This window comes from Haliotis cracherodii, unplaced genomic scaffold (genome assembly GCF_022045235.1).
Source record: "Haliotis cracherodii isolate W230 unplaced genomic scaffold, xgHalCrac1.p SCAF_18, whole genome shotgun sequence".
NCBI classification, from domain to species: Eukaryota; Metazoa; Mollusca; class Gastropoda; order Lepetellida; family Haliotidae; genus Haliotis; species Haliotis cracherodii.
In genome coordinates, this window is record NW_027266273.1 from 3440741 (window position 1) to 3563314 (window position 122574).

A 122574-nucleotide genomic window follows, 5' to 3' on the forward strand; every position below is an offset into this window, starting at 1 on the left:
TGCGTACTAAGACGATGGAGGAAAGTCATTATATGCTACAAGACGTTTCGGTTGTATTGGCGAAAGCAAAGGTTGAGTTGAGACTGGTGATATGGTTGCTTGTTTAATGACTGAGCAGTCTAATTTGATTGAACGTCTAATTTTAGCGTTGTGTCATTCAAACCGGCCTCACAAGGAAGCATGAATTTCTGACTTTTATTTGTATCTAATAACATAATAATTCAAAGTGATAATTCTGGCATGCATATAAATACTTCGAATGATGTGGGACTTACATACCCTCCTAGGGGGACAATAATTTTACGCTACTTCAACCCCCCTTGAAAGTACAGCCACTAACAATCTAAGTTATGAATTAGCACTACCAATTTTTTAAAACAATACAGTAAATACACATAAACATTAAAAGACTTTAAACCAAACAATAAAAGCCTGATGCTTTGTTTAAAGCATACCAAGATCTTATGGCTAGTGACAAAGAACGCTTTAACCTACAAATTGCACATCCTAAGAAGCGTTCTGTACTAAAATAGGATGTATTGTTTGTTGTATGAGGTCGGCTTGTAAATAATCTGGACGAGACAAACCAGTGATTGATATTGTGAGCAATGATCCACGCTGTCGGGGTACGATGGCATTTTTTTTGTTTTTCATCAACAGTTTTTCGTGTTTGTTTTCACCATTATTTCAGTCACTACAAAATAGAAAATCTCACCCGAGTGTCTTTTGATATCAAATATATCAACACGAGTTGATAACATCATCCAACATGAGTACTGCTTACCGCTTCAGTAGCAGAGCCATAAGTGATGTCATTTGATTGTGACGTCATGGTAACCAATGACGTCACAATGGTCTGCAAAGCATTGTGATGCAATTTCATGGCAGCGATATCTACAGTGTAGATATCGCTTGATCTCACCCAAGCGATATCCCCTGGGTGAGCCAGGTTTGGACGATAAAGTACAATAAACATGTTCTTTATTGTTTTGCGCTCATTTATGGTTTGGGGTGAGTGCATGAATTTAGTTTCGTTTATCGCCACCTGTCGGCTTGATATCGGACACATTTTTAAACCAACGAGCACGTGGTGCTGACAAACCTAGAAACATTAGTAGCGCGAATTGAGATACGATAGAACAATAATAAGCTTCTGGCTTGCGGAAGAGAACTCTGAGAGACAGCCATGCACGACTAGGTTTCTGCATTTTCATTCCAACAAACGGTTTCTGGCACACCTAAGGGACGCAACTCTGCACAGCGGATTAGGATCCTTTGACGACTGGGTCACCCATGCGGTTCGTCATAGCGAAGGCCCGTGTTTGATTCTCCACATGGGTAAACTTTGTGATGCTTGTTCTTGGTTTGAACGTTGTGATTTGGTTGTGATAATGTAAACTATATACAATACGGCGTGCAGCAATACACACTTCCTCATACAAATGACACCTGCTACTTAGCTTCTTAAACGGGTGTGGCTGCATGTGCCAGCTGGATGTTTTTGACTGATTAATCATCATCTGTGTATATTCCATATATACATGTAGGTCGTGTACATGTTCTCCTCTTCTTGAGTTACAGTTCACGTGACAGAGTTTCAACCTACAATACCAAGTACAATTCAGGCAATGTTTCTGACCTTTTGGGGGTCGGTCGGGTAGCCTGGTGGTTAAAGCGTTCGCTCGTCACGCCAAACACCCGGGTTCCATTCCCGACATGGGTGTCCCATTTATGGTGTCCCTCGCCACGATATTGCTGGAATGTTGCTAAAAGCGGCGTAAAACCAAACTCACTCACTCACTCTGACCTTTGGAGACGTAGACTTTTACATTATAATGAACTTATAATACATACGCCGTTTTCAATTTAGTTCGTACTTGTCTCCATAACGTACATTTATCACACAAGCAGTGAAGTGATTTCTTGTTTTTTCTTTTATTAAAATGGTTAGGGCAATTCATGAAAGAAATTGAATTTGCCACGAGTGACATATCAAATAATACAACATGCAAGGCTAGTATGTTAACTGATGAAGAAATCTGCCCTAGCCATGCATCAGTACCAGAAACCATTGTCTTCAGTCTAAAGACATTCCTCTTTTGTACTGGATTCCAAAGCTCCACAAAAATCAATACAAAGAGAGATATTGTGGGTCCAGCAAATGTACCATCAAATCCAAGTCTCAAGGTTAATCACAATCATTAATACAATCAAAGAAGAACCTTCTTTATATTCACAGAAGTATTTCAGACAAGCAGAGTAAATGTTGTGTGGATTCTCAAAACCACAAAGGATTTGCTTGACCTTTTTCAATCTCAGAAAAGATTCAAATTCAAACATTTAATGTTTCAACTTTGTAAATTACTCTCCCGCATCACAAACTAAAGGATAAACTTCAATCCTTGATCCACGGACGTTTGTTTTAAAACGTGGTGACCATAGATACAGTTACATACATGTATCTATCTTCAGATTGACAAAACACTCCCAACAGGACTTATGACAAGAGTGAGTGAGTGAGTTTGGTTTTAGCAATATTCCAGCAATATCACAGCGGGGGCACCAGAAATTGGCTTCACACATTGTACCCATGTCGGGAATCGAACCCGGGTCTTCGGCGTGACGAGCGAATGCTCAAACCACAAGGCTACCAGACCGCCCCTTATGACAAGAGGGATGACATCAACTTTCCAATGGTCAACTTTTCCTAGATGACAAGCAAAATTCAAGCAGCTCCTGCTGCGTCTCACAACGTTCCAGGCACCATCGGGCATGCTGTTTCGAAGACGATTTCAAAGTGAGTGACTGAATTAGTTAAAATTTAACATAGCATCGGCATTATTTCAGCCATATAGCGACGAGACCAAGTTAAAATGTTTACAGTTTAGTCTTTTATGCAAAGTTTTATTTAAAAACAAGTTGTGAAACATATTTGTGCACAACAATATTATGTTCAAATTTGATGCATCAGTAACAAAATGATGTCCAATGCAATTACCTATTTTGACAATAATTATGTTCCCGTGTTTCTTCAGGTGAACAATTGATTTGCCTTTGCATGTGTTTGTGACGAGTGCCACCGTTTGGGCAGAAGACGCTAACCGTTTCGCGAACACATGGTATCATCACCATTTGATAGTGATTTATAACCACATGCTCATTATACAGTTTGAATCGTACAATCGGCTCTGCTCTTAGCAGAGATTTCTTGTGGCTTTGGAAAGTTTTTTGCCGTTATCATTGTAAAAGTTTTCTACTTAAATTTACGAAATCGATGAGGAAATATTGTTTATCTCTATGGACATTATTATAATAAAAGCACTCTTCTTAAACGGACACTTTGCGCAGTCGGCAGAAGTAGGCGACAGTAAATGATAAGTCTCAATGTCCTGAAACGACGTCATTCGATTGTTAAGCATTATCATTAACGTCGTAGTTTGATCAATTAGAACCGACATCATAAACCATCAAAACGCCATGTGTTCATATGCAAAAGACGTTTTTTAATAAAATCTGAAAAAAAACCTTTCCATATTCATAAAGCGAATTTAAAATCCTTGAGTGATATATTTCAAATCGATGATTTTACAAAGTTATAGGAGGAATAATACATATTTTCTTTCACTTTGACAAATACACTTACATATATGGTGGTTTGATTTGTACAATCTGTATGGTCGGGGACATCAGTGGCCCAGCCGTCTGGGGCTGGGGACACTGCTGTGGAGAGTTACGTCCCTTTATCATGCCAGAATCCTCTGATTTCGATGTTCGAATAAATATATTCCAACTTACAACGTTTGCTTAATCAGCACCATATCCGTGCTCGTGTGTTTCATCTATGTGGTAAACGTCTATGATCTGCGTCACTTCGCGCTTTTCTCCACCATAAGCTTACTCGCCGTCATACAACGGACGTACTGTTAAAAATGGAGTTTAACTCACTCACAGTGAATATTACGCAAACATATGTTATATGACAATGAGTGTAATATGGTTGGTACTGAACATTTGGCACAGTCACTGACCATCACCGGTTTTCGTTAATGTTTAGTATTTTATTGACAACAGGACAGAACGGCATGTAAGTAAAATACTGCATTATTTTTTATCCATTTTATAGAAAAGCTGAAGAACTCGGAATGTTCTTTCGCTGTGATCCGTTGTGTAATCTGGTCTGATTATGTCGATGTGTGATCATACTCTAGTAAGACGACCTTGATTGATTGTATATTATAATTATTAACATATCGCTTCAACACTAAACTGCCTGGCAAACGAAAGTATACGCTTAAAAACTGCATTTGACCAAAACAATTACAAACGTCATACAAAGGTTACAAGGACGACACACTGCTACATCACAGAATCATAGCTTGAATGCAACATCCTCAAAAGATTTCAGGCCGTTTAATCTCATTCAATTCCATATCATTACATGAATCCTTCCCGAAGCAACCCAAAGTTGAACAAATATACGACAAAACATAGCTGGAGTTAATATACATACCAATAACAAAACGAGAAACTAATTTTCCGCATTGTATTTGTTTCCCATACAGCTGAGAAACATGACTAGCACAACACACATACCACCTGTCTTGGCCGGAGTGTTACACGCTACATGCGCTACCCACAACCAGCCGTGCAGGTCACAGTGATTCATAAACGAAAGGTCTTCAGATACACATGCAGAGATCCAAGGATAGCATGGAGCATAATTTGCAATGCTAATCTAATCATAAACGCTTCAATTATTCCCAAACAGATGAACATGATACTTGGCCAAGGCCCAAACGAGTTCTTTGACAGGTTCATATAACATCAATCAAGTTGCTGAGTGTGCGATTTGAAAGGTAGCACACAGCAGAGTGATGTCTCTCTTCATCTCAGCTATGATCTGAATCGGTTAACGGATGTCTACGTATATATCCACGACCCACCATATATATGTTCATATACTTCATGGTGCAATCTAATAGGTCAATATTAGTTTAACTAATGTGACAAATTGATTTATATCACAAATATAATTATTTGAATAATCATGAATATTTCAAAGGGAAGGTTAATGGTGTTTCATTGCCGAAGATACAATAAGTGTATGCTTGTTCCAATGAAGGTTTCAATCCAATCAATTTGAAATCATTCGTTATATTGGGTCAGGTTCATTATCAAGAACATTTTATAAACACAAACTCTCATACTAATGTATATTTACAGTTAGACAAATTGGTTCAAATACCCTTAAACTAACTATCGCAGGTACCAATTGGGGCGATGACTACAAAATATTAGCAATAAGATTCTTTTCATAATCATAATCTCTGCTCCCAGTCTATTGTAGTATTACTACGATTACGACAATATCATAAGTATGTGTTTAGGAATCACTACCGAAAAATGATGACACCAGGTGTTCGCGAAACGATATCCTGCGCCATAGGTGCACATGAAAAGGCAAATCAATTGTTCACCTGAAAAAAAATCGGAAACATATTGTACATAAAACATTAACTATCTTGTGAACGAATACTGTTTAGTGTGATGTTACCTATCCTGCATTTCATTGACACTATTACATTCCGGATAAATATAAAGAAAAACATTTGCAACGCAGAGAATGAAATAGTAGATTTTTGTATAATATAGTTCTTAGACCTTAAAATCGTTTTCTTTAGTTATAACCACTTCAAAAGTAACAAAGTTTTAACCATACTACCATTACTGGAAAATATACATAAGTTATACCCTGAAAGCTGTCATTCAAAGTATACAAAGTATTAGCCACTCTACATTTATTACTGCTATGCTTCATGTACTAATCTAATTAAAGCTATTTCCTTCATATTAAAACAATCTTATCTAACACATCGTAAATGAAGAAATTTTAAATCGGCATGAAAAATATACTTCTACATTATTTATAAATTATACATATCCATAAATATAATTTTCACAGCTATTTAGCCTTTTATGCCCATAGGAATCTGTTCCGGTCAAGAAATGTCAAGAAAAATATGCTTGTTTTCAGTGCTCCATTAGTATGATTTTCACAGCTATTTGGCCTGTTATGCCCAATGGAATCAGTGATCCATTAACATGATTTTCACCGCTATTTGGCCTGTTATGCCTATTGGAATCTGTGATCCATTCATTTAATTTTCACCGCTATTTGGCCTGTTATACCCAATGAAATCAGTGATCCATTAATATGATTTTCACCGCTATTTGGCCTGTTATGCCCAATGGAATCAGTGATCCATTCATTTAATTTTCACCGCTATTTGGCCTGTTATACCCAATGAAATCAGACTGATTATTCCCTGGCGTTGACGTGTTATATATATTTGATGATGTATGTGCTCTTTGTTTAATATAGTCTACCATACATGACAATGTTGATATGATACTATGTACATATTGATGATTAATTGATACTTTGCACATGGATGACGCACTATGTTGTGCAACGAAGGGAGTGGTACTTGATTCAGAATAAATAATGCATCAGAGTACAAATCGACCACCTCACGCAAGTCGCTCCTTATAATGAGTTCATCCAGGAATATTTTCCTAACAACTGTGTGTATTGCCCCTGACATGTGTAAACAGCCACCCTTCTCGGGACTCATTTGTTTAGCTAGTCAAGCAGTCTGAGCTTGAAATATCATACACATCAGCTAGACATTGTTCTTAGTCTAGTGTTATCTTAGCAGCACTGACACGAGTCTGCAATTACTTTGACATGCAAGAAGGTCTTATGTTCAGATTTCCTTCCACACAACTCTTGCCAGCCGATGATTGCTTTACAGGAGAATAAAGATATCATCTGTTGTTAGGAAAACTGTATGCATGCATGGATACTGATCCTTATTGGTACAGTTGTTACATTTGGTAGCGTGCGTCAGGAAAATAGCTTACAGTCTGTATGCATATGGTTGCACGGAAATAGTTTCCATAGAGTATGCATGTGGTGTGAGCAATTGTTTTGATGCGTTTGTGTAACCTCTGAACTTCCAGTTGTAAGGGATGTGTAAAAAGGGAAGGTTAAAAGGAAAGGGAATCAAATCCCACATATCTCGGTTGGTGTATGTATTTTGAGGCAGCATAACACACCTGAAGTAAACTGTTTCAGTCACAGATTCAGGATTGATTTCTGATACACATTACCTGAGGTTTAAATGTAGATTAAATGTACAAATCGAAATATAGCCATCCAATACCCACATCAAAGAACTACGAACTCTTGATGACTGAAAAACAGCTTTGAAACTGATCGTGCTTCAATCGACACATCCACTTGGTATATGAGTTATAAAAGGTGTACAAAAAGTAGAATTAACAAAGTAGCCTCTATATTTACATTACAAGGTTCCTCGTTTATCCAGACACCCGCGAATCTTCTGACATGAAAGCAGGAGCCATTAGTACCATTCATCAATAAAACTAGTGACAGTGGCTTCAAAAACATCAAGATATTACAAAATAAAATTCACATTATGACGCAATATAACCTAAGAAATTCCACTTTATTTTTTTACAAAAGACATAATCTATTATAAACTTCAAACTGTTAACACATACCTTTCAAAGAAAAGAAGCATTTGGTAACCATGGCATCGAACCATGAAATTTAAGGCAAAGATTTGCGGACAGAAAAAGTCTCCGAAACGAACTATCTTGCAAGGAGATGGGTAAACCGTGCAGGAAGTCAAGAGGGCAGATAGCATTTTGACTGAAGATTGATTTAGCAGGTTCGAAGCTTCAACCGGCGCCTCTCGCAAGTCAAAGATGTCGGATGGTTCTTATGTACTTGAGTTACAGAGTTACTTTACGGTCTCGGCAGACGATCGCTCCTCAGATACAAGAAAATGGTAGAAGGTATGGCGGTTACTTCGCTACAGGAAGACAACCTTTATCAATTTTCTATCTCTGATAGAGGTACAAATAGGTATTTCGAATGTTACCCACATACCGGTGGAACAGCCTTCTGTTGCATGTGGTACTTGGGTGACATTTTTATTGCTGCTGTAGTATTGAAGACGCACGTTTCACCTACGCTAACCATGGTGGATGTGATGTACCAGATTGATATGGAAAGTCTGCAGAACGACTCAACGCATATCAGCTTTCTCAGTTTCTCACTTTTCATGTGTGTGAGTAAGTTTGGTTTAACGCCGCTTTGAACAGTATTTCAGTTATATCACGTGTCAATTTCATGCGTGAGAACAGCCCAAAATAATGCAGGTCTTAGACGTTTACCTCTTTGATGAAACCCACAAGCACGGGTCTGCACTGACAAACCTTGAAAAAAATCAGAGCTAATCTAGCAATAGCACCCACGGTCCAAGGTTTCTGGCACGCCCAAGGGACTCAACTATGTACAGGGAATTGCGGCGGCTTAGAAGATTCGGCCACTCGTGCCCAACATGAATCTGAAATGAGATGGACGAAGTCTGTCTTTTCGAAAAGAGAAGATTCAATAAGTAAGTGGGTGACTATCATTTAGCGCTGCTGTATCCAGCAAACACATGACTGGAGGCGCGAACAACGGTCCCCAGTGTCGGGTACGAGGACAACCAATCTCCCAAGAAACAGTCCCTGTCCACCCAATAACCATGTTATTCGGATCTATCCGCGATCCGAAATCCCCACGCAGTATGTTAAAACATATATTCAATCATTCTGTCATACCTGTTCATAATGTCTAAGCGTCAAGCTACCGGGTTCTATTCCCAACATGTGTACCTTGTGTTAGACTCCTTATTGATGGTCCTCCGTTGTCATGTGGCTGGAATGATGTTCTAAGCGGATCCTTGACGTGGTAAATATTGTATACACTAAAGGTATGCTCCCCACACGTGCAGAAAGAATAGGTGTTCAGCAACCCATGCTTAAGAGGCGACTATCGGGATCGGTTGGTGAGGCTCTCCTACTTGGCTGATGCATGTCATCATATCCTAATTGCGTGGATCGATGCTCATGATGTCAATGTCTGATCTGGACTCGTATTTACAGTTCGCCGTCATATAGCTGGAATATTGCTGAATGCGACGTTAAACAACAAACAAACAACGATTTGATACACAACGATACAAAAACAAAATACCTTTCAATAATCATTAGAAATCTCCATTCCGACTGTTCCGACAGCTCCAGCTTTTGGCGTTGACCTTTCACAGCTTTTGAAGTGCAATCGAACATGCTCTTTCTACAAAGATTTCAAAGAGTTGTTTGATCAAGGTTACAACATTCGAGGCCCCAGTTAAGCTTTCAAAACGTTTTATGATAGACATGTGGAGGATATTTCCAAATGTGACTCATTAGGGACAAAAAATATGTCCGATGCAATTCCCCACTTTGACTTGTACCCGTGTATTTTTTAGGTGAAGAGTTGACTTGCCTTGGGATGTATTTGTGGCGACTTTTTGCTGACATCATCACAGTTGGATGGTGATTAATTGACGCATGCTTGTTGTATAGTCGGAGTCGTAAATCTACTCTGCCTTTAGCAGCGTCTTCTTGTGAATATGGTTGTTTGATTGGTTGGTTTGTTGTTTTACTGCGCACTCAGCAATATTCCAGCTACATGATGGCAGTCTGTAAATAATCGAGACTGGACCAGACAAACAAGTGACTGACATCATGAACATCGATCCACGCAATTAGGATCGATGACATGCATCAACCAAGTCAGCGAGCCGGACCACCCGATACCGTTGGTCGCCTTGTACGACCAGCATGGGTTGCTGAAGACCTATTCTACCTCGGATCTTCACAGGCCTGTGAATATGGAAAATTGTTAGAATTTATCTTCAGCAACCTATGCTTATCGTAAGAGGCGACTAACGGGATCGGGTGATCAGGTTTGCTGTCTTGATTGATGCATATTCCAATTGCATAGATCGGTGCTCATGACATCGATCACTGGTCCATTTCAGTCCGCCGTCAAAGAGCTGGCGAGCAGCTTTAAGCAACAATCCCCAAAAAAACAAATACCAATCGCTGGCGACAAAAGTGAAACTCGACATGACATCTTTTTCAACATTCATCATTCTGGCAGTAGCAAATAACACAGTTTCCACGTCAAGTTGGAATACGTAACAGTTTAACATATGGTTCTCTCATCAGAGGGTGCATTACATGCATTTCTGAAGGTTACACTGTACATGTCCATGATCCTGGTTTCGGGAACTTATGAGCTTTCTTGTAAACCGCACTTGTGCTATAAAACATCAACAAAGGGAATGAGGTTAACATGACACCTTCAAGTAAAATATGTTTTGTCATGTTCTTACGTAGTCTATAATAGATTTACCGTACATCAATGACGTCATTCTGTAAAACAGTGACTATCTTTGTAATCAGTAACTAAATAATTAATCTTTTGCCTACGACTCGGTTTGCAGCATGTCCTGAACATGCATTCTCACTTTTTTTTATTTCAACTCAATAGCTACAAATATAGGATATGGTAGATATGAAGATATCATGTCAGTAAAAGACGCTGAATGAAGGCCATGAATTATAGGAAATAAATTACCCAAATGACAAATCAGTGCAGGATCTGGCGAACCCTCAGATGTACCTTGAATATTGTCTTCATGTTGCAGTGAAGCACTGTGTAAATTAATATGTCAAAGTTTACTGGTAAATCATAAAATACACATTCAGAATTGAAGCCATGCATTAATCAGAGCGTTCGCTTATTGTATGATGCTGGGTGTCCGCGAAACGTTTGTTGCTCCAAAGGTAGCACTCGTTGAGAATGACGGTCGACAGCAATATTGTCCCACGAAACATTCATTGAGTCCAGGGAAATATTTTCTGGTTTTGCTTTTCGTTTAAATTGAGCATTGGTGTATCAATGGTCAGTCGGTGATGAAAAAGCATTTTCTAAGAACTGAAGCAGTCCAGAGTATTTCGCCTTGCTACACCATTGGCTTTTCCTTGATGAGTCACTCTGGTTATACACAGAGGGTTGCAATTACCTTTGGTGACTCGTGAAATGAGGGATAACTTCGCATTCAAGATTATGACACTCATATAGCGACGTGTATGCAATGTGTGTGTTTGGCTGCTTACACTTGTCTGGACGTATGCCTGTTTTATCGTGTGTGTCCACTGAGATACTATGCAGTTTAGCATGGATACCCCCGTCAGACACATTATACTGACTTCAAGCCGATGGTCCGTGTTATATCCACTCAATGCCGAGCACCAAACAGGGTAACAGCAAGTACCATATTTTAACGCCTATTCGTACGACGCCATTGGACCGAACCACACATTTACCACTTTCCGAGCTGACGCCCTATCCACTTACTCGATTGTGAATAAATTAACTTGGTCTCGTCGCTATATGGCTGAAATAATGCCGATGCGACGTTAAATTGTAACTCACTCACTCACTATCCACTAGACCACGGAGACCGTGATGGCTATAACGACATAGTAAAACGCAATGCATAAATCGCTTTGTAAGCAATGTTCTTATCTACACCATCTTAACGACATAGCATGTAGTGTACACCCAACGAAATATTTAAAATATCCTGAGATAGAGTAAAAATATATGACACCCTGCCAAAGGCTCAATTTAAAACACTTAGCAGGGTATGCAAATAAATACGCAAACAAATGTTTCCATCACACGTAACGAACCAAGCACGATAATAATGCGTCAGTTCAGAATATATTTCTAATCACTGTGACAATCCAGACGTTCGGAAATGCAGGCAGTAAAGACAAAATCTAGTTTTTGAATTACATTTTCACTTTCCATTAGCTAACTCGCATACCGTCTCAAACGAAACCAAAACGGATGCCCTAGCTTGTATAAAGAGAAAACACGAAAGAATGTTTTGATTTTTTTTACCAAACACCGAGCGCATATTTTCCAAACGAATAGAAACGATGCACAACAAACATTCCATTAATGCAAAAAGACTCGTTTGGGAAAGACATGTTTCAGAAAAACATATCGAAACTGAATTTGGCTCAATGGCATGCGGCTAATAATGGCGATACTGCACCATGCCATGTTGGCTCACCTGACAACATTCATTACAAACTTGTCACTGCCTATACATCTACAAATCAGGTTTTAGAAACCATTTCCCTCCGACCCTGTCAGCTCTTAGTATCATTCAATTGGCAACCACTAAACCTGTTTTTCCCTCAGTGCAATGACATGATTAGACGCAGGATGCCAAGTTGACATCCAACCTAGTGCGTTGTTTAAGTAATTAGGCATATATTGGTTTTGGCACCAGTCGCAGAAGGAATAGTAAGTATGTATTCCAGGAAGGCTGTAAAATATAGGCACAGGTGTAAACAAAACATACAGAAATGTTATGAAGGGATACACAGAAGCACGTCTTAACCGTAGGTGATGGAGAGAAGAGTGCTGTTGGCTGACCTGATGTTTGTTTATCTTTGTATTAATGCTTCTTTGATCCCATGAATGTTATTCCTATGTCAAACTTAATGTGGGTGTCTAACATTGTATGGTATGACTGTGTTGTACAAGTATATCGCTGGAATATACCGCCAGTTTATACCACTAGGTGTTTTAACGTAAGACATTGATATGCATATGTCGTATACATATGTGTTATTATCGTATTATCCTTTTTTAATTACATAAAATACATCATCCTCGATTATCCAGGGATTCTTCTCTACATCTTGTTATGAACAATACCCAGGACCCATTCTTCACCATAGCTTCATTTTGGAAGTGACGTCACGAGCTCCATCTCTCATAACAACTTAGTTAAGATTTAACGTCACATCGGCAATATTTACATGAATAATAAAAGCTGTCAACGATGGACAGTACAATAACTAGCATATCACAGAGTCTATTTAAAACCAGTTGAGAATATATAAAAGTCATAAGTATAAGTGAACAACACAATATAAAAATGGGCTAGAGATCGTCAGTAACTAAAGGGAGATCACCATACTAGGGACCATGGGGACTTACAGTGCCTTTGCTTCCTGCATGGACCCCGGCAGGATTTATATCACCCCTTCAGTCACTGGCGACAGTGTACCAATTAAGCCAAAGATTAGAATGACGAAAATTCTACGCTTAAAAGCCTGGCATGCAGAAAAATACGGCGAATGATATGGGACTTACATATCTTGAGCTTGAAATCAACAACCAATCAAAATGCTTCTTCTGAACGCTAGTTCGACATAGATCTGCCTTTAAAGTCGTGGCCCCATCCAATCGTGCCTTCGATGTAATCAAACGAATAACAAGACTCTTCAAGGTGGAAATGATGCTTTCCTGCGTACTAAGACGATGGAGGAAAGCCATTATGCTACAAGACGTTTCGGTTGTATTGGCGAAAGCAAAGGTTGAGTTGAGACTGGTGATATGGTTGCTTGTTTAATGACTGAGCAGTCTAATTTGATTGAACGTCTAATTTTAGCGTTGTGTCATTCAAACCTGCCTCACAAGGAAGCATGAATTTCTGACTTTTATTTGTATCTAATAACATAATAATTCAAAGTGATGCGTGAAAAAAGATTATTCTTTTGACAGTGCATATAACGCAACAACTCTATAGAATAACCAGTCTCGATAATCCGCCGAGACATATTTCATAGGGCATAAAAGGCAAAATAGCAGTGAACATTATATGGTGACACCAGGTGTTAACGAACCATGCAGCGACTGGACGTCTTCACATGCAAAATATCGTCAAATGATATTAGAAGTATTATAAACGACGGCAGTCAAACACTGTATGGGTATCCAACGATAATTGTGTATTTTGCATTTGACAACTTCAGAGGAACATGTGTTTGTGACGGGTGCCACCGGTATGGTCACTATTTGCTAGTGATCCATAAACACATGCTCATCATATGGTCGGAATCGTACAAGGGACTTTGCTTTCAGAAGAGATTTCTTATGCCAATGGACATGTTTATGTTGATGAATTCATTGAATCACTTGGCGTATATAATAGATGAAAGCTTGGTGTATGTTATACAATATTGATACCTAAAGCATGACTGTGTGTCATGAATTAGCACATTTACTGCACAATATGATCTTATAATTCATACTAAAGCAATGCATGTACATGTGTGAGATGCACATTTACAATAACACTGGGCTGAAGTATATTTTTACCCTCACGCATCTGTACACATGGGCATTTTTGTATTTTTCTCTTAAAGCTTTCAGAACACAATTGAGAACGCAAAACATTTTAATGAGATTAACGAGTGATTATGGTGTGTGTTTTTTCTTATCAACAGTTCCAGGGAACACACAAGCTAACCAGAACAGAAGCTCCACAGTAAAGAGTAGGTAATTACCGGGTACATGTTTGATTGCAACCAAATGTAACAGGATGAAGTGGTTGCCGCGATGCCTCAATGAATGACCTGCTGGGTCTCCCAATGCTGTAAATAATTACTTAACGAGGACTGAAGAAAGGCGAAACATTACAAATTGGAACCTCAGGGAGGTGCTTAATCCCGCCTGGCTAATGTATCGCTGTGTACATGTTCAGTTTGGCGGTGTCTAGTAAATATACTTCACAAAAACCTCTATTGCGTGTGTTTTTGAATAATTGCAACTGAAGTGTCATGGTATGAAGAGAAACATGGCAAGGCTCGTGGTTCTGAACAGTCTGCCTGGGCAGACGGAGTCGATGGTGCAATATAGAGAACAGATGTTAAAGTACAATACACACTGAGTGGGTGTGGGCGGTGGTGGTGGACGCTTGTGTTAGTAATGAACTAAATTCAAAACGTCAACACCAGAGAATAGAAAAGACTATGTGCCGAAATAGATTGCATTGGGCGTAAAACGCAAAATAGTTGTGATTGTTTGTTTGTTCTTTAACGCCGCACTCAGCAATATGTCTAGCTATATGACGGCGGTCTGTAAATAATCGAGTCTGGACCAGACAATCCAGTGATTGATATCATGAGCATCGATCCACGCAATTGGGATCGATGACATGTATCAACCAATTCAGCGAGCCTGACCAATCGATCCCGTTAGTCGCCTTTTACGACAAGCATAGTCGCCTTTTACGGCGAAATTATGTGTATGGATCACTGAAAACAGTGATGACACCAAGTTTTTGCGAAAAGGGTGTCCAGCTCACTCACACATTTTGCATAAAAAAGTAAGTGTTTGGTGCCTCATGCCAAACCCATCAATAGTCCTTCCATACGAGGGTGGTGTGTAAACAATCGAGTCTGGACAAGACAATATAGCGTTGAGTAATTTTGTTCGTTTTTCAACACAGCTGGGGCAGTTGTTTATGTCTCGACCCATTCGCTGTGCTTGTTGCGTCCCTTGGGCGCGCAAGAAACCTATGATTGTGGGTTCGAATCCCGGTTCGCCCCGATTATGTTTCTAGGTTTGTCAGCACCCTACCCGTGCTCGAGGGTTTCACCGAAGTGGTAAACGTCTGAGACCTGCATCACTTCGGGCTTTCCTCCCACATAAAGCTGACACACCACGATATAACTGGAATACTGTTAAAAGCGGCGTTAAACGTAACTCACTCACTCATTATGTCTCGAGTGAGTGAGTGAGTTTGGTTTTACGCCGCTTTTAGCAATATTCCAGAAATATCACTGCGGGGGACACCAGAAATGGGCTTCACACATTGTACCCATGTCGGGAATCGAACCCGGGTCTTCGGCGTGACGAGCGAACGCTTTAACCACTAGGCTATCCGACCGCCCCCATTATGTCTCGACCCAAACAAGTGTATATATTTTATGTAATAGTGGTAATAGTGGATTAGATTCGCCGTCACAAAACTGGAATATTGCTGTGCGGTGTTAAACAACATACAAACAATACCACGTTATACGCTTCGTACAGCTAGTGACGTCTCGTGTCCATGACCTTCACTTGTGTAACCACCCGATTAACGTCGGATTAAAATTATTTGTCCCTGAATCCCAAAGTGGCACAGGGGCGGTCGACTAGCCTAGTGGTTAAAGCGTTCGCTCGTCACACCGAACACCCGTGTTCGATTCCCGACATGGGTCCCATGTGTGAACCGTGTTCGATTCCCGACATGGGTCCCATGTGTGAAGCCCATTGCTGGTGTCCCCCGCCGTGATATTGCTGGAATATTGCTAAAAGTGGCATAAAACCATACTCACTGTGGCACAGCATCAGTGGAAATAGTGTTAACGACTCAGGACACGACAAGTATCGTCAATCTTTTGCTTTGGACGTTATATATTTTTTTGGAAATATGCAACATATTCAATAGATGCAGAAAAACAGAATTCGATCGGACAAAAAGTGACAAAATATATGTGGATAAAATATATTAAAATACAAGATGAATTTATTATGCATTAGAAAAAACAGATGCAGTCACTGCTGGTCGAATATAAACCATCAAATGATTGACCCAAACAGTGAGCATGAGTATTCATATATACACAGAAATTACGTATTCTCCATTGACATGATGGCAACGCAAGCGTACATTAGGTTCGACGTGAAAGGCCAAGCCCGCCAAGGCTGTGATCACGGGTCCTCGTCTTTTTCAAATTACCCATTACCGAACCGATGTATGGATCAATCTGAAACGACACCAGAGATAGGTCGTATGAAATCGTCAGTTTTCAAAAGCTTCGGAAAATCCGTCAAGCCAAACATGCATATTCGAAGGACAATTTTAGAACTTAACTGCTTCGCTCAGTCAATATATTCACTCATTTCCGGAGAACGCCATCTGGCGAGCATGTAATATAAAATTCAAATTCCACGTTAGAGTTAATAAAGAAGTCATCTGACATTCCACGAGCGACTTCTCGTTGAAATGAAGCACGGCAAAAGCAGACTTCGATCGTGATAACTGTAACGGTCTTATCTCGTCTGCTCGCTGCACGAGCTGCACGAGAAAATCCCGCTCCACGTGGTCTCACTCAGGACAGATAAAGTCTCGACCAACAACCTCAAATCGATTTTACTTCTGTCAGCTCAGAAAATTGGGAACGATTACGAGGAAACACCTGAAGAATGCTCTGTAGTAATACGGTAAAGGGGAAATGTAATTTGTAAGGGCAACACCGGGTTTCAGGATTTGACATCTCGTAAGATAACGAAAGCCACGAGCGGGCTCGAATTTTCAATTGCTGTCTCCGATTTAGCTAATTAGGTATCTGCTCAGATTAAAACTTAACACATGTTCCAAAAATTTCATTCAACTTCGGAAATAATCTATTTAATCTAGAAACTGGCATATTTTTAACAAACGCATAATCCAAAATAACAAATATTCATTTACTGGTTCGATTTTTCATATGGGTACAAAGTGTTACGCCTATTTCTGGTGTTGTTTGTCGTGATCCATTCATCCATTCACTCGCTCATTCACACTGACTTACACATACAGAAGTATATCTTATCTATCTTAGGAACTATGGACTATATTGAGAATGAATGAAGACATATATTGGATAATAAACAGAATATTTTATTCTCTCAAGTACGTGTAATGACAGTAAAATACCTTTAATAACTCATGCCATTTACAGGTTACCAGTATGGTGTGTCATGGAATGAAATAACGTTCCCTTTAAAGGTTTAATGGTATGTCATCATCTATCATCAAAGCTTTTTAAAGGGGCACGGGTGGCCCAGTCGTCTAAAGGCGCTGCAATTCACTGTGCAGAGATGCGTCCCTTGGGCACGCCAGAAACCTATGATTGTGGGTTCGAATCCCGGTTCGCCCCGATTATGTTTCTAGGTTTGTCAGCACCATACCGTGGGTTTCACCGAAGTGGTAAACGTCTGAGACCTGCATCACTTCGGGGCTTTCCTCCCACATTAAGCTGACACGGCATGATATAACTGGAATACTGTTAAAAGCGGCGTTAAACCCAACTCACTCACTCACTGAAAGCCGTTTTAACCTTTCCTGAAAATGTAGAATATCATGCATGTGGTCAGGTTCGTTGACGTGGGGGACGGTCGGGTAGCCTAGGGGTTAAAGCGTTCGCTCGTCACGCCGAAGACCCGGGTTCGATTCCCGACATTGGCACAAAGTGTGAAGCCCATTTCTGGTGTCCCCCGCCGTGATATTGCTGGAGTATTGCTAAAAGCGGCGAAGAACCATACTCATTCATTCACTCGTTGACTTGGTCGTTGTTAATAATGATATTAATAATGGTTGTTAATAACCACTGGATTGTTAGGTGCAGGCACGATTATTTACAGACCGCCATGGATATTTTATACAAGTTTCCATCAGGACTCTTCGTCTAAAGGTTTATATGGAGGAGGTTATTTTCTCTGCAAATATTTCCATAAACGGAACATTTGACGGTTGTAACGGGCTATACCTACAGCGTGTGAAGACGCCTATTGTTGATACTCCTAAATCAGATATTGTTGTATCCGGACTCATAATATTATATCCCTGTTCACTAGATTGCTGTGATCGAAATGTGACTTAAAGGAAATTCTGTCTTATGAATCGTGCAACCATATTCATTGATACTGTCGTGGTATGCATCAATTTCCTGCGTCGGTTACTTATTTTTGTTTCCTGATCATGTCACAAGAAATTGTTTAAGTCAACGTTTTGCACACTCTTGGACTAAGCTGTCAAGAGGTTCCTTTTAACCCTTTTTATTGAACAAATTATTTAGTCAAGGCTGATGAGCGATTTCAATTAAACAAACATGTATTTCTCTGCAGTGCTCACAAACCGTTAAGACATCCGCATAAAAAATTACTCACATCAACAAATTGATCTTGTCTTTTGAAAATATTTTACATTATGGACTTCTTTAAAAACCCAGCTTCCACCCTTGCCGAACTGGGCTTCAATTTCGCGGCTCGATCGTAGCGCCTCCCAGTAGCTCTTTTGGATTTATGTCCCTTCTATGTCCCTCCTACTGACCAATCAGATTCCACCTATCATATTACTTGCAATTGCTTCAAACAATATGGCGGCGCCCAGTAGCTCGAGCTCTTTTCGAGTTATGTCCCTTCTATGCCCCCCCCCCCCCCCCCCCCCCCCATTTGTTTTGCTTCTAAAAAGTCCAAACTTGTGCTCATGCCATTTGTGTCGTGCAGGAAAATGGACTTACACTGTGACGTATTTAGGTCACATGTTCCAGCCTCTCCTGGAGATACGGGTGGCCCAGTCGTCTTAGGCGCCGCGATTCGCCGTGCAAAGCTGCGTCCCTTGGGCACGCTAGAAGCCTATGATTGTGGGTTCGAATCCTGGTTCGCCCCGATTATATTTCTAGGTTTGTCAGCACCATACCCGTGCTCGTGGGTTTCACCGGAACGAGCACGTCTGAGACCTGCATCACTCCGGGCTTTCCTCCCATATTAAACTGACACGCCGTGATATAACTGGAATACTGTTAAAAGCGGAGTTAAACCCAACTCACTCACTCACTCACTCACTCCAGCATCTGGTGTCACTCGATGACTATCTCTAAGTATTCTGCAGAAACAAACGGATAATTAACATACATACCCATTTCTGCACGTCTCGTTCCCTTGACGTTCAGTTCCTGCTTGTGTAAGTGTATTACTACGTATCCCAAGAGAAATCATTTGTAACGCGCAAACATGGCATCTTTCACCAACTTATAATTCATCCGAGTTTCTCAGTACCTCGTTACGCTAGGGGCGGAACCCAAGGCCGATTGTTAATGTCTATTTTTACTGAACTTCTTACGTTTTTTTCACCACACTAAGTAGAGGGCCTGATACACGCCGGCGTAAAGATCGCGCACGAAAAAGAGTTAAGCTTTTTGAAACACAGAATCTATTACGCTTAAGTGCGTTTTTTCGTATGCCTTTCGCTTGTATAATTGAAATATGTATAATAAGATGGGAGACTGTAATATATGTCTGGTACATGAAACACGTTCATCTTTTAATTTTGAATATTCTGGTCTTGTTTCTGTAGCATACATGCAATCAATTATTTAAGGAATGTGGGATATATATTTCGTATTGACGATTTCTAAATCAGTTTCTAAGGCGTATCACGTGGCTGCATTTGGGTGAGTGAGTGAGTAAATATGGGTTTATTTGTTTGTTTGTTTGTTTGTTGTTTAACGCCGCACTCAGCAATATTCCAGCTGTATGACGGCGGTCTGTAAATAATCGAGCCTGGACCAGAAAATCCAGTGATTGATCATGAGCATCGATCCGCGCAATTGCGAACGATGACATGTATCAACCAAGTCAGCGAGCCTGGCCACCCGATCCTGTTAGTCGCCTCTTACGACAAGCACAGTCGCCTTTTACGGCAAGCATGGGTTGCTGATGACCTATTCTACCCCGGTTCTTCGCTGGTCAAGTATGGGTTTAAGTCCCTTTAGCAATAACACATAAGTGTTGGGGGCTTCAAAAATGGGCCTCACACATTGTACTCATGTGGGGTCTTCACCGGGTCGAGCGAACGCTTTAACGTTTAGCTACAGGCTACAGAACCCGATCAGAACCCCAATATTCCATGCCTGTGTTATGATGGACTAAGTGGCACAGGTGACCAAGTCGTCTTATGCGCGGTAATTCGTTATGGATAGATGCGCCCCTTAGTCATGCATTGTGGGTTCGAATCCCGGTTCGCCCTGATTATGTTTCTATGTATATCTGCCATACCCATGCCGGCTGATTTGTCCAAAGTAGTAACAGATCTTAGTCCCTTCGGACTTTCCTTCTACAAGCCGACACGCCGTGATATGACTGAAATACTGTTCAAAGCGGTGTTAAACCTAACTCACTCATTCGCTTACTCACTCATGCCCTCGCTCACTCGTAAGATGTGAATAAAATGGTCATCATGTGACCAGGCCACATGACTTGGCTGAAAGCCGTCGTGCCCTGATCTCGATGATCGTGCTCAATCGGTCACTTGATCCAGACCAGGTTTCATCAGATAACCACGATATAGGGGGAATAATGTAATTGCTGAATGTGGCGTTACACAACATCCATACTCATTCACATCAATAAAGATAACAGTATATCATCATATATTAGACCACCTCCGTGGTCTCGCAGAGCGTCCGCCCGGAGAGCGGAAGGTCCGGGGTTCGATCCCAGGCCGCATCATACCAAAAGACGTTCTGGTATCTCAGTTGGCTAGCACTATTAATCGGCATCAGTCCGGACTAGTACAAGCAGCCACACACACACACACACACACACACACACACGGACACACGTGCATGCATGTCGCTATGTAAGTGCAATAATCTTGGACGCGACGTTAAACCCCATTTCACCACACCTCACCTCATGACATTAAGTAAAACGCAAAAGGCAAAACATCGTATTGTCCACCATTATATATATGATTTAAATAACCAAACCTTAGGATTGTATGAACCAAAAAAGACCACTGAAAATGTACGATTCATTCCTGTGTTTACGTTTGTTTGTTTGTTGGTTTGTTTGTTGCTAAACGCAATATTCCAGCTATCCACGCGATAGATATTCGTTCCACGCAATTGGAATGACGTGCATCAACCAAGTCAGCGAACATTACCAGCTGATCCTGTTAGTCGCCTCTTACGACAAGGATAGGTTTCTGATGACCAAGGTAAACCCGAATCTTCACGAGTACTTTTGTTTAAGAACTGAACTGAAATTTTATCAGCATTTGTAAAGTAACAACATACAACTATCTGAAGCAAGCCTCTTTCATTTGAAAGAAATCTCTCCGAGAGTCTCGTGATCGTGTTTTATTATCTCGTTGTCTGAATGGAAGCTAAACTGGAAGATAACAGGAGTATTGAATTTCCTATCTTGCTGTTCGGAGCTTGTGTGTATAATGCCGTCTTGTACATCAAATACTGATTTGGGATATTGTGCATTGCAAAGCAGTCGCTTTCGTTTATCTGTTTATTGCTCTGACTGTAATTCTGTGTATATATTTACCCCCAAGGAGTCTCCAAGGATGTGCTGAACTATTCAGCATATAGATATATACGTATCTGTCGTATCGTTAAGTTTGTTCCATTTATTATTATCATACATGTATATTGGTGAGGACTTTAAACATAATCACACTGAACATCAGTATATGAAAAAAGATATATGTAGCATTTAAAAAGGCATTTGAGAACAAACTATCTGAATAGAGATTCATAAATAGAGATAATGGGGACCGCCGAGTGGGTGTTCTTCATACCGTTTTTAACCAAATGGCCGACATTTCTGCGGCGGAGGATACAAAAGGTCTTCCCACGTTGTACTCCTTTGGGAATGAAACCGATGTCTTCGGCCTTATGCCTTAACCATTGCCACCACCCTGATAACTTGTTTCGAAAGTTGTTTCCTTTTACGAGAAGAGGACAAATGGCGGTTAATCATGTCCGAAAACAATTTAATATGAAAGAGATATTATTTGTTACAAATGAATCATTATGATGATATAATCATTGATTGTAAGGGTTAATCCGGTTCGTGCCCGGACATTATCAGAACCACAGACAAGAGTGAGTGAGTGAATGCATGTTGTTTTAGGGCACAGTCAGCAATATTCCGGCTTATCACGTTAAATAATCGTCTCTGGTGCAGTCAAACAAATGACTAAACGCAAGAGCAACAACCCAAACAGTCGAGTGACTGCCTATAAATATTGCAATGCACAATCTTGCAGTATACATTGTAGAAGATACCTGTCAATGAAAAGCACCTGTCAAACTAGCAAACTTATAAAACAAATTTCAATTAAAAGAATGTTTATATATAAAGACCACACATGGACATCTTAAATTAAAATTACTTCCGGATTTTAAACAAAAGGAATTCTTTCCCTGAAGCCAACCAACATGTGTGACAAAAATCATGAAGACGTTATTGATCCATGAAGCTGTACGTAGAGTTGGCTTTTCTACCGTAGCAAAGATAATCAGTGCACTGAAAATGATCTCCCATTTAACAACGGTGAGGCATTGTGTCAATTAGTAGTCTGATTAACCTTAAGTTGAAACCAACGACCCCAAATCAAGCTGGCTGAACTTTTTTTCCTTCAGGCACCAGCCACACATCCCTATTAAAACACCTCTCTCTTAAAACTGTTCCTTCACCAAATAACTGTCATTAATCGGGAAACTGTGCTAAGTGAATGCACACACACGATACCAATTTACGTAATAGCTCCAGCAACTGCTAAGTGAAACACGATTAAAATATCATCAATCTTGATATTAAAGGGATGGCATAATGAAATTTAGTTGGAATCCGTTCTTGGCACTCACAGATCCGGCAAAGTTGATAATGAAACCTGATCTAGAATAAATTGGCCTGCGTGGAACAGATGGCTATCACACCGAGTTTCTACACACTAGACAACCCGCACTTCACTTATCAATCTTGTGTAACTGTATCAAAGTATAGGAAGATGAATTGCATTTAAAAAGTCACCTGAAGCACCACACATCAAACACATCTTATTGCTATCTATCCAGCATTGCTGACTTCGACATGCGTTAAGTTGGGGGGTGAGAATCAGCTGTTGTCAGCTGTCCCGAGTCCGCCATATACCTCTTCAAGGACACCGTTCTGGTGTTATTTCAATATGCTGATATTTCCGGTCGATACCTGCTGATTTCTCCATGAGCTGATTCCAAGAAAAACAAACTTTACTGCTATCTCAGCCTGCTGTGATATCTTATTATAGACATTTTCCAAATATTCAAATAGTGTAAATAACCTTTATGGCCTACTCACGCGGGATAAACGTTTATGTCGATTTAAACAACTACCGGTGTATCTTGTTCGTTTTATGTCATGTGTACATCTATATATCATGCGTTCAGTGTAATCTGTCCAAATCGGACTCCGGATAATCCGGATCCCTGTTAATACAGGACACAATTTCGGTCACACATGTCCGGTTTATGCATATTGTATTGTACACAATAGTATTGTTTTATTTTTACAGTTGGTCCTTAACGTGGACATGTTAACGTTGGTGTTATTTGGTATAGAAGTTAATTTATCTATATATCTAAACTGCCGATATCAAATGATCATACAGCAATTTTGATTTACATTGACTAGGACTGTCTATACAATCTATAAATATAATAACAAAGCATTTTGGACTTTGTTTAAGTTTGTCAAACAGTTATGCCAGTTTATTGCCATTATTGACACGTTATATAGATTGTCATATACGGATGTCATTATAATTATTTTTTGCTAATGTGTAATTTTGAAAATGCGATGTTTCCACACACACACACACCCACACACCCCATATATATATATATACACACACACATATACACATATACAAAACCTCTCTGTTAAATGTTGAGCTTCGAGTACGTCAAGCAATTGATCACTAGGCTAAACGTGTAAAGTCAGTCTGAGACACAAAAAATTACGCACAACGCGGTTTTAAAAACTCTCGAGGTCAGTGATGTCGGTTTCAAATAGACCAGATACAACGCCTCATACATAGTATCAGTGTCTGAAAAGGACATTGGTGCATTTCAAATGAAGCCACTCTAATGCAAGGTGTCGGAAGGGTTAGCTTTAGTATGATTCGCCTTGTCTTATCTTCGACACATGACTATAGAACTCACTAATTAACGGCTCTACCACCTTGACCTTGCCAATACATGATAAGGACCCACTCTTTTTAGTACCTTACCGTAATTAACTCCAGGGATATCCCGACGGGGCGTGCATGCGACGCATAAGGAATTGGTTAAGAAGAACCTGGCGGGCAAGACCAGTGTCTCATAAACTGGGTTTGATTGCTGTATGTTTATGATTGATGATCAATTCATTTCATTGGATGACGTCTATGCATTAACGCTATCTTGTAACGGCGGACCACGTTATCTTGTTGACGTTGGAAGTAACTTACTTAAAGTGTACACCGTTTGTTTGTGTGTTTATTTCTTGATTGTTTTACGCCTCCTTCAGCAATATTCCTACTATATCACGTCAGTCGAACATTGTACGTCGATCGTTGTTTTTTGGTTTGGTTTGTTGTTTCACGCCGCACTCAGCAATATTCCAGCTATATGATGGCGGTCTGTAAATAATCGGGTCTGGACCTGTTAATCCCGTGATTGACATCATGAGAACTGATTTATGACATTTGTATACGGTGACATGCATCAGCCAAGACACCCGATCCCGTTAGTCGCCTCTTAAGCATGGGTTGCTGAAGACCCATTCTTATCCGGATCTTGACGGGTAAGGTGTACATCGATTCATCGTAGTATTGACGAATTACGATATTTGCGCCAATGATACGATTCACAAATAAATATATGTCTCTTTCCGATACAAGAAATGTTTAAATTCAGTATGTATCAATTTTAATGTCACCATCACCAGATTTTGCATCTGTGACGAGGTTTATCCTGCTACTTTTCAAGCAAATTAACTTTACCATTGAGTCCGTGTGTTATCTTAGTTTTCACTTCAATGAATCTATAAAATCAGTTATAAGTCAGAGGTAAGTGAGGTTTGATATATCGGGGATATGAACGTGTATCATAATATGGAAACAGTAGTACTAGCATAGTATTGTATAGTATCGCATCGTGTCAAGAATTTTGTTTTTGTTTTGTTTGTTGTTTAACGCAGCAATCAGCAATATTCCAGCTATATGACGTCGGTCTGTAAATAATCGAGTCTGGACCAGACAATCCAGTGATTGACACGATGTGCATCGATCCACGCAATTGCGATCGATGACATGCATCAATCAAGTCAGCGAGCCTGACCACCCGATCCCGTTAGTCGCCTTTTCCGACAAGCATAGTCGTCTCTTACGGCAAGCATGGGTTGCTGAAGACCCACTCTGAGAGGATCAGAGAGTGTAAGTGTTGAAGTAATGCTCATTTATATACACGCACGCCGTCTTCTGAAGTTTTTATCAGTAGCGTTGTTTGATTATGAATTCGGGAGGTGTGTGTGTGTGTTGGGGGGGGGGGGGGGGGGGGGGGGTGGGGGGGGGGTGGGGGGGGGTGGGGGGGGGGGGGAAGCTGAATATATTTCATACTTATCAAAAACAACATGTTCCAGGACAAATCGGGGGCGCCGGTGGCCACGTCGCCAAACGCGCCGACATAGTGCGTAACGGTAAATATATCGTATAAGTTTAAAATAACCCAGTTATGTAATGAAAAGTACATGAGAGGTAATGAAGTTGAATATTTATTTCATGCGCAAATTGTGAAATTGTCAGCTTAACCCCATGGTGCTGTACAGTGAGTATTAACCACACAAGCACCTGCGGCTGCGTATGTGCTTAAATATTGATGCTATCGGTCAATACGATATCAATTAAACCTCTCCGACTATGATGAACGGGCGTAGCATCTTATCTATGCTTTATGACTTGGTGGGCGGTGCCGTCATGAAAACAGATCGGGCGCCATGTAACCATCATCCGGTGCTAGTCACACCCCACCCGAGGGCCATCAAGCCAACCAAGTCTCGCAAGGTTCCCGCGGTAGTGAACGAGAACACATGGTGAATGTCAGAAGGCTCGCCTGGCTACTCCAGACTTTATTATGTCCACCACGATAACCTGCCCTCCATTAGTGTTGACCCGCGTGCCATGGGAATGTCAAGAGTGCCATGTGCATAGGTGTGCAGGATCTGATATAGTGTATCTTTAGTTCTGTTTGAATTTGTCCTTGTTCTTCTCTCTCTCCCTCTCCCTCTCTCTCTCCCTCCCTCTGATTCTGTATATATATATATATATATATATATATATATATATATATATATTAATTTTATATAACTCGTCTTTTGTATGCTAGATATCACACTCGATCTAATCTTCATCTCTTTCTCTCTCTCTCGTTCTCTCTCTCTCTCTCTCTCTCTCCCTGTCTCTCCCCATTCCCTTTCTCTTCCTGTCTCTCTCGCTCTCTCTCTCCCCTTTCTCTCTCTCTCTCGCTCCTTTCTTTCCCCCCCCCCCCCCCCCCCCCCTCTCTCTCTCCTATGTTTCTAGATTTGTGAGCACCATACCCGGGGTCGTGGTTTTCACCAATGTTCTAAACGTTTAATACTTGCATCACTTCGGACATTCCTCCAACATGTTGTGAAATAACTGAAATACTGTTCAAAGCGGCGTTAAACACAACCCACTCAATCACTAAACATGACAACCGGTCACAATTAACGGAACTATCACAAGATGTAGGTCGTACCTGTTTTAATGCGACTGGATGTCGTTCTAGCAATATTCAAAGTGTTATTGGGTTAAACAAGTAAGGAGCTTATTTGAGTACCTAGCTAGTGAGAACATTTCTCACACACCTATGGTGAGAAACCCATTGGGATAAATAGTATCAAACATGTGTGAGATCGAATTCTAGGTCCGTGATTGTCTACTTCATGGTGATGACCTGAGTTCAGATCCGTCGAACTACTTTCATGATTGTATTTAGTCGAACATTTCACAAGCGAGAAACTGTGTCAAAATTGTATTGTTTTAGAGTGTTAATATTTGGACTAAATAATGCTCTTTAGTCTTATCTAGTTTGCATCATAGGAGCGGTCGGGTAGCCTAGTGGTTAAAGCGTTCGCTCGCCACGCCGAAGATCCGGGTTCGATTCCCGACATGGGTACAAAGTGTGAAGCCGTGATATTGCTGGAATATTGCTTAAAGTGGCGTAAAAGCATACTCACTCACTCACTAGTTTGCATTATGATAATCGTCTGGATATTCCGCAGATATTGCTGAAACTGTTATGCGGATGGTCACAAAAGTTACGAGGAGTAAACAGGAAGCCGGATGACGTCTTTTATGGCCGTCATGATATGTATTAATGCGCCGCTGCGATCACGAGAACAGACAAAATATGCATCGATTTGATATTAAAATGGTGAGAGTTTAGGCTTTCTAAGAAACAGATATTCCATTTATCTTACAACACTATTCAAAGCAGATATCTTTCAAAATATGACACTCGTGTTGTTATGTATCCCCAAATACTGAATCTGTACTTCGGCAATAAAATGGAATGATATGTTATTATAATAGTAATCAAACCATCTTTGCTTGCCATGGAAGGTTACAAAAAGGAAATGAGTTGGATAGAAATATGGTACTTCTGCCCCTGGAACCTTATCTCCCATCATAAAATTGTTGAAAAGAAACAAAATATATTTAAAATAATCAAGACAGCTTTCGATTCGAAATATTGGAAGCTTATAAATCAATTTCCTTGTTGAAAATGAAAAAATCAATTTTTGCTTGTTCTCAATGACTTCCTTCAATTGCTCCAATTTCGTTACATAAGTGAGTTCGGTTTTGCGCCTCTTTAGCAATATTCCAGCCATATTACGGCGAATCTATCCCGGCACTTTGGCGGAATGGGTAAATGCTTTAACCACAAGGCAAACCCCACTGTCCTATTTTCATTAAAGGGGACTTAATGTCATCCATATGTACGATATTATTATCCAAAACACTAGACATTGAATATGAATGTTGTACTGAAACTGTTTCAATCACCGTTCAGGGCTCCCGACAGCGCCGTCACCCTGATTATGCGGACTACGTCTATAATCTCGCGCCTGGAGCGTCTTCACGCGAGATGAAGAGACTGATCCGAGGAAAAAGCGTCTGGGGTATTCCAGGAATACCTGATAACATATCAACCGTTCCGATAATCCCGGCGGGGTCCCGAAATAAGCCTTGGAGAATACAATAACACCAAGGTTTCATATTTACCTACACTATACATTGTTTGTTCTTACGTGGGGTTCTAAGACGGCGTGCCAAGGGACATAACTCTTGTCTGCCCGGTGGCTAGTTGGATAGCACTTGACGCGAGTTGGATATAGGTAAACAAAGAGCGGATGAGATTTTCATATGAAAGGACAAATGAATATAGGTATAATGTCTTTGTAATGGCACATGTTAAATGGACGATACCATTTCCTTCACAGAAAACGATCGAAAGGCGACGTTCATCAACATGTGGCTTCCTCGTAGTCCCTGAAGTCTTTATTATGAAAATAAGGAATCACTAATATGCCATCCAGATTGCATATGGCGATTATGGTAATTCCAAATATGTGATCATTGAACTTAACTGCCTTATACGTTAACAGACACTGGCAATGGTGGTAATATGAATGTGAATTGTTGATGCGGTGCTGTGTGTGAAATGATGACATCGCTTAAGTTTTTCTCGGTGTTTATGCTGCAGTGTATAGATCGAACGAATCACAGCGGGAATGTTGGTGAATTAGGAATGAGCGATGGGGTTAAACGCCGCATTGAGCAGCATCTTCAGTTAAAGCGCTGGGTGTCAGTGTAGTGTTGGATTCACCCCGTGGGGATTCCACGTTACAGGGAGTGAGTGAGTTGACAGTATTCTAGTTATGTCCAGCGTGTCAGCTTAATGTGGGAGGAAAGCCCGAAGTGATGCAGGTCTCAGACATTTACCACTTCGGTGAAACCCACGAGCGCGGGTATGGTGCTGAGAATCCTTGTAACATAATCGGGGCGAATTGGGATTCGACCCCACAATCGTAAGTTTCTGGCTTGCCCAAGAGACGCAACTCTGCATGACTCGTGCCCCATCCATGCAACAAACATATGCTTGTCGTAAGAGGCGACTTAATGGATCGGGTGTCAGGGTCGGTGACTTGGTTGATTGCGTGTCATCGGATTACTCGATTATTTACAGACCATCGTCATATTGATGGAGTATTGGTGGGTGCGACGTTAGACAACAAGCAAATATATCTTCAACATGACACAGGAAAGGGGTTGATCAATCAGCTGTTTGAAGCAGAGGTATGTAATTGTGATTTGATACCCTGTGATTGGGTCATAAGAATCGAGTCTTTTTAAAGTCAAACAAGGGATGTTTCAGTATAGACGTCGATTTTGATGAGGAAAGTATAGTTAGGTGTCAGTTACATGAGGGTTTTATTTAATGGCCATCCGCCAATGTATCGTAGTCTATGCTTGGAAAGCCTGTCACTCTTACAACAAGCAACTATAACTTTTACCCCCGAATCCCCACTGAGGTTTGAGTAAAGACATCAGTGGCAAAGCATGAACATCCACTCATGTATCCCCTGCAACATCTCCAACATTCCCATGTCAAACATATGGAGAAGCCCACCCAAGTGTCTATTGTATGGAATCCTAGAAGGGGCATTGTCGCGTTGTCGCATTGTCGCGCTTTGGTTGATTTTGACACTGTTGCTTGTTTTTTTTGTAAGGGCGACAATGCGACAACGCGACAATGTCCCTTCTAGGATTCCATACTATTGATATCAAATAGTAGTCTGCTGATAGATTGGATATCAAAAGACACGGTGACATTCTTTTTACCATCTAAAATCATTCTTCAAACGAATTAAATTTGTAATCAGTAATAAGCAGTGTCTGGAGTGCAAAAAGTACAGCTCCCCAGCTTCTGTGGCCGAGAGAATGGGGATGTCATTTGATCGTGATGCCATGGTAGTTTTGTCATGCAATCAATCTAGTGGGTGATAAAAGTTAAAATGTTTACTTCATCAATACCTTACAGGCCATATAGTGGACATCTCCGCGAACAATTACAACACAAAGCCAATCAAACATACATGTAGCTATTAGTCCATATTCTAACTGAGACACACAGTGAGTGAGTAACAAGCGGCTCGTCTCAGTCCACTAGTAGTGCGCCGAGCATCAGCAGGAATCCATGTTGGAACTGATTTCGTTCACGTGACTATCACGCGGCATAACACAAACTTGCGACAGTCGTTAACCGTTAATGTTCAAATTGTTTCCATTTGCAGTTGTCTTCAAACCAAACGCGTACACCTAATTTGTGCTACGCAGGGAACAGCCATGTTATAGCAACTACATGCGGACAGACCTGGCGATTACTGTCATATCATCATCTCCATCACTGACCGAGGTATATCAATGTATGTAGATAGTGGAATAAAGAAGGCCTGAGTGATCAAAGTGAGTATTTCCCCGACATCCAGGGCCGTATGGTTAATATTACAGTCTTCTCGCTTTGAATTTACCATTTTGTCTGGTATTGGCGGAGTCGCTTTCAATGTAATCTGACGAGTAAAACTGGTGGATTTATTGATTGGTTTCAATGGTGGATTGGCATTGAAATCACATTAATTTCACTAAAGAAACAATTCTCATCAATTTTGATATCCCGGCAAAGCCATGAACAACTGCTACATTATTCATAAATACGCGACCTCCCCTGTGGTCTAGTGGTAGAGCGTCCGCCCGGAGAGTGAAAGGTCCGGGGTTCAATCCCCAGCCGCGTCATACCAAAAAACGGTAAAAGATGATACCTGTTGTTACCCTGCCTGGCGCTCGACATTAAGGGGCTGAAAACATGGAGTCAGTATACTGTGTCTGAGTGGGGTATTAATGTTAAGCTGCGGCATGGTATCTCAATGGGCTAGCACTATAAAATCGGCATTAGTTCGGACTAGGACACACACACACACACACACAGACGTGCATGAAGGTCGCTATATAAGTGCAATAATCTTGAACGCCATTTCACCCCACCTCACCTCATAACTACGCAATATTCAAAATAGATTATTGAGTGGATCAAATGCTTCTTTTGACGAAACCAACAGCTGCTTTTAACACACACACACACACACACACACACACGCACACACACACACACACGTGAACGTGTAATTAATGAGTGGGCGTGAAATGTTTCTAGTATGGCCCTGCAAGGATAACATGTATATGCATTGAATCACAGGAAATACCATTCGGCGTCATTTATTTTTCATAAATTTCTACTGTCCTAATACAGAGGCCAGCATGCTAATAATCCACATCTTGGCAAATGCCACTCGATCTGACATGGAACCGTATACATCACATTATTGCATCATTACAAACATGCCGGCAACGTGTTCTAAACTTGTTCCATCATAATCCCTGCTTTTCAAAATAAACAAAAATCCAAACAAAACATTCAAAAGTAGGCGTATTCATGACGGATATCATGCCTGAAGTTAATTAACACTGAATGCCAGTACATCTTGTCTTTATGAAGTTAATCACTATTTCTATAATTTCTCCCCCGAGCCTTCAATTAGTCGATGATTCATACATAACATGACATATACACCTGTCTTATTAATTTTTGGCAGGATTTGCTCCTTTACGAGATCCAAATGTTACCCAACAATCAGCACACATCCGCAACAATATTTATTAATCGAACACCTGAAGCAAGGTTCCTCGATGCAAAATTTTTAAGAGTTGATGAAACAGAACCTTCTGTTCTCACGCCCGGGGGTCGGGACTGAAGGATCTTTTTGGCAGGTGCGCGAACAAGGTCACCGTGACATAGGGCATGGTTACCTAGGTGTCAGAAGGATCATCGTTTCACAAAGAATTGCATGCAAGTAGTACACGTCATCTGGCATTTCTTGATGTGCATCGTCGAGTGCAGAGTCTTTAATAAGAACATAGTTACCATGCTCGTCTCTGCTTTATGGCGATTGGTTCAAGAGACATGTATCTTCCCTTTGCTCGTGCAATGGGTGCTTTGGTGGGGTATAATCTGTGCTATGTGGGCAGTGGTTCAAAACGGGAAAGATAAAAGATAAAATAGTTTTACCCTCGAGACACAAGTACCTAGGGGAAGATGTCCCGCCCTAACAAAACGTTTCCATACCGAAAGTTCAAACGGAGCACGTTCTTACCACGGCGGATGGCATTTATCCGATGAATGATTACCAAAAAAGTGTTAGTCCATTTTGAAGTGTATTATTCCAGACTTTAATCAATGTGACAATATGTAACCAGCAAACCTCACCCGTGATGGCATTATCTATGTATGCAATCCATCTGGCACCATTATATTCTTTGAAATGTAAACTCCTTGAAGAACATACATAAAATCAAGACACTTGTAGCAGGTAGACAGCTTTGTAGCTCCTAGGTACATGTAGCGTACTATGCTGATACAGCTTTTCTAAATATATTTTGGGGGCACGGGGGCCCCAGTCGTCTAAGGCGCCGCGATTCGCTGTGCAGGGTTGCGTCCCTTGGGCACGCTAGAAACCTATGATTGTGGGTTCGAATCCCGGTTCGCCCCGATTATATTTCTAGGTTTGTCAGCACCATACCCATGCTCGTGGGTTTCACCGAAGTGGTAAACATCTTAGACCTGCATCACCTCGGGCTTTCCTCCCACATTAAGCTGACACGCCGCGATATAACTGGAATAATGTTAAAAGCGGCGTTAAACCCAACTCACTCACTCTAAATATATTTTACTTTCTAATGCAGTTAGCTTCACTGAAGCTGCCTAGAGTTAATGATGATGTTTGTATGTTTTAAGAACACACAAAACATCAGAATCTATTTGCACTTTAACGAGAAATTGTGTAGATGCGAGTACATCATCATGTGAAATCAAAAACCACGAACGTTACCAACGATGGAATTGCAGCTTAGACAGTATCCGTCGTTGTCTGCATGGACATAAAGTGAGCTGCTCTTTGCCTATGCTTGTATCAAATGTAGAATTACGCATGCAGTAATCAAAGGGAATACTTCTGTAACTTAAATATGTTGCTCAATGTCGATACTTAGATGTATATAAAGTGTAAAGCGAAACCTCGTTGTGAGAGCCCGGATTAAAGAAATCATCGAAACAAAACATTGTGTTTTGTGCTCAATAAGACTGTATGACAAGACGGATGACATCGAATAGTCAAATTTCTTTTAATGTCTACCCGTGAAGATTCCGGGGTAGAATAGGTCTTCAGCAACCCATGCTTACCGTAAATGGCGACTATGCTTGTCGTAAATTTAAAAGGTGACTAAAGGGATCGGGTGGTCAGGCTCGCTGACTTGGTTGATGCATGTCATCGATCCCAACTGAGTAAGAACGTCATACAACTCTTGCTCAAAAGTTGTTCGATCAAGGTAACACACCTCAGTGAAGCTTTCAGAACGTTTTATGGTAGATATGTTGAGGACATTTCGAAATTTGATGCAGCAGTGACAAAATTGATGTCAGATGCAATTCCCTATTTTGCCTTTCAGAACAAAATTGCCTTGCCTCTGCATGAGTTTGGGATGGGTGCCACTGGTTGGACAGGGTACGCTCACCCTTTTGCGAATACCTTGTATCATCATTTTTTAACAGCCTTATATTTCCCTATCACTTGCAACTGTGGACTCCCAGCATGATAAACCGCAGACGTATGTCATGACTATATGTTATTTCCACATTACTATGTATATTTCAGACTATAAGAAACAAACAAATAAGGGTGCTTTGTGAACTTTATGAGAACGCTGCTGGGTAACTTAGAAAAGGCCAAAGTAACACAGGTAGGTGTTTACATCTTTGGTGAAACAGAAAAGGTGTCGACAGACCAAGAATTATAAAATTGAACTGAATATGGGAGCCGTCATCACTCGATTGTGACACACAAGTTGACTCAACTCTGAACAGCCCTTTGACCACTGAACCCCTGACACTGTGGTTATATTTTATGACTGTAACTGTTGGCTCCAATCGGCCATAATCCTCAACCAAATAAGAAAAGTATCGCCTTAACCCGAATGTTTAGCCAATACCACAACAGTGCCTTGACCATATCATCCCTGCAATGTGGAGGCTCCGACAGTCAAAGAGATTCTTCATTGGTGAACATTCACAAATTCTTTCACCACCACCAACCCCACCCCCGACCCCTGACCCCCAACCCTCTCTACGCCCACCCAGTACGACAATACACTGCCCATGTTAGGAGAGACAGTTGTTATCAGGGTTATAATGACTGTATGTGTTCCACGCAATTAGTGGCAAGCCGTCTTAGACTGTTTGCATGTTTCCTGACAAGTAAATATTTGTTTTGTCTACAATACTGTTCGCCAATTATTCTCCCGAAAATACCTTCCCCCGGAACCAAAAGAGCACCATGCGGAATCAATCACCTGCTCATCTACACATATGTATATCTTACCTCTCCGATGGTAATCATCCTCACGTGCTGCAGATCTATCTGACGTCATCACGATGCCAATCTGACGTCATTTAAATATAAAAATGTAATTGTCCGTTCCTACACCAAGCCTAAACCGTTACGACCAACGGGGCGATATATCCCCGGCAAGACGGGGAAGGTTGTGCTTAATAATCCTGATTTCTCTTCCACAATATTTGTAACCGCTGCACTTTGCAGTACATACCATTGGAGTCAGAGGATCAGCACCACACGACTCTTTATTGCGAATTGCATAATGCTTAGAGCCGGGACCACACACTCGCCTTCTATTGTCTGCGCTGATGTTGTCTGTGATGGGTGGGGATGCTGTCTGAATGGAATTAGGGCAGGGGAGAAGGTATGGTGAGGTATATATGCAGGTGACCCCCTCCACCTGTTGGTGTTTCTCACAGGGAACACAGTAATGTGCTGACATGGGCTGATTGAGGAGCGCCGGTTCGTTATTTCAAGGTAGACAAGACCCCTGATATTTAATGCACTGTTTGCCGGCAAGAGTGAACGTATGTTGTTGGGGTTTTCTTGTAATCATTAAGGATGTCCGCACCTTTGTGTAGCTTTTTTACCTCAGTGAGTGAGTGAGGGGTTTAACGCCGCTTTTAACAGTATTACAGTTACATCGCGGCGTGTCAGCTTAAAGTGGGAGCAAAGCCCGAAGTGATGCAGGCCTCAGACGTTTACCACTTCGGTAAAACACACGAGACAAAACTGGAAACATATTCGGGGCGAACCGGATTCGAACCCACAATCACAGCGAATAGCGGCTCCTCAGACGACTGGGCCACCCCCTGCTCCTTTTTTACTTCAGGTGTTAGTAAAGTACTAATATGTTAATTTTAGAATAAAAAGGGTGGTATTGCATTCTTTTGCGCCTGGCAAATACAAACTCACCAAGCTAAATACACAGTACACTATAATAATAATAATAATAATAATAATAATAATAATAATAATAATAAAAAAATAATAATAATATAACTCCCCACACTGTGTCAAAATTGTGGTCATAAAGTATTTCAAACATTTATCCAAATTTTACCACAATTGGCTAAAACCTGTTTTGCGTGCTAATTTTTCAACGAATTAATTATAACTCGTGCATCTAATTATTACCCCAGTTCTAATATACGTAACTGAATTCCATTGATAACGTCATAATAACGTCATGCAGCGACGTAACAATGTGAGGGATATCATAATGAAAAATTATATAAGTTTGCCGAAAACAAGAAGACTGAACGACCTGCCTGGAAAAGCAAACGGAACAAATAGTCGTCAGTTTTGATGATCGGACATTGCGTCAAAGATTCGTAACTACTAAAGGGTTAATATAGGATAGACCAATCTACAATTAGTCATTAGAACAGCCTGATACATGGTGTTTCAAGTTGCGCACTGAACCTAGAACAACAAACAGTAGAACCCTTTAATTTGATGTCATTTGCACCAGATCGAGTAATCCATAGTTCGAGACAAATACGGTGCCAATATTTGACCACAAAATTCCATGGTATTGAGCAATGTGCCGAGTGACGCAAGTTCGAGATAAGAGAGATTTCTGCCAATAAGGATTCTCATAGTACGATAAAGCTTTCTCCTATGGAGCGATATACTGAGTGACTGAGGATGGTTTTACGCTGACTTTAGAAATAGTCGGCGGAGGACACCAGAAATGTTGAGCGAGATATCGAGTTACGAAAGTTGAGTTAAAGAGATTTCACTGTATTATACAACGCAAGAGGTAGCCATGTCTTAGTATTGGTAGTCACGATCATAGCCTTAATAAGAGCGACAAAACCCTTACCATATTCATAAGAAACCTCTGCCAAAATCAGAGTCGATTGTATGATTCCGACAATATCATGATTGGTTGGTTGGTTTTTTTAATTGTTGTTTAACGCCACACTCAGCAATATTCCAGCTATATGACGGCGGTCTGTAAATAATCGAGTCTGGACCAGACAATCCAGTGATTAATATCATGAGCATCGATCCACACAATTGGGATCAATGACATGCATCAACAAAGTGGGGGGGGGATCTTCCCCGGAATCTTCACGATAATAAGCATGCGCTTATGAATCGCTATCGAATAGTTATGAGAAGACTCTCACAAGCCTTCGTTGCCTGTTTGTTACCAATATCAAGACTCATATATTTCTGTACTCTCTTTAATAAAAATTCAAAACTGTCAGCCATATTTAACCAAGAAAATTGCTTCTCATTATCTTCTTACATCAAAAGAATAATTCACGTTCCATCAGGCAAAAACGGTTATCTCTTTTAATCTTTATTTCCTCCTCGTAATCACTGGTCAATAAAACTGAACATTAAATTATACGATATTCAAACAGTTATTACAAGCATTGAACTTGGATTGGCCTCCTTCATACAAAACACATCCCACATTCAAGAAAACCGCTTCAAATTAAGTGTTAAGTGGGAGTAAATCGAGGAAGGATATGTTTCTCTTCTTTTCAAACAGAATTGGTCGATCTTGACAAAATAGCTTGAGCACTTTTCTTGCGGCTGTTGCTCTGTCGATTCTTCATCTTTTGATCAGTTTTCAGGGACATGTCATGCTTTGTAAACGTTATTCATGCTTGACTGAACAATGTCGCATCCTCATGATCCCCCTGACAGATGCTCTCTCAAGATTACAACTCTCTTTACCTAATAATTAACAACTGATTTCTGTGAGGTGACTTTTGAGTTATTGTTTGTTTTGTTTATTTGTTGTTTAACGCCACACTCAGCAATATTCCAGCTTTATGAAGGCGGTCTGTAAAATAATAGAGTCTGGACCAGACAATCCAGTGATTAACATCATGAGCATCGATCCACGCAACTGGGATCGATGACATGTATCAGCGAGCCTGACCACCCGATCCCGTCTGTCGCCTTTTCCGACAAGCATAGTCGCCTTTTACGGCAAGTATGTGTTGCTGATGACCTAATCTACCCTGGAATCTTCACGGGTCCTTTTGAGTTATCGTTGGCAATGAACGTACAAAGGCAAATCAAGGAATCTAAGCTTGGGCAACGGTTGGGAGTCCTACTTTTATATTCCCAAAACTTGAACGAAACAGTTCGAGGGTTTGTTCTGACACCAATTTGAACAGTATGCCAGTAACATAACCGTTTGACAGCTTGGTGTAAGAGAAAATACCAAAGTGGTACATTTCGTAAATGTTTTACCACCAGCGTTGTTTGGTGCTTACAAACCAAGTGTGTGAACTTTGGATCGAAACCAGTGACTTGCCTATACTGCATAATGCTAAATAATATAAATGACACTTTAATTCACATATACTATAATGTAAAAGCTCAGCTTCAACCTGATTGAGTACGTGTTTCCAAGGCTTAAAAAATATCGCACTTTCATGTAAAATATCTGTGTTCACAACAGATTTTGATAGTGAAATTTAGACGACAGGTCGAAAAAATAAAAGAAATCAGTTAAAATGCATGTGATTTTTATCGGTAAAGTGATTTTAAAAAGAACGATATATCGCTGGAATAATTTCTGTTTTAGTGATATAAAAATCCCATGGATTATTTTTATTGACAAAAGCGATCTTTACCGTTTTCTGAATTTTTCTATTTGTAAGGTTGGCGGACACGTAAACCAAGGAACGAAAAATGCAAGGCCTTCTTAAAATATTTAATACATCTGATAGCTTGGTTAGTTTTAGTTTCCCTTTGATCTAACCTTTTGCTGTCCATGTTTTATAGAGCAAAACATAAAACACTGTGCTGCGGTGAAGATCGGGTTACAATTCACCTTCCGCAGCCAATGCTTGTTGTAAAGGGCGACTTACTAGATTCATTATTTTATATCATAATGTGACCGCCTCCGTGGTCTAGCGGTAGAGCGTCCACCCGGAGTGCTAAATGACGTTAAAAGGTGGTACTTGTTGTTACCATGTCTGGCGCTCGGCATTAAGGATCCTAACAAAGACGGGTCGGTATACTGAGTCTGTGTGGGGTATTCATGATAAACTGCGGCATGGTATCTCGGCATCAGTCCGGACTAGTACAAGCAGCCACACAAACACACACACGTACATGCACGTCGCTATATAAGTGCAATAATCTTAGACGCGACGGTAAACCCCATTTCGACTCACCTTTATTATAATATATATGTACACAACGTATCAGAGCAGCTTCTCATTACTTTACATTGATATGAATCCGTGAAATGAACAGGTCAGCAACTCGTGCTAACCGTAAAAAGCGATTCTGCTTGTCGTAAGAGGCGACTAACGGGGTCGGGTGGTCAGACTCGCTGACTTGGTTGATGCATGTCATCGTATCCCAATTGCGTAGCTCATGATGACAATCACTGAAATGTCTGGTCCACACTTGATTAGCGTCATATAGCTTGACTACTGCTAAGTGTGGCGCTAAACAATAAACAAACACGTACACGTGTCATGCCTGCATCACGTTGGATTTTCTTCGCTGACTTGGTTGATGCATCACATCGTATCCCAATTGCGTGAATCGATCAGTCACTGGATTGTCTGGTTCAGACTCGATTATTTACAGTCCACCGTCATTAAGCTGGAATATTGCTGAGTGCGGCGTAAAACAACCAACCAACCAACCAACTTCAAACATGCGGTGATAAAAACCACAGTACTGCCCCAAACCACGTTAATTATAAACTACACTAACTCGTTCATAAGACAAAGCCAACAGGCTCGAGTTATTTTACACAACGTTGCACAGTCTGAGGTGCGTCAGCTTTCCAAGGGATCCATATACCGTGTAGAGTTGTCTCCCTTGCAACAGCTGCTTCCCATGTTTGTTGCTGACGTCTCAGTTTCAAGGGAAAGTCTTCCATATAAAGTTAAACCAAATACAAATATCTTTACCATCTTTAAAGGTACCATGATATATACAATGAAACGTTTACTCAACTAGATTTTCTTTTAATTACGTTCGTGGGATTCCAGGTTATAATTACGTCCCCAGCAACCAATGATTTTCGTATGAGGACATTAAATTGATCAGCCGCGGTGATTTCGTTGATTGTGTGTTATCGTACACCGACAGCGTGAATCATTGTTCATGATATCAATCACTGGATTGTCCGGTCCAGGCTCGATTATTTACAGAACGTCGTCATATTGCTGAGTGCAACTTTAATCAAACAAACAATCAAGCATTTTTCAAATATTATGAAAACGAAATGATGGGCACATACGACATGAGTGAGTGAATGATTTACAGATGGTGCTTATTACATGTGCAAGTTAATTTTGATGAATTCAGTAAACTGGTGAATGGCATCCATGCACAGGTGGCAAGGTTTGGTTTGGATTGCTGTTTTACATTGCATTTAGCAATAATTCAGCTTCATATATATGACAGCGATCTTTAAATAATCGAGTCTGGACCAGACAATCCAGTGATTGATATCATGAGCATCGACCAACGCAATTGGGATCGATGACATGTTTCAACCAAGTTAGCGAGCCTGACCACCCGATCCCGTTAGTCGCCTCTTACAACAAGCAAAGTCGCCTTGTGCGGCAAGCAGGGTTGCTGAAGACCCATGCTTGCCGGATCTTCACGGGTGTCAAGGTAGTCTAAGGCGTTGTAAGTCGGCATTGAAAGTTTATAAGTAATGTGAGGATTGGCAGATCGCGGTCAGAATCCTAGGCCTAGACACTGCCTTATTGTGATTCTGGTGCTTTTGTTAGCACCATACCCTCTCATGGGTTTCATAAAAGTGGTAAATGTCTTGGATTTGAGTCACTTTGGACTTTCCTGCTATATTTAACGGACAACTCATAATTGATAATTGAGTTAAATTTCAAAGCGGAGAGGCGAGGAGTCCAAGTGGTTAAAGTATAACGGAATCACCGACAACAGCAACACCAACAAAATATGACGCTCCATATGCTCTAGACCCGTAAATATCCGGGATAGAATAGGTCTTCAGCAACCCATGCTTGCCGTAAAAGGCAACTAACCGGATCGGTTGGTCTGACTCGCTGACCTGGTTGATACATGTCATCGATCCCAATTGCGTAGATCGATGCTCATGGTGTCATTCACTGGATTGTCTGGTCCAGACTCGATTATTTGAAGACCGCCGTCATATAGCTGGAATATTGCTGAGAGCAGCGTTAAACAACAAACAAACAAAGAAACAAAACTTCGTAACCTACATGAGGTGGGCATCCTTGAAGAAAACTAAGCAAGCCTTGCAAAGTTTCGTTCTACTACACTTCACCATTATGGCGTCATATCGCTCATTGTGACGGAAGATTTTTTCAACCAAGTCAGTGACCACCCGATCCCGTTCGTCGCCATTTACGACAAGCATAGTCGCCTTTTAATGTGACTGAAGAGATGACATCACAGTCGAATATAGAATAGCGCCAAATTCCCAGTTCTCTGCTGTCCCCAAAACCTAAAATACATTCTTTTTATAGATTTCTATCGTGTTTTCTGCACGAAATGTATTGCCACACATTCTTTGAATAGTGTAGTAAACGGAACTTTTCATTTTGTAACTTTTAATTGTTGACATATTATTTAAATATTCCTACCGACAATGACTTATAAAATGTGAATATTAGCTTCCGCGATGATAAGGCCGTCAAATTACCTGTTTCAATCAGAGGTGATTTATTGTGATTTGACAACCTCTGATTGACCAATCAGAATGGAGTAATTTCCGATTCATGGTTGAATCATATAAACCCTTTGTAATAGATAAATGAGTTTCTGATTTTCAGTAATCCATTCATATAATTATCACTGTGTTGCCTTTTACGATCAATGGAATCTGTTTCAGCAGATAATCGAGACTGGTTATTCTCTGGCGTAGATGTTATATAATTGTTAGTACAAACGGTATAATAAAATCTATTCTTGCTGATAACACAAACAATTACCATATGACACATGTAGAAGAAACAAACAACCCTAGCGTTTGAATACATACTTTTCCCGGAAGACCATTGCCATTACACGATGTAACAAGTTATTGACAATGCAAATGTAAGCATTTATTTCATTATTCAAAGAACATTGATCAGCATTCATCAATACATACATTGAATCTTTATACCCGTGAAGATTCCGGGGTAGAATAGGCCTTCAGCAACCCATGTTTGTCGTAAAAGGCGACTATGCTTGTGGTACGAAGCAATTAACGGGATCGGGTGGTCAGGCTCGCTGACTTGGTTGATGCGTGTCATCGATCCCAATTGCGTGAATCGATGCGCGTGATATCAATCACTGGATAGACGATTATTTACAGACCGCCGTCATATATACCTTGATTGCTGAGTGCGGCGTTAAACAACAAACTAACTAACCAACCATTATGGCGTCATATCGGTCATTGTGAGGAAAGATCCAGCGACAAATCACCAAACAAACACCATTGCCATTACATGATGTAACAAGTTATTGACAATGCAAATGTAGGCATTTATTTTATCATTCAAAGAACATTGATCAGCATGCATCAGTGCATACGTTGAATCTTTATGCATCAGTCCAATGATTTCCTGTGTAGTGTATGATTTTCTGTGTAACTCGGTGAAACACAATGGATTAAACTGTACACATCTTTCAACTTCCTTGTTAACACAGGATGTATAAATGTAACTAAACAAGTAACCTACCAGTGGCTCCTCTCTCCGGGTCGGTTAGGCAAGGGACGCATGGTATCTATCGAGTGATTTACAAGACTACGTCTACAAACAGTCTTATGTGACACCAATGTTATCTTCAACACACATGATGTAAACGTGAGTATGCATCTTTTCTAACAGAGGAAAGAATATTACTCTAAAATAGCACAGAAATTCATTGTTGTGTCCGACGGATGCTCAAATCGACACATTCTGTCCACATTACTCATGTTACACTTGGCCGTGAACATCCGGGGTAAAATAGGTCTTTAGCAACCCATGCTTCCCGTAAAAGGCGACTATGCTTGTCATAAGAGGCGACTAACGGGATCGGGTGTTCAGGCTGACAAGGTTGATGCATGTCATCGATCCCAATTGCGTCGATCGATATTAATGTTGTCAATCACTGGATTGTCTGGTCCAGGCTCGATTATTTACAGACCGCCGTCATATAGCTGGAATATTGCTGAGTGCGGCGTTAAACAACAAACAAACAAAACATGTTATACTTAAATCGGTCTTATACAGATATCTATAACTTATAAGGAGATAATTCGTTATCACCTCCATCCACAGTCCTGTAGGTTGGATCCTTTAAATTGAAAATCGTAAATTTGCATGCAGATGTAATTTTAACATTGGAGGGAACAGTCGTATCCAGTTAATGACATAATGTTTCGTATGCCCCAAGTAGCTTGTGATTCGCATATGTAACAAACCGTAAGTTTGTATACACGGAACTATTTCACTTTCCGCGAAAATTACGTCACATCTCATCAGCAACTATACATGTATGCTTCCCTGTCACAACAAAACGGTGACCCAGATAAGTCAATGTACTGTGGCCCTAGTAGCAATGATTGTTTGTTATATAACTCCGCACTCATCAGTATTCCAATATTCAAGTCTGGACAGGCAAGACAGTGACTGACATCATGAGCAGCTATCTATGCTGGGATATGATGACATGCATCAACCAAGTCAGCGAGCCTGACCACTCGACCCTATTTCCCGCCTGGAATATTGCTGAGTGCGGCGTTAAACAACAAACACACTGTGTATCAAATGACATCAGTTCGAAGAGACAAACATATTTTAAAAAGAATTTACCTTCAGAACAGCTATATTCACAATTTGAACAATTACACATTTTTCTTTCAGAAAACTATGCCATGCAAGTGTAGTACCTGCAAGAAGGTTGTTGACCTGTACAAAAAATCACAGAAGAAGGTGCCAAATCTGTTCTGTGATCATATTGACATTTGCGATTTAAAAGGTAAAAGGAAATATAAAGAGCAAAAGAAAACAAAATTGAGACAAATCGAGATCAAGTTGTCTGCATCATTATTCTTCATGTCAGCGGGACGGCATGTGGTGACCGTTTCTTGGGATGTGTGGATGAGTTTCTGGAAGAAAGTTTGAACAATTTCATATGTGATGGAACCTTGTTTGTAGATACATACAAACGGAAATGGCTGTGTGAAATAAATACGTTTGAGAAATTCACAGACTGCATCCTAATATCGGTTGAGAAAACCAAAGGTGTTGCTACTGTAGATTTCAAAACTAAAGTTTGCTCGGATTTAAAGGTCGAAAGACCATCAACGCTTAACATCGTGTCTCTCTTGTCTCACGGGAAAAGGTCCTCCAAAAAGGCTGCGGAATTAAGAGGCTTGCAATCAACTCCACACGAAAGTCGAAACATCCAACTCAAAGCATATAGACCCAAAGAACAAGACAAAAGCGCCATTGAGAGTAATCCAGATACATTTGCCAAATATATTTGGGAAAAACTTCGATTCCGAGAATATCTCAGTTGTATGACAAAAAATGAAGAAGGGGGATCCTTTTATCTAGGAATTACCGAAAAAGAAACAAAATATACAAACACATCACCGGACAGCTCATTCACTTACAGTAGTTGTGTTCCAGATATCGAAGGATTTGTGTTGAACTTTAGTGAAGATGCTTTGAAGAAAAGTCTTATGTGTTTGATTCAATCTCATGTCACGATACTATATGTTGACACATCTATTGAAGACATTTCACCAGATCTTGTAAAATTTCAGTTCTATAGTTTGGGAAATAGCACTCCTGAAGGCAACAGGTTTGTCCTTGAGATTGCAGTTGGTTACACGGGCGGGATAGTGTTCTATGACAAAGAAGGTCCCCTGGCGTATCACGTTAATGGAGGGGATGTTGAAAGAATCACCCCATATGATTGGTTGTGCAGAGTAACAAAAACATTTGATGATCTGAAATGCGATTCCTCTCCATAGTAAGCAAGAACCTTTTGAACACATGTCAGTGCCCTTTTTTGACGGTATCATAATTTCTTTGGACACCGGCTCATTACCGCACACATTCTTCATACATTTATATTTTGATCAGAAATAATATGAAAATGACATCCAGTTCCGATGCCAATCGTTCGAGTGTTTCAGATGGCACTTTAGACAACCTTCATAAAGGAATGTCTTGTGCCTATCATAAACAAAGTGACGCTAGCAGTGACAGCCATGCTGAAACATCTGTGTCCGGTGATTATAGTGATGAATCGTCCACTTTACGGAGATGCAGACGCAGAACAGATCAAATCCCAGGTGAGATGTCTCCTTCCTTTTCTTGTTATATGTGGTGGAATGGGGTTTAACGTCGCGTCCAAGATTATTGCACTTATATAGCGACATGCATGTACGTATGTGTGTTTGTGTGGCTGCTTGTACTAGTCCGGAATGATGCCGATTGATAGTGCTAGCCCACTGAGATACCATGCCGCAGTTTAACATAAATACCCCACTCAGACACAGTATACTGACTCCTAGCCGACCAGTCCTTGTTTTAGCCCCTTAATGCAGAGCGCCAGACAGGGCAACAACAAGTACCATCTTTTAACGTCTTTTAGTATGACGCGGCCGGGGATCGAACCCCGGACCTTCCGCTCTCCGGGCGGACGCTCTACCATTAGACCACGGAGGCGGTCTTTTTCTTGTTATAAGAAATAGACTACATAGTATATAGTAAATAGTGCCTGAAATAGCTTTCATTATCTTTTCAACACTGATTACATGCATGTCACATTCACGAGCATTTCACCTGTATTTAACCTATATTGGTTTGTTAAATCTCCACTGTTAACTTCTAATGTTGACGTTTAAAAAAAAGTTTATTTTCCCAACATCAAGATTCAGGGATACGAAATGTGGGGGTAAATGGGGTGGATTCTGTGTAGGTGTGTCATTTATAAGTGTGCCCTGGTCACTGTAGACTATGTGCACGTGTTTATCGCCCAACGAAGGTGGCGGGGGATATAGAAACGGGCTCCGTCCGTCCGTCCGGCCGTCCGTCACGTTTCGTTTCCGGAGCATAACTCATAAACCGATTAATATTTTTTCATGAAACTCTGCAGGTCTGTCAGGTACATGCTGAACTGGTGCATTTTGTTATTTAGAAATTTTAGACATTTTTATTTTTTACGTTTCCATGGCAACAAAATGGACTTAGGTTCTGTGAGGGTAGGGTTTGTTTCCGGAGCATAACTCATAAACCGTTCAATATTTTTTCATCAAGCTTTGCAGGTCTATCAGGGATATGCTGACCTGGTGCCTTTTGCTATTGAGACATTTAAGAAATATTTATTTTTTACGTTTCCATGGCCACAAGATGGACTGAGGTTCCAAACTCATCTTTTTTTTACACTTTCCATGACAAGTTCCACCTCGGTTAGAAAAGGTTAGGGTTTGTTTAGAGTAATTATGTCATAAATTCTGAAACAGGGGCGGGGTATATAGCCACGTTAGTGGCAAACTCTTGTTTTCATTTACAAAAAATACTTCATCGCTAATCTCTGTTACCCAGATGAAGTAACTGTTGATGAGCATCAGCCGCTACCTTCCAGTAATTATCAGAAGGATTTGCCAATAGACATTATGATGAACATTCAAAAACAACAAGGTGAGACTAAATGAAAATGAGAAGGGAAGATGCTTGATAATGAAGTAAAACGAGAGGGTGATTGAAAGAGTATCCTTTGCTTGGTGTAAAGAGTGAGCGAGTATGGTTTTACGCCGCTTTTAGCAAGATCACGGCGGAGTAAATTTTGGCATGTCTTTGATTTAGTAATAATATTATGTTGCATGTCGAAGACATATTGCATATTTCTATTCAGTTGGTAGAGTGGGCACGTCTAAGCTTAAGACGCCGGGATTTGCTGTGCAGATTTGCGTCCCTTGGGCACGCCAGAAACCTATGATTGTGGGTTCGAATCCCGCTTCGCCAGGATTATGTTTCTAGGTTTGTGAGCACCATACCCGTGTTCGTGGGTTTCACCGAAGTGGTAAACGTCTGAGACCTGCATCACTTCGGGATATCTTCCCACATTAAGCTGACACGTCGTGATATAACTGGAATGCTGTTAAAAGCGGCGTTAAACCCAACTCACTCACTCAGTTGGCAGAAAGTATTAAATGTGTGTTGGTAATGCCAGGTAACATTCTATTCAACATGTTTGACCATACGCTCGTACATTGCGCATGATGAATGAATAAGATCATTGTACACTCATACACCTGTACATATACAGATCCCAAGTTTATGTGTTAATGTAGGACGTGGTTCTGTCCATGTCATCATTTTCATTTAATTTCTTCGACATTCTTTCTACGGACATTTAACGAGACGAAGGAAAGCATAGAGAAAGCATGAAATGTTTATTAAATAATACACATTCATTTCTATGTACGTTGAGACCGCCTCCGTGGTCTAGTGGTAGCGTTCGGCATTTAGGGGCTAAAACAAGGACAGGTCAGCTCGGAGTCAGTACACACACACACACACACACACACACACACACACACGTACATGCACGTCGCTATATTAGTGCAATAATCCTAGACGCGATGTTAAACCCAATTTCACCCACCTATGTACGTTAACATGTGGTAATAAAAATGTCATGTAGTTTATTCTGGAAAAAAGTATTGTTGGCATGGTGTCATTTTTCTGTTCGACAGACACACTACTGAAGGAGATGAGGGAGATAAAAGACACGCAGAAGGAGATTCAACGAGATTTAGCGAGATTGAAAGGTAAATGTTGTCTTATTAAAATCTTATCATCTAATGTCCATGCTAATGCCCATGCTACTTCCCAATTCACAAACCCGTGAGGATTCCGGGGTAGAATAGGTCTTCAGCAACCTATGCTTGCCGTAAAAGGTGACTATGCTTGTCGTAAAAGGCGACTAACGGGATCGGGTGGTCAGGCTCGCTGACTTGGTCGATGCATGTCATCCATCCCAATTGCGTGGATCGATGCTCATGATATCAATCACTGGATTGTCTGGTCCAGACTCGATTATTTACAGACCGCCGTCATATAGCTGGAATATTCCGGAGAGCGGCGTTAAACAACCAACCAACCAAACCAATCCTAATTCACATCACAGTCATCACTCGTTATACCAAGGCTTGTATTTTGTGCAAATAGTGTGACACGGTGGTGTGAGGTACTGGAATTACAAGTACAGATCGTTGAGATCTGATTGTCGTGGCTTCGAATCCCACATGCGCTCCGATTATTATCCTTGGTCAAAGTACCGTACCATGTCAACATAGTCTCATCATGTTCTCTAAGCAGGTTTTCTTTACGTAAATGTATAAAGCGCAACATCCAATGATGACATGATACGAAGTTTGGTTATCTGTTTCCATTTTAGGCGGCAGTGGTCATGGTGACAACAGTGTGACGGGTCTTAACTATGAAAGACGTGCCCGATATTCAGTGAGTATGATCCAATATATATCCCGTAGAGTATGATTCTGCCAAATACAAAGAAAAACAGTAATGTTTTGTAAGTCAAGCCGAATATGGCTCATTTAAAAGAACAGTGTCACTTAGCTATTTGTAATCGAATAGGCAATTATTCATCATTCAGACCATATAAGGACATTTGTATGCACATATTATACATGTTATTTGTGTATATTTTGCCCGTGAAGATCCGGGATAGAATAGGTCTTCAGCAACCCATGTCTGCCGTAAAAGGTGACTCGGATGGTCAGGCTCGCTGACTTGGTTGATGCATGTCATCGATCCCAATTGCGTGGATCGATGCTCATGATGTCAATCACTGGATTATCTGGTGCAGACTCGATTATTTACAGACCGCCGTCATATAGCTGGAATATTGCTGAGTGCGGCGTTAAACAACCAACCAACCAATCATGTATATTTTGTTCGATATATATGACAAGAATAAAAAGACCTTTTATGCACAAGAAATATTTCAACGATTATGTTCCAAGTAAGTCTCATATGAGCTAAAATATGTTGCAGATCCGTCCTCTGAGCACAATATACACACAAATGTCAACTGAAATTCAAGAAACACCATTTTCGGGATCATCGTCAGAAGATACAAAAGAAGATGTTTTCATTACCAAACTTTAAAAATGTCATGATTGTGTGAGCACTGAGCAGCACGAACTGTCATAAACAGTATAAGTGCCTTGGCGACACATGTTAAGTCAGTTTATCGCCGATATGAAGCTGTGCAATTGACAATTAGACGGAAAGTCAAATCTTTAATGTTTTCGGAAGTTTGTGAAGTGTTTACGACAATAGTGAATGAGCGTAGCATGGCAACGGTCTTTACGACATGACGTAACGCAACGAAGTTACAATACAGTGAGTTTAACAGCACAGAATGCCATCGATGGAATGTCACTGCATGAGGGAAAGACGGAATGTTCATCACAAGCTTTTAACGATTTGCTACATATCAGCACACAAACATATATACAAATTTAAGTACCATTAATTATATCGTTTTGTGAAACTTTAACGGGATGAGTTATTTCCTTATAAGCCTCTATTAGCACGAGGCTATGTATAGTCAATTTGCCTCGGCAGTTGACCCCATGTGTTTCACCTTTGTAAAAATGAGATGCCTCAGAATTTTATAATTCCTATCTTCTCAGGCAGATCCCATTTCAATATATGCACTGCACAGTTTACGCAATAACTTGTGTTTATACCTTCTGCTTAGTTTCGAATACAGACCCTGAGACCCGTGAAGATTCCGGGGTAGAATAGGTCTTCAGCAACCCATGCTTGCCGTAAAAGGCGACTATGCTTGTCGTAAAAGGCGACTAACGGGATCGGGTGGTCAGGCTCGCTGACTTGGTTGATACATGTCATCGGTCCTAATTGCGTGGATCGATGCTCATGATGTATCTCACTGGATTGTCTGGTCCAGACTCGATTGTTTACAAACCGCCGTCATATAGCTGGAATATTGCTGAGTGCGGCGATAAACAACAAACTAACCAACCAACCAACAGACCCTCAAACAATAATATCTAAACATCACAAGGAAGTCTGTATCTATAATTGTTTTGCCAGATATATTTTTTTCTGTTCAGTATTAATGAATAGATTCTATAAGCTCATTTCAGCTCTATATTAAAAGATAACTTAAAACGAAATCTTAAGTATATTCATTTAAGAGACTAAAGGTTAGTCTAACTTCTTTATTACACAACATGTATGCTTTCACAATGTTCATATTTATCATGATAAACATGATAGCTGTATATTTTACAATTGTAAAGATAGAAACTGATCACGTCGATGATGTTTCCTTTTCATGGACTTTTCTGTTGCATATGCTTCTATCCTGATCCATATGTAACGATTCACCCGTGACGATCCGGGGTACAATAGGTCTTCAGAAACCCATGCTTGCCGTAAAAGGTGACTATGCTTGTCGTAAATGGCGACTATCGGGATCGGGTGGTCAGACTCGTTGACTTGGTTGATGCATGTCATCGATACCAATTGGGTGGATCGATGTTCCCCATGTCAATCACTGGATTGTGTGGTCCAGACTCGAGTATTTACAGACCGCCGTCATAAAACAACAAACAAATGCAACGTGTCTGAGTCGGGCATTTATGTTACTGCTATTGTCTGTGAACCTGCACTAGCACGTGATAATGATCACCTCATCTCACATCAATGTCCACGATGCAACAATTTATATTGTAATTATACAAATAACTTGATATCAATACAACAAATTATATATATTTTATTAAATCACAAAAATAGCCTCTTTGAACCTAACCTCATTTCAGTAATGATATCACAGCGTGATTAAGTTTATAAGATTTTGTCGGCCATAGAATTTAACCACATTGATGTAACCGCGGAGCACGGATATGGTGCGCACAAACCTGGAAACATGATCATGGCGAATCGGGGATTCGAACCCACTATCATCAGTTTCGGCCACAGGGAATTGCTACGCCTAAGACTGATAACCAGGGTAAAATCGAGAAACAATACTTAAAATATGCATCACTGTAATTTCTGTATGAATAAATTTGCAGTTGAAATTGACATCACCAATACGTTGAAACAGTAGGCGCCATGTCCGGCTTCGTAATTATAGAGTTTGGGCGGTCGTGTAGCCTAGTGGTTAAAGCGTTCGCTCGTCACGCCGAACATCCAGGTTCGATTCCCGACATGGGTATATTGCTGGAATATTGCTAAAAGCAGCGTGAAATCAAACTCACTCATTACAGAGTGGAGTGCACTCATTTGTTTTCTTAATGACTATATGTACATAAAATTAAAATAAATTCTCAATGCAATAGAATAACCACTCTGGAGTATCCGCCCAAACAGTTTCCATGAGGCGTGATGACTCCAGGTGTAGCCGTGTTGTTTAATCCTCCATAGTGAAATCAGACATTGTGGCAGTGCAAATGTAAGCGTTATCTTATCAATGAAGAAGTGAAGCATTTCATTAAAGTTTTAGCACTAAACTTCAGATAGCATTTGCTTTCAGTTTTGACAAATTGACCTGCACCTCTGAAGATATATATGTAGCTATATCTATGGTCACCATGTTTTGTAACAAAAGCCACATATCAAATGTATTGACAAAACCTGGTTCTTTTTTTTAGATTGTAAAGAGTCCATTGCGATTTTGGGAATCATGTATTAATTCCACGTATCTCAAATACTTTCTGTGACTATAAAGAAAGTCCTTCATTTATTGTATTGGGGATTATGGTTAATCGATTATGGTTGCAAGACCAAGCAACATCTCTCTCATAATAAAGAATTCGACACCCATATATTCTCTTCCTTATGTCTCTCTTTGTCTTTATACAGGACCTGTGAAGATTCCGGGATAGAATTATTATAGGTCTTCAGCAACCTACGCTTGCCGTAAAAGGCGACTATGATTGACGTAAAAGGCGACTAACCGGATCGGGTGGTCAAGCTCGCTGATGCATGTCATCGATCCCAATTGCGTGGATCAATGCTCATGGTGTCAATCACTGGAATGTCTGGTCCAAACACGATTATTTACAAACCTCCGTCATATAGCTGGAATATTGCTGAGTGCGGCGTTAAACAACAAACCAAACCAAACCAAAAGTCTTTGTACAGATTTTTATGGAGTTGAGGAATCCAGTTCAAAGAGGAATGTACATTTCTTCAGGTTAAAGTTGATGGTTGTTTGGCTGGTTGGTTTGTTGTTTAGCGCCGCACTCAGCAATATTCCAGCTATATGACGGAGGTTTGTAAATAATCGTGTCTGGACCAGACATTCCAGTGATTGACACCATGAGCATTGATCCACGCAATTGGGATCGATGACAGCAATATTCCAGCTATATGACGGCGGTCTGTAAATAATGGAGTCTGGACCAGACAATCCAGTGATTAATATCATGAGCATCGAGATCGCAATTGTGATCGATGATATGCATCAACCAAGTCAGCGAGCCTGACCACCCGATCCCGTTAGTCGCCTTTTACGACAAGCATTGTCACCTCAAAGTTTATGGAACTGATGCAACAGAAAAAGCAACATCAATCAGATACGCATTATATCGGTTGTGTGTGGCTTTTGTTTGTCAACTAAAGACCGTGTATAACTCACGGATGTCTAATGTGCCCTGCTCCGTGCATGAACTTTCTGCTTCCCGTCCGATTGCCTGACATTGAAGGATATGTAGATCAGATTGTCGTTTGAGTGATGTAAACTGACTGCTCATTGGCCCTCCCTCGTTTCTCTCTCGCTGGATCAAGGCCTTGCTTGATTTGTTTGCGACAACACCGCAGAGCGGCCCTGTGTATTCACAGGCGATGGAAGAGCTTAATTTTTACAAACCCGTAAAGTGTTTACGATGCGGCAACAAAAGCTGAAAGAAGGCTTGCCGACATACAATATGAAGCGCTATTAAAATCATGCTTTAAACAAACGTTACTGATTGATTGAAAGAATCTTTGTCTTTCGGTCTTTGTGACATGATAGTTAACCTCTTCAAGTCCTTTATCAGAGTGATGATTGCCAAAAGAAATGTCACTACACAGAGAAGTTGCTTTTAAATCATCAATGTTAATCAGAGACATTATTTCGATTTGAAACCTCTGAATGACCCATCCCAATCATGTATGCTCTGCAGTCATTGTAATATGCAGCAGCATCTCCAACGATCCTCTCGGTGTAAGTTAAAGACTTGTGATCACAATGTCTGCATCTGGTTTAAATACCCATGATTCCGAATTGGGTGTTTGAGTTTCCACTGAAAAGTTGGTTTGTGTACCAGCTGTACTCAGAGGACGAACCTGCAACAGTGGAAGTAAACTACTCAACTTTTGATAAGGATACTGGGATACTTTATTCTTCTATAGTACATATAATGATTAATGACATAATAAATGGGGTAAATCAAGAAAATAATAAAAAATACCCCTATCAAAAGGTGAGTAGTATAATATAAACAAAACCTAGCAAGCTCTATCCTGACTGTGTTTACTCTAGACTTTGATGCTTCAAACACAATCTCATTAAAATCAAATCTAAGTTCTCGCTGCCGCTAAACAAAGATCTGAGGACATCCCATTTCGGACATCCCATTACGGGTCACGTCAGAACGACCTTTCGCAAACTTTGACCGCCAACTGAAACGAGTAACAAGAAGTCGACATCAGCCAATTAGAAAGCAGCTTTCTCGAGCTTTACGGCACTCGTTTCAACCTGGCGACTTCCATTTCAGACTACGCTTGAAAAATATGTTGACACAGTTCTGGATTAAAATTTTGAAAACAGAACAAACGAACATTCCAGAATATCTAATATATGGTTGATTGTATGACAGTGCTTCCCACATACTGTGCAGCGCCTCCTCCGTTCAAATGTTTATCCCACGGAAGCGGGGGGTAATTTTGACGGAATCAGTCGTACGGGCCGAAACTGTCGTCCGGGATACCCCGTGTAAACGTTTTCGAGGTTGCATGATTAGAAAACACATTCAGACTGTCACTTTCATGATCTGGTAAGCGACGCTTTGATTGGCCGGATGAAAGGTCTTCAGCATCCCATGCTTGCCCTAAAAGGCGACTATGCTTGTCGTAAGAGGCGACTAACGGGATCGGGTGGTCAGGCTCGCCGACTTGGTTGATGGATGTCATCGATCCCAATTGCGTGGATCGATGCTTATGGTGTCAATCACTTGATTGTCTGGTCCAGACTCGAATATTTACAGACCGCCGTCACATAGCTGGAATATTGCTGAGTGCGGCGTTAAATCACAACAACAAAAATAAAACATTTACAGGTCCCATTGTAAGCATAGATCTGTAATTAACGGCAGCGTGGAAAAACACTCCCTCAATCACTGACAACTATAACCATGGAATCATACTCACTGCATACTGGGCACGTCTCTGGTACGGTTCATAGTTCAGCGCCATTACGTCACCATCACCACCGCTACCTACACAGAATATCCCCACGGGGTGTTAAGACAAGGTCCACTATACTGGAGTTTACCGCCCGCAATGTGTATACACACACATACACACACCAAAGAAAATTGTGCTGCGAGTCCAATAGAATCCAAAGATCTATTCTGAAAGCGAATCTCATTAAAATCAGATCTTAGTTCTCGCCAAACAAAGATCTGAGGACATCCCATTACGGGTCACGTCAGACCGACCAATGGAATGACTAACAATAGTCAATCAGAAGGCAGCTTAATCGAGCTTAAAGGGGCTAATTTTAAACTGGCGACTACGCTTCGAAACATATTTTGACGTATGATCGATTACAAAATGAAAAAAAAGAAGAAAAAAGAACATTAAGGAATGGCTAATAGATGGTCTAGATTGTATGAATACAGACATAAAGCCCATAACTGTTGTCCGGAATACACTGTGGTATTTTTCGAGGTTGCGCGATAAAAACATCATGTTCCAAATGTCACTTTCATGATCTGATAAGCGATGCTGTGATTGGTCAGATGAAAGGTCGTTCTGACATGACCTGCAATGGGATGTCCTCAGATCTTTATTAAGCGGTAGCGAGAACTAAATTCTGAATTTAATGATATTGTCCGAAAGCCAAATTAAATTTGATTACGTATTCTATTGTTATTCATACAGTCTCATGCCGCCTCAACCCCGTTTGTAACCTATACTGACGTAAATAGCCTAATCCCGGCCCTGTCCGTTGCATGTACTCACCCATGCTCAATCCCCACCAGTAGCCTATATTGACCCAGGCAGTTTAATCCCTGTCAGTTGCCTATACTGACCCAGCCAGCTTAACCCCTGTCAGTAGCCTATACTTACCCAGTCAGTTTAATCCCTATCAGTAGCCTATACTGACCCAGGCAGTTTAATACCGTCTGCCAGTAGCACATCCTGGATCAGGTGGACTAGTTACTCGGTGACTGCATGTCATCACAGTTACATGGCGTTGGGGGCTTGTCTGGCTTGTCTGGGCCAATATTGTTAAACAACAAGCACACTACAAAGAAGAGGGACTTCGACCAGTGTGAACTGAATGGCGAAACCCCAAAGTGACGCAGTTTAACACTTTAGTTGGTTGGTTGGTTGGTTGGTTTGTTGTTTAACGCCGCACTCAGCAATATTCCAGCTATATGACGGCGGTCTGTAAATAATCGAGTCTGGACCAGACCATCCAGTGTGATTGATATCATGAGAATCGATCTACGCAATTGGGATCGATGACATGCATCAACCAAGTCAGCGAGCCTGACCACCCGATCCCGTTAGTCGCCTTTTACGACAAGCATAGTCACCTTTTATGGCAAGCATGGGTTGCTGAAGACCTATTCTACCCCGGAATGTTCACGGGTATACCACTTTAGTGACCAAGGGACCAAGGGTCATAGTCGGAGCGAGTGTGGGATTCGAAACCACGAACTGCGGATCGCAACTGTTTGAACAGCTAATTGCCTCACAAATGAAAATCACCTCTGCCAACTTGCACAAAGCGATCTTAGTGCTAAGACTATCGTAAGCCTATGTTAAAGTATGGGACTTAAGATCATCGTAGTGCTAAGATTGCTTTGTGCAAGTTGGCCCTGATCTAATAAGGGATGGCTGTCATGTGAATTAGGAAGCTCAAGTGATAAGATTTTCACGAAAATTTTCACTGTAGGTACCTTTCAATCTCATCAAATCTTGTTGAAGCGTCCTCTGTGTGTCTTTGATCTCCCCTATCTCCTTCAAGAGTGTGTCTGTTGAAAGAAAGAAATAACACCATAGTAATAAAACTCATTTCAAAGTAAACCTTTTGACATGGTTATCAGTCCGTTGTAAGATTCCAACTATATCATAAGCGTTGGCTCATAAATCAATATCTGTTAGTTAACATAAGTTAACATACATAGAGGAGCACCTTTATACATTAGTTTGTTGTTTAACGCCGCACTCAGCAATATTCAAACTATATGACGGCTGTCTGAAAAATAATTGCCTTGTAGTTGGCCTACAACCATTATAAGATCACCATTTCATAAATTATTTCCAAAATGCAGTGTGTCACTGATTTATGCCTCACCTTTTAATGCATCGAATTGTGTTTGCATTTGGATCTTGATTTGCTCCAACAAATATTTCTGATTACCATCCTGGGGTAGCATCGCTTGCTCACAAATAATGTCCTCATCTTGTCAACAGAAAATAAAACCAAGTGTAAAACGAGACTTTGGAACTTGAATTGTCATAAGCGTTATACATTATCAATTCTTACAGTGGTAGCCTGTATTTCTTCTTCTCTATTCTTACTATTATTATTATGTGCAGATTAAAATAAGAAATGCAAAAAGAGGATTTCGGTGATCCTGGCACAGTCAGACTGGTTAGGCTCATCATCAGCTCAGGGTCCTTGCCTCCTCTACACGCAACCCAGACAGCGAATGGGACTTCTCCCAGGAAGCGCTGCCTAGTCAGACCCACCCAGAACTTTGCGGAGAATGTGAAGACTCACCAACAGTGCAACCTTCTGCATTACCAAATGTCAGTCAACAGATTGGAAGGTACCAAACCTAAGGCACTGAGAACAATTGGGAGTCGGACAACTTGGTACTTAGGGCAAGCGTGACGTCCGCATATTTGCCATGTTTTTCATGAATCTTGTCAATCACATTGACGTTAAAAGGGACAGAAAATTCAATAATATAAATGATTTCATCAGGTTTGTTGGCCTGGATACATATGAGGCTGTATATGGGCCTATACCAAAGACATTTGTATTGATCATTTTCCATGACGCCCTCTACATATTCTGTGTCGTACCATGGATGGACCTCTGTGTCAAAACCACAAGCATGGCGAAGACGGTAATTAGATGATTGAGCCACTCCATCATGTCGCTAAAGATACTGTGTTTGTGCCAAAGCTGGACATCCACTGACAATGTTTTGGACAATCTCATTAAATTCATTACATAATCTACATTTCATGTTTACATTATGAAGCAAAATCACACATTGACAGTTTCAATTGCCTTTTCAGGCCAGTTGACCTCATCCAAGCGAAGGACTCTGTAGGGTTGCTGACCATCTCAACACACTGCATATACACTCAGTATATGCAGTCTTTCAGATAGCCTCTCCTTGAAAAGCCACAAGCTATTATAATTATAATTATTATCAATAATAATAATAATAATAATAATAATAATATTTTGTCCTCAAAATGATTTAATATGTTCATGCATAATTATAGCAATAATTCGTCAAGCAGTTTCTGTGAACAGCTGACATCAAAGAATTGGTAGCAAAACCTGGCTGGGCTAAAATTTCAATTCCCTGAACATTTTGAGATGGATAAGGGTGAACGTGAACAAAATCATGAACATTGCATCTTCACTAGATGTCATAAGTCAGTTCCCCGAACACAATTCTGATGCGAACGTGGCGCAATGGTGGTGCGATAGTGGTTCGAAAGCAATCCTTTAAATATTTTGTTGCTGAAATGTCGGGGATAGTTTCTCGAAAGTGTTGCCAAAATACCGCGACATTAGGCAAGTTCTGTAATGAAAGTTTCAAATGATGTAATTGCCTTTGAAACCAAATAGTCATGTATCATTCCAAATACCGGTATACCGAATGTAATGAAAGGAACCAACCCCACCTGCTTTAGGATCCGATCTGTTCGTTACTTCAACACATTCGTCGTCTACGGCATATTCAGCCTCGTATATTCTGTTGTCGAATGTTTCAGTGCGCGAGTCGCTGCTCTCTTCACATGTAGATGAGTATCTTCTACTGTATGCACAACGCATACCGGGTCCCTGATGAAGGTTGTCCAACGCATCATCTGAATAACTCGAAAGATTTCCCTCTGAACTGGACGTCATTTTGATATACAAGGTTAGTGCACCAACACCTTACCAATACAAGAATGCGTTAATATGTTCCAGTATTGATGAGGCTAAAATGACCCCAAATGAAACTGGTGTATGGGTGTCCTTAGTGTATTCCCAAGATGAGGAAAGGGACAGTGACACCCGTTTCAAGGTCCTTGATAGCGACGGAGATGAATCTCAAATGAGATCAATAAATTTCTTTTACTTTGCGCAACCAATCTTCACGGGTTATTCTTTTAATGTCCCCATTTTCTGTAATATGATAAGCTTCTGGGCCTTGTTTGTGATAGAACACTATCCCTTCCGTGTAGCCAACTGCAATCTCAAGGACGCACCTTCTGCTCTCTGTCTTCACTGGATAAAAGTGGAATTTTACAAGGTCTGAAGAAATATCTCCAAAAGATTTACCGGAATCTAGTTTGATTACATGAGATTTAATTAGACATTTGAGACTGTTCTCAAGTTCACGTTTTCCACATTTTAACTCAAATCCTTCAATATCTGGAACCACACTACTGTAAGTGCGTGAGCCGTCCGTTGATGTCTTGTACTCTCTATTTGTTTCAGCAATTCCTAAATAGAAGGAGCCCCCTTCGTCATTATTTGTCATACAACTGAGATATTCTCGAAATCGAAGTTTTTCCCAAATATATTTGGCAATTGTATCTGGGTGACTTTCAATGGCGCTTTTGTCTTGTTTTTCGGGTCTATATGCTTTGAGTTGGATGTTTCGACTTTCGTGTGGAGTTGGTTGCAAGCCTCTTAATTCCGCAGCCTTTTTGGAGGACGCTTTTTTTCGAGACAAGAGAGACACGATGTTAAGCGTTGATGGTCTTTCGACCTGTAAATCCGAGCAAACTTTAGTTTTGAAATCTACAGTAGCAACACCCTTGGTTTTCTCAACCGATATTAGGATGCAATCTGTGAATTTCTCAAACGTGCTTATTTCACACAGCCATTTCCGTTTGTATGTATCTACAAACAAGGTTCCATCACATATGAAATTGTTCAAACTTTTTTCCAGAAACTCATCCACGCATCCCAAGAAACGGTCACCACATGCCGTCCCGCTGACATGAAGAATAATGATGCCACCTGCTGTGTTTCTGAGTGCAGACAACTTGATCTCGATTTGTCTCAATTTTATTTTCTTTTGCTCTTTATATTTCCTTTTACCTTTTAAATCGCAAATGTCAATATGATCACTGAACAGATTTGGCACCTTCTTCTGTGATTTTTTGTACAGGTCAACAACCTTCTTGCAGGTACTACAATGCCATGACATTCCTGTCTGAAACACAATAAGTTAAATAGAGTTTCAAAGCCACACGTCCTACAGTTACCAGCTAAACATTGATAGACTAGATATGTATGTTGTTTCCCCGAAACTATACAAGTGATACAGTTTCTGTTCGTTCGTTTTCGTTTTGACGGTCAGGAACGAGAGTTTCATTGTCAGTGACAGGTTTAAATGACAGCGATGGAGGATTGCCAAGACTCCGACTGAGGGGGACAAAGGTTACAGTGGCCACGCGGTAAATTTAATGTCACCAAAGTGAGGGGAAAACAATGAGACAAATTTTAAAATGCTGAAGGTTTTAAATGTTTGGAGACAATTTGTCCACATGTGTATGTTCATGGGAAAATAATTTAAACCATTTCTACCATAGGAAAGGCTACAATATGTCCCGAACACTTGCTTTCAATGTGCACGTAGTTGAATCAAATGGGGTTCGTTTTTTGTTGTTGTTTAACGTCACACTCAGCAATATTCAAGCGACATGTATATGACGGCGGTCTGTTTGTTTGTTTGTTGTTTAACGTCGCACTCAGCAATATTCCAGCTTTATGACGGCGGTCTGTAAATGATCGAGTCTGGACCAGACAATCTTGCTTAATTGGTTGATGTATGTCATCGTATCCCAATTGCGTAGATCGATGCTCATGATGTCAATCCGTGGATCGCCAAGTCCAGACTCGGTTATTTGCTAGAATTTTGCTGAGTCAACAATAAATCATAAATCATCCCAAATAGCAACCATCTGTCTTCTAATGTTATCCGGAACTACTTATTATATGCGTGACTTCAAAACGACCCTCTGGTGAAATTATGACAACAAACCCAACTCAGTAACATGTTTTAAATGAATTATATATGCAGGACATGACACATTTAACACTACCTCATAACAATATGAAGAGCGTGCGACACATTGTGTAATCGAATCTTCAAAAACTTGATAACATGTACTATAGAACCGCGTGAACAAAGATCAAGGTACAACGGGTCGACAGGTATAATATAATGGAACTCTTAGTGTGTAGATGTTGTTTGTTGTTTAACGCCGAACTCCAACTCTCTTCAAGCTATATGACGGCTGTCTGTAAATATTAGAGTCAATCCAGACCATCCAGTGATTGGCATAATGAGCATCGATCCACGCAATTGGGATACGATGACATGCATCAACCAGGTCAGCGAGCCTGACCATCCGATCCCGTTAGTCGCCTATTACGACAAGCCTTTTATGGCAAGCATGGGTTGCTGAAGACCCATTCGAATTCTTACCCCGGTCTTCACTTATCCAGTGTATGGATGGTGACACAGCTGCCAATGTAACTAATTCTTACCATTCAGGACCCAATTGCACAAAGCCATGTTAGCGCTAAGATTATCGTAAGCCTATGTTAAAGTATGGGACTTACGATCATCTTCGCTCTAAGATCGCTTTGTGCAAGTGGGCCAAGGTTTATAAGATAAACACGGACGTGTAATAAATGTTTTCAGCAACGAAAGTTGACGTAAATAACGTGTTAATGCTATACGTTATCATACATGCACAGTGTGCTTGTTTGTTTAATTGTTTGGTAATTTGTTGTCTAACGCCGCAATATTCCAGCTATATGACGGCGATGTCGACCAGACAATTCAGTGATTGAAATCATTGGAATCGATCCAAGCAAATGAGATACCATCATCAGAAAAGTCTACAATGTGTGGGGTCAATTCCCGGTGTCCAACGCGTGATATTTCTGTATAATATACCACGTTTGGTTCCGGGTTAGAATAGGCCCCCAGCAACCTATGCTGGTCGCACGAGGTTACGCACTGTAACGGTGGTCAGACTCGGTGACTTGATAGATTGCGCGCCATCTCACCCTAACTGTGTGGATCCTTACTCATAATAAGACCGCCTCCGTGGTCTTGTGATAGAGCGTCCGCCCGGAGAGCGGAAGGTCCGGGGTTTGATCCCCGGCCGCGTCATACCAAAAGACGTTAAAAGATGGTTTTTGTTGTTACCCTGTCGGGCGCTCGGCATTAAGGGGCTAAAACAAGGACTGGTCGGCTAGGAGTCAGTATACTGTGTCTGAGTGGGGTATTCATGTTAAACTGCAGCATTGTATCTCAGTGGGCTAGCACTATCAATCGGCATCATTCCGGACTAGTACAAGCAGCCACACAAACACAAACACAAACACACACACACACACACACACACACACACACACACACACACACACACACACACACACACACACACACACACACACATTCACGTCGCTATGTAAGTGCAATAATCATGGACGCGACGTTAAACCCCATTTCACCTCACCTCACCTCACCTCACCTCACCTCACCTCACCTCACCTCACCTCACCTCACCTCACTCAACCATCTTTTAGTAAACCATCTTTTATTTACATCCACCGTCATGTGGTCGGAATATTGCTGAGAGTGGCCTTATAAAACTGGCAAAACTGTAACAGGCTCAACACCTTACAGTTCAGGAGGTAATATAACCGTATTCTAGCGCTGTGGTTACGGGTGAAATTTTATTGGCTAAACGCTCCAGTGCAAATTATCATCACCACGAAACACAGTTGTCACTGATCACAATTAACTTTATTCAAAACGTCAACGTTTTTATCAGTCTTGATTACTTCTGCCGAAACAGATTCCGTGGGGAATAAAAAAGCAACACAGGGATACAAATTAGTTCAATGGATCACTTAAAAAGTCAAAGATGACAGACATTTTCGCGAAAAGGGTACGGTAAGCATACATGTACATGCATGTCCTGATGTACCGAGAGCACCCGTAACTCATACATTCTTTTTCATACAAAAGTAGGTTGTTGCCATACGACAGTGACCTCAAACATTTCAGCATGGACAAGACAATCCAGTGATCAATATCATGAACAAGGACCTACGTCGTCGTGGTACGACGCCACGCTGTCAGTCAATCATCAATCCTGAACAACCGATCTATTAAAGTAAGTGCCAGTGAGAAATGTGTTGTGTATAGTGGAGAAACTCCCTGTAAAGATTCTAGCATGAGTACATACCTCGTCATCGGATTCTTGAGTATTGTGCATGCACACACTAGGGTCACGACAACGAATTATCCTGCACACGGCTAGTGAACGTGACAAACTGTTGATATCAAATTGATATCGTTATCGACACAGACCTTCCTGGACTGACATGCCTACGTGTGTCAAACGTATAATCGATAAACCAGGAAGTATAGGTTTGTCCTTGTTTGTTTTTTAACGCGGCAAATATTCCAGCGGTACGACGCCTTGCGAGGGCACGGGTGACCCAGTCGTCTGAGAAGCCACAATTTCCTGTTGGGATCTACGTCCCTTGTGGGTTGGAAATCCATATTCGTTCTGATTATATTTTTAGGTCTGTTTCTAGGTCATTTCCAAATTTTCCACAACGATGATGTCCTATCCATGCAATTTCCAATTTTGATTTGCACCATATAATCCCGTGTTTGTACAGATGAACACTTGATTTGCCTTTGCATGTGTTTGTGGCGGGTACCACCAGCGCCGTAGATTACAGCCTTTCTCAAGCAACTCTTATAATCAATTTGTTAACATATGTTAACATTCATTGATTAACCTGATACTAGCGGAAGAAAGTAAGTTTGCTTCATATTGAATAGAGTAAATGTTAGGTCATTGAAAATATGTCACGGAGCTGTGCTCCAATGATCAGACGTATACGAATAAATTAATAACGAAAACGTGGTAAAAGGTTCACAGGTATATTAATAACAACTAATTGCATTAAAGATGACAATAAAGGACCAGTTAAACCCAATCTGCGCTGACAAAGATCACGGAGTGATTACATCAGAGCAAATGATGTATTACAGTAATAAAATGAGCGTAGCAACACTTTGACAAGACACCAACCAGATGCGTTTTTACAGCCAATTAAGTCGGCTGCAACCAATTAACACCTGAGTCAATTTACTCAACACTCAAATGAATGAATAACATCGGCAGGGTTGAATAGCTGGAAATAAACACAGAGAGCCTTCCCCTTTAATAAGTCACTTGGACTACAACATAGACGAGTACGTCTGAATATCACTTTGAGTGAACAAGGAAATACTAAATTTTCCAAATGGTTAGACAATCACGGACAGGTTGGTTACCGACGGATTACTAGAAAAACGGAGTATGACACACCTTAGCTACTACGTTTATTTCAATCAACTGTTAGTAAGTCAGAACTGAGATCGAACAGTGTCCCGTAACCGGCCAAATGAATCATTGGGGTAAAGACAAAAGAAACTGACAGATGTATAAATACACTATATAGCTACACGCGGACCTCAGAGAGGATAATCTCTTCTGGATAGCCGGGGAATACAATAGTCTGAGGCGCTTCGCCAAACTGTGTTTCTAAACACAAGGAAAACACGAATAGCACCTCCTACTGTATCTATATTGACGATGTAAGTAAACAAATACAGCTATCCAGCGGTATCATTAAGGACATACAACAAGCTATGTACAACTCTTGAGGAGGAAAACATGATCATGAGAAATATCTGAGTGTACGTATAAATTCCCCATATGTTTGAAAATGATAGCTACAAAAACATTTTCAATACAAGAATAAGGTAGCGAACACGTAGGAGATAACATACATCAAGTCAATACATGAAATAAGAGTGACACAAGATCACAAGAGAATGAAATAGTTGAGCCACTAATTACCTAACACAGGAGTAATGACACCGCACAGCGACAACTGCCGGACTTTGACGAGCAGTGTCGGAAATAAGTCGGGGAGAGGAGAGGTAACTAGACCGTGAAACGAGCAATTTAACGACCAGGTGACAAAATGAAATAATAATATTTGGTCATTCGTTTGATCAATGATTATCATAAGAAATTCATTGACAAAACCCATACCTGGTAATAGAGGGGTGGTTTAAGAACTCAATTAACAATGTCAATATGGGTGTGACCACCAATTGCGTTAGTATAGGCGAGGTAGCGGCGGTGCATTGAAGACACCAGATGATTGAAAAAAGCCTGATGGATGTTGTTTCAACTGTCAACTAAACATTTGCCCAATGGAGCTACCGTCAGCGCCTGGTTCTGGTCCTGTCATAGGCGTCGTTCCATTTCATCCCGGACATGAAGTCCATGATAATGCAGCAATGTTATACTGCCTACTAAATCTGTTACAACATGTGCAATATGTGGGAGGGCATTTTCCTGCTGCAACATGACGTTACGTCCCTGCGTTTACACAAAGAACATGATATCGGACGATGTGTCCCGACACCGTACGCCATTCAAATTGCCATGAACAATGACGAGTTCAGATGCCACCCCATACCATCAACTTCCACCCCTAAAATGACGACGGGGAGTACACAAACGTCTCTAAAGTATTGTCCCTTGCACGTCCATCAGAACTGTCCAGATCAAACCTGGACTCATCTGTGAACAGTATAGTCTTCTGAACTTCAGATGAGTCTCCACCAAGCTAGGCGTGCCTGACGGTGACGTGGAAGCACATTGAACGCGTCGCGGCTAGATGTTGTGTTCTCTCAACTGGTTGCATGCAGTCTTCCACTATTTGGTCTCAAACCAGGAATTGTCCGAGCTGTTAATGTGCCAGATTGGTGTTGATTCCGTACAAGTATGAATATGGTTGTCTTGTAAGTGTGACGTCACAAGTGGAGGAGCATCCCATGGAAAGTTTGATGAACGTTAACATGTCTGGCAACTTCGTTATACGCCTTTCCTGTTTGAGCATACCCACGGCGCGTACACGTTGATTTCAGCAAGCTGTGGCATTGAGCAAGCGTTATTTACGGTCAAACAACGGTGTTTTTATGAGCACCTGATTCCAAAATAATAATTGTGTGCTGTTCACTTTTAAAACTACGTGTATGAGTACGCAAACGCAAACGCAAACACTCAAATTGTGCGCTGTGCATTACCTTGCACGTGCAAATTGTGAATCAAGAGCTTAATGTTGAGGAGACGTCTTCATGAATATGTATTGAAAGATGCATTATTTAATTTCGGAATAGATTTTATGGAGCACAGTTACTCTTGTTAGTATCCATACATTAGCGAACAATTATGTTCACTCTTAGGAGCAACCCACATCCAATGTACATAACCAATGTGTCAAAGCAAAACAAAAAGTTGGACCCTTTGTTGATTATGACGGATCATATTAGAAAATAAGGTACTGTCCAGATTATATTATCAATAAAGGTACTGTCCAGATTAAATTATCAATAAAGGTACTGTCCAAAGATTAGGAAACAGATTTTCAGCAAGTGTACCGTGATGAAACGTGAGTGACGGCCAACAGGTACCCGGCCCCGTTCTGCCATCTGACAAAGGGAAGCGAATCATCATCTTGCACGCTGGGACTCGTACTAAACGTCTGTGAGTGAGTGAGTGAGTGAGTTTGGTTTTACGCCGCTTTTAGCAATATTCCAGCAATATCACGGCGGGGGACACCAGAAATGGGCTTCACACATTGTACCCATGTCGGGAATCGAACCCGGGTCTTCCGCGTGACGATCGAACGCTTTAACCACACGGCTACCCGACCGCCCCAATAGACGGCTTTGAAGTAGCCTGTGATTAACACAGAGAAATGAATGGAACGGTATTCTGTGAAAGGTTTAACATGATGAGTCTCTTTCACGACTGTACAGCCCAAGCGTGAATGCGATGGATAACGCGAGTTACCGTAACAATAACCGAAACTGTAACCACAAATACGAGCAGTTTGAAAGTTTGCAAGAATACCTTCACTTCTGTCTGAGACAAATGTGCAACTTATTAAAAAGGTCAGAGTACATAACACACCCACTCAGAAAAAGGTGGTGACAAGTTGCCTTGGGCAGAGGGGAGGTGAAACACATAAAGGGTTTCAGGTGAGCCTATTAATTATAATACTGCACTTAACATTGTGCAGACTAACGACAGTGATCAATTGCTAGTTTACGTCATTAAACCATGAGATCTTTTCCTCGCAAATACCTTTTATATTCCATTTGTTTTTTTTGCATCAGTTCACATATGTACCAGTCAATACATTCAATCTACATACATCACTCCATACACTGAATCTGCATGTAACAGTCAATACACTGAATGTTCATGTACCAGTCAATATATTGAATCTTCATGTATATGTCCATGCATTGAATCTGTATGCATCGGTCCATGCATTGAATCTGCATGCATCAGGCCATACATTGAATCTGTATGCACCAGGCCATACATTGAATCTGTATGCTTCAGGCCATACATTGAATCTGTATGCATCAGGCCATACATTGAATCTGTATGCATCAGGCCATACATTGAATGTGCATGCATCAGTCAATACATTGAATCTGCATGCATCAGTCTATACATTGAATCTTCATGCATCAGTCTATACATTGAATCTTCATGCATCAGTCTATACATTGAATCTGCATGCATCAGTCATACATTGAATCAGCTTGCATCAGTCTATACATTGAATCTGCATGCATCAGTCTATACATTGAATCTGCATGCATCAGACTATACATTGAATCTGCATGCATCAGTCTATACATTGAATCTGCTTGCATCAGTCTATACATTGAATCTGCATGCTTCAGTCATACATTGAATCTGCTTGCATCAGTCTATACATTGAATCTGCATGCATCAGTCATACATTGAATCAGCTTGCATCAGTCTATACATTGAATCTGTATGCATCAGTCTATACATTGAATCTGCATGCATCAGTCTATACATTGAATCTGCATGCATCAGTCATACATTGAATCTGCTTGCATCAGTCTATACATTGAATCTGCATGCATCAGACTATACATTGAATCTGCATGCTTCAGTCATACATTGAATCTGCTTGCATCAGTTTATACATTGAATCTGCATGCATCAGTTTATACATTGAATCTGCATGCATCAGTCTATACATTGAATCTGCATGCATCAGTCTATACATTGAATCTGCATGCATCAGTCTATACATTGAATCTGCATGCATCAGACTATACATTGAATCTGCATGCTTCAGTCATACATTGAATCTGCTTGCATCAGTTTATACATTGAATCTGCATGCATCAGTTTATACATTGAATCTGTATGCATCAGTCTATACATTGAATCTGCATGCATCAGTCTATACATTGAATCAGCTTGCATCAGTCTATACATTGAATCTGCATGTGCCAGTCAATACATTGAATCTGCATGCATCAGTCATACATTGAATCTTCATGCATCAGTCATACATTGAATCTTCATGCATCAGTCTATACATTGAATCTGCATGCATCAGTCATACATTGAATCAGCTTGCATCAGTCTATACATTGAATCTGCATGCATCAGTCTATACATTGAATCTGCATGCATCAGACTATACATTGAATCTGCATGCATCAGTCTATACATTGAATCTGCTTGCATCAGTCTATACATTGAATCTGCATGCATCAGTCATACATTGAATCTGCTTGCATCAGTCTATACATTGAATCTGCATGCATCAGTCATACATTGAATCAGCTTGCATCAGTCTATACATTGAATCTGCATGCATCAGTCTATACATTGAATCTGCATGCATCAGTCTATACATTGAATCTGCATGCATCAGTCATACATTGAATCTGCTTGCATCAGTCTATACATTGAATCTGCATGCATCAGTCATACATTGAATCAGCTTGCATCAGTCTATACATTGAATCTGTATGCATCAGTCTATACATTGAATCTGCATGCATCAGTCTATACATTGAATCTGCATGCATCTGTCATACATTGAATCTGCTTGCATCAGTCTATACATTGAATCTGCATGCATCAGACTATACATTGAATCTGCATGCTTCAGTCATACATTGAATCTGCTTGCATCAGTTTATACATTGAATCTGCATGCATCAGTTTATACATTGAATCTGCTTGCATCAGTCTATACATTGAATCTGCATGCATCAGTCTATACATTGAATCTGCATGCATCAGTCTATACATTGAATCTTCATGCATCAGTCAATACATTGAATCTGCATGCATCAGTCATACATTGAATCAGCTTGCATCAGTCTATACATTGAATCTGCATGCATCAGTCATACATTGAATCTGCTTGCATCAGTCTATACATTGAATCTGTATGCATCAGTCTATACATTGAATCTGCATGCATCAGTCATACATTGAATCAGCTTGCATCAGTCTATACATTGAATCTGCATGTGCCAGTCAATACATTGAATCTGCATGCATCAGTCTATACATTGAATCTGCATGCATCAGTCATACATTGAATCTGCTTGCATCAGTCTATACATTGAATCTGCATGCATCAGTCATACATTGAATCAGCTTACATCAGTCTATACATTGAATCTGTATGCATCAGTCTATACATTGAATCTGCATGCATCAGACTATACATTGAATCTGCATGCATCAGTCTATACATTGAATCTGCATGCATCAGTCATACATTGAATCTGCATGCATCAGTCTATACATTGAATCTGCATGCATCAGTCTATACATTGAATCTGCATGCATCAGTCATACATTGAATCAGCTTGCATCAGTCTATACATTGAATCTGCATGCATCAGTCATACATTGAATCAGCTTGCATCAGTCTATACATTGAATCTGTATGCATCAGTCTATACATTGAATCTGCATGCATCAGTGTATACATTGAATCTGCATGCATCAGTCATACATTGAATCTGCTTGCATCAGTCTATACATTGAATCTGCATGCATCAGACTATACATTGAATCTGCATGCTTCAGTCATACATTGAATCTGCTTGCATCAGTTTATACATTGAATCTGCATGCATCAGTTTATACATTGAATCTGCTTGCATCAGTCTATACATTGAATCTGCATGCATCAGTCTATACATTGAATCTGCTTGCATCAGTCTATACATTGAATCTGCATGCATCAGTCTATACATTGAATCTGCTTGCATCAGTCTATACATTGAATCTGCATGCATCAGTCTATACATTGAATCTGCATGCATCAGTCTATACATTGAATCTGCATGCATCAGTCTATACATTGAATCTGCTTGCATCAGTCATACATTGAATCTTCATGCATCAATATTGGAGGTTTCTCAATAGACTGTAATACATTCAATCACTCGCCATGCACTAAACTCGTGTATGCAAGACGGAGAAGAGAAAGACCGTCAAATACCATCCTGGTTCAATACATCAACATGCTACACACGAAAGCTATTTTGACCTATAAATGAAACAGCCTAGTATAACAACCCGTAACTCATACCCGCTGTCGTGACGTGTAACACTGCGAACCAGATCCTGCCTGACCCGCTGTAATACAAAGAGTACAAATTTACTTCCTTGTTTCAAATAGCATGTACATGTACACCTGTAACTTAAGAGATAAGCTGAGTGATCTTCCCGCGGCTGGTAGACATGACAGCTCTTATTTCGTCAGTGAGACAAGGGAAACATGATATCAACTGAGTGATTTACATGTTGGCCAACAGTGTCTTTTGTGACACCAATACTTACTTCCACACACACGATGCAAACGTGAGTATGCTTGTCAACGATACATAGTTTACATAGGAAAGAATATTGAACCAAATAGCATATTCTTCATAAGGTAAACAAGTCGTTATAACGTTCATCCATATTCATTTTTCCTCAAAATACAAGCAAAATGGTAAATTGACATGTAAATGTAATTTTTACAATGGAGGGATAAGTCATAGCATGTCCGCCGCCATGTATGTATGTATGTATGTATGTATGTATGTATGTATGTATGTATGTGTGTATGTATACGTATGTATGTATGTATGTATGTATGTATGTATGTATGTATGTATGTATGTATGTATGTATGTATGTATGTATACGTATGTATGTATGTATGTATGTATGTATGTATGTTTGTGTATATATACTGAACCCAAAAAGAAACGTCCCCCCAAGTAACATTGCATGAAAAGTTGTCATTTAAATATCTGCGTAATTTTTGCCAAAGTTTCTAAAATTAAACATTACCTTGTCCGGAAAAATTTGATTTAATGATAAAAAACAAAGCAGATGACAATAAAACCGATCGCCCAAACGCATCATGGCAACGGCCATGGTACCCCGGTGCACGTGAGTTCCGTTCAAATTGAAATGCACATGCGTTCCCCCATTTCTTGCCCTATAAAAATCAACCCAGATCGGATAACATTCATTCGCTATTGAATTGCTACCACATGCCAAGCCCTTGGACGATTAGAAGCTGGACAAACTGCCCGGCAAGTAGCCAATGCATTTCAAGTCCGCGTAAGGACCATATACAGGCTACAGCAATGGTACCAGACCACCAACACAACAGAAGCCCGATCACATGGTGGAAGACCAAGGGTCACCACCTGACGTCAGGATCGTCAGATTGTGCGACAGCATCTTCAAGATCGCTTTGTTACTGCTGCTGAAACTGTTCGACAGACCATGGGGAAACACCAGCGACACATTAGTGCGGACACCGTACGTCGACGATTGACGAGCAGACACCTCTACTGTCACAGGCCACACCGAGGACCCATTCTGAAACCACGTCATCGACGGGACCGTCTTTAGTGTGCAACAAAGCACCAGCATTGGCGCCACCAGCAGTGTAGAAGAGTCCTCTTCTCAGACGAGAGTTGTTACTGCATCTCAACAGCAGATGGCAGAGAGAGAGAGTCTGGCGACGCCGTGGGAAATATTATCCGGATGCTTGCGTTGTTGAGGGAGACTCGTGGGGTGGTCCGAGCATCATGGTGTGGGGTGGAATTGGTCCTGTACAGAGGGTCTGTCCTGTGGTCTTACAGAACATCGGTCCTGGGAGGGGCAATGGTGTCACAGCAGCTCGGTACATTGATCAAGCCTTAAGACCAAAGGCCATACCTCATTTGGCACGTCGCCGCAACCACGAGTTTCAACATGATAACGCCCGTGCCCCCACTGTGAGAGCAACAAGAGAATTCCTCCAGCAGAATGGCATCAGAACCATGCAGTGACCTGCCCTCAGTCCCGATTTGAATCCCATTGAGCACCTGTGGGACGAGATTCAAAGACGGCTGAATGACATCCGACCAAGACCGACAACTGCAGATGAACTGCGTCAGGCGTTCCTCAGAGTGTGGGCTCAAGTGCCTATGTCCTTCATCAACCGCCTCATCCATTCCATATATCGACGTTGCACGGCAGTCATCAATGCACATGGCGCACACATGAGATACTGACTTGTGATGCCATTTTCTCAGAGACTGGTGTTGTGTTTCACTTTAAGAACATTTGACACTTTAATTTAAACCTTGATCAGTTTTGCCAAGTTTCATCTTTTTGATATGTCTCAAAGTATGTTCACAGTGTTTGGACAAATAAGGTTTCTCATATATCTATCCATGACGTTTCTTTTGCGGTTGAGTATATGTATGTCTGTGCATATATGTGTGTGTATGTTTGTGTACGCATGTGTGTATACACTGTAGGTGTGTGTACATGTACATGTTTGTGTGTAGATTGGTGGGAAGGTAGGTGTGTATGTATATATGTTTGTATGCTTGTGTACGCATGTGTTTATGTGTTTGTGTATGTGTTTATGTATGTGGGGTAGGCAGATAGGCAGGTGTCTGTATGTGTGTATATATGTGAGTGCATGTATGTGTAGATACACGTAGTTATCAAGGTTATAATTGTGTACAAACTACTTACATGTTTATATTGTAAAACAACGTCGTGATCTTTTGCATGTGAAATATGTAATGTGCTTTGATCATCTAAAGGAAATCAACGTAAGGCATGGTCTGTCAAGGGAAAGTGGAAGTAAATAATATTGTAGATGGCAATCTTAGTGTATAGACAGGTGTTTTTGAAGAAACTGGTTGACCCACATGTTGAAACTAACAACATTATCGACTACCCTTAGTGTGTGACGACTCATGGGTAACGGGTGGCCTAGTCGTCTATAGTGTCGTAATGTGATAATGAAAGTATCAGAACCCGCTGATCAGGGTTTACTTCTTTATTTCTTATGTAAACAACCATTGGTTTATATAGAATGCGTTTTGTGAGGACACATGCTCACATACATGCATGGAATGAAACGTTAAAACAGTGTACGTTTTCTTAACATTTCTTTTCCACTTGCATGGTACTCAAATTCCAAAAGTTTTGCATTGTGTATCAAATAGCATCAAATCTGAAAGACATGAACTATATTTACAAAGATACCTGTATTCACAATTTGAACAAATAAACACTTTTTTCTTTCAGAAAAGAATGTCATGCGAATGCAGTACCTGCAAGGAGGTTAAAGGCCTTTACATAGAATCACAGAAAAAAGTGCCAAATCTGTTCGTTGAACACATTGACATAGACGATTTGAAGGGGAAAAGGAAACGTAAAGATAAAAAGAAAATAAAACTGAGACAAATCGAGATCAAGTTGTCCGCACTGCGAAACACAGCAGGTGGCAACATCATTCTTCATGTCAGCGGGACGGCATGTGGTGACCGTTTCTTGGGATGCGTTGATGAGTTTCTAGAAGAAAGTTTGAACAATTTCATATGTGATGGAACCTTGTTTGTAGATACATACAAACGGAAATGGCTGTGTGAAATAAGTACGTTTGAGAAATTCACAGACTGCATCCTAATATCGGTTGAGAAAACCAAAGGTGTTGCTACTGTAGATTTCAAAACTAAAGTTTGCTCGGATTTAAAGGTCGAAAGACCATCAACGCTTAACATCGTGTCTCTCTTGTCTCACAGAAAAGCGTCCTCCGAAAAAGGTGCGGAATTAAGGGGCTTGCAACCAACTCCACACGAAAGTCGAAACATCCAACTCAAAGCATATAGACCAAAAAAACAAGACAAAAGCGCCATTGAAAGTCACCCAGATACAATTGCCAAATATATTTGGGAAAAACTTCGATTCCGAGAATATCTCAGTTGTATGACAAAAAATGAAGAAGGGGGATCCTTTTATCTAGGAATTACCGAAAAAGAAACAAAATATACAAACACATCACCGGACAGCTCATTCACTTACAGTAGTTGTGTTCCAGATATCGAAGGATTTGTGTTGAACTTTAGCCAAGATGACTTAAAGAATAGTCTCATGTGTTTGATTCAATCTCATGTTACGATACTACAGGCAGATGTGGATACAGTTTTTAAGGACATTTCACCAGATCTTGTAAAATTTCGGTTTTATAATTGGGGAAAAAGTACTCCTGAAGGCAACAGGTTTGTCCTTGAGATTGCAGTTGGTTACACGGGCGGGATAGTGTTTTATGACAAAGAAGGTCCCCTGGCGTATCACGTTAAAGGAGGGGAGGTTGAAAGAATCACCCCAGATGATTGGTTCCGCAGAGTAACAAACACATTTGATGATCTTAAATGCGATTCATCTCAACATTAAGCAAGAATCCTATTAACACGTATCAGTGGCCCGTTTCCTCTACGTGAAAACATTAGGTAGCTTAATGTCTATGGACATCGCCTCATTACTGCATAATCTAACCTTACGTACCTGTTTTGATCAGAAATAATATCAAAATGACATCCAGTTCCGATGCGAATCGTTCGAGTGTTTCAGATGGCACTTTAGACAACCTTCATATAGGAATGTCTTGTGCTTATCATAAACAAAGTGACGCTAGCAGTGACAGCCATGCTGAAGCATATGACAACGCAGAATCGACCACCGTACGCATAAGCAGAACAGATCAAGTCCCAGGTGAGATGCTTCCTTTCATTGTTTGTGATAAATATTGCCGTAAATATTTCGTGATCACTTCAAAACTGGATTCTTACATGTAACAGCCACCTATGCATTTAGCATGTATTGGTCAGTAGAATCAAATTGTGTCCATGTGACGTTTAATGTTAATGTCTAATGTTAACGCCAGTACGAGAGTACTGTGTTTGATTAAACACTCAAGACACCATCCTGTATTATCAGTTCAAACAAGGTGTCTCCAATTGACCAGATGTGTCGAAACTGTTCTTGTCATACGTCAGCCTTTGTTATCAAAGTTTCACATTAATTATTGACGTTTTTAGTCAAAACCTTTATAAGCACAGAGAAGATGTTTACAAAGATTTCTATTGAAGTCAGCTTCTTCGTATTAGTTTGTTTGGTTGTTTGTTACGGCGACTGAAGATCTATTCTACTTTATATTAATATGTGAGTGAGTGAGTGAGTTGGGTTTAACGCCGCTTTTAACAGTATTCCAGTGATATCTAGGCGTGTCAGCTTAATGTGGGAGGAAAGCCCGAAGTCATGCAGGCCTCAGACGTTTACCACTTCGGTGAAACCCACGAGCACGGATATGGTGCTGACTAACCTAGAAACATAATCGGATTCGAACCCACAATCATAGGTTTCTGGCGTGCCCAAGGGACGCAACTCTGCACAGCGAATCGCGGCGCCTTAGACGACTGGGCCACCCGTGCCCCCATATTAATATGTATATGTACATGTTTCAGGGTAGCGTCTCATTACTATATATTTTTTATGTATATATACATAAAGTTTCAGAGTAGGTTCTTATTACTTTATATTTTTTATGTATATATACATAACGTTTTCCAGTTATAACAGTATTCCAGTTATATCTAGGCGTGTCAGCTTAATGTGGGAGGAAAGCCCGAAGTCATGCAGGCCTCAGACGTTTACCACTTCGGTGAAACCCACGAGCACGGGTATGGTGCTGACTAACCTAGAAACATAATCGGGGCGAACCGGGATTCGAACCCACAATCATAGGTTTTTGGCGTGCCCAAGGGACGCAACTCTGCACAGCGAATCGCGGCGCCTTAGGCGACTGGGCCACCCGTGCCCCCATATTAATATGTATATGTACATGTTTCAGGGTAGCGTCTCATTACTATATATTTTTTATGTATATATACATAACGTTTCAGAGTAGGTTCTTATTACTTTATATTTTTTATGTGTATATACATAACGTTTCAGAGTAGGTTCTCATTTCTTTATATCAGTATATGCACACAGCGCTTCAGAGTAACGACTTATTCATTCATCATGCCTATCCACACTACAGACGTTGACAGACGTTGACATCCATAAAACATGATTCTTATGGCACAAATAAGATATTGTTTCAATAAAGTATATTTTCCCAACATCAAAATTCAGGATAAATGTGAGGGTAAATGGGGTAGATTCTGTGTGTCATGTATAAGTGTGCATTGGTCGCTGGAGACTATGTGTTGTTTATTTTCATTTATAAAAATACTCCAACGCTAATCTCTGTTACCCAGATGAAGTACCTGAGGATGAGCATCAGCCGCTACCTTCCAGTAATTATCAGAAGGATTTGTCAATAGACATTATGATGAACATTCAAAAACAACAAGGTGAGACAAAATGAGGAGAAAATAGAAACATGATAAAGGTTGAAATAATAAGAACATTTGTTTGACAAGGAAATGAATATCAGAGTGATTCAAAGAGTAAGATTCGCTGAGTGTAAAACATTAAGGATGAGCATAAGGGATATTGGGATTTTGTTGAATATTTCGCTAAGAATATTATTTTCACCCTGATTGCTCAAATTACGCGTAGTTCATTGTTTTCATTGCTTTAAAAGTGACCAAACCCAAGTTTATTGTCGAATACAATAATCATTGAAGATGACGTACATGTGTGAAAAGAATAGCGGCGGCGTCATAGCGCGAGACTGACTTAGTAGTGTTATTGTGGCACATGTTTGAAGTAGTCATATTATTATTATGTTATGTGGCGAAGAGAAACAAATTATTTCCATTCAGTTGGCAGGTTTGTTCGTTTGTTTGTTTGTTTGTTTAACGCCGCACTCAGCAATATTCCAGCAACATGACGGAGATCAGTGAAAAAATCGAATCTGAATCAGACAATCTTGTGATGGAGCATCGATCCACGCAAAATTAAATATATGTGTTGGTGCTGCCAGGTAAAGTTGTGTTCAACATCAATGACCATACACTGCGCATGATGAATGAATGAGAACATTGAACACCCATACACCTGTAAATAGACAGTTCCAGAGTATATGTGTTAATATAGGCAAAATATGGTTTTATCCATGTCATCCTCGTCATATTCATTGATTTCCTTTTTGTAAACATGACATTCTTCTTATGGACATTCAACGAGATGAATGAAAGCATAGAAAGAGAGAGCATGCACTTTTCATTCAATTATACATGTGCACCTCTATGTATGTTAACATGTGTTGATAAATATGTCATGTGGTTTATTTTGAAAATAAGTATAATTGTTACCATGGTGTCATTCCCTGTTTGACAGACACAATACTGAAGGAGATAAGGGAGATCAAAGACACACAGAAGGAGATTCAACGAGATTTGGTGAGATTGAAAGGTAAAGGTAGTCTCGTTAAAGTCTTGTCATCTGATGCCCATGTTACTCCCCAATACACAGCACATCCATAGTTTATCGAGTGGTTGTACTTTGTGCGGACAGTATGACACGGTGGTCTGAGGTACCGGGATTCTCTGTGCCAGTAGTTGCTATCCTCGAGTCGTGGTTTCAAATCCCACATCCCACATGACCCGTGAAGATCCGGGGTGGAATAGGTCCTCAGCAACCCATGCTTGCCGTAAAAGGTGACTACGCTTGTCGTAAGAGACGACTAACGGGATCGGGTGGTCAGACTCGCTGACTTGGTTGATTCATGTCATCGATCCCAGTTGCTTGGATCGATGCTCATGATATCAATCACTGGATTGTCTGGTCCAGACTCGATTATTTACAGACCGCCGTCATATAGCTGGACAATTGCTGAGTGCGGAGTTAAACAACCAGCCAACCAAATCCCACATTTGCTACGGTTATGTTCTCATTGGTTGCACCAACGTAGTAAACCTACAAGGGCTGTACCATGACCATACAGTCTCATCATGTTTCGTGCTTGTATTTTGTGCAAACAGTGTGACACGGTGCTCTGACGTACTGGAATTACAAGTACAGATAATGCGATCTGCTTGTCGTGGCTTCGAATCCCACATGCGCTCCGATTATTATCCTTGGTCAAAGTACCGTACCGTGTCAACATAGTCTCATCATGTTCTTCAAGCAGGTTTTCTTTACGTAAATGTATAAAGCACAACATTCAGTGATGGACATGATAGGAAGTTTGGCTATCTGTCTTCATTTCAGGCCGCAGTTGTTATGGTGACACCAATGTAACGGGTCTTAACTATGAAAGACGTGCCCGATATTCAGTGAGTATGATCCAATATATTTCCCATAAGAGTTTGATTCTGACCATGATTAAGAAAATAACGTTGACTAAGCCAAGCCGAATACGCCTAAAGTAAAAGAACTCTGTCTCACTTAGACATTTGTGATGTAATCGAATTCATCATTCACACCATATTAGTACATTCGTATGCACATATTTTATATGTTATTCATGTCATGAACTTACATGTATATTTTGTTCGATACAAATACCAAGTAGGCAGCTTGCGAAAGACCGTGGATGAACAAGTACTATTTCAAAGATGAGTGAGTGAGTGAATGAGTTGGGTTGAACGCCGCTTTTAACAGTATGCCAGTTATATCTAGGCGTGTCAGCTTAATGTGGAAGGAAAGCCTGAAGTGATGCAGGTCTCAGACGTTTACCACTTTTGTGAAACCCACGTGCACGGGTATGTTGCTGACAAACCTAGAAACATAATCGGGGCGAACCGGGATTCGAACCCACAATCAGAGGTTTCTGGCGTGCCCAAGGGACGCAACTCTGCACAGCGAATCGCGGCGCCTAAGACGACTGGGCCACCCGTGCCCCCTATTTCAAAGATGAAGTTCCACGTAGATCTTATATTGGCTACCATCTGTTGCAGGTCCGTCCCCCGAGCACAGTATGTACACAAACGACAACTGAAATTCAAGAAACGCCATTTTCGGGATCATTGTCAGAAGAATCAAATGGAGATGTTTTCATTACCAAACTTTAAGAATGTCATGATTGTGTAATCACTGCGCAGCACGAACTGTCATATACAGTAATGATGTCCTAGCGACACATGTTAAGTCAGTTTATCGCCGATATGAAGCTGTGCAGTTGACAATCAGACAAAACGTCAAATCATCAAAGGTACGGCGTTTAATATCTGACGAAAAGTGAATTAATTCCTTGTTTTGAACGTTTGTGAATTGCTTACGACAATAGTCGCTGTGCGTAGAAACTTAGGAAAATACGGAACGTTCATCACATTTTTTTAACGATTTACTTAAGACAAATTTAAGTATCATTAATTATATCATTTGTGAAACTTTAACAGGATGCGTTATTTCCCTATATGCCTCTTTAGTATGAATTTAGTGTCCATTGACCACAGCAGTTCACCCCCATATCTTTTTCTTCTGGGCTTTATATAAATTGCTTCAGGATTTTATAATGCCCAGCTTGTATCATACATAATCTATGCACTGCACTGTTTAGTACCTTCAGTATTATATAACATGTATGCTTTCACAATTTCTATATTTCTCATTTTAAAAATCAAATTTCATACCCCACGCGAGCATATTTTACAATTTTAATGATAGAAACTGATCAAGTCGGTGTTGTTTCATTTCCATGTTAATTGCTGTTGCATATGATACTATCCCGATCCATAGACAACGATCAATGTACGTCAGCAGTTCAGCACAAGAAGTAGAAAGATTGTACAAGAAGTAGAAAGATTGTACAAGAAGGAGAAAGATTGTACAAGAAGGAGAAAGATTGTACAAAGAGCAAGATTGTACAAGGAGAAAGATTGTACAATAAGGAGCAAGATTGTACAATAAGAAGAAAGATTGTACAAGGAGAAAGATTGTACAAGAAGGAGAAAGATTGTACAAGGAGAAAGATTGTACAAGAAGGAGAAAGATTGTACAAGGAGAAAGATTGTACAATAAGGAGAAAGATTGTACAAGGAGAAAGATTGTACAATAAGGAGAAAGATTGTACAAGAAGGAGAAAGATTTACAAGAAGGAGAAAGATTGTACAAGGAGAAAGATTGTACAAGAAGGAGAAAGATTGTACAAGAAGGAGAAAGATTGTACAAGAAATCCAAATCGTTTCACTCAATGCACCCGCAGAAAAGAGTACCCCTTCTGATTCTAATCTGAGTGTGTATGTTGCTATTCATGTATATTTATATTCCTGCTTTTAATTGGTGTTTGTTTGTTGTTTGAATATGTACTCAGCAATATTCCAGGTTATATGACGACGTCCTGTAAACCGATTGATCTTTATGATCCACGCGGTTGGGGGAACATTGACAAGCTATAAAAAGATCACCGAACCTGACCACAGGATACATAAAATCGCCTCTTACCACATGCATAACTTCGTGGGGGAAAAAATACCCATCCCCATAGGGAATTATCAAGACGTTCTTTTGGTATATGGTATAGTATACCTATTCGCTTCCCGGCTTTGAGATTATTTCAAAATATACACATACAGGAGCTATATGTTACACTATTTTGAAGTTCAATTGAAAATAAAATATTCATATTCTTTGCCAAAGTTTTTCTTTTACATGCTTCATGTGGTTGATATGAACACTTCCTTCTGGTTGTCTTAATTAAAATATCAAAGTGGTTCTGAATCATATTTCAACATCTATCGAAATTGTGTAATTTCAACAGTTTAACATTACTATTTGAAAACGTGAACGGTAGAAAATAACCAGTCTCGAATATCTGCCGAAATAGATTCCATTGGGCGAACAATGCAAACAGTGATGAAAATGATTTGAATGAATCACTGAAAATCTGTGATGACACCAGGTGTTCGCGAAAAAGGGTAAGCATGTCCTGTCCTAACAGCCGCACCCGCAACACAGTTTTCATCACTATAGTGCTGGGAGTAAGGATTTCTTCAGGCAACGTAAATCGGTGGTGTGTGGAGGGTCGGTGGTTTAGTCCCGTGGCATCGTCACACTAACAGATGGAACTGCTTGTTACCCTACCTGGCCCTCGGTATTACGGGGACAAAACATGGACTAGTCGACTATAAAGTGCAATGTGCCTGCGTGGGACAAGCACTAGCACGTCATGATCACCTCACCTCACCACAGCTTACCTCACCTCAACTCACCTCGCCTCGCCTCACCTCACCTCACCTCACCACACCTCACCACAGCTTACCTCAATGTCCACGATGCAACAATTCATCTTGTAGTTGTACAAATAACTTGATATTAATACATTTAAATTGAAATGCTGTCTTTCCTTCATGTTCATATCGTATATGCATGGAAGTGTCAACATTCTATGCTATACTCCACAATTAAGATCGAGTGAGGTTTGTTGAATGCCTCTTTCACTTCGGTGAAACCCAGGAGCACGGACAGGTTTGCTGACAAACCTGGATATATGATCATTGGCGAATCGGGGATTCGAACCCACGATCATAGGTTTCTGACACGCCTTAGTGACGCACCTCTGCACATGAAATTGAGGCGCCTTACGGGATTCAAACCATACCTAAAATATGCATTCCTTTAATTTTTGTACAAATAAATAAAAGAGCAGTGAAAATGCACTGACATCACCAAAACGCCTGCTGAAATAGTGAGCGCCATCTCCTTCGTAATGACAGAGTGGAGAGCACGCATTTGTTTTCTTTCTGACACTAATTTCATAACATCAACTCAGTGTAATGGTGCTGATTAATACTCTTTAGTGGAATCAGAAATTAGGACAGTGCAAATGTAAACGTGTGTCATGACATCACCTTTTGTTGACAATTATGACTGACAAGACAAGTTCAGTAGCATCGACAATATTTCACGGGTTTGTACACACGACGTTCCTCTATCACCCGTGAATACAACTGGCAGATGTATATCGTTGGCGGGTGTGTATCGTTTGTCAGTTAATGACACGAGGACGTGTATAACTCACGGATGTCAAATGAGCCCTGCTCCGTGCATGAACTTTCTGCTTCCCGTCCGATTGCCTGACATTGAAGGATATGTTGAGCAGATACCACAAGGCTATTGCCCATATTGCACACAATGTCAAGCGAGAAGGCTGTGTCTATTGCACGGCATTGGTCCACTATTTGCACGATATCGTGTATACAGACGGTCCGAAGCGAGAACCATTGTCGTTTGAGTGATGTTAACTGATCGCTCATTGGCCCTCCCTCGTTTCCCTCTCGCTGGAACAAGGCCTCCATTGATTCGTTGGTTAAAAATAGCGACACCATAGTAAAGCGGCCCTTTATTTACGGATGATGGGGAAGGGTAGTGCATACAAACACGTCAAGGATTGATACTGGGGCAACGAAAGCAGAAAGAAAGCGTTCATACACATGAAGCGCTAGTAAAATCATGCTTTACTGACGTAACTGATTCACAGAATCGTCTTTGATAAGTGAGTGAGTGAGTTAGGTTTAACGCCGCTTTTAACAGTATTCCCGTTATATCACGGCGTGTCAACTTAATGTTGGAGGAAAGCCCGAAGTGATGCAGGTCTCAAACGTTTACCACTTCGGTGAAACCCATGAGCACGGATATGATACTGACAAACCTAGAAACATAATCGGGGTGAACCGGGATTCGAACCCACTATCATAGGTTTTAGGCGTGCCCAGGGGACGCAACTCTGCACAGCGAATCGCGGCGCCTTAGACGACTGGGCCCCCCCGTGCCCCCCGTCTATGATGAACTTGCCGGTCTGTGTCACCAGGTAGCTGACCTCTTCAAGTTCATATCAGAGATGTGATTGACAAAAGAAATGTCACTGCATGATTATACACAGTGAAGTGGTCTTTAAATCATCAGGGGCGGTTGGGTTACCTAGCGGTTAAAGCGTCACGCCGAAGACCCGGGTTCGATTCCCGACATGGGTACAATGTGTGAAGCCTATTTCTGGTGTCCCCTGCCGTGATATTGCTGGAATTTTGCAAAAAGCGGCGTAAAACCATTCTCACTCACTCACTTAAATCATCAATGTTAATCAGAAACATTATTTCGGTTTGAAACCTCTGTGACCAATCAGAGTCAGATAGTGGCTTGAGTCCTTGTAGAATGCAATATTACAACCTCTAACGGTCCTCTCGACGTCAGTTAAAGGCATGTGATCAAAATGTCTGGATCTGGTTTAACAACCCACGATTCCGAATTGGACGTTTGCGTTTCCACTGATAAGTTGGTTTGCGTACCAGCTGTACTCAAAGGACGAACCTGCAACAGTGGAGTATAACACTCAATCTTTGATAAGTATAATTCATTCTACTGCATGTACATGTTATCGTCGCCTGAGAACCAGATGGTCCTATGTCCATATTTGACCAAAAAACATGGTTTTTTTCGCATTTTCTTTCCAAATAGGTTTTTTGGTGACGTTATGAATAATGACATAATAAAAGGGGTGATAATAAATGAGAAAATAACAGAAAATATCCCTATCAAAAGGTGAGTAGTATATAATAAACATAACCCGTAAAAGTTTAAAGTGATGCTCCAAACGTAGAATCATTGTGAGAAGGGGAATATCACTTAGAAAGAATAGCTTCACTGTAACCAATATTTCTTTACAAGCCACATAAAATGTGAAACTGACAATGGTAAGTAATGAACTGTCTGATAGTGTGACACAAACCGCCAACTGTGCATCGTTGCTGTTACTATCTAATTTCCACTGAATATTGGTTTGTGTGGTCCAGATTCGATCATTTATAGGTCCCATTAAAACCAAAATATAACCAAATCCACGCACTAATCTACAACATGGATACAGAAAAGCTCCTTGAAAGTGACCCAAAGGTCCATACGGCCTGAGGAAGTGTCCGCCTTGTTCGTAATAATGGGTAATATCCTACATTCTGTGAAAATATAAATCATGGAATCACACTCACCGCATATTGGGCACGTCTCCGGTACGGTTCATAGTGCAACGCCGTTACACTACCATCACCATCGTGACCTGTAGCTGCAAAGATCACAATACAGGGTTTTTACTGGACCCAATATATTGCGCACACAAACAGAAAATTGACTGCGAGTCTAATGGGGTGCAAAGATATATTCTGACAGCCAATAAAATTATACATCCTAGGCACCCCAGTCCTCACAAGTAGCCTAAACTGACCCAGGAACCCTAATCCCCACCAATAGCCTAAACTGACCCAGGCACCCTATATCACTGCCAGTAACCTAAACTGATCCAGGCACCCTAGTCCTCACCACTAGCCTAAACTGACCCGGGCACCCTAATCACTGCCAGTAACCTAAACAGATCCAGGCACCCTATATCACTGCCAGTAACCTAAACTGATCCAGGCACCCTATATCACTGCCAGTAACCTAAACTGATCCAGGCACCCTATATCACTGCCAGTAACCTAAACAGATCCAGGCACCCTATATCACTGCCAGTAACCTAAACTGACCCAGGCACCCTAATCACTGCCAGTAACCTAAACAGATCCAGGCACCCTATATCACTGCCAGTAACCTAAACTGACCCAGGCACCCTAATCACTGCCAGTAACCTAAACAGATCCAGGCACCCTATATCACTGCCAGTAACCTAACCTGACCCAGGCACCCTAATCCCTGCTAGTAGTCTATAACTGACCCAGGCACCCTAATCCCTGCTAGTAGCCTATAATTGACCTAGGCACCCTTATCCCTGCTAGTAGCCTATAACTGACCCAGGCACCCTACTCCCTGCTAGTAGTCTATAACTGACCTAGGCACCCTACTCCCTGCTAGTAGCCTATAACTGACCTAGGCACCCTAATCCCTGCTAGTAGCCTATAAATGACCCAGGCACCCTAATCCCTTCTAGTAGTCTATAACTGACCCAGGCACCCTAATCCCTGCTAGTAGCCTATAACTGACCCAGGCACCCTAATCCCTGCTAGTAGCCTATAACTGACCCAGGCACCCTAATCCCTGCTAGTAGTCTATAACTGACCCAGGCACCCTAATCCCTGCTAGTAGCCTATAACTGACCCAGGCACCCTAATCCCTGCTAGTAGCCTATAACTTGCCCAGGCACCCTAATCCCTGCTAGGAGCCTATACATTACCCAGACACCCTAATCCCTGCCAGTTTCATATACTCACCCAGGTACCCTAATCTCTGTCTGTAGAACATACTAACCCAAGTGGCCTAATCCGTGTTAGTAACCAATACTGACCCAGATAGCCTAATCTCTGCCCGTACCTTATACTGAGCCAGGCAGCTTAATATGGCACTAGTCAGTAGCCTATACTGGCCCAGGTAGCCTTACCCCTGTCAGTATTTATACAAGTGGTCAGAAATGGTTGATAGCATGTCAACGCAATCCAACGGCGTGGGTGGTTGCTCGTTACATCAATCACTGGATTGTCTGGTCCAGACACGAATATTGAAAGACCGCTGTCGTCTTGCGGGAACATTGCTGATTGCGACGTAAAACACGAAACAAACAACAAAGAAGAATGAGTTTTGACCAGTATGTCAACTTCAATGAGAAAAGACAAAACTGACGCAGTTCAGTGATTTCTGTAGGAATCATAATCGGAACGAATCTGGGATTCGAAACCACGATCTGCGGATCGCACCTACCTTGAATTCCGATCGATCAGAATGTCACACTGTTAGTGCAAAGGAAAATTACTTTACAAGTCTTACAAGTGATGAGATGGTGGTCATTCGACGACAATGTTTTAATCGGACAAAGCTTTACCTTTCAATCTCACCAAATCTCGTTGAATCTCCCTCTGCGTGTCTCTGATCTCCCTTATCTCCTTCAGCATTGTGTCTGTCGAAACAGAGAAAAAACACATCACGGTAACGAAACTTATTTTTAAAATAAACCACAAGACAGATTTATCAATAAATGCGATAATATATTCCATAATCACAAGAAATCAAGAGTCCGTTGTACCATTCCAGCTATATCATAAGCGTGAGTTTATAAATCAATCGCAATTAGTTAACACATGTTAACATACATAGAGGTGCTGTACATGTATAAACATTAATGAAAAATGCATCTTCTCTCTTCCTTCTGTATTTCATGTCCTTACTTGGTTGATGCATGTCATTTATCCTAATGCGTGGATCGATGCTCATGATGTCAATCACTGGATTGTCTGGCCCTGACTCGATTTTTTTACAGACCGCCGTTATATAGCTGGCATATTGCTGAGTGCGGCGTTAAACAACAAACAAACAAACAAAAAAAGATGTTAATTCATGTATAGCAGTCCCACTTTTGTAATCTTGGATACAATAAGTTGTATTTCTAGGATGTGTTCAAATCTTTATTAATCAATATTATATGCACCTACACTGGGCTGTCCTCACACAACAAGATGATGTAACTGAAATACCGCTCAAAGCAGTGTTAAACCAAATTCTGAAAGCTCAAACTCTAATTCCCATATTTAAAGAATTATTTCTCTGGAAAAAAACCGGATAATTATCGAGGCAATAAACGACAATAGCCATGTGAATACAGTGTTGTGTTGAAACACTCAACTCGACTCTCTCGGTTGTAGTCCCACGTATTACGTGTTACGTACTGGCTAGTAGTAAGCCTACAACCACTACAACGTCACAATTTCATAACTGTTTTCCAAAGAGGAGTATCTCCTGTTGACCATCATCACTTCACTAATGTATCTGATTTCTGCCTTACCTTTGAGTCCATCGATATGTGTTTGCATTTGGATCCTGATTTGCTCCAACAAATATTTCTGATTACCATCTGGGGGTAGCGTCGCTTGTTCACCAATGTCCTCATCTTGCCAACAGAAAAGAAGACCATGAAGTGCTTTGTAAAACGAGACATATGAACTTGAATTGTCATAAGCCTTAAGCATTAGTAGTAGTAGTAGTAGTAGTAGTAGTACTAGTTTGTTTTTGCTAGTTGTTTAACGCCGCAACGCAGCAATATTCCAGCTATATGACGGCGGTCTGTAAATAATCGAGTCTGTACCAGACAATCAAGTAATTGATGTCATGAGCATCGATCAACGCTATCGGGATCGATGACATGCATCAACCAAGTCAGCGAGTTGTGTGGCGATCCTCTAAACACTTTGTCTTGAATGTATGTCGAAAGTGTTACGATATTACCTCGATAGTGAGGCATTGAAGACGGGAAACATTTGCCTCATTAGGGGAAACCATTATGGAAAGGAATGTATGTATCAAATGCGGAAATAGTGATTCAAAAGTTATCAAATAGTTATGCAGCAATCCACATTTAACGAATGCAGTGAAAGGAAACACCCACCTGTTTTAGGCTCAGATCTGTTTATCTCTATGGGTGACGTGTCTCCACCACATATGTCGGTTTCTTCATTTTCAGCCTCGTTTATTGTGTATTCGAACGTTTCACCTGGTGACTCGCTGCTGTCTTCACATGTAGATGGATATATTGTGTATGAACAACGCATACCGGGACCCTTATAAAGGTTGTCCAACCCATCATCTGAATAACTCGAACGATTCGTCTCTGAACTGGACGTCATTTTGATAGACAAAATGGCCAAAAAGAAGCTTTTGTCCTTAATGTATACCCAAGATGGGGAAAGGGACACTGCACTTGTGTTAAGGTCCTTTATAGAAACAGGACTCAATTCAGATCATTTAAGGTTTCAATCTTCACGAGCTATTGTTTCAACGGCCCTATATTATCTGTAATATGAAAAGCTAATGGGCCTTGTTTGTAATACTATCTCTTCCGTGTAGTCAACTGCAGTCTCAAGGACGCACCTGCTGCTTTCTGTCTTCAATGGATAAAACTGTAGTTTTACAAGGTCTGGAGATATATCTCCAAAAGATTTATCAAAATTTAGTTATGTTATATGAGACATAATTACAAATTTTGGACTGTTCTTAAGTTCATGTTTTCCGCATTTTAACTCAAATCCTTGTATTTCTGGAACCAAACTACTGTCAGTGCGTGAACCGTCCTTTGATGTCTTTTACTCTCAATTTGTTTCAGCAATTCCTAAATTGAAGGAGCCTCCTTCTTCATTATTTGTCATACAACTGAGATAATCTCGGAATCGACGTTTCCCCAAATATACTTGGCAAATGTATCCTTTTGACTTTCAATGCTGCTTTTGTCTTGTTCTATATGCGTTGAGTTGGATGTTTCCACTTTCGTGTGGAGTTGGTTGCAAGCCTCTTAATTCAGTTTCTTTTTCGGGGATCCTTTCCTGTGACACAAGAGAGACACGATGTTATGAGTTAATGGTCTTTCGACCTTTAAATCCGAACAAACGTTTTTGAAATCAACAGTAGCAACGCCTTTAGTTTTCTCGATATTAGGATGCAATCTGTGAATTTTATGAACGTGATTATTTCACACACACACATTTCCGTTTGTATGTATCTACAAGCAAGGCTCCCGCACATTTGACATTGTTCAAACATTCTTCCAGAAACTCATCAACGCGTAACAAGAAACTGTCCATCACATGAAGTCCCGCTGACATGAAGAGTAATCTTGCCACCTGCTGTATTTCGCAGTGCGGCCAGATGGACCTCGATTCCTCATCTCGATTTTATTTTTATCTTTGTAGTTCCCTTTGCCTCTTAAATCGTCTATGTCAATGTGATCAAACAATAGATTTAGCACGTTTTCCTGTGATTTTAAGTACACGCCAAGAACCTTCTTGCACGTCCTCCAACCCCATGACATGCTTGTCTGAGCGAACAATTGGTTATTTAGATTCCCAAAGCCATACGTTCACGGATGACCAGCTGAACATAAAGATATAATAAAGGTTGAATTATAAGGTCGATTTAAAATGTTTTTTTTCCACGTGGACATCTAATGAAGTAGTAATTTTTTTCAAAACTATACAAAGGATAAAGTTTTGATTTAAAATGGGTTTTCTTTCAACGTTTACATCTATTAAAGTAGTTAGTATTTTTCAAAACTATACAAAGGATAAACTTTTGTCCGGTCGTTCGTTCGTTCGAGGACCCATGAAGATTCCGGGGTAGAATAGGTCCTCAGCAACCCATTCTTGCCGTAAAAGGCGACTATGCTTGTCGTAAAATGCGACTAACGGGATCGGGTGGTCAGGCTCGCTGACTTGGTTGATGCATGTCATCGATCCCAATTGCGTGGATCGATGCTCATGATATCAATCACTGGATTGTCTGGTCCAGACTCGATTATCTACAGACCGCCGTCATAAAGATGGAATGAATATTGCTGAGTGCGGCTTTAAACAACAAACCAACCAACCAAATCGTTCGTTCGAGAGAATGCTTGAACTTGTCTGGTAAAACAAAGGTTTAAGGAACAGCAATGAAGGATCGCCGAGACTGCTTCTGAGGGGTTCAAGGTTCCCGTAGTCACACAGTACCTATTGTGTCACAAAGGTGAGTGACAAAGCATGAGCCAAATTCGTAAATGTTGAACGTTTTGATGTGCAATGTGTGGAGACAATTTGTCAAAATGTTCATGTTCAGAGGAAAAGATTTTGGAAGCAGTCTACCTAAAAAGGAGAAAGTCTTCGGAAATAGACCAGTATATTATCGCATCAACGAGAAACGTCCACCAAACCACCATGAGTCTACAGGGTGTGTTCGTGTATGCAGTCTACCTAAAAAGGCTCACAAGTATCCCTAACGCCTTGCTTAAAAATTGCCCATGTGACAAATGGCCGAAGTATAGGGGTACACAGTATACAAATGTCATATCAAATAGCAAACATCTGTTTGTATTGCTTCTAAAACGTTAAAATACATTTCCACGATCTCCAGCCTTCCCACACACGTTCAATAAAAGTTTTGATAAAGTTATACCACCGTCCTATCAAGTAACCATATAATACTTCACCGACAACTAATTTTCATATTTGTGACTATCAAACGACCGTCTGGTGGAAATCAACATATCCCAATCTCAAATAAACTGTTCAAATGAATTTTGTATTCCGGGCTTGAACTATTTAACACTTCCTTATAACAGGGCGAAGAACGATCATCTCGATTCTAATCTGGAAATGAAAATTCATATCATGTATTATTGTCACGCGTAAACAAAGTCCCGGGTACAAATTGTCGATAGTCATATCGTAATGAAAGTCATGGTTAATAGATGTTAACAGGGGGCACGGGTGGCCCAGTCGTCTAAGGCGCCGCGATTCGCTATGCAGAGTTGCGTCCCTTGGGCACGCCAGAAACCTATGGTTGTTGGTTCGAATCCCGGTTCGCCCCGATTATGTTTCTAGGTTTGTCAGCACCATACCCATGCTCGTGGGTTTCACCGAAGTGGTAAACGTCTGAGACCTGCATCACTTCGGGCTTTCCTCCCACATAAAGCTGACATGCCACTCACTGATATATGTTGACACTGGCGCCAATATAACTACTTCTTATCTGAAACACCCTTGTTTATAAGATAAACACGGACGTTTTATAAATGTTTCCGGTAAAACTTTCTTTTCGTCATGAAAGTGTAATCGTCTAACTATTTTTTAAAAAGTTACGTTAATGACGTGTAAATACTATACCAAGTTGTCATGGATACAATGTTTATTTTATTGTTTGTTAATTTGTTCTTACATATGACATCTTTATCACGGTGGCCTGAAAATAATCTTGGCTGGTCCAGACAAGTCAGTAATTGAAATCATGAGCATCAATCCATGCAACTGAGGTACGATGACATGCAAACATCCAAGTCGCCACCCGACTACCTGACCACCTGATCTATATAGTCGCCTATTAGGAACATCGTATGCTGTTGGGAATGTATATGCAGGGCAGAGTTCTCGGTGTGCAACGCGTGATATTTCTCTGTAATATACCACGTGGGGATTCGGGGTTAGAATAGGCCCCAAACCAACCTATACTATACTGATCGTAAGAGGCGACCAAATGCATCGATAGTCAAGACTGGGTTACTTGATTGATTGCGTGCCATCGCACTCCGACGGTGTTTATCGATACACATATATACGCATAATATTTGTCTGGTCTAGACTCGTATATCCGGAATATTGCTGAGGGTAGCCTTAATCCACCAACGAAAGGGTAATACTGATCCAACATGTATAAGATGTAGCGGGAAGTATTTTTACCTTTCTCTGTATCAGGCTCGACATCTTATAGTTCAGGGCCCCGTTCCACACAGCGATCTTAACACTACGACCACCATAGCGCTAAGATGGCTTTATGGAACTGGGCCCTAGGACTATGGTTACTTTGACCACCATTATAGTCCAATTATTTTGCCACGCCACGATATTTAGTTGTAATGATTAATAGTTAATGTGATTTAACGCCAGATAATAATCCACTAACTGCCTTAACAAATCAAATAGGGGTAAATGCATAACAGTAATAATTATATGAATTGATCACGGACAGGTATTCGCGAAAAGATAAAAATGTCCCACTCGACCGTAGAACCCGTCACTCACTTTTTTCACAAACAATTAGTGTTTGTTGCAGCCTGTAAACAATCAAGTCTGGATAATGCAATGATCAGTATCATGAGCAGCTCCAAGTCGCCGGAGTACGACGCCACGCTGTCAACCAAGTCCATAACCTGACCATCCGATCCATTTAAGTCAGCGTCAGTGTCTCAGGAGATGGAAACTCACTTTAAATGTCACAGTATAAGTCATAGTAAATGTCATAGTATAAGTACATACCTCTACATCGGAATTTTTAGCATTGTGCATACATACACTAGTGTCCCGGCAACTAATTTGACTGCACTATGTTAGTGAAGAAAAACTGTGAAAAGGAAATAGAATTTTATAATTACAATCTTTCCTTGTATGACTGCCTACATCTGTCAAACGTGCAGTCGGCACAAGGAAGTGGGTCCTCGTTTGTTGTTTAACGCGGCATTTATCCCAGCTGTGTGACGGTGATCTAAACATCAATGTGCGATTTTAACCCTTCTACTGTTGTCAGCCTATAAGTATTAGGTTTACAATCGCTTTGTGTAACGGTGACCTATACGTTTGCCTACATTTCATTTGATATGCCCTGCACCAGCCTAGATGATAAAGGAGAACACACATGTATTTGGTTCTCTGAGACACTCGCCGAGGGCACGCATGACCTACTCGTCTGAGGTGCCGCATTTCCTGTTCAGATCTATTTAATTTCCCATAGGTGTACAAGAAACCTATAGGTTTCGAATCCTGAATATATTCACCCTGAATATATGTCTTGGTCTATTTTGGGTCTTTTACCAAATTTAGTGACCAAAATGCGAAATGCAATTCTCAATTGCGTAGAGGGGCGGTGGGGTAGCCTCGTGGTTAAAGCGTTCGCTCGTCACGCGGAAGACCCGGGTTCGATTTCCCATATGGGTACAATGTGTGAAGCCCATTTCTGGTGTCTCCGCAGTGATATTGCTGGAATATTGCTAAAGGCGGCGTAATACCATACTCACTCAAGATCGTTACTCATGGAGTTTCAGGTCCACTCTTGATTACTTACAGACCGCATCCATATAGCCGAGTAGGGCGTTAAAATGCAACTATCAATCAATCGAATACTTTTATTGTCTGTGTAATTCCGGTAAGGCAAGACATGTTTGCCCTTTTCGCGAACACCTAGTGTCATCCCTGACTTTCTGTAATCCATTCATTTAATTAGTCATAGTTTCTAAGAAGAGTTTCCCATCCATAATGTAGTTTTTCAACAACCCGATTCTTGTAATCTTTTTTGTATGCACAATTCTTTGTCTCTTCCTTCGCCTTCTTTGACATTGGCACTTGTTCGTTCACCCTTGCAAACTGGTTGGACGGATCTTTCGTTCGAGTGCGGTCGGGTAGCCTAGTAGTTAAATTGGTTGGTTGGTTGGTTTGTTGTTTAACGCCGCACTCAGCAATATTCCAGCTATATGACGGCGGTCTGTAAATCATCGAGTCTGGACCAGACAATCCAGTGATTAATACCATGAGCAAATGGGATCGATGACATGCTTTAACCAAGTCAGCGCGCCTGACCACCCGATCCCGATAGCCGCCTCTTAAGACAAGCATATTCGCCTTTTACGACAAGCATGGGTTAAAGAAGACATATTCTACCCCGGATCTTCACGGGTCTATCTTTAATATGATGTAGTAACAAATTGCCTTATTCTAAGGAATTGAGGGAGCTATTAATAAATGCTGTACTCGGGTGTGTATTGGTACGTGATCAAGATCAAGATGTTTAATGTTGTACTAAAGGCCTCCGGTCCATATACAAAATCAGACAACAAATAGATTATAACAGAGAGAACAACACAGCTACAGAAGTGCATCTGTGCAGATAATGTTACAAAGTTGGTGTAATTGTTTTACGATACTATAAAATTCTTGTGCCGACAACGTGCACCGTGAACAAATAGTGATTACCTAAACATTGTTTTTCCATCATTAGTGATCAACAAAGATTTAAATGAATTGTTCGATATGCGTGACTTTGAAGTTGACGGATGACAAAGTAGAGATAATTTATAGATAACAACTTCTTTATTTACTGATACCTAGATATTTACATGAATACAAATTTGGTAAACGCGGGTATTTCTGTGGAATATATGCTTCCCTTAAATCATAAAAGTACGAACAAGCAGTATATGAAATTCATCCTCTATACAAGTTTTACATTTGTGGCATTTTACCCTTCAGGCCAATATTTTGTAAACAGAGCCATACTTTGTGCCGATTAAAAGAATCAAACGCTTTCTTAAAGTCAACGGATGCTACATAAAGCTTCTTCTTACGCCTTAATAGATATTTCTGAACAATAACAAAGTGTAAAAATGTGGTCAGTTGTCGAGTAATGTTTTCAAAAATCGGCTTGAGTTTCAAGACGTTTGTCTCTCATATTTGCCCAAAGCGTAAGTATTATATTTAAAATACATGCACAGACGTTACTCAATATACTATTTAGGGAGATTCCTCTATAGGTATCTTGATTATTAGGGTCCCCTTTTTATAGAGAGATACAATGATAGATTCCGACCACATATTAGGGAAACGGTCACTTGAATATATTTTATTAAACCATTTCGACAAAACCTGCAGTATTATTTCCTGAGAACATTTAAGCATTTCGACACGTGGTGCTGCAATGGCTGAAAGAGCGATGTATGAAACAAGAGTGAGTGATAGGATTTTCACGCCGCTTTTAGCAGTGTTCCAGTTATATCGCGGCGTGTCAGCTTGACGTGCGAGGAAAGCCCGAAGTGATGCAGGTCTCAAACGTTTACTACTTCGGTGAAACTCTCGAGCACGGATATGGTTCTGACAAACCTAGAAACATAATCGGGGTGAATCGGGATTCGAACCAACAATCATAGGATTCTGGCGTGCCCAAGTGACGCAACTCTGCACAGCGAATCGCGGCGCCTTAGACGACTGGGCCACCCGTGCCCCCCGTCTATGATGAACTTGCCGGTCTGTCTCACCAGGTAGCTGACCTCATCAAGTTCCTATCAGAGATGTGATTGACAAAAGAAATGACACTACATGGTCATACACAGTGGAGTGGTCCTTACGTCATTAGGGAAGGTCGGGTAGCCTAGCGGTTAAAGCGTCACGCCGAAGACCCGGGTTCGATTCCCGACATGGGTACAATGTGTGAAGCCTATTTCTGGTGTCCCCCGCTTATGCAAATTATCTCATATAATGTCCTAACATATCCCAAACTAGTTAGTCCACTTTTGAAACATCGTTGCATTTTTATGATAAATATCGGAAACTTCATATTTTGAAAACTGATGATACGCCCCACTTCGGAAATAGACCAGTAGATTATCGCATCAACGAGAAACGTTTGTGTAAGCAACCAATCAGAGTCAAGTAGTCTTCAAATTTGGTTAAAGTGAATAGAAAACTAATAGACAACCAATCAACAATTTTCGTGGAATTCATGAACATTTCGAAACTGGTATCACTGTCGAGTTGATCCTTGTTGTTTGCTATATTGCACATAATTGCTGAACTATGCACTTGGTCGTTTCTGGTATTTTTTATTTATTTTTGGAAATGTGTATTGTTTTATGCACACACACAACATTCCACGGAGTGTAATCAAAACAGTCGTTACCACTTTGAGAGGCATTTAGCAGTTGGAGTACTATGTAAGAATAAGATATATGGATTAACAACTTCTTTACTACAAGAAGTAATTGTAATATAGAAGTTGTTTTATCCATATGTCTTAACCTTACTTAGTCGATAACCAGCTTAGCCTGGCAATAAATAAACTTAAGAGTTGTTTTGTGTTGTTTCGTATACCAATGCTGCAATTCAGAGTAAAATTAGGTGTAAGTGCGTGCATATGTGATTAAAATTAAGTAATTTTTATCTCCTTAATGGCCGTGACTGTGCATATCATCCAACATTCTGAATACCTTGGAAATAAAGAGTCCCCACAGCTAATTTTACCAGACAGCGAGACCGCCTCCGTTGTCTAGTGGTAGAGCGTCCGCCCGGAGAGCGAAAGATCAGGGGTTCGATCCCCGACCGCGTCATACCAAAAGACGTTAAAAGATGGTGCTTGTTGTTACCCTGTCTGTCGCTCGGCATTAAGGGGCTAAAACAAGGACTGGTCGGCTCGGAGTCAGTATACTGTGTCTGAGTGGGGTATTCATGTTAAACTGCGGCATGGTATCTCAGTGAGCTAGCACTATAAATCGGCATCAGTCCGGACTATTACAAGCAGCCACACACACACACGTGCATGCATGTCGCTATATAAGTGCAATAATCTTGGACCCATTTCACCTCACCTTCACCTCACCAGACAGCGAAGTTATGTTTACGGTGCGTTTACCAGCAATTTTGCTCATCACATAACATTTTTTTATTAAACAATACCTAGGCAGGTGCGTTTGCGATTTGTATCCAGATATACTTCCACAACTACCTCAGAGTCCGATGCTGTGCACGAGGACACCATTTTTTAATTCAAATGTGCTTAAAAGGCCCTTATAATACCCCGTCCTATGAAAAACATTTTTAAATGTGATAATACCCTTTGTAGCTCGTATGCAAACATAATGCATTCTGTACATTGTATATGAAAAGTATGGATTGTGATGATGATGTTGTCCAGTGTGACATCAATATTACTGATGAACAATACCTCAAGTGTATTAAATAAAATCAACAGAACCTTTCCATCATCACAAGAAATATATGCAAAGAGCAGAATCCATTGTATGTTTCCGACTACATCATGAGCATGCACCGCAGTCACATCCCTCGTCGTCTGAGGTCAGGTATCCACTTTCAGCTTTCCTTTGACTTTCCTTGAAATCTGCTTTCCCGGCATTTCCTCCGTCGGGATGTTTCTGTCACAGAATAGAATTCAATTTGGCATTGGAATGGCACATTATTAGTTTGCGTTATGTTTATTTGATAATCGTCAGTTTCTTGTTATGTATTTTAAACACGTTGCACCTGAGTAAGTGGGTCGGTTTGGTTCAACACCACTTTAAACCGTATTTGACTTATATCACGACGTACCAGCTTATAGTTAACTTGGGAGGAAAGCCCGAAGTGATGCAGCTTCAGACAATTCTGTTTGTTGTTTTGTTGTTTAACGCCGCATTCAGCAATATTCCATCTATGACGGCGGTCGAGGGGCGGTGGGATAGCCTCGTGGTTAAAGCGTTCGCTCGTCACGCCGAAGACCCGGGTTCGATTTCCCATATGGGTACAATGTGTGAAGCCCATTTCTGGTGTCCCCGCAGTGATATTGCTGGACAGTTCTGTTTGTTGTTTTGTTGTTTAACGCCGCATTCAGCAATATTCCATCTATGACGGCGGTCTGTAAGAAATCGAGTCTGGACCAGACAATGTAGTGATTGATGTCGAGTATCGCAATTGGGATACGATGACATGCATCAACCAAGTCAGCGAGCGTGACCACCCTATCCCATTAGTCGCCTCTTACGACAAGGAAAGTCGCATTTTACAGCAAGTATGGGTTGCTGACGGCCTTTTCTAACCCGAATCTTCACGGTACCACGATGAAAATAAAAAAGGGACGCAATTCTGCGAACTGTGAGAACTGTGGTTCCATATACGCAAGCACGCACGCACGCGTGCAAACATGCAATAATATATAACGGGAAAAAGTAACTGCTTCATACAGAGCTCAATACAAATAAATCTATACTGAAATAAGGTTTCTTCCAATGCATAATCATGAACACATCTCCTCAACTTTCAGGTCTTGGTTTAGCTTTAGGCCCCGACGCCAAGGCATGCTCAGCTTGGTGCAAATCTGAGGGTGGTACAGGGGTCTACAAGCGTTTATAGCGACGCTTGCATTACTCAACGCCGTCAGTTTGGAGGTGGAAGTGTAATGGTGTGGGGTGGCATCACAACTCTTGAGGCAATACAACTCATAATTGCAATTTAAATGGCGTGCGCTACCGGAAAGACATCGTTCGAGATCGTGTTCTACTCTTGAAGCAGGATAATGCCAGCCAACATGTTGCACCTGTTGTAACAGACGTTTTGAGGCATGTTCTTTCAGAACATGCCTGGAATGAGAGGAAACGAAGCCTTCAACAGGACCAGAACCAGCCGGTAATGCTGGCTCAGCTAGGCTTGTCTTTGGTTGGCATTTTGGACAACATGCCCCAGGATATTTTCAATCATCTTGTGTCTGGACATCAGACATCTTCTGTATCCATCAACACAACACCACGTGACTATGCTGAAGTCAACTGAAGTATGGGTACACCTCAATACCTGGCATGGCCCCCATTTGCATTCACAAGCGCGACAAACCGTCTGTGCATGGAGTGAATAAGACGGTTGATTGTGTTTATCGGGATGTGACGCCACACCTGCAGGATGGTAACCGCCAAACGTCTCTGCACTTCATCCCACAAGTGTTTAATAGGGTTGAGATCAGGACTAAGAGCCGGCCAGGGCATGGTGTTGATATTGTGCTGTTGCAAGAAGGCTTGAGTAATCCTGGCGGTGTGGGGAGGAGCGTTATCCTGTTGAAATTGGAAGTCGCCATGTCTTGCAAAAAACGGTACAACCTGGGGCCTCAACACCTGATCGATGTAACGCTGAGCAGTTACACCATTGCCCCTACCAGCTCCAACGTTCTGAAGGATTCCAAGGTCAGTTCTCTGATTTAACCCTATTCCACCCCAAACCATGACACTAGGACCACCCCACGAGTTCCGTTCAAGGACACACTGGTCATAATAGCGCTCACGGCGACGTCGCCATACTGTAGCACGTCCATCGGCACGATCAACACAATACCGACTTTCATCAGAGTACAGAACTCTTCTCCACTGCTGATGACGCCAATTTAAGCGTGCTTGGGCCCACTGTAGTCTCAGGAGACGTTGACGTTGAGTGAGAACAGGACCTTGTGATGGTCGCCTACACTGAAGCCCTCTGTCACGAAGTCACCATCTTACTGTGTTGGAACTTACAGCCCTCCCGTGGTTTCCAACGACGCTCCTAGCAGTTTCACTGGCCGACAGGAAACGTTCTTGCAGATGTGACCTGTGAATGTGACGGTCCTGACGTTGTGTTGTCACACGTGGTCTGCCGGTACGATGCCTGTCACTGGTGCTGTTTGTTGTCTGGAATCTTTCCTGAAGACGGTAGATGGTGGAAACGTGGACGTTAAAGGTGTTTGCAACTCTCTGAACACTCTCACCAGCTTGAAGTTGCCCAATAGCTCTCTCTCGATCGATCTGTGACAGTCGTGGCATTGTCACTGACGTTGATGAGTGAATGATTCACAGTGACACTTTCGTGGCTTTTAAAGACAACATCTTCACAGACAGTTTTTGCGGCATAAGCAGCACGTGCATTTCGTGCGTATCCATCCCACACTGACTTCAACGTCGGTGCGTCTGAGAGCTGTGGATTAAGAGTTCACTGCCCTTAACTCTGGTTAGGGTCATTTTGAAACAATTAAAGCCCATTACAATGGAACCATAGCAGCCAACCATTCACAACCATTTTCCCATATTAAATAGGAACGCGATTTCGCGTTTCTTTTGGTGTTCAGTATATTATGTTTTAATATAATCACATAACATCTGTACACTTTTATATGAATCACGTTTACTTTTTCCCGCTTTGGGAAATCTAATACACCTACCTTCTTGAATTTGCAAGTGCAAATAATACCGCGACGCTTGTTGGATTGATCCCTTGCGTTGGAATTTGTCGAAGTGTCGTCGAATTTGGACTTCTAAAAGCAGAAAGTTTTTAAAAAAACTACTTAACGAGGAGTGATCAAACATATCTGATACTAACAATAATGAACTGCTTCAATGGAGTTGGGTTGATAGTTGGGTTGATTTTTTCAACGAAATCCCATCCGACGTCCACACACTTATAGCACTGAGGCTGGCGTGTCCAGATCCCACAGCTGTTGAAAGAAATCCTACACGGCCATCTTCCCGAGGCAAGAGAGTAAACTGACTTTAAAAGTACAGTTTCCACCCTTGCCTAACTAGGCTGGAATTACTGGGCTCGATCGTAGCGCCACCAGTGGCTATTACCAGTTATGTCCCTTCTAAGCCTCTCCTATGGACCAATCAAATTCCAGGTCTCGTATCACTTGCGTTTGCTTCACACAAAATGGTGGCGCCCAGTCAAGACTATCATCAAGATCTATATTGTGATAAAACGGGTCTTACATCGCGAAATGCATCAAATCACGTGAGGACCTTGATTAAAAGCATGAAAAGATTTGGAAAATATTTGCTGACAACGAGTTGGCGGTGCATATGTGTTGCAAATCCTGCAATCGACCGAAATCTGCACGACAGTTTATGAACCGGATTTCGATTTTGGTGCGCGATTTTGATTGGACTATGCATAGACTCGTTAGTCCAGCCAAAATGAAATTCCATAATACCAGCCTTGTTCGGCAGGGGTGGAAACTGGACTTTTAAAGTCAGTTAACTCTCTTGCCTCGGGAAGATGTACACGGCAGATTTGACGTAATCATCAATTTCACAATCCTTGCCTGACAATTACATTTTTTGTACTCAATTTTTGGAAGCAATGGAAATCTTATGGTGCCACTTCTAGTGAGTGAGTGAGTGTCGTTTTACGCCACTTTTAGCAATATTCCAGCAATATCACGGCGGGGACACCAGAAATGGGCTTCACATATTGCACCCATGTCCGGAATCGAACCCGGGTCTTCGGCGTGACGAGCGAACGCTTTAACCACTAGGCTACCCGACCGCCCCAACTTCTTGGGAATACGTATGAAGTTCAATGAATTCAGAGAGTCGTGTATTGCAGCCTTTGCGACCACAGACTTACGTTAGTTTTCTACGACGTTTAGCCACGCCATTCCAACGCGTCATTAACGGTCTGACCTTTACTAGTATGATTCCTTTGGAATCCTAGAAAACCTTACCCATCACCTTGCCAGCTGATGGAACAGACTTTACGTCTTTCGTCTGAGGAGATGAAGGATGTTTCCACATCTTTGACTGTTTAAGTCACCTGCTGATAGTGGTGAACCCAAGACTGTTCCGTAGTAACAAACAGTTGAACAATTCCGCTTTGTCTGCTTCGCGAGAAATTCTCACGAGAAATGATGAACCTGGGTCGTTTCTGATCAGGCGTTAGAGGTTTTGGACCCCAGCGTGATGAAACCTTTGTCATGCCCAGTTCATTCCTCAGAATGTTCCCAACTCCCTCATGAGATACGGTATTGGCTATGTGACGTGTGGGGCGGTCGGGTAGCCTAGTGGTTAAAGCGTTCGCTCGTCACGCCGAAGACCCGGGTTCGATTCCCGACATGAGTACAATGCGTGAAGTTCATTTCTGGTGTCCCCCGCCGTGATATTGCTGGAATATTGCTAAAAGCGGCGTAAAACCATACTCACTCACTCACTCACTATGTGACGTGTCCTATGGGTCGTCGATCAGGCATAATATTATCAAATATTATATATGCTTCTAAAGGACCTTGGTCATCAAGATTTATCAATATATGACATATTAAATACTGTTGAGATGTTATTTCGTGTCAACAGGGCATACAGATGTAATCACGTGAGTGTCTTTTCGGATGGTAAATATTCAGCTTAATGTGTGAGAAAAGTGTAAAATGATGTGAGTCGAAGACGTTTACTTGTGCACCACGAGCATCTTGTTTGTTTGTTTGTTGTTTAAAGCCGCAATATTCCATCTATATGACTGCGTAAAGAGTTGAATACAATGACATGGACCAACCAAGTCAGTAGGCCTGACCACTCAATCCCATAAGTCGCCTCTTACGACAAGCATAGTTGCCTTTAACGGCAAACATGAGTTGCTGAAGACCTATTCTAATCCGGATCTTCACTGTACCACGATCATCTGATTCTGGTAAATCAAGAAGGGAGGCATGTCTGCACAGGGAACTGAGGTGCCTTAGACCGCTAACAATCAAATACTCCTCAAAGGACAATACATGAAATCACAGAAAGTCAAATTTTGTGTCTTTGACAGTGTTTATCCAACTTATGGAAAGCAACTCAATGAAAACAGGCGATTGGCTGCAAGCCACGTGTAAAAGCCAGTAAAATTCCAGTTTCCACCCTTGCCGAACTAGGATGGTATTATGGACTTACATTTTAGCTGGACTAACGAGTCCATGCATAGTCCAATTCAAATCGAAATCCGGTTCGTAAAGGATTTGCAAAGCATGTTACTAGAAGACCAACCTGTAGGTCCCGTGACCAAATCATGGAAACAAAGGTTTGAAAGTGTTTTTGAGTTTCCTGATGTATACTGAACAATTTTGACTTGGGCTGCCCGGTTGAAAATCCCGGGCATTTTGGGAAAGGGTCAACAAAGGTCACACAGGGGTCAAAATTCAAAATTGTGTCGATATGCATATCAAATTACTCGTCCAGTCATAAGGAACCTAGAAATATATAGTTTGTTATACTTCCGACCTTAAATGGGGGAGCTATGGCCAAAAACGTTGAAAGGTCAACGCACTTTTGGCAGTCGGTGAAATTCAAAAACACAGTTAACATTGTCCGATAGTCATGATTTTAGTGTCTAATAATATGTTTTCTGACATGACAAATTCAACCAAGCAACTTTTAAAAGTAAAAAGGGTTACCTTGGCCTTGACAATCGAAAATGGTTGGGTGCATGAAGAATTGTAATGCTTCAGCAAACTCACAGGATCCTTCGCCAATAACGCAGCATATTTCAGAATCCATTGACCAGAAATGCTTTTCTAACCTTACTTTAGTGCACAGTTCATCATCCTACTCTGTGTCATACCGATCAGATGCAGAGTCGGAATCACTGTCACAATCACTTGAATCTAGAATCTGTGTCCGATTCCGATTTACTTTTAAAAGTTGCTTGGTTGAATTTGTTTCCATGATTTGGTCACGGGACCTACAGGTTGGTCCTTGACTATGTGCACTCCTTACTCGTCGTCAACAGATATTTCTTTGTAAATCTTTCATGTTTTTAATCAAGGTGCTCACGTGATCTGATGCACTTCGCGATGTAAGACTCGTTTTATCACAATATAAATCTTGATTATCGACCATATGGTCTTGACTGGGCTCCGCCATTTTGTTTGAAGCAAATGCATGTGATACGAGAATTCGTATCTGATTGATCCATGGCAGAGCCATGGAGGGGCATAACTCGTAATAGCCACTTGTGACGCTACAATCGAGCCCAAGAGTTCCAGCCTAGTTCGGCAACGGTGGAAACTGTACTTTTAAAGTCAGTTAACTCTCTTGCCTTGGGAAGATGGGAAACCCCATTCGCTTTTTATTTATTTATGTACTATTTATCATTAAACAACCAGAATAAAAGTTTCCTCACGAGTCAAAGTAGAATGTTTTATCATTAAGTTTCTATAGTTAACATCAAACGCTTTAGGAAATTCAAAATTGAGAGAATGCAATCCTCAATAATATTGTTGTTACTGTTCATAGTGACATATTAAGGACACGTTTCATGTCATACCCGCAAAATCGTTTCAGGCAATCACTTTCCCAGTTTAGAATACAACAATTATACATGAACTATTTCTCTCACCTTCTCCTTGATCATGATGTACCTGAAATAAAAACATGTTGCTTATTCAATAAAACGTTCCAGTTGCAAACTTATTCAATATATAATAGTGAATGAGTGAGTTTAGATTTAACGTCACATCGGCAATATTTCAGCCATATCGTGACGGAAAATATATAAAGAAATCAGTCTTTTATCATAAAAGCTAATAACGCGAGACTGCAGTTAATAGTTATTGTTTCACAGAACCATCCATCAAATTTAAGAAATAAAAATCTTTTTTGCACAGTTGTATCAGGTGTGTACATAACTGACCTCTTCTGTGAATCTGAAGGTTTCTACGCTGTTTAAGAAAGTTCCAATGACTGCTTCGTACTTTTTCGTGTCCATGTAAAGTGAATCTGGTATTGCAAACATTTTGGCATCAGCATCAAACTCTGCAAGTCTGCGCTCCATTAGATTGCTTTGTCTCTCCTCTAATACACCATGGCTTGCGACGAAATTTGGAGTGGAATGTTCTCTGACAATAGACGTGACTGTTCTTGTCATGAGGTTATTGTAAACTTTATCTTGTTTGGTCATTTCATCTCGCACGATTGTCAACACCAACGGGATTCGGCTTGGTGAAAATACTATGAGATCGCAAATGATATTGTCGAGACGAGTACTCTTCAGTGAAGCACCCACTGTGGCCATTAATGACACTCCAAAGTAAATCAGTGACTCACAAGATTTAGGTGAGAAAGTTCCTTTAACTTCCTTCCATATCCCTGGGCAACTTTTTTGCGGTTCAAAGTTGGCTGGATAAACGTACAAGCCTCCTGGAAGAAAGCAAAGGTATGTGTAAAAAATGTGTATAGACAAACTAGAAATTGATTCTGAAATTTCTAAGGATTCCTGTAGGGCGAATGGAAGGTACACATATCATGCTTCATGTAGCTTGTAAAAGGGCATGACTATATACATTTAACATTAACTCACCTCAAAACTGAATGATTTCGAAAATCAACATCTTTGTTGACGTTGCAGTTATGTGTAGTTATTTATATTTTCCATACTTAATCTTTTAAACATAGAACTCAGTCAGCCTTTGGAACCGTGAACCATAATCAGTTATCATTTGGGCAAAAAATTCTTAAAATGGCACAAAGATTCATTGACAACAAATATTCCTCGAAAAGGGTGAAGGTATCCATTATTCTTCATTAAAATTTTGATGCTTCGAGCCATAGACATTTAACACAAGTACAATTTTTAGTCAGTGTTCCATACAAAGCACCTTCTAATTTATTTAGTCCCTTTAAAGATGAATAACAGTTACAATCCCTTGTTAAACCTGATTTGCTTGTACTGTCTTTGTCTCCAAACAACAACTGTAATACCTACCTACATGCTTACCTCGTGTTGAAGATACTAATGGACACAAGCTAGAATATTGCTGAGTGCAGCGTTAAAAAACAACAACAAAAAACACAAAGTTCGCTCTGCTTTCCTACGAACTTATTATTGACATTCCAGATTCTTAAATAAATGTACCTCTTATATCCACAGATGTTTTTGGAGCATCACAAGGGTCATCCGCATGTGTACAATATGAACTATGGCTTCCAGTTGCCACATCTGAAATGTAAAGAGAAATCTATTCAAAGTGCATGATTATGATCTTTTCCTAGTTATTTTCATATTTTATCCCGGACAGACAGGAAAACCTTGATACAAGTTCGGTGTAAAAGTCAACTTATGTTGTTCATGGGATCGAGTTCTGGTGAGACTATCAATTTCTGATCGATTTGTTTCTTGCTCTCAGTTGGTTGGTTGGTTTGTTGTTTAACGCCGAACTCAGCAATATTCCAGCTATATGACGGCGGTCTGTAAATAATCGAGTCTGGACCAGACAACCCACTGATTGATAGCATGAGCATCAATCCGCGCATTTTTGGTGAGTGAGTTAAGATTTAACGTCACATCGGCAGTATTTGAGCCATATCGTGACGACCGCGCATTTGGGATCGATGACATGCATCAACCAAGTCAGCGAGTCTGACCACCCGATCCCGTTAGTTGCCTTTTACGACAAGCATAGCCACCTTGTACGGTAAGCATGGGTTGCTGAAGACCTATTCTACCCCGGAATCTTCATGGGTCTTGCTCTCAGTACTTATATTACTTCAGCGGCGGTGATTCATGAATACGACAGGGTGGGTTATATTAATATGACTGACCATCACGTCAGACGCCGTTCACTCTCGTTTATAACAAGTAATGAGTATCATTCAGCTTTGACGAAAACTATATATGATCATTTGCACAGATTTTAATAAACCATGATCAGATTTTTTTTACGAAATTGCAGCATATCATTTCATTTCAATGGAATGTGTATTGTCTCAACCCATTTCGTCACATCATCCTGCTTTGTCGTTAAGATATAAAGGATATTTCATGTGTCGAGTGAAATATCATGTTTCTCTCATCGAGTGACGGGGGAAAGGAGATATTTTCACGAGTGCCGTAGCCACGAGTGAAAATATCTCCTTTCCCACGGTCACGAGAGGAGAGAAATGTGATATTTCTCGAGACATATAAAATATCCTATTTATTATATAGTTTTTGTGAAGATGTCTACCCGAAAATCAAGTCATTTCATTAAAAACGTAAAACCTTGAAACGTAAATTCTCCCTACACAGGGAAGGGACGTTTCACAACCCCTAGTATTTGCGATTTCAAAAGTAGTTTGGTATTTCTAATATCTTAAACAATATAAACAAAAGTATCAAAAAATATTTAGGGTCACGAAAATTCTTTATCATACATTTAGATATGAATATATACAAAATCAACTTTAACAAAAAATATTCTTGAAAACTAGTAGATCGGCTGTTGAAAGCGAAAGAATACACACTGGTCAAGTAACAAACATGGGGCTTTGCGAAATGAACAGTCTCGATTGACGAGTTAAATGAGAAATTTACAGTTTATAACGGAACATTTTCGAAAGGAGAACAGACCATCTGACATTATTGTGTCTTGTCAATGTGGAACTAACGTAAAAAGGGCGTCAACAGTTTGTGTACAGGCGAGACACTTACGATAAAGGGAGATAATTCAAGGGGAGGTAACTCTTGTATGACAATATTTCTGTCAAAGTGTTATGTTCACTGCAGTGACATATCAAGTGTTATGTTCACTGCAGTGAAATAGCAAGTGTTATGTTCACTGCAATGGAAATACCTCTTTTCTCAACTTAAGAAAACTCTGTCTTTTACAATAAAGTATATAATAAAACGAGCACGAGTATGATTTTCCGAAATTATATACTTCATGGCAATACATACCATATATCGAAGTTACAAACAGTTAACTCAATATCAATGCATCATCTTATTTTGAAAATTAGACACATTGAATGAACCGATCAGTCTGATGAATGTTGTTAATATGACTATGTATTATATATTCAACATCAACACTGGCCATCCCCAAAGAAGCTGAAGTCAGAGGTTTAACCACGCCAAGACAGGCATAAGGTAAATACATGCAATACAACATAAACAAACATACTTTGATGACTGTATGCCTCTTGACACTTCATTATTGTGTTTCTGTCACACAGTGATTCGTCCGAGTCAGAACTCTCTATTGAATAAATACATTTCATTCCAGCACATATTCCATCAACATCAATGTCTGATGTGTCGGAAGACCCTTCAAAATCCTCCTCCTCCAAAGTTGACATTTGGGAAGAAAATATTAAAACGTTTTCTTCGTCTGTATTCAAGTATTCGTCTGTAACTTTAGGCTTCCATATACAATGTTAGCTTCCCTCCTTTCACGATGCAGCAAACATACTTCTACATGGATTGCTTTGTGTGTTGATTCATCTTACGTAGCCAGTCAACAAGTGACATCCTGCGTGGTGATCCACTTTCTGTCATTTCATATGCTTCAGGACCAAGTTTGTTATAGAATAAAATACCATTCACATGTCCAATGGCTATTTCCAGAACGACTTTATTGTCCTTGATGTCATAGAACTCAACCTCAATCAGATCTGGTACTGAAGGGTGACAGTTTATGGTGTCTTCGTCTTCAATAAGCACAACCTCTTCCCGAATGATTGACTCCAAACTCTTTTTGACAAGGGAACGATCCCCTTGAAGAGTAAATCCGCATGTTTCTGGAACACGACTGCTGTATTCAGAACGTGTTTCAGATGTTTGTAGAGAATATTGGCAGTTTTTTTCAGTTATCCCTACATAGTAAGAACCGCCCGTTGCAATTTTTGAAATAGAACTTAAATACTCTCTAAATCTCAATTTTGCCCAAATGTATCTAGCGAGTACCTCTGCATCTCTAAGAAGATTTGGGGGAGCTTTTTTATCCAGTTGTGGATCACATGTTTTCAGTTGAATGCTTCTGCTCTCAAATGGTATTTCTGCTATTCCTTTCAAAACAGGTTTCACTGCTTTCGACCTCTTTTTTAACAGTTCAAATATATTGAAGCTGGACGGTTTCTCAATTTGCAAATCCGAACCGATTCTAGTATTGAAGTCAACAGTCGCAACACCTGTTGTTTTGGCGACAGTTATCACAAGGAAGTCTTTAAAGTTCTCAGCACCTTCTAGTTTATGGAACCAGCTTCTTGTGTAGGTGTCAGTAAATGGCTTTCCATCACAGATTAGCTTTTTCAAACTATCTTCAATGAATTCGTCAAAGGTGCCAAGAAATCTGTCTTCATCTGCTAATCCACTGAGATGCACCAACAATATTCCACCTTGGGTGTTCCGAAGTGCTGACAATATTATTTCAATTTCCTTTATTTTCTCCTGTTTCTTGGTGTTTGATTTTTTCTTTCCTGTTATGTCATCACATATATCTACATGAGTCAGAAGGGCATTCGGTTCAGTTAATGAAGATGACCGAAATATTTTCTGTGCTCCCTTGCAACGTTTGCAAAGTGTCTGAAAGATAGGATAAATATGTTCAGTTCTGGCTATTTCCGTTGAAGGAGGATTTATGCTAAAATTATATAAAATTGTCATGCCCATTATAGTCGCCTGCAAGAAAATTATATTTTGCGTAGATAAAAATGTATTATTTGTCATAGTGACCAACTAATGACAAACATTGTCAGATAGAGCCCTATTGATGACAACACATGTCCTATCTAATCTGGATTGCCCAGTCGTCTAAGGCTCAGCAATTAACTGTGTGGGGTTGCGTTTCTTTTGACGTACCACAAAACCTATGATCGTGGGTTCGAATCCGAAATTCTCCTTGATTATGTTCAAGTGATCGATGTGACTGAGATATCGATGTGACTTAGATATCGATGTGACTGAGATATCGATGTGACTGAGATACTGTTAAAACGGCGTAAAGCTTAACTCACTTGCACGAACTTGGGTCGGTACTGAGTGGACTATGACACTTCTATAAATGAACATGCAATAAATGGAATGACGGCATTAAACCAAAACCCACATACACACTGACAGGTTCACTCACACTACCACATAAATGGTTGGCAAAACAACATTAACACTTACATTCACAGTAGATCTCACGTTTTTAGTTATTTTTTCCTCAGATGACTTTCTATCTGAAACGACAAAAAATGGACATTATGTGTGATGTTATTACTACAAAATACATATGGTATTTCAGTAATGTTGTCAGACAAATATCAGTTTCCCAAGATGTGCCACAATCTTTTCCATTTTTAGGAGCCAAAAAAGAAAAACCTGTTGAATGTGTTTCAGGGTGGGTTAAGTCATTGCTTATGTTGTCATTGGTAGTATGCAAAAACTGAAAAGAGGAACCACAATTGGAATAAAACCATTTTTTCCCAGCCAGCTATCATTCACAGTCTGGCTGCCCCACATGAAAAGTTTGTAGTTGTTCCCACTGACAAGGCCTCAAGTAGTATAATCATTATGTGGAAGCATCACTACATTAATTGCTTGATAAAAGAACTTGATATAAGTGAGTCAGATGTATCAAATAATGCCACATATCAGCCAAAACCTTGCATCAGTACTGTCAACGTTAGGCTTGACATGTCCATTCCTCTTTTGTACTGGATTTCAAAGCTCCATTGTAATCCGTATAAAGGGAGACATATTGCTGCGTCCGATAAATGTACCACCAAATCTCCGTCTCACAGATTACCCCTAATCCTAAATACAATCAAGGAAGTGCTTTCTTTATAGTCACAGAAATTTTTTGAGACAAGTGGAATTAATACCATGTGGAAACTCAAAAACTTAAAGGATTTGGATTTGCTCAAAGGACTTTTTCCAATATAGAAAAGAACCAGGTTTAATTCGGTCAATACAAATTGAGTAAAAACTTCAGTCCTTGATCAGTAGGGCTTTTTGTATAAAACGCGGTGACAATAAATATAGTTACATATCTATCTTCAGACGTTCAGGTCAATTTGTCAAAAATGAAAACAAATGCCATCTGAAGTTTACTGAGCAAACACTATGTGAAATGCTGGATTTCCTCATTGATAACACCTATGTCAATTTTGAGGGTAAGAAGTTGGCATCCCATGGGCACCACTTGTAGTTCTGTTTCTTTATGCATATGATTGGTAAAATCAAAATAAGACTTAAGCTCCAGGTATATCGATGATCTGATATCGTTCAATAACCATCAAATATCCAATTCCCTTCCAATGATTTACCCACCTGAACTAGAAATAAAGGAGATCAGAGAGACGGCCTCATCTGTTTCATATTTAGATCTCGGTGTAAAGATTCAGAGTGCCAAAACACTCTCCACAAGTCTGTATAACAGGGCTCCAGCACGCTCTTTCAAAGATTTCAAAGAGCGACAAACGACTCTTGCTCAGAAGATGTTTGATAAAGGTTACAAGGCCTCAATAAAGCTTTTATAAGGTTTTATGGCAGACAGGTGGAGGACAATGTTAAGCACCACCGGATTAAAACACTGATATTTAGAAAATGTCCTCAGCAACCATCCGAGCATTGTTTTGCACCTTCATACACGTTTGCACGTGCAAATGACACATTGTAAGCCGTATCGTGGTGCACGCAAATCTACACGTGATCGATTTATACCGTTGTGTACAAGGGCCAAACGGACATTTCATCTCAAGTCATTTGCAGTCTTAAAACAAAAGGTACTGTCATAGTGAAACGTCATCTTACAGAAAATTAAGATGACAGCTTTGGGTTGGTACATGCTTGGAATGCCATGTCGTGCCATCGCCAGGGACCTCAACGTCAGCCATAGCAGTATAAATCGTCTGTTCCAGAAAAATGGCCAAATAGTGGAGGTCAAGGACAGTCCAAGGTCAGGAACGCCAAGGAAGACAACACAACGAGTAACAGGGTCCTAATTCATATCACTTCGAAATCGAACATGGAATAGAACCGTACTCAGGCGCCTATGGAATGCAGGGATACGTCTCACAACGTGTACGTGATAAGACTTTGCAGAGAATATCGCCAAGACATCGCCAGGTGAGTTAATGGATCCATTGGTCTTGCGAAAGGCGTTACCTTGACTGATATGAAGACGTCAAAACACATTCTATGATGAACATAACATTTGCCCCGTAGTGTCCTTTGGTGTTGGTTCTCGTGGTTTGGGGTTATGTATGTTAGGAAACCTAAATGGGCAACGTTACCTCAACGAAATCCTTGGGAACAGTGTGATCCCACATTTTCACAATCGCCCCTCTTCGTTCATGAACTGTATTCATAGATGAACGACGCACAACGTTGAACCATTTGCGTTGGATTGCGTTCACCACTTTACTTTATGCCGGCAAGATGTCCAGATGCCCCAAAAATTGTGCACTTGTGGGAACGTCGTGTGACCCACTTCTACATACTTTACAGGAACTTGCGACCTTCTTGAGGACCGAAACAACATCCCCATGTTACGTATTCAGCATTTAGTGACCCCTATGGGTTGGCCTATTGTAAACGGGTGTTTTCAGAACACATGTTCCGTACACCAGATATTGACACTTACAAAGAGAGTGTTTGTAAGAAGGTTCGGTAACATTTTTTCAGATTTCCAACTTTGTCTACCAATATTCCAAGGTAAATAAGGAAACACCTCCTCATTCCTTTATCCATGGGGTACCTTTTCCTAGGTTTAAACCTAAGTGACCACAGATGTAGTTACCTCTCTATCTCTTTAATTTGTTAAAGATGTCTTAAGCAGGGTTACAACAACCACGGCCTCAGTAAATCTTCCAGATAGTTTTTATGGACATGTGGATGACATATTTTCCCGTGTGTGGTTTTTTTCAGCTAAACAATTGACTTGCCTTTTCATGTGGTGGTGGTGAGGTGAAATTGGGTTTAACGTCACTTTCAGGATTATTGCACTTATAAAGCATGCACGTGTGTGTGTTTGTGTGTCTGTGTTTATGTGTGTGTGTGTGTGTGTGTGTGTGTGTGTGTGTGTGTGTGTGTGTGTGTGCGTGTGCGCTAGTACGGATTAATGCTGAGTTATTAATGCTAACCCACTGTGGTACCCATGCTGCAGTTTAACATGAATACCCCACTCAGACACAGTATATGGACTCCGAGACGTTGTTTTAACTCGTCAATACCGAGCGCCAGACAGGGTACCAACAAGTACCATCTTTAAACCTCTTTTGGTATGTGGCGGACGGGGATCGAACTAACGACTTTCCGCTCTCCGGGCAGGCGTTCTATCTTCTAGCCCATAGAGGTGGTCGCCTTTGCATGCGTATATATTCATGAGACTATTACCTTCTTTCTCGGCCATTTTGGATAAAGTGTTGGAGTGCCATGTTTGTAGATGAAAAGTATTAATCCTGAAAAAGAAAACGGAATGTGAAACAACATGCGAACAAAGTTCAAAGGATGAAGGATGAACTCATGGTCATGTTTTGGAATGGGAAGTCCACCTCATTTTATTTGGTGGTCACGATATGATGTCGTAGAAAGTATTCAAATGTCCAATTGAATGTGCTGAAATCACACGCTTTGCAATTGGCTTCAGAAACCTATTTGGGGTGGTCATCTGAAGTCATCGGCGCAGTGGCTTAGTCTTTGTTACAGCCTTTATCTACTATATAATATCAATACAGCATCTTGATGTCAATTGTACTGTCCTATCTGATGATAAATTATCTAATTTCAAAACCCAAACCGACACTCGTCACTCTATATATAAACGTAAATCTTCAATATGATATGTCGTATGTGGTGTATATGCCTGATGTTGTTTTTATCACGTATAATATATATTGACAGTAGCGGGTGACCTCGCCTAGGTGAACACTACCAAGCTGACTGTCGTTCATTTCCCGATGAACGTCAGTATGTCACGTTGTCAATCGCGCGGAGACATACAGAACTACTTTAGGGGAATTCCTTAATGTTAAAAAATAACATTAAAAATAATTAGGGAAAACTGAGAGCGACATCGATTTAGCCTACCATGTATATGTCGAGTCCCCGAAATGAAGCGTCCATTCGAAGCTATAACAGAGAATGCTCGACTTACCAAAAGAAATCACCGAGCTCAACACTATCGTGCCTCAGTAAATCCAGCCGCGCCGCTTGAAGCGGTAATCCCCGTCATCGGCAGCCAAAGTATGACTCAAACACACACCAGAAGTTCACAAAACGTTAATATATATCCATTTTCAGCATGAGCCGGGTCTGTATTTCTTTCCAATGCCAACATTACTAGGTGCAACTTGTATTTCAAGCGAATGACATTGCGGTAGCCGCCATTTTCTGCCGTTTGTAAAACCAAGGGATGTCACTCCAAATTGAATGTTTGGGACGGGTGACGTCAAGACGTCACGACTCTCCGCGTTGATATAGTTCGCTTTCAATAATTAAAGTTTGTTGTCTAATGGATTGTTTTGTTATGATTTATGAATCTGTCAATATAAGGATTGAAGTGGTATTTGATGACGTTCATATGTTGATGAAGACAGTGATTCACGTGAGCAAATTCCATGATGCGTGAAGCACTGAAGCACTGTCTTCAACTTCAATACTTAAGTGGTATTTTTAGTGATTTCGTTACTCGTAAGCCTTACAAGGCTTGGCTTTGTGTTTACATCGTTATGTTCCAATCATGTATTATTGATTTAAATGGCTAAGGTGACTCTTCCCTTCTCTCTGTGTAACAGCTATTCATCCGTTTTGTTTTATGCGGATTGTTGATTTCGTACGATTATCTTGCTGAAATGGTGAACACGTGTGTAGCTCGAACTCTAAGATCCAGTAATGTTTGCTTTAATAGGTTTTGTCTTGTCTGTCATTGGGAGATAAATGGGCCAAGTTCGTTTTGGTCAAAACGACCCAATAGGCAGCCAAAGAAACTTTCGCGATTGTGTTCAGAGCATTTATCTAGGGAATGTTATAAGTGCCACAGTCTGTACACAGCCCTTTAAACTTTCATCTACGTAGATGAAACTTATATCTACGTACATGGTACTGTCATATACGTAGGTGATACTTTCATCTACGTAGAAGATACTTTCATCTAAGTATATGATACTTATATCAACGTACATGATACTGTCATATACGTAGGTGACCCTTACACCTACGGACATGATGCTTTCATCTACGTTGATGAAACTTATATCTACGTACATGGTACTGTCATATACGTAGGTGATACTTATATGTGCGGACATGATACTTACATCTACGGACATGATACTGTCATATACGTAGGTGAAACTTACATCTACGGCATGATACTTTCATCTTCGTAGATGATAATTTCATCTACGACGATGATACTTATATCTACGTACATGATAATGTCATACACGTAGGTGATACTTATATCTACGTACTTGATATTGTCATATACGTAGGTGATACTTATATCTACGGACATAATACTTACATCTACGGACATGATATTTTCATCTTCGTAGATGATAATTTCATCTACGAAGGTGATACTTATATCTACGTACATGATTCTGTCATCTACGTAGGTGATACTTACATCTACGGATATACTACCTTCATCTACGTAGAAGATACTTTCATTTACGTGTGTGATATTATCATCGTTGGTATCGTTCCAAGACAGTGACAATGTCTTGTGAAGTTGCGACCCTAGTGCAAATTTTCACTGTTTGTATTATGTTGACACGTGAACGTTTATGCCATCGCCCAAGGATGGTCTAAATATATCTGTTGATTTGCCAACACCAAACAATTGAACAACGGTTCTGTATTCTTACGTAGATGCTATTCAGTAATTCAGTAAACAGCAATACCAACTTTTATGTGCTGACATCCAGAGCTGGGCGGACAATGTTTTATTTGGGTTTCAAGGAGTCAAAAAGTTGTGTACAAATTAAATCAAACACATGTTGGTTCATGCGAAGATTTCTGTAAGGAGAGAGAGAGAGAGAGAGAGAGAGAGAGAGAGAGAGAGAGAGAGAGAGAGAGAGAGAGAGAGAGAGAGAGAGAGAGAGAGAGAGAGAGAGAGATTCTTTATTTCCTCCAGAAGTAAATCCGAAGATTTTACATAATTTATCAAACGTATTCACACAAACTCATATTACCTGTACATATATCCAATACAAGACAGTAGCACCAGTGTCATGCCATTCACACAGTACAAAAGGTTACATCAGATGACATAATCAAGGTAAGGCTTTAGTGTACATAAGCAGAAAATATCAGTATAACAGATTCCCATGTAACTATATCAATACATTGTGAGAAGTGAGTATCAGCACCAAAGAAAAATGACAACATAGCTTCTTCATCTTGTAATTCCAACTGGACATAGGTTTCAACATCAAGCAGATCAATAAAAGTTGAAAACAGTTAATTTCTTTCCTGCAGTGAAGCTTCACAATGGAATATGATGTGATTATCATAATCAAAGGCATGCTTGTTACACAATAAACAGTCCCTGGAAATTTTGTTACGTGATGAAACTCTAACACAAAATGTTAAACTTGACCTCTGTTCTGGGTACAGATATGCTAGTTGCGATAATATATTATGTATAATTATATTTGTGTGTATTAACAGGAAGCGTGAAAGACCTATATTGACAGAAACTTTTCTGCGTCACATTTTTTTTTCATATTCATGAATGGTTTTTTTAACCAGTCGCTTCCAGTTTCTCTTTGTAGGAAATACACCACAGCTTATATATGTACAAAGGTTGTTACGTAGGTTATACTTGTTAAGAACTGATAATAAATCTCCACATACAGATTTAGGATTAGTTGGATTTGCAATGTATGCACAACAAAGATGTTTAACAAAACTGTTACAGGTTAAGTTAAGGTTAAGCAGCTGAAGTTTACAGTTATCGATATAGCCGATCATTGTCCAAAGCCCAAGATTAGCAATAGTGGATTCTGATAGAGATCTTTTATCAAGTCCTTGTACAGTTCGCAAAAAATAGCGTTCAGTATTTTCAATGACATTAATGTTTTGACCCTTAATATCAAAGAGCAGTTCGCAGCCGTAAAAACTTGTTTTTAATATCATTCTTAACCAGATTTTTACACTGGTAGCTGGAAGTAGGTCAGAACTGTTGAGTCCCACAGATTTTAACGAATTAATACTTTGTCTTGCTTTTTGGCAACATTTTTCAATACTTGATTTACATGAAAGGTTATGCGTTAGTAGTATGCCACCATACATTACAGATATTTATATCACCAAGTTTGCAGTTAATATCTAACCCCTTTTGTTTTGAGAAGACAACAACATTACTTTTTGAAGGGTTATACGTTACTCGCCACTTTGAGGCATATGAATGTACTGTATCAAGTGCTTTTTGAAGCCCTCGTGGCGAGGTGCTCACAAGAGTTGTGTCGTCTGCAAGCAAAACAGTAGGAATATCTAGACCAAATACACAAATGCCACTATTTGCTTGTCTAAGGGCTGTTATAAGGTCATGAATGAAGACTAAGAAGAACCAAGCAGAGAGAACTCTTCCTTGTCCGACACCTTGCCTTACATGGTTTATATCTGACTGTTCACCCTGATAAGTAACAAAAGCATGGCTATTTGTATAGCTATGGTGTAATAACTTCCATGTATTTCCTCTGATACCCATTTGGTGTAATGTGGACACATAGCAAATATACACATACACATTTATATATAGATACAAAAGTTCAAAATTACTTATGTGTAAATGTTGTGCATGTAAACGGGGTTTAATAAGGCGCTACAGTTCACTGTGCAGAGTTGCATTGTTTGGGTGTGCCAGATTGAGTGAGTGAGTTTGGTTTAGCGCCGCTTTTAACAGTATTCCAGTAATATCGCGGCGTGTCAGCTTAATGTGGGAGGAAAGCCCGAAGGTCTCAGACGTTTACCACTTCGGTGAAACCCACGAGCACTGGTATGGTGCTGACAAACCTAGAAACATAATCAGGGCGAACCGGGATTCGAATACACAATCATAGGTTTCTGGCGTGCCTAAGGGACGCAACTCTGCTCAGCGAATCGCGGCGCCTTAGACGACTGGGCCACCCGTGCCCCCCGGGTGTGCCAGAGACCCACTACCATGGGTTAGCTTCCCAAATTCAGTCTGTGTATGTATGCACTAAGTCTCCACATGAAAGTGTCTTGATATAACTGAAATACAGTTCAAATCAACGTTCAGCTGAAGAAACTGACTCGTATCTTATGACAGTGAATTGGCAATTTTATCCGGATCGAATCATTTATCTTTTCTACGTGATGTCATCCAGTATGAGATAAAGTAATTTTCAAAGGAACGTTAAAAGTATGACCCCAATCCATTAAGGATATTATGTAAAGTTCTTACTCACTTTCCTTGTCACATGTAGAAATTCATTTCAAACAGTCAATACTGTTATCCGCCTTCGTTTTGAAAGACACAGAGAGGTATCACGCATGCGACTACTGGTATCAGTCTGAACTCAATACTCCAGGTGGGTCTCTGTATTGAATGTCTACTGCATTAACCTACATCCTGTTTGCCTAACGCAGGTATATGTACAGGTACTTACCAAAGATTTGTTTAAGGACTGTGTAAACCAAAGCATATGGTACTTCTAACTGTGTTATCGAAGCATGTGTGGTTTATTTTTGGCCTCCAAAATGTAGTCGTTATCTTCCAAAGTGAAATAATTGGTTTGACTCGTGGAGTGCTGCGTGCTTTTCATGCGAGTAATAGGTAACGTGACAGTCTTGCTTACATGTATATAAATTCAAGAAATACCTTTAACGGTATTACATATATTTTATGTCAAGATTTTGCCAGTTTTAACATATGGGTCAGAAATATTGGGTTTCCACCCATCACCGAATATTCTGAATGTACATGATAGATTTTGTAAATTAATGTTAAATTTGAGACAATCCATTCCAAATATTATGGCCAGAGGGGAACTTGGCCGATATTCTTAAAAGGTAAACCAGCAAGTCTAAACTATTAGATATTGGATAAGATAACTTTTCCAGCAAAATAATACTATTATTAAACATATGTATTTTTACTAATATTGGTGAGCCGAAAAGGGAATTGACTGTGCTATTTAGGTTTTGGAAATGTTTGGGTCTCCCCGTGTACAAAGTCGAATGCAATAACCTACTTCCTGGTATCTTGCTAAACATAAAGATAACAAAGGCTTGTATAGTATGTGACTGGTTATTTATTATAAGGAGTGTGTACGACTCCCCATCCCCTCCCCTATAATAAATCCCCTCCAACCCCCTCCCAATAGATGTCATATAGATATTGGTATGGTCTAAGGTCAAATCAAGGTCAAATGTATAATCTCGTGAAAAACACAAGTGTTTAGCCCCACTACTAACCACAGTATACAAATTGTGTTACATATGTAATTTTACTAATATGGGTGAGCCGAAAAGGGGATTGACTGTTGGGCTTTGAGTGTTACGAAAATGCTATTTAGGTCCAACAAGATAATATTTGTAGTCAACAGTTTTTGAAAGAGTTTCAGCAAGGGTGTTGTTGGTAAATAAATTGTATTTTGAGAAATTATGTATATATTCCAGATTTTATCTTTTCAAGAATATTAAGACAGAAAATATATTTGAAGATTATATATCTGTTGTAAATGTTAAACCATTTAGTATTGATTTATCTCGGCTTCGTAGCTCATCTCTTGATTTAATGGTTTCTGAAGGTAGAAAGTTGCATTATGCATTGTTCCCACTGTAGAATATGAATATAATTTTTTGTTGCATTTGTCCATTCTATTTAGATTTTAAGCACCATCTTCCGAACCATAATAATGTACATCCTACAGAAAGAAAGTTTGTCCAGCTGTTAACATCTCGTAATGTTCATATTATTCAAGCCGTGGCTAAATATACCTTTCTAGCGTTTAAAAAACGCAGTATTGTTTTTGAAAAAAATAACAAAGCTGTTGTGCGCTCCAAGAGAAATGTACAAAGATGTTGTTTTCATATTGTATACTGGGCCAAGGGCCTTTTTTACAGAAATAAAAGCATACCTAAATAAATATACAGTATAGATGTAAGAAAAGGGAGTTGTATCACAGAATGGAGAGTTAATAATAAGTCTACACTTGTATGTCTAGCATTAGATTACAACTCCGTCACCTATGTGTGCATTACAAACAATCCGTTGTCGACTATCAGTTTATGTCTCTGTGTATTGCTCTGTGTCATAGCGTCCCGCTTGCCTGGTTTGCTGATTGTAAAAATGGTGTCTGGCGTTTCGACAAATATAGCCCCGAATTAGCAATTTCGTCCGGATCGTAACTTTTTCTACGTAATGTCTTTAGTATTAAAAGTAGAACTCCAATCCGTCGAGGACAGAATGTAAACTTACCTTGTCACAGGTAGGTTCTTTTAAAACAGATTCTATTACTCCCTCCATGTTGATATGTACCGAGAGCTAATAATACATGCTGTTGTTACTCAATACTCCCCGTGTACAAAGTCGAATGCAGTAACCTACTTCCTGGTAGCTTGCTAAACATAAAGATAACAAAGGCTTGTATAGTATGTGGCTGGTTATTTATTATAAGGAGTGTGTACGACTCCCCATCCCCTCCCCTATAATAAATCCCCTCCCACCCCCTCCCAATATATGTCATATAGATATTGGTATGGTCTAAGGTCAAATCAAGGTCAAATGTATAATCTCGTGAAAAACACAAGTGTTTAGCCCCACTACTAACCACAGTATACAAATTGTGTTACATATGTAATTTTACTAATATGGGTGAGCCGAAAAGGGGATTGACTGTTGGGCTTTGAGTGTTACGAAAATGCTATTTAGGTTTTGGAAATGTTTGGGTCCAACAAGATAATATTTGTAGTCAACAGTTTTTGAAAGAGTTTCAGCAAGGGTGTTGTTGGTAAATAAATTGTATTTTGAGAAATTATGTATATATTCCAGATTTTATCTTTTCAAGAATATTAAGACAGAAAATATATTTGAAGATTATATATCTGTTGTAAATGTTAAACCATTTAGTTTTGCCCGGCTCCGTAGCTCATCTCTTGATTTAAAGGTTTCTGAAGGTAGAAAGTTGCGTTATGCATTGTTCCCACTGTAGGAAATGAATATCATTTTTGTTGCATTTCTTCATTTTATTTAGATTTAAGACAACATCTTCCCTACTATTACACTGAGCCGGTGGCCTATGTACTGAAATAAAAGCATACCTAAACTAATATACAGTATAGATGTAAGATAAGGGAGTTGTATCACAGAATTGAGAGTTAATAATAAGACTACACTTGTATGTCTTGCATTAGATTACAACTCCGTCACCTATGTGTGCATTACAAACAATCCGTTGTCGATTGTCAGTTTATGTCTCTGTTTACTGCTCTGTGTCATAGCGTCCCGCTTGCCTGGTTCGCTGATTGTAACAATGATGTCTGGCGTTTCGACGAATATAGCTCCGAATTAGCAATTTCGTCCGGATCGTAACTTTTTCTACGTTATTTCTTTAGTATTAAAAGTAGAACTCCAATCCGTCGAGGACAGAATGTAAACTTACCTTGTCATAGGTAGGTTCTTTTCAAACAGTCGATTCTATTACCCTCCTCCATGTTGATATGTACCGAGAGCTAATAATACATGCTGTTGTAACTCAATACTCCCCGTTTACAAAGTCCAATAACCTACTTCCTGGTAGCTTGCTAAACATAAAGATAACCCAGGCTTGTATAGTATGTGACTGTTAATTTATTATTAGGAGTGTGTACGCCTCCCTATCCCCTCCCCCATGATAAAACCCCATCCCAACCCCTCCCAATAGATGTCATATAGATATTGGGATGGCCTAAGGTCAAATCAAGGTCAAATGTATAATCTCGTGAAAAACATAAGTGTTTAGCCCAACTACTAACCACAGTATACAAATTGTACAATTTGAACAGACATGGATGATAAATGACTATAAGTGTAGTCAAAGTAAGGTCAAATTATCTGCTACTACAAACTATATATTCACCAAACTCATTCCATTTTTGAAAGGCAGTGGTTCAGTAATGGCCATAAACTCAATTTCCAATATGGTTGTTGTAGTACAATTATAAATTTAGGTTTAAGGGCAGAAATAAAATACATAATAAATTTAAGTTTGAGTTTGAAATAAAAAAAATCTACCTTCACGTACCTTCCTAATTCTTTTGAGAAACAAAACTGTATTTGTGTAGCCTTATTGCAACAAGGATAAGAACAACCACTGCAGTATCATAACACTGTACGTGGTTAACGTTGCTATTGTATGCATTACGTGGGTATTCCAGGTATTGCCCCTAGCAACCTATCTAGTTGAACGAGGCGACTTAATGGATTTGTTGGCCAGGCATGCTTTTTTTGCTGATTGCCTGATATCGTACCCAATATGTTGTTCATTTTTATCCAAAAATGGTTTATCTGGTACAGACTCAGATTATTTACAGACCTCTGTCATACAGCTGGAATATTGCGGGAAAAACATAAGACAAAAGAAACTTCAGGTTGAATGACAGTGGGTCAGTCAATTTTATGAGGAAGTAGGATGTTAAATCAAATGAATTTTTAATGTTGACAGTAGTCTGACAAGCAAGGTGAAGTGCGTGTTTATTATAAAAATCAATGCACACAAAGCTGGGCCAATGGTATCTGTCAATACATGTACCTTGTGCGTTAATTGTGTTATGCAGTATAACGGTGTCAACAAAATATATAGCTGTAATATTCATTCATTCATGAGCACCAGTTGATCTTGTCTTTGTGATCATTCGGATATGAAAACAGTATTTGTATTTAAGTCAGGTGCATTGATTTTGGTATATGTTACAGAGAATTGAAGATGGGTATCTCACCTCCATACTTAATACTTAAGTTACTACTAATTAAGACATGTAAATACATATGACCTAAAAAATCAAAAGGATAATTCATACTAACCAACGAGCTACGAAAAGATGAGTTAATTCATGATGAAAGCCCGATCATTTCATGATGGAAGCATAATGCGTAAATTCCAAGTTTCAAGCAGATTTTTTTATATATTACTCATTATCATGTTAAGAAAAAAAATGAAGAAAAAACGTATGGCATGTAAACCCTAGAGGGCAATGCCATGACGTCAATCTGTTTTACAGATGACGTAATGTCTTAAATTTGTCACGTCATTAACCAATGGATGACTTCACAGCATATTGTTCTCAACAATGGAACAATGTGACGATATATCGCTTCAGCAGACCAATCAGCATATCAAATGTATAACATGCACATGTGCATATAAAGGAAGGTTGTTACATTCGAGCTTTTCACCTTCATTCGCAGGAAACTCTCCAGAAAAGTAGTGGATTGTAAAATAAACATGTTACGATCGGTCGTCAGAAGAAACATCAGCTTTGAAAAATGACTTCCAGAGTTGAGCAGTTTCGGAACCAAAACCTAATGCCCCCACACACCCGAAACATTGCACGTGGACCGTGCACGTTGGTTGAAGGTCATTCTTGATTTTGACACTGCCTTAAACTCTTTTATAACCTGAAACTATTGCCGATGTTCATTATCCACAGCAACACGTAAGCTCTACAATCTTGCTCTATAAAAATGCAGTATTTGTGTTCAGATTGGGAAGGCGATACCTCTCTTGCCCACCATGCATGTATCGTAGCTGACTATCTCTAGCAGCAACACATGGCCTAACATTCCCACTATAGAAAATGTCTGGGATATGATGTACGCCGACGTCGATGACCACCCTCTACGGTGATCTAATTGGCGCTACGTGGTTAATAACACCCATTTGACACTGGGAGACTGATTTGGACCATGCCGCGCCGTATAAACGAATATTGTACCCATCATGGGGCCTGACCCTTTATTGATCAAATCATCTTAAACTGTCAGTTTTTGACAACACACCCCTGGTCGCCTTTCTTGGTTGTTTGCACCCTTACCATACACCGCCATTATGTTCTGTTGTTGGGATATAACACCTAGTCCTTCCTCTTTGTCATCCATCTATTACGGCCATCCGATACCTCTTTGTATTTCTGCAGTCATCTGTTATTTTTGAATATCATTTACATTTTTAGTCATGATTCTTGCTCATAATTTGTTTGATCAAGGTTACAACAATCAATGGGTAAGTGAAACTGTCACAAAGGTTTATGATGTATCAATACAAAATGATGTCCGATGCAATTCCCCATTTTGACTTGAACCATATATTAAGCGGTTTTCAATTGAACAACTGACTTGCTTTTGCATGTGTTCGTGATGGGGGACAGCGGTGGATACGCTCACATGTTCCCGAACCCCTGGTGTCAC

The 122574-nt window shown here is 40.4% G+C and overlaps 7 protein-coding genes and 2 pseudogenes across 8 annotated transcripts; 4 read left to right on the forward strand and 5 right to left on the reverse strand.

Moving 5' to 3' along the window:
- Positions 1-42689: 42689 nt before the first annotated feature.
- On the forward strand, positions 42690-45026 carry LOC139466116 (uncharacterized; annotated as a pseudogene).
- LOC139466117 (uncharacterized) lies at positions 45025-49302 on the forward strand. The gene is made up of 5 exons (XM_071248140.1): positions 45025-45287; positions 46543-46638; positions 47697-47771; positions 48401-48465; positions 49021-49302. The coding sequence occupies exons 1-5, from the start codon at positions 45083-45085 to the stop codon at positions 49132-49134; spliced, it is 555 nt and encodes a 184-aa protein (XP_071104241.1). The 5' UTR covers positions 45025-45082; the 3' UTR covers positions 49135-49302.
- Positions 49303-53217: 3915 nt separating this feature from the next.
- Positions 53218-58381, reverse strand: LOC139465629 (uncharacterized). The gene is made up of 5 exons (XM_071247332.1): positions 58156-58381; positions 56579-56686; positions 56181-56255; positions 54418-54485; positions 53218-53334 (listed from the first exon to the last, which is right to left on the reverse strand). Exons 1-5 carry the CDS (start codon positions 58379-58381, stop codon positions 53218-53220), a joined length of 594 nt encoding a protein of 197 aa, XP_071103433.1.
- Positions 58382-58577: 196 nt separating this feature from the next.
- Positions 58578-62841, reverse strand: LOC139466004 (uncharacterized; the record flags this gene model as incomplete). Its single annotated transcript, XM_071248018.1, has 2 exons — positions 58578-59681; positions 62740-62841. Coding segments are annotated over 2 exons (1206 nt in total), but the record flags the coding sequence as incomplete, so codon positions are not given.
- Positions 62842-71119: 8278 nt separating this feature from the next.
- LOC139466005 (uncharacterized) lies at positions 71120-74219 on the forward strand. The gene is made up of 4 exons (XM_071248020.1): positions 71120-71259; positions 71786-71906; positions 72279-72290; positions 73033-74219. Exons 1-4 carry the CDS (start codon positions 71120-71122, stop codon positions 74179-74181), a joined length of 1422 nt encoding a protein of 473 aa, XP_071104121.1. The 3' UTR covers positions 74182-74219.
- A 99-nt stretch (positions 74220-74318) lies between these two features.
- On the forward strand, positions 74319-79472 carry LOC139466118 (uncharacterized). Its single transcript, XM_071248141.1, has 5 exons — positions 74319-74499; positions 76050-76145; positions 77077-77151; positions 77950-78014; positions 78639-79472. The coding sequence occupies exons 1-5, from the start codon at positions 74319-74321 to the stop codon at positions 78750-78752; spliced, it is 531 nt and encodes a 176-aa protein (XP_071104242.1). The 3' UTR covers positions 78753-79472.
- A 2926-nt stretch (positions 79473-82398) lies between these two features.
- On the reverse strand, positions 82399-87314 carry LOC139466119 (uncharacterized). The gene is made up of 5 exons (XM_071248142.1): positions 87038-87314; positions 86438-86542; positions 85481-85555; positions 83661-83734; positions 82399-82986 (listed from the first exon to the last, which is right to left on the reverse strand). The coding sequence occupies exons 1-5, from the start codon at positions 87273-87275 to the stop codon at positions 82870-82872; spliced, it is 609 nt and encodes a 202-aa protein (XP_071104243.1). The 5' UTR covers positions 87276-87314; the 3' UTR covers positions 82399-82869.
- Positions 87315-87415: 101 nt separating this feature from the next.
- LOC139466006 (uncharacterized) lies at positions 87416-92199 on the reverse strand (annotated as a pseudogene).
- A 10909-nt stretch (positions 92200-103108) lies between these two features.
- On the reverse strand, positions 103109-119862 carry LOC139466121 (uncharacterized). 2 transcript variants are annotated; one of them, XM_071248143.1, is made up of 6 exons: positions 119792-119862; positions 111549-111613; positions 108336-108388; positions 106348-107747; positions 104322-104405; positions 103109-103606 (listed from the first exon to the last, which is right to left on the reverse strand). In XM_071248143.1, the coding sequence occupies exons 1-4, from the start codon at positions 119797-119799 to the stop codon at positions 106638-106640; spliced, it is 1236 nt and encodes a 411-aa protein (XP_071104244.1). In that variant the 5' UTR covers positions 119800-119862; the 3' UTR covers positions 103109-103606; positions 104322-104405; positions 106348-106637. The 2 variants fall into 2 exon arrangements, with proteins under 2 accessions (XP_071104244.1, XP_071104245.1); XM_071248144.1 differs by lacking the exon at positions 119792-119862 and adding an exon at positions 116594-116729.
- Positions 119863-122574: the final 2712 nt, after the last annotated feature.

What these genes read in the sequence shown, in the direction of transcription:
- LOC139466117 (XM_071248140.1), top strand. Translation starts at nt 45,083, where the DNA reads ATGAAAATGACATCCAGTTCCGATGCCAATCGTTCGAGTGTTTCAGAT. An exon ending in AGATTTAGCGAGATTGAAAG is followed by an intron (nt 47,772 to 48,400) that starts GTAAATGTTGTC and finishes TTTCCATTTTAG; the next exon opens with GCGGCAGTGGTCATGGTGAC. An exon ending in AAAGACGTGCCCGATATTCA is followed by an intron (nt 48,466 to 49,020) that starts GTGAGTATGATC and finishes AATATGTTGCAG; the next exon opens with ATCCGTCCTCTGAGCACAAT.
- LOC139465629 (XM_071247332.1), bottom strand. Translation starts at nt 58,381, where the DNA reads ATGACGTCCAGTTCAGAGGGAAATCTTTCGAGTTATTCAGATGATGCG. An exon ending in ACAATTCGATGCATTAAAAG is followed by an intron (nt 56,256 to 56,578) that starts GTGAGGCATAAA and finishes TTCTTTCAACAG; the next exon opens with ACACACTCTTGAAGGAGATA. An exon ending in AGATTTGATGAGATTGAAAG is followed by an intron (nt 54,486 to 56,180) that starts GTACCTACAGTG and finishes TATTCTGTGTAG; the next exon opens with GTAGCGGTGGTGATGGTGAC.
- LOC139466005 (XM_071248020.1), top strand. Translation starts at nt 71,120, where the DNA reads ATGGTGGAAGACCAAGGGTCACCACCTGACGTCAGGATCGTCAGATTG. An exon ending in GACACATTAGTGCGGACACC is followed by an intron (nt 71,260 to 71,785) that starts GTACGTCGACGA and finishes ACCTGCCCTCAG; the next exon opens with TCCCGATTTGAATCCCATTG.
- LOC139466118 (XM_071248141.1), top strand. Translation starts at nt 74,319, where the DNA reads ATGACATCCAGTTCCGATGCGAATCGTTCGAGTGTTTCAGATGGCACT. An exon ending in CAGAACAGATCAAGTCCCAG is followed by an intron (nt 74,500 to 76,049) that starts GTGAGATGCTTC and finishes TCTGTTACCCAG; the next exon opens with ATGAAGTACCTGAGGATGAG. An exon ending in GAACATTCAAAAACAACAAG is followed by an intron (nt 76,146 to 77,076) that starts GTGAGACAAAAT and finishes CCTGTTTGACAG; the next exon opens with ACACAATACTGAAGGAGATA.
- LOC139466119 (XM_071248142.1), bottom strand. Translation starts at nt 87,275, where the DNA reads ATGACGTCCAGTTCAGAGACGAATCGTTCGAGTTATTCAGATGATGGG. An exon ending in ACATATCGATGGACTCAAAG is followed by an intron (nt 85,556 to 86,437) that starts GTAAGGCAGAAA and finishes CTGTTTCGACAG; the next exon opens with ACACAATGCTGAAGGAGATA. An exon ending in AGATTTGGTGAGATTGAAAG is followed by an intron (nt 83,735 to 85,480) that starts GTAAAGCTTTGT and finishes TGATCTTTGCAG; the next exon opens with CTACAGGTCACGATGGTGAT.
- LOC139466121 (XM_071248143.1), bottom strand. An exon ending in CAAAATGGCCGAGAAAGAAG is followed by an intron (nt 108,389 to 111,548) that starts GTAATAGTCTCA and finishes TTGTCGTTTCAG; the next exon opens with ATAGAAAGTCATCTGAGGAA. An exon ending in ACGTGAGATCTACTGTGAAT is followed by an intron (nt 107,748 to 108,335) that starts GTAAGTGTTAAT and finishes CCTATCTTTCAG; the next exon opens with ACACTTTGCAAACGTTGCAA.